This window comes from Haemaphysalis longicornis, unplaced genomic scaffold (genome assembly GCF_048455015.1).
Source record: "Haemaphysalis longicornis isolate Haplotype H1 unplaced genomic scaffold, Haemaphysalis longicornis Haplotype H1 scaffold_9, whole genome shotgun sequence".
Taxonomy (NCBI): Eukaryota; Metazoa; Arthropoda; class Arachnida; order Ixodida; family Ixodidae; genus Haemaphysalis; species Haemaphysalis longicornis.
In genome coordinates this window covers 83,638,787-83,782,965 of record NW_027526460.1, presented here as the reverse complement: position 1 = coordinate 83,782,965, position 144,179 = coordinate 83,638,787, and the positions used below count along the sequence as shown (strand labels likewise).

Below are 144,179 nucleotides of genomic sequence, written 5' to 3'. Positions count from 1 at the left end.
CGAAAAGACAGTACAAGCGCTGACTAACAACTGGGGGTTCTTTATTGCGTTCTGCAATTTAATATGCAGAACGAAATAAAGCACCCCCAGTTGTTAGTCAGCGCTTGTACTGTCTTTTCGTCCGTTAGTCCCCATCTCTGCGCTGTTTTTTTCCGCCTGAGATGTCAAACCAACTAGCCCAATCCCAAGCTTTAGTCAGAATCAGATGTTTGGTGGCTATTTCTTTGTTGTCTCTCCTGATGACGATTCGCCTTACTGCTGTCACGCCTTGGTCTTTTAGGCCTTCGAGCAGATCAGTCTCTGCCTCGGTTAGGAGATCTGACTCAGATATCACACCCTGGGAGCTGTTGAGGCTGCGGTGGGGTGTGACTCTGATATCAAGGTCTGCCATGCGGGTTTGGCTCATGAGAGTTGTGGCTTGCTGCTGCGTGTTCACCTCAACTAAGACTTCACCGGTTCTTAGTTTTTTAGCATTGTACCTCTTGCCAAGGACGGCTTCAAGAAACTTCGATACAAAGAATACGGATTGTGGAGCAAAAGGCTTGGATTTGTCAACAGATTCAACTATCAAAAAACGTGGGTAGTTGTCGGGTTTCGGGGAGTTGATGGCAGGAAGGGGTGGAAAAAATTGTTCGGTGCGGACCGTGATCAGGTTTGGAGGGGGTTTTTCGATTGACCATATGGCATAGGAAAAAGCAGGGGACGGGGGTACTTCCTTCGCTCGGGTTACGCTGATACCGAGAGAGGTCCCGGAGCTCCCTGCCTGGTAAATAGACAGGGAGCCAATCCGCCGGAGCTTGACCTGGGCTCTGACGGCCACCGTTTGAGGTTTCTACCCTTCACCTTAAAAACACATCACCACGGTAGGTCACAGCTTATGTTGGGGGGCTCGGGGTCCGCGGTATCGCCAGTACCATCACCATGAATACTCAAGGTGCCCCGTGCGGGGCCTTGAAAGAACGACAACTGCAGCTAGCCCACGAACATAAGCGTGCTCGGCGAGCTAATCCTGAATTTCGGAAATTTGAAAGCCAGGTGAAACGACTACGGCATGCAACTGAATGGATTCGGCGAGCCTGCATTCGGAATTTGGTTGGACAGGGACTCCACAACAAATTTTCGATGGTGTCACGGGGTTGAACACGCTTCGCTTGCAGCCTGTCTCGCTAGCGAAAGGAGTTCGTTGTTTCCGATCACGTACCAACACACCTAGATTTCTGCGTTAATCGAAGGCGCAAAGATAAAGCAAGTGTGGTAGCAGGAAAGGGTGCAGGAAACGGCCGTAGTTGCGTAAAATTTAGTCATGTTTCACATCAGGAAGTGCATTTCCTGTTGACTATATTGTTTTGAAAACAGCATTTATATCCAATGAACACAGTTTCCTGGGAGATTGAAAAGACATTTCAGGGATTGATGTGGCTCCGCTACGCATTGCAGATGAAATGCGAAGTAAAGTTGAGCAGACTCGCTTAAGCAGTGACGCGAGTGTGGGGAAATGGGGCAAGTTCTGTATTCACTTCGTAAGGAACCAACGAATTACGCAGTTTCATTGAAAGGCAGTTATCGCGGATTAATGTGACTGTGTTGTGCTTGATAATTTCATGAAATCCTAGAAAAAACGCCGAAACCACAAGTGGACTGTCTACCTGAAAAAAAATATACCTCCACAGTAATTAGAGACATGCGCTAGGGAAGCTTTTCCTAAAATAGGTGTGAAATATTTGAGAAACCTTCTGTAGGAACATTACCCAAAAATAAAATCAAAATATTTTGGCATCCTAGCGACATTTCCTCCGTTAATTTAGTAGTAAACCTGCTACGTGTATCCAGTTATTATTTTGGGTAAACAGACTCGCCGCGTTGGCTCAGTGGCTAAGGCATTGTGCTGCTGAGCACGCGGTCGCGGGTTCGGTTCCCGGCAGCGGCGGCCACTTTTATGATGGAGGCAAAAAGCAAAACCGCCCGTGTGTACGAATTTTTGGCACACGTAACGATCCCCAGGAGGTCAAAATTAATCCGTAGCCCTTCACTACGGCGTGCCTCATCGCCTGCGCTGCATCGGCACGTTAAACCCTGCAATCAATAAATCATTTTTTGTCAATAGAGCTCTGACTCAATATACAAACATGAGAAGTTCGAACGATGGCACTGAACTTGTCATTCGCTACATTAAAATTGTTCTTTTACTTGTCGAACACAATAATCGATTTTAAAGATGAGATATCCCTGCTTGCGAAGAGGCCATGTGGCTGTTGAAATTTTTAGTGTACTGTTGTTGTTGAAAGCCAGAGAATAGAAAAAAGCTGTCTTATATTTCTATTGTCTCAACAAATGCTTAAATCTTCCAGCAATAATGTTGAAAGATGCCCGGCGTTTTACGTATTTAAGACTTTGTAATGAGAGTTTATTTGTGGTCATTTGTGGTCACAGTGAGTGCGAAACACAATAAATATTTTTATTACAAAGGCAAACTTGGACTCTTAAATTTGCATGAGAAAAATAGAATACTGGTAGCGCAGTTTTCCGTACTTTGTGCATTGATTGTTGTCATTTCCCAAAGCTACCTGTCTTGACATGGAAGTAAGAACTTGCATGGTTCGCAAGAAAACGACAGGATACTACACATTGTGTAACAAGGTGATAGTATGTATAAAATACAGGTTGCGAAATGTCCACGGCGTGACGTAATTTGAACCTACCACACCAGAAGGTTGCTAATAAGCGATGAAGGGGAGTCAAGACTAAATGTAGTATTTGACGAGGAAACTCAAAGTGCACGATATGAAGTCGAGCAACTGCCGCTTAGTGCAGACAAGCTTCAATAAGGCCCTGCCACGAATAGCACCGGCCACTTAGACGGCAGTATTTGATGCAGATGCACAGATCGTCGTAGCGATGTGGCACATTGGTCAGAAAAATACGAGGGGGATGTAAACAAGAGCCTACGAATGAATACACCATAAACCTCCTTTTTTCTTTTTTGTTCGACACCATCAGCCAGGGCACTTTCAGTTGTTTGCTGAAAAGGAAGAAAATAAACCAAAAGAGAGAGAGACAAATGAATAGGGTGTAGAAACCTTCACTAAATCCAGAACATACAGAAGAAAGATTCTGTTAGGTGAAGAGGTGTACACCACCCAGTTTCATAAATCTTTTCTCTCGGTGCAGTGTACAAGATTGGTCACCGCCACGTTAACGCTGCCCTCAGCTCAACCGAAGGTTATTGCAACATGAACATTAAGAGCATTCTGGAGATAATATTTGGTTTCAGTTGACGGTAGGACCGGCCGAGGCTGCCTGCCGGGTTCTACCGGGGACGGGTTCTACCAGCAGTCGGCTACCATTGAAAGTTTTGCTCAGTTGTGTTCAATCATGCTAACAGGCCGTGATTAAGATGTTAAGGCGGATTAACATAGCTGAAATGGAATATTTTGAAAAAATACAAAGTTTGTAGCAGTACACAAAAAAAGGAAATGAAATTAGATTTCGTAGAAGAGTTGCCGAAAGTCATATTGAGGCGGGGACAGTGGTAACCGTGAAAGCGAAAGGACACTAGCAGAAACACGCAAATGTTATCCAATGAAGAATTGCCGCAAGTTCGCAAGTCACTACCCTCTGATTGTAGGAGAAAAGAAGCGAGCTCTGGGAACAAAACTTGCAAAATACAAAAATGAGCCAGATGCAATAACTACAACTTAGTTACTGAAATTGTTCCTCTGCACCATCCAAGGGACCGTTTTGCGCTTACATTAATGAAAGTAAACGGTAATTCAGATGAGTGCTGTACCTGGAGCGTCCCATTCCCTGGATTTTGTCTTGTACAACGGCTGGATGCGTCAACAGAAGCAAAATACGCGCAATAATTCAGTCGGAGATCCACTGTCATCATTACAGTACTGTTTAAACGAGAATTTCTATGGAAACTTTCGTAGCACTTGCACCGCTTAAAGAGGGTCTGCGAGACCGCAGCAATATATTGCTTGTCAGTCTGGCTTCAATACGCTCCCTTATTTATTTTGTTGTCTGGGGGACGTAGCAAATACGACAAATGGTTGAGCAGTTGCTTTGCATTTGTAAAATGTTCGCAATTCAGAACACCTCCAGTTTAACCATTTGCTCTTTCCTTTTTATGCAAAAAATTGCGTCAGGCCTTCTGCGCGTATGTACTACACGTGCCACTCCAACGCAGGCGCATTTCAGCAAATTACTGCCGTATACCCGGGGATGCAGTGAGTTCTAGAAAACGCGGCCTGCCCATGAAACCTATTAGGGTCCGAATCATCTAGCATTCACCTATGGCGGAGCGGGAGGACGCAGTCACACGCTGAATAGGCCTCAGTGCGGTTTCTGCCAACGAATACCCGAACAAGAGGCCCCCAGCTTTCCCCAGGTGTGTCAGACCTTGCAGTGTTCACGATGGCATAAAACATATCCGGCCTGTGTGTCCTGCTTTCTCTGCTCTAACAGTTCCCCTGAAGACGGTTTTGCGACGGCGTGCTGGTGCACGCTTGCTTAACCTGAGCAATGTAATCGGTCCATGGAACTGGGATGACGGTGCTTCACGGACCCTAGGGGGATTGGTGTCATTTTCCGTATTAGTAGCTTGTACCAAATCCCGTTGAAGTCATAATCAAACATATTAACGTTTGTGTTATGCGTGCATTCCCGCGTCTACTAGTGATTTTGTTCGTGTGGCTGCTTTTACTTGTGTGTGTTCTGGTGGGATTACGTATCTTCACTCATAACCACTTTTCATCATTGCCGTACAACTTAGCAAGACAAGCTCGCTTTCGGGCTGACTCTTCTTCATCATTAGAGTGTTTTTTTTTCTCTCTCGCTATGACAGGGTCTCAGTAGCGCCACGACGATTTATTCGGAGTAATGTCATGTGCGCGCAAGCACCAGCTCGGTATGGGTCGTCTGAACGGCGGAGTGGCAAGAACATTTTACTGCGAGAAGGCATATATATCTCGTTCCAAACCGAAAACACTTGCTCTTGAGGCAAACGTCTTCTTATGATAAAGAGGTTCATCGCTTAAAACCGGGGAGAAGAAGCAACCATTTGCGTCCACAGTTTGTGCTCATTGTGAGGAGTCTGCCCATGTCATTAAATCCTTCAACCCTGGCGTTCATTTATTGCTAATGCGTAACATTGCTTCTGAAATGCCCCCAGAGCCAGGACCATGTACCGTCCTGCATTCCCCCCAAAATGCAGATTTGGGGGAAATAACACCTTTAATCGTTGTGATAGCGCAAATGGAGGTCATCGGCCGGAAACTAATTCGAAAACCCAAAATTCATAAAAATGTAAAAAGATTCCCCGAAAGAACGTGACAGAATAAAAAATACGCATTTTTTACATCTGCCCCCGAAACTGAACTTTAAACAAAGAGTCCGCTAAAGAACGCTCACACTACGAGTATAAAAATAAAGAAAATCAGCGATCTGTGCAACTTCTAGCGCTTGTAGAAAAAAAATACAGACTGAGTGAAAGTAACGCATTTACTTGTTACAATAGCATAAATGGAATCAATTTGTTAAATAGAATTTTGAAAAACAAAAAAAAAAAAGGAAAAATATCATTGTCACAAAAATGAGCTGAGAAAACCAAGTGTAATTTCTGTACATCTCCCCACAACACTGGACGTTAAACAAAAAAAACGTCTACAAAAGAACGTTAAAAATACGAATAAACATTAGTGAGATTGAACAGATTGACCATTCTATTTCCACAAAATTCCAGATCTCCAGAAGTAAAAGCTTCAATAGTACCAATAGCATAAAAGGAGGCAATGAGTAGAGCAGGATTTTAATAAATCGAGATAGAAGGAAATTAGAAAATTAGAATTTTTACAAACATAATGCAATAAAATAACAAATATACATATTAAGCCTAGCCAAGCCCCTCACAAAAAAACGCAGATGAATAAGAAAAGATCCTCAATATAACTTTAAACATACTAAATAAATGTAGCGTAAACAGACCAACTTGAATTACGCTTTGCATCTTCGGCAGAATATTAAAATTAACGAAGTAATTGGTCTTCGTCGCTATAATAGTATAATATAAATTATTTGGGAAAAAGAAATAAAAAAAAACTTTAAAAATAACCCCGAATCTTTTCCTATTCAGCCCATATATGGCTTTTAAAAACTCACGCTCAAGTCAAGCTGCATATAATGTAAGCAGTTGTCTGAAGATTCGCAGACTTTGACTCAATGCTTTAGTGCTCGCGCAACTGTGCGATTCTGCAGATGTCACTTGAAGCAGGAGGGCAGGAGAACAAAACAACGAGCCAATCACGAATGGTCCCGCGTGACGGTAATAGTAGTAGGGCAGACGAATGGGTGGGCATGCCACGTATTCTTGGGTCGTATGACGCACGGCCAGTTGGCGTGCTTCGTACGATCATCACGATCGTAAAGGAGCCGTGGCGTTGTAAATTCGAAGAGATAACCCAAACCCATTTGTGGTGGCCGAGTCGTCAGCAAAACATTTGGAGTGTCCCTGGAATAAAAGATAAAAATCACAATCAATACCGGGATTCAGACCTTTTTTGTTACTCTAAGGCTCCATGTTTTCACTGAAACAGCACCCGTTCAATGCCTATATTGATTTCCCATAAACTCTTGCACTCTGTGTGAACGCATAGTACCAAAAGGGGACTCATAACGCCTAAGTGGCAGCAATTTGGAAATAAATGGGTTCAGAGCGGACCTACTTTCCTTCATCTCCTTGTATGCAGCAAAAAAGCTTACTTTTACCCACAAAATCAATATCTGCCTCACCCAAGCCGAATTTCTGAAATTAAAATGCGGCACAATAAAAAAAAACAGGGTGTGCTGTGTCGTGTCTCCAAACGGTATTAGATATACTCTCAGAGTTTTGAAGCCGGAAGAACCGTTCTAACATAAAAACGAATGGCACAAAAACAACCAAATAGCATTCGAATCTGTGGCTCATGGCGATAACGCTTGAGCTTAAGAGCATGATACGCGAGATGCATTCAGTGCATATTTGCATTTTTGACCAAAAAGCTATCAGTCTCAAAAAGGATTGTTGCCGAATGCAAGCGCTGCTGCTTTTAGAATCCGCACCCTTTGTCTAGCGTGCCCGTGTGTTTAGTTGAGCTAATTGGTAATCGATGGGGGCGTGTTTTGAACAATTGAGGCGTGGTCTCAGAACAATGTAGTAAATATAAAAAAGCATTCAATTATCTTACAATGAATACCTGGGAAGGACTCATCGCCATCTCATAGAGGACAGTGTAAGAAATTGGAAGGAGACTCTAGATATTATACTAGATCTAGTTTTAGAGACATGCTGTATGTGTGAGAGTTCAGCTATTGCGAAACCATCAAAATCCAGATTCGCGTAGATTTCCTAGTGGGTCCTATCTTCTGCAAGCTGCAAATTATAATGGGTTTAAAAACAGGAAAAAGCCTTTGCGTCCTACTACTTTTACACTACCTGAAATATGCAACCAGAAGCTCAACACAAAGCTTGCCATCAGTGATTGAAAAACTGTCTGAAGGTGTAGCGGAAGTTATGGTTGTGTGTGCGAATCGAAAGTGGACCGATAGAGAGGTGCTTCTTGTTCGCCTGCTCCACCTGCCTAGGACAACGTGGCACTTGGATGCAAGCGACTTTGTGCATCGAGTCACTGAAAATACCATCTTGGGACGGCAAAGTATTGTAGTGATGTTATACTCTGTGAATGCCTTCGAGACATTGAAAGTGCTAAGTCATATCAGTGATGCAAATGAGAGGTACCGCCCACCTGTAATACTTGTGAATCAAGGAGACAGATACGGCTTTGCCTGCCAAAACGTGTCAATGTTCCCAAAGCTAGGAGTTGTTTTCATAAAAGGTGACTCCGTCGTCGCATTAATATGGTGTGAATACACAGGGGGGAAGACGGCCATGCAATTCAATTCAGATAGCGTGAGTTATACTATGTTGTCTTCGGCGCGAGACATGCTCAATCCTCAATTGCATTTAGGGGTGGCGTGTTGGGATCAGCCAAGTAGCAACTCCTGCCAGTCGGCTGGTATATCACTTTTTCTCTACGTGTTATCCTCAAGGAATGTATCTGTTATGCTATATGATTTTAAGAACTTCCATGATATGTTTCACCACTTGAACCATGGAACCATAGATTTTGTTGCAGCTCCTACAACTGTTTCAAATGTCGCTTTAGCAGTACTTGACTTTCCAGACACTGAAATTGCTTACGAAAATATCTATGGTAGAAAAGGCGACCTTCAGAGTCTTTCTCTCGTCGCCGCAATTGCGAGTTCTGGGAAAATTGTGACAGGGATACTTATTTCTCTTCTATTTGTCACTTGCGCCCTTGTTTTAACGAGACGGAAGAGGTTCCGCTGTAAGCATCTTGCCGACGAAATCAGCTGCCTTGTAGCGGTGTTCTTATCAACTTCGGTGAACCTTCCAAAACAACGTCGATTACTGTTTGTTCGAAGGGTGCTTTACGGAGCGTGGCTGTTAGGAACCCTTCCCCTGTCGGTCTACTTCCGTGGAGAACTGAGCTCTAGGCTGACAGTAAGGCGTCCTGGACATTCTGTAAACACCGTTCAAGAACTGGAACTTGAGTTAGACGCTCAGAGAATCGCACCCTGCGTAATCAGATACACGGGCCTTTGCGATGTCCTTGAGAAGCAATTATACGAAGAAGGCTCTTTAATGAAAAAACTGCGAACTGCCTACCATCGGCACAAAACCGAAGGACTTACCCAGATGTCTATTGAAGGCTGTATTGCGTGCGCAAAAAGAAGAGACCGCGTCTGCTTGGCTATAAAGATGCACCACACGCACGCGTTTTCACCCTCCTCACATGTTCTGGAATTCAAAGAGCACATGAATTTGCAGCTTTGGGGACTCGCTGCGCGGAAGTTTTGGCCCCAATTAAGGACCCTCAGAAGAATATGGCATGTCCTTCGCGAAAGTGGATTGTATGGCAGCTATGTTGCACGTACCGGTTATGTACAGAAAAACGCGCCAGAAGAGAATGAACTTGATATACTTAGCTCTTGTGTTCAGTACGCGGTATTGCTTTCCTCGGCTATTTTAGTTCTAATCGGAGAAATAGTGTTTTTCCGCCGAACCACCTGCAATCCCTAAAGCAGATTTCTTTCAAAGAGCGTGGTTAATTAACGACATCTAAAACTGTAATAGTGAATCGCCTGTGGGGTAGAATTTTATTGCTAAGTGATAATTGCGCCGCAAAGGCTTCGCGACAGGAGTCATGACCACTTCTTCAAAAAAAGATGTTAGGAACGTTTGCAATGAGGGTTTAACTTGACGTTGTCTGTTGCTGTTGCGGTTTGTGTGATCAGTGAGATTTTCATGCGACAAAATGAATGGCTTTTTTCATATGTTAAACAGTGTTAAGTTCCTTAAAGCTATGACTGATGTAGGAGGAGTGACGTGGTGACCTGAAGGAATTTAAGGTTCGGCTATCTTTCGGCTCCATAAAAATCGGCAGGACGGAAGCCGCGTTCATGTGCTTAGGAGCTCGACGGCTATAGCCTCAAAGCCACAGACAGTGTATTTTTAAATACCATATACTCTCATTTGTTTACGAAGTACCACGTAGCAGTTAGTTTTTTGAAGTTCGCTTAGCTGTCCCGAAGAATTTTGTTTTATTTTGCACGCGTAACTCCATTCGTATCGACTCCTGTCCTTTACGAGTAGCAAGCTACCAAATCAACGCTGGTAGGGGCTTTATGCACTTGAAAGGAATGCAAAATGTGTTTAGGTAACAGCCGCGTGTGTGCTCAAACTTTTTGTTGCGGAATTAAAGTTTGAAATGAAGCGTGTTCGCCAGGGCGAGAAATTGGGAATGTTTTGTTTCTGGTTCAGTTAGTGCATGGAAGATGAAAGTCCTCCTATACTAAAACCTGGATTTGGTGCCCTTGAGTAGATGTCAGAACAAATTGACCATCGAACACCAGGACGTCAAAATAAAGGGGACCATTTCGGGTGTACAAGCGGGCCATCTAAGTCCGCAGTGTGAAATGTTATTTGTTCGGGGGGAACACGCTTTAAAAGAAAGGGATTTCCACCACTGCCCAACGAAGCAAGACTAGATGACCGGGAAAGTAGGTCTAATGTAGCTAGGGAGAGGACGGTAGAAAAGAGTAATAACTTGCCATTTCACTTCTTGCTGCAGACATGTCAGGTGACATGATATTGACGAGACATAGAAGACGTAGAGGAATCTGCTAGTCAGGAAAATAATGACGAGTTTTTACATGCAGTGTAAAAGGCGTTCTGGGGAGCGCGCAGATCAGTTCGCCCACACGTTTTGGTCTCTTGGGGAGCGTCTCTCTAACCGCCATTAATTAGTGTCCACCAAACGTCGGGAAACGTGCACTCTATAGGTTTTGTGACAGCGTCGATTGTTCGTGAGTACCTTGGGGTGCGATTCAATAGTTGACTTCTGGTTCTCTTTGTCTACGACGTATGGGCAGAGAAAACAGCGCAGGAATTTCCGCCAGAGGTTGTGATTTCGAACTGAGAAAGATATCGTCACCGTATTTGAAACAAAAACGAGGGTGAGTTGCGTGATAGCAACTTTAGCGGTCTTCATGCCTTCCTACCGCACGAATCTTAGCAAGTCGGCAACAGTGCTTGGAAGGGCACACGAAGGCTCCTGATAGGAATTAAGGGGTGTGCTCTCGTAAGCAAGCAATGTGAAACAAAAACAAAATGCTGCCGGAGGAAGAAAAAACAAAACGTATCGCATTCATGAGTGGTTGCATTTCCGTGTTGCAGGCAAGCGTGCCAAAAAGAATTGTGTCTTATTTGCGTGATTAGGCTGTATGCAGTTCGATATGATGTCTAATAATGGGCAACAAATGCGTTAATTGAGTTCGTTCGTCTGAGTGTGATAACAGAATGTCATTTTCTTAATTGTATATGGTGGGTGAAGTACGTGTCCTAAAAGGGTACTGGGGGGAAAGTCTTCGCAGGGTGACTAAAAAGCTTGGGGCACCGTGTCGCAGGAGAGGTTTGATCAAAAGTCAGCAAACTTTGCAGCGGAGCCCATGGAAAGTCGAGCCGTATCAGCATATTGCCGCACTAGACACTTGTATTTGCGTCATTACCGTGCGGGCCTATTCTACGACGTGAAAGCTGTGGGTGGCTGAGGCCTGCGAGGGCTCTGTCATAAACGACGTGTAAGCGTTTTAAATAGATCTGTCATCATTGTTAACTCTTTTTTGTGTCCTGCGGCCACGGAACAATATTGCCTAAATAGTCGGCCGCAGCCACGTTCCAGTTGCAACCCGTAGCATTTGACGGCAGCGGCCTTTAAAAGCCAATACCAAGAACTTATATATTCACAAGTAGAGGCGTGGTGGTGGCTACCATGCACACTAAACTATTTTACACCCCTTTTGGACAAAAAGTTTGTAGCATAAGTGGAAAAAGGGTGTTGAGAGGATAATACACCCTTTTTCGAGAATCGCATCACCCTTTTCGTAACTCTACACCCTTTTTTGGGGAAAAAAGGGTGTTATCGAACTTCTATACCCTTGGTTTTTCGTACCGTGTTGAAATGGTGTAGAAAATGAGTTCATCTTTTGATTGATTAACGCCATTCATGCAAGTATAATTCCACTGAGAAGTACGTGATATCCCTTATACCCTCCGCTCAACCTCGTAAGAAGTGACAAAAAGAGATTGTTCGTCTGCAATGACCGCTCGTTTCCACATACGGTGCGCCTCATTGTCCAAGTTATGCTTTGACACCTCAAACATCAATTTGATCATTTTAAAATAAAAAAAGAATATATTTTTGTGGCGAAAAGGGTCTTGACTGACTGCAACATGCTTGGCTTTCTGTAGTTTGTTGAAAGGGTGTGAAATAGGTGTTCAGTCGCAAAAAAAAAACAGCGGAGCTGGGGGTTGACCTTGCTTCATCCAGTGCTGCTACGTTTTGCTACGGTTTGCTAGGCTGTGCTAAGTTTTCTTAGGTTTTTGGATGTTTTTGCTACCCGAGGCTTAGGGCTGAGGGGTGAGGCCAAGATCAGCCGGATATTACAAGGCTGTTCGAGTATATCCCTCACACTGGTAGAGAATCCAAGGGAGCAACAAGCTATGTCGACCCCTGCTCTGCTGTTTCTCCAGCTTTGCACCACGAGTGGAAGGTGCGGCAATTTTTTTTTTGCGTTTGAGAATCCCCCAAAAATAGTACCCTTGAAAAGGTATAAACAATGTGCGCATACGCATGCGCCCCTTGTGCGCACACTCGAACAGCATCGCTAGCCGGCTTCACTGTCATAATAACTTTCTACGGGGGTGCACCTATTACGGGGGCGCAGTTCTTCTTATAGTTATTTTCTGCTAATGCCACCAAAACTACCTCAAGCCTAAACGTCGTCACTGATAATAAGTTATTCCAATTCCAAAATTATACCAAATTATACCGAAACTACCTCAAACCTAAACGTCACAGATAATAAATTATGCCAATTCATATTGCTCTAAACATGGTGAGGTACAAACATCCCCCCGCTTCTACGAAATGTTCAGTACATCCGTGTAAATGGGTATAAAATACTGCAAAATTTGGAGGCTCTTACACCCTTTTTCTCAGCTTGCGGTCTTTTCTTACACCTTTTTTCTTACTCCCTTTTAAGAGCGAAGCTGTTTAGCAAATCGTAATTTTTTCGCGTCCGCAGTTAAAAATAGCAAGAAAATGCGTGAACGCGCGCACCTGCGGGCTTCGCGGGGACCGCCCGGCAATTATTAAAACAAAAAAAAAATTCCCGCATTTCCCCGAGGGGAAGAATGTGAAAGTGCGAATGCACGAGTTGAATTTGCGCGGTTCGGTAATGTTCGTGAAAGAGAGATCACACACACACACACAACTACAAAGAAAGAAAGATGCATTTATTCACAGACACCTATTTGTGTTGTCGTTGTACTTGATTGCTAGAGCGGATCTCAGCTTTGAAATTTCGTGTCAGTACTCCTTTAAGCGGGTGCATTAGCCCTTCTCACGCCCGATTCCTGGCCAATCCCCCACGTGGGTATGTGGCATGTCAGCGGCCAGGCAGCGCGCGCCCATCTCCCCCCGTTGCCTAAGGAAGACGAGGAGCGCGCGCACCCGCAGCTGTTGCTATGCGGACTACGGCGGCGGACGATTCAGGCTCGCTTAAGAAGTGCATTCGCACTTATAAATGACTACCTCTCGTGCGTGTGTGCCTTGCAACGACCGCCCAGCGTTTGCTGCGCATGATTGTCAAGCCAAGCAATCAACTCAGGAAGATTGGGCAAGATTGCGGTGACGAGCCGGCAGTTAAAAAAACCAAAGAAATGTTGTTGTTGCTAACTTTATTAGAAAACAAAGACAAACGCTGGGGGGAGGAAGGGTATGGTGAGGGCGGAGCACAGTCCTTATGACGTCGTCTTCAAGGGATCTCTTCAGAATTCGTGGAGACCACTGCTAAATTGCCCGTACTAGGCCGCTGTTTGAGACATAAATGATGATTTTGTGGAGTGTGTTGTGTGAGAGGGATGTTGGGTCGATGTAAGTTGAGGTATCGTGGTGAGGGTGAGTGAATGTACGAAAGCGAGAAAACTTGGGGCAGTGCCAGATGAGGTGGTGGAGATCGGCTGCGATGGAGTGGTGGCAGTAGGGACATCGGGGGCCATGCTGTGGATAATATTATTGTCGAATGGTCTCTGGTGCCGTAGAGGTGCGGGTCAGGAACTTTTTCAAGAACATTTCTTGTGCTCGGGTCAGGGTGGGGAAGGAGGTGAGGTGGCCTGAAGGGGTGAGTGCTGTTGCGATTGAGCCCACCGCTGGGATTCGTTTCACTACTCCTTGGATGTGCGCCGAAGCCTCTACTACGTGTGCCTTTCAAGCAACCCCTCCCCGTGTGGGTGACTGATGTTTTCACGTCTCGACAAACCCGGGTCAGACGCCTCGCTTTCGGCGCGATCCAAACTTCGACGGTTGCAAGAGAGGCACTTCGCAACGCGCCCCAAGGACACGAAAGCCCCGCGTCCACTGCAGAGACCTCCTCTCACCCCTCTCTCGGACTCAGCGTGCGCCGCTACTATCGACTGCTCACGAACTCTGGAAAGAGCGTTGTGTGTGTCTGTGACGTTCGTGGCGTGTGCACAATCAAGAAGGAACGCTTCTTTTGACCGTTGGTGCTTTGGGGTATAAATACGACCCTCCCAAGCGCTATATTTTCATTCCTGTTTGAGCAGTGAATCAATGCTGTCACTCTGCTCGAGTTCTGTGCTGTAACCTCGCCCGTCGGGGCATTGTTCAATGAATTCGGCTCACCTCTCGCTATGAAGTAAACAGCTACGTTAGCCTACGCCTTCTGGACTTCTTCCCGGCTGCAACAGCGGCTAGCCGCTCACGCTGCGACACGTATGTCGGAGGCGACAGAGCTCCGCTCGGGTCGGCATTCCTGTACGCAGCAACAGGTTGTTAGCGGTGGGTTGACAACGTCGCAACAACTGGTTGGCAGCGGTCGGATGGCAACATCGTAACACCTGGAGCCAGCGGTGCGAGATCCAACGCCACGGACGTCGAGGCGGCTTCGGAGTTCACAGATTTCAAGGCGGCCAAGGGTGAGTGAGGGAATTTTTTTCACTGAGTTTTACCACGCTTCTGAGCATAGCTGGTAGCGCGTGTTTTTGTCGCGTGGGTTATTCGCGCAAAACATTTTTGGATCAGTGGGAAAGCAGCACTTCTAGACCGGCCATGAATTTGAAGGAGTTGAAAAAACCGCAGTTGTTGGAGCTTGCAAAAGAGTTGCGCTTGAATGTTACGGACGCGCTGAGAAAGCCAGAGCTGATACAAGTTAAACTCGCTGTTGGGGCTAGTCAGCCCCAAGGCGGGCAATGACTATGTCATATAAGCTGTCGGAATGCATTGAGCTGATCAATGCCAGGGAGACCGCTAAACGTCACGCTGCAGAGGCAGAGGCTGAGCGCCAGCCTGAGGAATGCGAGGAGAAATAGCGAGAACAGGAGTTCGAGAGGCAGAAACAGAAAGGCGAGGAAAGAAAGCGAGAAGAGGAACGTGGGTATCGAAGGCGAGAACAAGAGCGACAGCATGAGCTGGAAATGAAGCGTCTAGAGATCGAGGCATCTCGATCTAGGCGTGAGAGGGACAGCAGCGCGCCAATCGTACAGTCTGCTGCGACTAAGTGACCTACGTTACGAATGAGTGACCTAATGCTACCCTACAAGGTGGGAGAAGACATCGGTCTTTTTTTGGTCAACTTTGAGCGTACGTGCGAGAGGGCCCAGTTTAGCCGAGACTAATGGCCCCAAAAGCTACTTACGCTTTTGCCACGTGAGGCATCCGACGCGATGGCCCGCTTGCCAAAGGAGGAGGTGGAGGACTACGAGAAAGTCAAGTAGAGCCTCCTGCGTAGGTACAGGCTATCAGCAGAGGCGTTTTGCAAGAAGTTCCGTGAATCCGAGAAAGCTAAGGGCGAGTCGTACTGGAAGTCTGCGTACAAGCTGAGGGCTAACATGGGGGAGTGTCTCATAGAGGCAAAGGCTTTCGGAGAGCATGACAAGGTAGTTGAGTGCTTCGGTCTTGAGCAGTTTTACCGCCGAGTACCGGTGAACCTGAGACTCTGGATGCAAGATAGGGCAGGGGTAAATAATGTGGATCATGCAGCTCAGCCAGCCGACGAGTTCGTCGCACGTCGAGGTGCGCAGGGGCCGAAAGACGGCCAAACAGAGTTCAGGCCGAGGCCTGATAAGTCAGGGCCTAAAGGCAGAGCTCCTCAGGAAGACGGTGGAGCAAGCAAAGCAAGCAAAGCAAAGCATGGACATGGAAACTGGCCGCGAAAACGAGAAGAGAGCAGAAGACGCTGAGGAGCAGCGCAGAAAGAAAGTTTTTGAAGCACGCAGACTGGCTGCGTGTTACAACTGCGGCGATACGAGACATTTCGCTGCGAGTTGCAAGAAGGAAAAACTCGTCGTTCACGTACTAGACCAGAGTTAGGACAGCAGACAGTTTCTAGAGCCCTGCGTAAGTGAGCTATTGGTCAAGGGTAAACCGTGCCGAGCTATTCGCGAATCCGTGGCGATGGTAGACATGATCCACCCTTCGTACGTTAAACCGGATCAGCTGACGGGACCGTGTGTTTGGGTGGAGCAGGCCATAGCAGCACGAAACGTGGGCCTGCTGATTGCCAAGGTCAGCATCGGAGGTCCGTTTGGTGAAATTGTCACGCAGGTGGCAGTATCCCCACAACTTCTTCCGGAATACAGGTACCTATTCTCGAATAGGTCGGATCAGCTGTTACGTGACAAAGTGTACAATCTCGAGAAACGCCCGAGCGAAGAATCGGCTGAGCTCACTGCGTAGCGCTCAAGTCACGATAGTGTCGCCACCTCTAAGAGGAATGACCAAGGTCAGCATCGGAGGTCCGTTTGGTGAACTTGTCACGCAGGTGGCAGTATCCCCACAACTTCTTCCGGAAATCAGGTACCTATTCTCGAATAGGTCGGATCAGCTGTTACGCGACAAAGTGTAGAATTTCGAGAAACGCCCGAGCGAAGAATCAGCTCAGCTCGCTGCGAAGCGCTCAAGTAACGATAGTGTCGCAACCTCTAAGAGGAATGGCGAAACTTAGGCAGATACCGAGAATGGGGCATTTCTGGAGGCTCACGACAGAGGGCAGCGTAAGTACACTGTGTGCAGAGTGTGTGTAAGGCCCGTACTGTGAGCGGAGATGTGTCAGTGGCATTTTCGGGGTGCTCAGGTTCACTGTACGCTTTGAAAGCGGCTACCGACCCGAACGCCCGCAGTTCGCTGGCTGACGGCGTTCCGCGGGAAAGCCTAAACCGCGGCGATAGCGAAATGGGGCAACACGAGTCAGTTAAAATGGCGGTTGTTTCTCGGGACGCGAGTTTCGAACCGAGCAACTCTGTGGCAGAGCCGGCAGTCGAGACACTGAGTGGTTTTCACGGTGCAGCTACGCTTAACGACGCCGCCGCAACGGAGCGAGTCGCTAGCGTTCCACCTGCAGCTCAGATGCTCAATGACAGGCAACGGCCAGCCGAGCACGTAACCATTCCGGTGTTGCCTGGGGGTGAGCCGTCTTCTGAGACCGGGCCGCCCGTGCTGAGATTGTCCTTGGCAACCGGAAAGGAGAACGAAAGCACCCGGCGCTATTCGCTTGCCCACAGTGTCGCAAACAAATGCGACAAGAGCTCTCATGCGCGCCTGCCGAGTGACGGCGTCGCACGAACGCTTTGCGCCGGGACTCAGCGGACCTCGGAGCGGCCGAGAACGAAAGCGCACGCTTTGCTTGAGCGGTGGAAAGTAGAGCAGTTTTCTCGACGCACTTGAGACACATCTCGGAAGGAGGCCGATGTCCTCTCGACCGGTCGCACTCGCTTTCAGAGAGCGGGGGCATCTAAGCTGCGATTGAACAGGGGAAAGCTTAGGGCAATGACGAGAGCTCAAACCGCAGTTCTCAGCGCGATAACTGGCCTGTAGACGCAGACTTTCTCAATACCATTGGTTTTCCTGAAGCAGGTTTCGCCCTTTACGATTAAGTTTGTTTTTATGTAGGATATTTCCAATCGCGCGAAATGTCACCTTGCAAGTTTTTGTGCTTGTTAAAATAATGCTGGACTAAAGGCTAACTAGTGCAGTTAGTTATTAGCGTATTTTATCGCAACAAAAAGCCTGGTAGAGCTTCACTGTGGATTTGTCTTCGCGCTTGCCGGCGATGCGGTTGTGTCTTCCTGTGTTGTTCTGTTGCTTGCCAGACCACGCCTAAGACGTTCTGGGCAAGCCACTATTCGTCCAGTGACCTGCACCGGTGAAGATCCAGCATGGTGTCGTACAGCCCAAGCCTGGAGTGGAGCATCTGGCGAGCATTTCTCTCCGAAAGGATCCCTCTGAACAACGGTTCAAAATCCTTATCCATCGTGATCTCGGACCCAGGCGTAGAAGCTGTTACGATTGAGCCCACCGCTGGGCTTCGTTTCAATACTTCGTGGCTGTGCGGCGAAGCCTATCACTACGTGCGCCTTTCAAATGAGCCCCCCCCCCCCCCCGTGTCGGTGACTCATGTTTTCATGTATCGACAAGCCCGGGTCAGACGCCTCGCTTTCGGCGCGTTTCAAACTTTGACGGTTGCCGCCGAGGCACGTCTCAACGCACCCCAAGGACACGAAAGCCCCGCGTCCGCTGCAGGGACCGCCTCTTACCCCTCTCTCTGACTCAGCATGCGCCACTACTGCCGACTGCTCACAAAGTATGGAAAGAGTGTTGTTTGTGTCTGTGATGTTCGTGGCGTGTGCACAATCTAGAGGGAACGCTTGTTTTGACCGTTAGCGCTTTGGGGTATAAATACGACCCTCCGAAGCGCTATATTTTCATTCCTGTTTTAGTAGTGAATCAATGCTGTCACTTTGCTCGAGTCCTGTATTGTAACCTCGCCCGTCGGGGCATTGTTCTATGGCTTCGGCTCACCTCTCGCTATGAAGTAAGCAGTTACGTTAGCCTACGGCTTGTGGACTTCTTCCCGGCTGCAACAGCGGCTAGCCGCTCACGCTGCGACACGTATGTCGGAGGCGACAGAGCTCGGCTCGGGTCGGCCTTCCCGTACGCAGCAACGGGTTGTCAGCGGTGGGATGACAACGTCGCAACAGTGCCTTTAGGCGTTGTTTCTTCAGTTGCCTGAATCTACGGAGCCTGATTGCGGGAGCGAGATTAAGGTCATCGTCAGGGCAGTTGTGCCAGGGGTGGTCCCAGAAGGGCGGCGTCACTGGTCTATCGGAAGCTATTTTGAGAAGGGCCTCCTGTGCAGGCACGTGAGCTGCTTGATTCCTAGTAGCGGCTGGTTTATGACCGGGGGTCCAGTTCATTCGGACTTGGCAGCCTGGTGTTTGGATAGCAGTGGTTTGATGATTAATGTGGTGGACAGAAGTGTGGGTGGACCTTGGATGACAGTTTTGTAGAGCTTCATATGAGTCCATTGGGATGCGAATCTTGGGCGAATGGGGAGATGGTATTCGTACGTGAAGTAGTATTGAATTACGTTGAATAAATATGGAATATGGTGATATTTAGCTCTCATGATGGATAAATTGTCCGGGCTGCTCCTTGTTGTGCTGATGTGTGGGTCTATGTGGCTAGCGTCTGTGTAGACGTAAATTTCACCCGGTCGTTTAGTTGAAGCAAGCTGTCGGCAGCGTTGCTGTCGAAACTTGGGCTTCCTGCGTGCGACGGGTTGCGAGGTCACGCATTGAGGGAAGTGGGGCCTCTTCCAAGGGGGTGTTGGGGCTCTAAAATTAGGTAGAGGTATATGACTTCCAAGATGGCAAGCTGGGCGAGTTGGTATTGGTTCATGGTGATAGAAAATAGCCAGCCAAGGAAGACGAGGACGAGGAAGGTAACAGACACATCGCGGCACTCACAACTGAATTTTTATTGGAAAAGGAAAAACATATATACACCAAAAACCGCGCATGTCAAAACAGTTCACTTCAAGAATGAGTCACTGCGCAAGCCTGCAACTCGTCAAGTCACACGTTTTGCAAGATAACAGATTTCGTTTTTGTGCAAGGACACAGAAGGTTGGCTAACACAAGTTTCGCAATTTTTTGATATGAAAAAAGCCTCAGACACTTGCCTAGTATGTTGATTAGGGTGTTTGAACAACACGGTTGTGTCAGATAAAACCGTTGAACACTTGTGTACACGTGTACACGTGCGGCAATGAGAAGCCAAGTTAGCAAGCGGAGTTCTGGATGGACAGAAAATGCTCGCGCAGTCGCTTATTGACGCAACGACCAGTTTGATCTATGTAGCAAAAACCACAAGACAACGGGATATGATAGACAACGCCAACAGCACACGCAACATACTTGTGTTTGTGGTTTACAGTGCACTTGTTGACAATGGACTTAATATTGCTATCTCTTTTTTTGGGAACCAATTGACAAATTTTTGATAAGTTATTTGGACCTTTGAAACAACGTTAACACCATAGCGGGAACCTACGTTTTTAAGCCCGTGGGGAATCCTGTGGGTGTACGGAATTACTGCATGACTTCGTATATGACTTCGTTGATGCAATGCGGTGAGGAGCACGCCTTGTTAGGTGAGTTGTCTTTGAAAATTGTATTGATGTGTTTGTTCCTGAATGATTCGGTGGATAGGTGGGACGGTCACTGCGTGTTGGAGGCTTGCAGTTTTTGTAAGACGTGGGAGGCCGGTGATGGTGCGTAGGGTGGAATTGTGTAGAACTTTAGTGAGCATCGTTGGGTGCAGTTGAGATCATAATGTGTTGCTCTATACGAAATAATGCCCACCGCTACTGCTCTGCCGAGGCCGGTGATAGCCTTTTTTTCTCTCCCCCGTGTTTTATTTTTGCTTAATGCGATTAAGCCATATTGTGGGGTTGCTCCGGGTTCCAATGTAGAGTCCGAAGAGTTTAATTGGTTCCAGTCTGGCTGAGACAGAAATGCAGGCGACACTGACTTGAGGTGGCACGTAATCGGGGGGGGGGGGGCAGAAGTTCACGGCCCAAGATGGCGAGGCATTTTGTTTTTTGAGGTGCCAGGGACAGGCCATGGTCGGGGTGCACTTTCCTTGTCCCGCCACTACGCACCGGAGGTTGTGTAGAGAGTTCATGTGTGTGTGCCTGGCGACGACTGCCCAGCGTCCCCGGAACACGTTTGTCGAGCCAAGCATACCCTCTTTAGAATATTGTCTAAGATTGTTTAAACAAAATTAAATAACTACAGCGTTCGTCGTAATCCTGGCTATACTTGCTCACAACAAGAAAGACTCCAGCGTTGGCCGTAATCGCGGCAACACTTGCCCGAACGAAAGACACCTCCAGCATACGCCGCTCCAAGGTGATGTCCAATTATTATCAGTTCTCAGAAAATGAAAGAATCTGATACTCTTACCAACAATGATAGAGTAAAGGTCTCTGCGGCAGCGAAGAAGATGCAAGTCGGTTGCAAACGGGCCCTGAAACCTTCGTGAAGGTCGTGAAGGTTGCGTACAGCTTCACAACCTTCAAATCTTACACGTTAGTGTGACATTCCTTCCTTTTTTTCTTTACCCACTTGTTCTTAGTTTGTACCATCCTAATTTCTAGCTTTACACCCTTGTGAGAATAAGGGTGGTGAAATAATGAATACCCATCATAAAGGGTGTTGTAAGGGCGGGGAATATTTGATATTTATAAAATTATGTGACTCCCGGAACATATCTTCCTCACCATGCAATAATTTTTGCAAATCTGCATGCTGAAACGTCTATGCTCACAGTAAAATATATAATTACAAATTTTGAACTAAAACATTTGGTTTTTACGGGCGAGGCAGGCGACTCTACCGGAGGGCTTTTCTTTGCTGGGTATAAAAACAAAGGAGGAGAGCAGGCTAGTACGGTCTCATGGACCCGCTGCTGGGCGGGACACGGGAATGCTGCGCGCCGGTTTCGTAGTCGATTGGTTGTATTCGAGCGCCGCGGTCGACGCAGATGCTCTGAAACTTAGTGTTTGCGGCCGGTGCGGGACCACAAAGTTTCACTTCTTTAGCGTGCGCTGCACGGAAAAAGTGCTGCGTACGAGTGACGATGAACAAAATGCTGCATACGAGGTCGCGGAACAAGTTCTTGTGATCACAAGGACTTGGATCACAAGAAGGGTCTTGTGATCGGCCGGGGACCACTGTTCCCTCCTGCTTTTTCGTCTTTCGTTCAAAATTCGGAGGTGGCTGCGTGGCTGAGTGGCTCGTCTATATTTCACATCTGCGCTGTGCCTACTTGAACTAACGCGCAATGTTTTTGCAAAAACGTGCATCTTATGTCTCCGTCAAGTATCAGCAGCAAGATGTGGGGCCACAGATGTGGTATAAGCAAGAAGAGTGGTCCGGATCCCAAGCATCTCGAAGTGAGGACTCCTCTAGAGACAAGAAGCCATGTTGCCTGGGATTACTGGTATTTGATGCGAGTGAACACGACGAATCGTGCAGACAGGATGTTTTGGAATATATGCGACCTGCTTCAACAATCGAATGAAATTGCAGTGACCGCTGCGTTACGTTGGCAAGTATCGTGCGTGAATAGTCTTCGAGATAGTGCTTCACCACAGAGACGTGCGCTTTTTTTGGCGATAGTATGCACGTTGGCATAAATGCTGTTACAAATATACGTTAACTCCCGTTTTGCGAAGAAACGCAAGGAGGGAGCGGTGGTGACGTGCCCATATCCACCGAAGAACGTCAGGTGGTCTGCCAGGGTGGAGGCCTGTGGCTAGAATGTGCCCTGTTCTGGCCGTTTCCAATGAAGGGCACGCCCACAGCAAATGTTCAGTGTCCGCATCTTCGGCAAGAGCCGTGCAAAAAGGATCGTCCTGTGCGAACGGGGAATGGTAGCGTGGTGGCTCCTCCCGGGTAACAGCGGGAGTGAGCGCTACACCAAGTCGAAGTCTAAGCAGCAAGACCTGCTCCCAGTGAGCGAGTCTGCTAGGGAGGTTCGTTCCACACGGTGGAATTAGAGCTCGTGTTGTGCCACGAAGATCTTTCATTTGGAGAAACTGTCCTGGGGTATCTAGTGTCAGTAAGGGCAATGGTCATGGAACAAATAGTGTGGCAGGCACCATCCGCCGCAATTTAAGCAGGGAGCGTATTTTGCCGGACCCACGAGAGCCGCAAAGAGCGGGGATACATATCCAGTATATCATGAATGTACCTCGAGATAGGTGAGTTGTTATTTACTGTGCGATTTGGTCTGGGACTGCCAACAATCCCCATCCCTCACACCCAATCCACGTTCCAGGTACAAGCAGTGGGTGGACCGGCTGTCCAGTCGGGACCCCTCGACCAGCGCATGCTGATAGAGAGGGCACGAGCAGCTAGCAAGGACCAGGCATCCCGGACTTGGGGACGCCCCCCACCGGCGCTCTCACCATCCTGCACAATAAGCTCGAAATTAAAGATCTTTATTCTCTCTCTCTCGCTTTACTCGACGTAAATCACGTATGGCTGCCATAGAGTCTGTATAAATTTCTAAACTAGTAACTCCAGGGGCTTGATGAAGACCAGGAGTTAGTGCTTGCAAGCCGACCCGGATGGCTGTAAGCTCGGCCAGCATTGGCGTCAGTGTGCGGCGTGTTTCATAGAAACACGTTAAGCAGGCCTCTGGGTGGGAAGGACATCGTAGTGCTGTAGTCACCACGTCGTCCTTGACCCCAGCGTCCACAAATGCCTGCACTCCGTGGGGTTGCGACTCAGCCCCTAGTTCTTCTGCGACCACGAAAAGCGTGTCAGAATGTCCGTTTCGTCAATTGTGCAGCAGCGTTACTGGCCTGTTGTCGCTCACCTGGTGGTATAGCCAATGTGGCCTGATAACGGCGCAGGCTAGAGATGTGGGTACGCCAGAGGATACTCTTCCAGGCTTAGCTGTACGAATGCATTGTCAACGGATCAAGGTTCACCAAGGAAAGGAATCCAGCTGGGGATTGACTTTCCATTTTATTTTCTCACGTTCTCTCGTGTTTTGCTTTTTAAATCAAGCACGTTCAAGAAATATTCGTTTACTTTTGTTTTCATGGCCCTAAGCAATATAAGGAACCAATTTTCGAGCGGTTCTTGTCGGCTCTCCTTCAATATCTTTTTTCTACTCGGGAGAACAAATTTGCTTTCATGAACCGTTTGAGTGTTATTGACGGAACACAATGATGGAACAATGCATTCAGCTGGTCGAAATCAGCTGAAAAGTGCCCAAATGAGTCTAGCTAAGTTTTGTAGCGCTGCTTAGGTTTCCGTGAAGGAAGTAGTTTTGTATTTCCTTTTAACAGCTATGCGGGTTCTTAATTACACGGCTATTGACGAAAAAAAGGCTAGCGCGAGCATTGGCCACACTATCCGCTAGGGATGGTGTGGTCTCCGGCGTGTGCCTGTGTTCCGTCCCCGGGCACGCCGAATCCACGCGTTTCCGCGTCAAGCGGGTCCCAGTGTCAAGGGTCAGGGTCAGGCGCCCTCCAACGTTTCCGCGTCCGGCGTATTTCAGTGTTAGGTAGTCCCCTAACCAGGCAAACGCTGGAAGCGGAGTTGCAGCGCTGCTGGGTTTTCTGATAGAGACGGGGAATTGGCGAAGGTTGCGTTGACTGCCCGTCAATGCAAAAAAGCAAGAAAATGCTGGGCGCTGTATATGCATGACTCGCGACGACCACCCAGCATCCGCGGCTCACGCTTGTCACGCCAGCATGCCCAGTTAAAAAAGATTGGCCAAAACTAGCACACACGGAAAAAAAATCCAGCGTTCGCGGTAATACTTTCTCGGAACGAGTCAGACACATCATAGCGTACGCCTTTCCAAGGTGATGTCTAATGATTATCACATCGAAAAAATCAAAGCTCACAGTTATAGCAACAATGATGGAGTAAACATCTTTGCGGCAGCGAAAAAGAAGCAAATTGGCTGAATTCATGCCCTAAACCTTTTTGATGGTCGTAAAGGTTGCGTACAGCTTCGCTAACTTCTGGTCTTACGGGTAAGTATGAGCGTCCTCCATTTTTCCTTCTTTTTAGTGCACAAGCTTGTACTCAAGTCAACAAAAGATGAAAATGCCAAAAAGAACTCAGATGATTTAAGCGAGAACCAGCACTGTGCCCACTGTAAAGTTGTGGACCGATTTTTCAGACCGTCCAAGCAAGCACAATAAACTGCTGCTCGGGGATTTAATAGTTATTTCCGGTTGACATGATCAAATTGCTAGGGTAAGAAACATGAGTCTTTAAAGAGCTGCATCGAGTGGCAGTACAATTTAAGTTGAACCCTCTTAGGAAGCCTCTAAGTTTCTACCCCGTATGTGAGTACTGGTAAGATGCACTTTCTTCTTCAGAAACACTGGTAGGCTGGTATTCAATAATATAATGCCTGCCGAGTGCCCTACACCCCATTGTTATCCTTCCAATTACCTCAGCCTCATGGGTGGGATCCTGGGTCATAAGTTCGCCTAAATAAATATATCCGCTTACCACTCCAACTGCCTCGCCACCTATCTCAAATCGCTGTGCTGTCCCGAGGTTATTGTTTATTACTTCAGTTTTCTGCATATTAATTTTCAGGCCCACGGTTCTACTCTGTTTGTCCAGTGCGGTATGCATGCTTTGCAATTCGTCCCCGTAGTTACTTAGCAAGGCCAGGTAATCAGCAAATCTGAGGGTACTGAAGTATTCTCCAATAAGCCTTACTCCCACCTGTTACCAAATTAATGTTATCAATATTTCTTGTAAACATGCTGTCAATAAAATTGGAGAGATTGTGTCTCCTTGTCTGCGCTCTTCCCTATAGGTATCTCACTGCTCTTCTTATGGAGAATGATGGTAGCTGTCGACCCATTGTAAATATCCTCTAGTGTTTATACATAATGTACGTCAACACCCTGTTTTCGTAATGCCTGAATGACTGCTGAGGTTTCGCATGAGTCAAATGCTTTCTTATAATCTATGAAGGCTAAATATAGGGGTTCAGTATACTCTGCGCACTTCTCAATCACCTGACTGGCCGTGTTAATATGGTCCGTTGTTGAATAGCCTTTACGAAACCCTGCTTGTTCTTTAAGTTGAATGAAATCTATTGTGGCAGAAATTCTGTTAGCGAGAACCTTAGTAAGTACCTTATAGACGATTGACAGGACGCTTATGGGCCTGTAATTTTTTAAGTCCTTCATGTCACCTGTCTGATGGATTAGGATGATGTTCGCGTTCTTCCAAGATTCTGGTACACTCGCGGTGGTCATAAGCCATTGCGTGTACAAGTTTGCCAGTTTTACTAGTACAATTTGGAAGCCATGCTTCAAGAGGTCCCCAGTTACATTTTTTTTATTTGATCTTCACCCGGGGCTTTGCCTTTTTTTGAATTTTTTCAAGGCCTTTCTTACTTCTTCTATCGTTACTGGTGGGATGTCTATCTCCTCTGAACTACTTTCTTGCTCGGCATTATCCAGGATGTCTTGGCTACTGTGCAGATCCCTGTGGAACTTCTCGGCAACTATGAATATTTTATCCCTATTTGTGATGACATTGCATTGCTTGTTTTCAAGTGCATTTATCTGATTTTTCCCCACCCCTGAACGCCTGTTCACTGATTTCAGGCTGCCTCCGTTCTTTACAGCATATTCGACCATCTCCTACCACACTTCCGTATGCCATCTATCTTACGCTTATTGATTAACTTCGAAAGCTCCACTAGTTCTGTTCTGTCAGCTGCGGTGGAGATTGTCATGCCGTGGCGTTTCCTAATTAGATCTTTTCTCTCCTGGGAAAGTTTACCAGTATCCTGTTTTGCCAAAGTGACCCCGACTTCTACTGCACACTCCGTGATAGTGCGTGTAAGATTGTCACTGGCTCCCTGTGTCGTAAACTCTGCTTCCTCGGTAAGAGCTGAATATCGGTCTGCAGTGCGTTCCTGAATTCTTCAACTTTACGTCTTACCTCATTGCATTGCATTACGTCTTACCTCTTTACATTTACCTCATTGATCGCCTTCTTACGAACTAGCTTGTTGCGGTCCCTCCTTAAATCTAGCCTAATTTGTTATCTTACCCTACAGTGGTCACTACATCTTACTCTTACGAGCACTTCCACATCCTTTACGACGCCACGGTTATCGCACATTATAAAATCTATTTCATTTTTATATTCCCCATTCGGGCTCCTCTACCACCACTCCCGGCTCTCCCGTTTGGAGAAGAGGGAGTTCATGATGCTTAGATTTTTCGGCTCTGCGAACTCGACTAGTACGTGCCCCCTGCAATTTCTACAGCCCAGACCATTGTTACCAACTGCCTTGTCTCCAGCTTGATTCTCACCTACTTTAGCATTCAGGTCTCCCATAACTACGGTGTATTGCGTTTTTGCTTGAGCCATTGCCGATTTCACACCTTCATAGAGGCGTTCGACTAGCAGGTCGTCGTGGCTTAATGTGGGACCGTAGCCCTGTACCACCAACAGTTTGTACCTCTTATTAAGTGTAATTGCCAGACTGGCTGCCCTTTCGTTAATGCTATAGTATTCATCTATGTTGCCCGCTATGCTTTTATTGACTAGAAATCTCACTCCAAGTTCTTTCTTCCTCTAGACTACGGTAACATGTGGACGTTTCCATTTTTTAGCACCGTAGGGGCTTCACCTGTCTTTCTAACCTCACTAAGCCCTACGACATCTCATTTAATGCCCTTAATTATTCTAACAACACCTCTAGACTCGCTTCGCTAGGTACGGCTCTCGCGTATAACGTTGCCAGGTTCAGATTCCAATGGCGGCCTCTCCGGGTCCAGGTATTTTTAGCACCCTCTGGTGCGTCACAGGTCCGACCGCCGCCATGGTCAGTTGCTTCGCAGCCACTGGAGGCTGGGTGCTGTGGGTTAGTTGATGTATTCTAGGGAGGTTGTGGCCGTTGCTACACCAGGGTGGCCAATCCTGGTCTGGTGAGGGAGTGCGTTGCCGGCAATGTTCGCCACAGTCAGGCCGCACCTCAAGCCCCATTCTGCAATTCCATCAATACGCGGATTTTTTTATCCGGTGGGAACTGTCCGTCACCACGATTCGAACCATGGCCCTTCTGCACGCGAGACGGATGCTCTGCCTCTACGCCACTCCTGCACCCTCCATAAGGAGTGCAGTAAATTACCTATACGGAAGGGTGTCAAACAAGCAGACACAATCTCTCCAATGCTATTCACAGCATGTTTACAAGAAGTATTCAGAACGTTGGATTGGGATCAGGTGGGAGTAATGGTTAACATATAATATCTCAGTAAACTCAGATTTGCTGATGACGTTGCCTTGCTAAGTAATTCGGGGGACGAACTGCAAAGCATGCTTTCCGCACTGTACGAAATGAGTAGAACTGTGGGCCTGAAAATTAATATGCAGAAAACCAAAGTAATGATCAATAACCTCGAGACAGCATAGCGGTTTGAGATAGGTGGCGAGGCAGTGGAAGTGGTAAGCGAATATATCTACTTAGGTCAAGTTGTGACCCCAGATCCCAATCATGAGGCAAAGATATATAGAAGGATAAGAATTGGGTGGTGCGCATACGGCCGACATTCTCTAATAATGAATGGCAGCTTGCCATTGTCCCTGAAGAAGAAAGTGTATGACAGCTGCATCTTACCGGTACTCACCTACGGGGCAGAAACTGGAAGGCTCACTAAGAGGGTTCAAGTTAAATTCAGAATGACTGAGCGGGCAATGGCGCGGAAGTTGATAGTTGTAACACTAGGGGACAAGAAGAGAGCGGAGTAGGTCAGAGAACAAACGCGTGTTAAGGACATAAGCAGAAATTAAGAACAAATGGAGGTGGGCAGGGCATCTAATGCGAACGCAAGATAAACGGTGGTCATTAAGGGTAACAGAGTGAATCCCTAGACAAGGCAAGCACTGCCGGTGGCGGCAGAACGTTAGATGGGCAGATGAGATCAAGAAGTTTGCTGGGATAAATTGGTCGCAGTTAGCACAGGACTCGGGCAATTGGATAATAAAGGGGCACTGAAGTGATATGTAAACATTGCGGGATTACCAGCGCAAATTGTAGTCCGGAGTTCCCAGGCCATGTTTCGACCACTCTGGGCGCGTTTACGCGATTTTATTTAGTAGAAAAATAATTCGAAAATGCTGTCCTCCTCTCTTTACGCTCGCCCATTTTCTGTGGCGTTTTCGTGTGACGTCGGGAGGAGCCGAGCTCGCAATTGGCTGCGCTACTGCACGGCTCGCCGGCCTTCAGACAGAGTCAGTCAGCCCAGCGTTTCGTCCGCCGGCCACCGACGGGTCGTCGCAATTCGTTCGCTCAGTTGAAACGAAGCCAGGACACGTTTGTGAATGGAAGAATGTGCCTTTCTTTACTTGGTTAGTTTGTACACTGTATCTAGCTCCAAGTCAAGGTCGCTTCACACAAGCGCTGCACAAGCGCACATGCGACGCTTCGCTGACTGGTACGCCAGTAGGAAAATATAAGGCTTCTTGAAGGCGGAAGAAGAGTCGGCGAAGTCAATATAGGTACTAGGGAAATAAAATCAACTGATATTTTTACAGCACAGCGTAATACTAGGGTGCGGGAAGCACTTTTTCGGGCTGGGCGAACAAGCACAGCGGTCAGTAACACGACTACGCATCTGCGAACGCTTTTCCGTCTAAGAAATGCAATTGCTAGACGTGATATATTGTGGAAACTTGGGGGATGCTTACTGCACGAGCGGAAAACAACAAATAGTCACCTAAGCTGCTTGAAACGACGAAACTAAATAAAAGTGTATACTGGTTACACAATATATACCTTATATTACGAGGGTTAGCAGAGCCCGCCCCGTGAGTGGCAGGAGACGCCCCGCGTTTATGATAACGTATTGTGGTCATCAACGCCCACAAAGTATTTGTGAGTTCCATTCGACAAATACCGCGAGAACACCATGTACTGGAGGGATAAAGAACAAGAAATGCGCGCACAGACAACTGCAGGGTCAGGCCCTCACGCATCCATTTTTGCGAGAGCGACCATATGCAACATGTTTCTTTTTGCTAAATTATGGTACGTCATGCAGGCACTGTTCTGTACGAGAGCAAACATTCAGAGATTTCATCGGATGTGTGCAGTATTTGTATGGCAATCGTCTTTTGAACGCACAAAGCGCAGCAGCTTGTTTAGAAAGTTACGGTTTTGTTTCTACGGGTTTTGTTTCTACGCGACCAGTGTGACCCATTTATACGAACATTCATTCAGGTTAGATTGTCCTCGCCAATGCCTTATTTTATTGTGTCAACAAGAGGTGTCCAACGATACGCTGTTAGAGGGTACTTACGCGAAGTTGTGTCGTCTTTCCGGTTTTCGAACGCACGATTTACACTAGACTACATGTCTCAGGTAACGCGCAAATGTCTGTATTGTGATGTTATTGAACTTTTATGCCCGCAACCTATGTACAGGGGGCTTTACCGCGGAGCTCATACTAACAACGTCCTTAAAAGAGTTAAGGGGGGGTAAAAACCTTTTTTTTAAGTTACACACACAGACCCTGCCAGTTTTGACATGGATGCATGAAAAGGGAATGTATTTGCGATGGGGCTGCGAATGTAGGCTTTGCAAAAAGCCAGAAAATGTACAGCATGTCTTTGTGTATTGCTGGGAGGCGGTTTTTTTTGGGATGTCCTCCAACGAACCTTCCACAAAGATCTGCCACTAACACTAGATGGAATACGTTACCTTGACATAAAAGGCGATGTCATACCATACGATGTTGTTTTCCTGCTCGGCCTTCACGCCATATGGAGGAGCAGAATGGCAGTACGTAACAATGACGTGGACGCTATGCCTGTGGTAAAATGTTTCATTGAAAATGTGTGTAAGCTTAGAGAAGTGCACGCAGCACAGGGGTGTGATGATGATGTAGCGAGAATCATGAACGATTTATGTGTGATGAAAGTGCACAAATGTTAACTGCCTGCTTAAAGTATGGCAGGGTGTTATTACATCAACCTGTTGGTTGAGCATGTAACTTTTGTGTTATGCCAAGTCAGGCAATAAAGAAAAAAAAGCCCCGTGGCCGAGTCGGCTGGAGCACTAGGTATGTCATCGGAAGTGTTTTGCAAGTCGCGAGTTCGAATCCCCGCGGGTATGTGCTTTCTATTTCTATAAGCTAACTTTTTCGTTTTCCGCCGATGTTATCTATACTGAGTTCACCTTTTTTTGGGCCGCTACGTTCATTGCTCCACGAACTAGTTCACAGAACGCGCGCAGGCTGGCACTGGCGCGCTAGCGAGTTGTCGTTGGCGTGCTGTTGCCATAAGCACCGACTGATTGCGGGCAGTGGGCACAGGCCAGAATCAACAGACCCTTGGCCTGGTGCGAACACGCTTTTTACGATACAGGCATGAGTAAGGCAAGCTACAAATATGGGGGAAAAGCGCATGGCATTTCAGCGTCTGCGGGGACGCGGTGGGCGTTCATGTACTGCGTAGGTCTCTGCTAGTGAATGCTACGATTCCAAGCCGTCCTGGGAGGCTTATCTTACGCGTTTTACAGCCGACAACATGGCAGAAGCGCGGTACGATGATTACTGAGATATTGAGAATGCCCATCCAACAACGCCATCGGTTGTGTTTTACAGAACCGAAACCGAAACCGAAGCTTGTTTGATTGCTAACCTTGGGCATCGTCCAATCACGGTGCTCCCTCCTCCCAACGTCACAGCGTTAGTTGGTGCGGCCACCGCAAACCGCGCATAGTAGTTTTTCTTCTTTCGCGCTGTGTAAAATAATTACCGATTTGTCAACCGGATAAACGATGAAAAATGTGCTAATTTGAGCCAGTCTACGCAGTGCAAGCAAAAACGGGAGCTTGACAAATTCACTTCAGTGTCCCTTTAATGGGAGAGGCGTTTGCCCTGCAGTGGGCGTAGATATGCTGGCGATGATGATCTCTGCTATGTGCATTGATACTAATTTGTGCTCCGCGCCATCGTTAAAACCATCATCTCCAATTTTTTCTGCCAAAGGGTAGCCCTAGGTGCGTCGCTTCTTAACTTCATATATCCATCACGCCCTGTATTCTTATCCGGTTGTCCGCCAAAAACAATATGTCGTCTGCATACATTATTTCCGCAACCCGTTGTTCCACCAGCTGCCAGGTTTTCATGTATGTTAAGTCGAACCCCAGCGTACTGAATTTTTGCTTCCGTTGTAACCCCGCCATGTAGATCATGAACAGCAGCTCCCTGAGAAAGCTAATGAATTCTGCCCAACTTCCTCGTCCTCCAGGACACTCCAAAGCCGCTCCCTGTCTACATTATCATACGCCGCTCTAATGTCCAGAAAGGCTAACCACAAAGGTCGGTTTTGCATCTTCGCAACCTCTATGCATAGGCTAACCACAAATAAGTAGTCGTCTAGTCTCCTGTCGTTTCAAAACCCATTTTTATGTTCCCCTAATATCCTATTTTCTTCTACCCACTGCTTTAGTTCGAACTTCACTGCCTGCATTGCTAACCTGTACAGCACTTACGTGACGGTACTGGCCTATACAAGATCGGGCTTGTCCTGACTCCTTTGCCCTTGTACACTAAGTTCATCCTCCTCATTTGTCACGCGGCTGGTATTGCCTTTTATTTCTATCCTTGTTCTAATGGCTTGTAATAGCTTTACCTTGCTCTATCTTCCTAACTGGTTAATCAACTCCATCGTTATCGATTCCGTATCCGCCGCGGTATTTTTGGGAACCTTTTACTCTGCTCTTTTCCATTTCAACTTGTGTCCATCTGTCTCCAGACATTCCGGCCTACTCGTCGCGACATCTCTGTTCCGCTGCGGGGAGTCTTCATCCACCTTACCGAACTCCTCCGTGATGGTTTTGTGTAGGTATGCCAATGCTTCCTCTCCCTTGAGCATCTGCCCCTGCTCGTTTTCTATAGTACCGCCTTCTGTGGGACTCGTATGTTTCCCTAATGCCTGCACATGGATCCAAAACCTTCTAACCGCGTCTCTACCACTCCCTCGTATTTCACTACCCATTGCTCGCGGTGCCCCTTAATTTTTGTCTTCACTAATTGTTGAACTTCCTGTTCCATTTGCTTATATTGCTACCATTTTAGGTCCACCTCCTCTTGATGTCTCCCCATCTTCTTAACCAGCCTGTGCTGTCTAAATCCCTGTTTACGTGTCTCTGTCGCCTCCTTCATTTCTTTGTTTCACCTGCTTTTGGGTGTTTTCTTTCCTATCCATCGATTGGCCCTCTCTGGCCCTTTGCTGCATAGTTTTGGTGAGCCTGTCATATTCCCACTCTTCTACAGGATTTCTTTCTATGTCAGCCTCTATGCTTTTGGCTATAGCCACAATTTGTTTGCTGTCTAACTTTGTGCGCTGCCCCGGTCGACCTGTTTTTTGGCCCCCCCCCCTGGTTTCCCAGAAACTCAGGTTTATAAGCTTGTGGTCATTGCCGAGACGGTGGCCCCCTCCCTCATCTATGCTCATTCCATCCGACCATTCATAAAGCCCCTCTGAAATAAGGCAGTAGTCAATACTCTACTGTCTCCTACCTCACTCCTACGTGATTTGACCCTCCCATTTTTGTTCCCTGTTTACTAAGATCAGCTTTTGGTACTCACACATGTCTAGCATATGATTTCCGTTGAAGTCTGCGTACCCGTCAAGATCTTCAATGTGGCCGTTCATGTCCCCTACCAATAGGTCCTCCTCGGAACATTTCAAATCATCGATGTCCTTTTTTAGACAAGCCACCAGCCTTTCGTTTTGTTCTTTGCTATCCTTACCCGTCCACGCCTAAAGCCATCTCCCTACCCTCAACTATCCCTTTCACCCACACATGTTCTTCACAGTCTTCTTTCACTCTCTTCCAATTAGCCCCCTGCCGTATTAGCATACCTACTCCTCCGTTTTTTCTCAATCAAGCCTTTCTGTTATAACCTTCCCATACATACTCTCGGATTACCGGAGGTTCTTCCAAGTCCCGTAGGTGCGTCTCGGTAACAGCGTATACCTGGATATCATCTTCTTCTAGCTGCTTACTAATATCCACCCACTTCTCTATTTTCCTGCCACCCTGCATGTTTATGTATGCGATCTTCAGGTTCCCCTTCTTTTCCTTGCACGCACCCATCGTCCCTTTCCTTTGCCTGCACCGATCTGCACTGACCCCGCTAACTCCCTTCTCCCCGTCCATTTGTCTACGCCATCTTCGAAAAGGCCTTTGCCCCCCTGAAAAGCCACAGTTCGCGCTGCGTGTCGTCTTCCGATGGATGCTCCCACCTGCCCGCTGAATTGAACTCCGTCACGCTGAAACGCCCTCTTTTGGCACACCCATCGGACATCCCTTTTGGTGTCTATGGCATCAAAGCTCAGCTCCTTGCCCAACTCCCGTATGTCTCGGTTTACCGCTACAACTTCTCTTTCCACATGCACCCTTCTACCAATCATCTCGGGTACTGTGCTCACGACGACCTGAACATGTAGGCACAGCGCCCGATGTTCCTACACCCTCTTGCGCACTCCCACGCCCCTTCCCTGCCGACATTTTTTGGTTCTTTCTGTGATGATCACTACGTTCTATCTCTGCATGTTTTCCCACATTTTATCCTTTGCCTTTTCTAACACTACCCTCACCGTCTGCCCCGAGAACACGCCAACTTGCACTCCTTCGTCCTCTCTCACTCGTACTCTAATCTCCATCTATGAGTAGCGCATGTTGGAGTCCCCCGCCCCGATCACCATGCGCCTTTCTTCCCCTCCTGCTGTTTTCCCTTCTCGGGGTCAAGCACTGTCGACGTACCTGCCTCGTTCCCTAAGTCATTCTTTTTTCGGGATGTGACCCTTAGTCGCCAGTTTGACCTCCATTTGTGCCAACCTCGCTTCGATTGTCTTCCTCTGCTTTTGTTCATCTTTTAGCTCCTCCCGTAGCTCGCCTACCTGAACCCTGAGATGCTCTTTTTCTTGAACGAGCCGGTCGAGGCGCCACGCTAGCACACACACTGCACCGAATGTCCTGCCCTTCCGCGTCCTCGACCGACTCGAACCTCGTCTCCTCAAGCGGGTATTCGTGCTCTCAACCCGTGCACACCACACCCGGCTTCTTCTTCGGAGGCATGGTACTGCCCGTTTAAGGCGTGCTGAACTGTGACTTACTTCACTGCCGCGTTATCGCGCGCTTCCCTTTAATATAAACGTAAAACGCAACGTGCGATTCTTTACTACAGCATCAATTCTTTCACGAATTAGAAACCAGAATCACCAACTATCACGCTTTCAAAGCGTCACGTGCTACAACCGCGCGAGAAATCTGGTTCGGTCACTTCCCTACGATAACTACCGCTCCTTTCCACTAATCTTATTGGCTGAAACGACATCTCTCTCTAAAACATGGTCACTCTAAAAAAGGAATATTATATTTCAAAAACTTATCCGTTTCTATCATCGAGGCCACCGCTGCCCTGTGGAGACTTCAGAAACGCTGTGACTGCAGTGTGCGGATGGCAATGCCAGAGCTGGTAAACATTCAGCACAGCTGCTGGTATCTATACTTACGTTTCTATAGGCCTTTATTCTATGCCTCATCGTTTAGCAGTCGCAGACCATACCCGAACTGCTCAGGACGCAATCTTCTCCGCGGTTTCCCATGTATTCTAAGGCACCCCTGATCTCAAGGTAGTCTCCGAACTGCCCCCGGACGACTCTGGTAAATCGAGCATGCCCACTGCTACTGCAATACGAAATGAATGCACACCGCGGGCCTTTTATATTTTCATCCAACCACCCCAGATTTCTTCACTTAAGCCAATTATGGCACTCTTGTGAGCGCCATTTTCAAAAATAAAAACACAAATAACTAGCCGTGTAAAGAACGCTCGCACGACACGAACAAATTGTGTAGGACATCGAATTAAGTGAACGCAATTTGTATAGTTACAGCAGCCGCGGGAAATGGTTATTATGAGACACACAACGCTGAAGGTAAGAATATTGCTACACCTTACGTTGTGACTACGATGGTCCCCTGAATATGTCTACCACGCATAAATTCGCACTGACAGTTATGGCAACGGACCATTCGAAATATGCAAACGTTTAACTGATTTTACCTCTACTAGAAGTGGTAATGAGATGGCTCTCAAAATTGGCATTGGACGAATCCCAATGGCAAAAACATGCATGAGCCAGACAGAGCTTACCTCATATGGCTTGCTCGCGTACACTGGTGTCTGATGAGAAAGTAGTGGACGAGCCAAACGAAATGCTGCAGTCATACGGTCCGGCAGTCAAACGTTCCTTCCTGCGGACATACATTCTGTTATGGCCAAACGTTGTCGCAATCAATCAGTGTTCAAAAAAACACGCCTTTCGTCGGGCTGCAACGACTCACAGCTACCGCAGCCCAGCGGCTACCAAAGAATGGGAGGATCGGTGTGATTCGGCCATTTCGGCTACTTCGTAGAGATAATAATGCATCGTGGAGAAAGCAAACTCAAGAAGACGCCTACGAATCCGATAGACATACCAAGAGATCAGCTGTGCTTTTCCCATAACACCCTATGCCGACATGGATTACTGGGCACAGTTTTCTCTCTACAATACGTATTAAGAAACTCTGTGCCGGACACAAACTTCTTCCCGGTAGCCACAGTGGAAATAATACGAATTTCATACTGAAGCTGCTATTTCAGACAAACTCCCTCAAAAATCGCTGTCAATTTGCCTAGCAGATTCATTGGGAATTTCGAAAAATGCAGTAATAGAACTTCGTGCGGGCGCTGTAATAGTGATCAGACGTGGTGGCACACAAGAACGCAAACCGCCAGCTTTTCTTGCACCGCGAAAATTCGAGATCAAAGTGATCTGTCGCGAGTTGTCAGGTGGAGCGAAACCGTTAAAACAACCGTGCCCGCTGATAACAGTGCTTCCGTCGCTTTCGCGCCTGGATGTGAAAGAATAAGCGCAGTTACGGGTAATTTTTAACTCTTGGAAAGGTAGACAAAAGCACTCCCTAAATGGAGCAGGCGAACGACGAAACACTTCAGACGTGCAGGGGAAAATAAAAACGGAAACAAAAAGAAAACCAGCCTCGTTCATTGTAAAAGAGGGCCTCTTGTACAGAGCATTAAAAACAAGAAATGGCGATCTTTTGAGGAGTTTGTAGTCCCGCAAAAGTGTTGTGCTCCACGTATATAGTTTGTTCGCAGTGATGGATAGGATGGTGTGAGGCCGCTTGTTAGGCAGGCGGGCGTGTGGATCGCGGAGAATGATCAACGACAAGTGATGCCATGGGTTCAGCACATGTTAAAAAACATATTCTTTGGCGGACACACAAACGCTAGAGAAATGCACTAGGAACGATAACGGTAACACAATGCAGCACACTCGCAACGCGGAGGCGAAAAGAAACTAACACAAGTCCGAAGTAAAGTTCGAGCGGAGGGAAAAAAAGGAGGCGATACGCTGACGTCTAGTCTGTTCGACGCTGGCGGAATGACGTCGGTAGTACGTGTTGAGCGCTCCCCGTGTACGGTGCCGGTGGTCCGGAGACGTGGCGGTACACTTTCTCGGTGCCGCCTTTTAAGACTCAGAGGCCCCAGGTCGGAACGCCGATGCCCGCGCTCGTGTCTGGCCACTCGTGTCTCGCCCCGAACCTCGGCCCGGATCACGCCTCGGGATCTAGCCAGCGGGAACAGGCACCCCTCGTTGCAGCAGAGGAGTCCCGGAACAGCTCCCGCGACGGTTCTCGGAGCACGGCGCGCGAACGCTCCAGGCCTGCCCTCGAACCGCCTCCGGAGAGGAATCCTTGCGCTTTGCCGTCCGCGGTCACTGCAGGCACACACCCCTCTCGTGCTCTCCGCTCGTCGTCTTCTTCTGTTTCACCACCTTCTCCTGGCGCACTCTGCGGCTCGGGGACGTCAATCGTCACATTCACCCCCCTTCCCGAGAGGTTTGTTCAGGAGAAACAAAACTCGGCACAGAATGTCAGCATGGCAGGACGAGACGTATCACACGGAACAACGTTCTGTCGTGTCAGACGTGCTAGCACCACTAGCCCCAGCACAAGAGTACTGTCCGAAACAGTCTTCGAAATAAAAGCCTAAAACAGTCACTATTTCAACGTTCGGTACACCAGCAAAAAAGTAGTATGATCACGACGCGGAGATACGGCTCAAGTAATCTGCACCTACGTTCTCGCTAAAGTGCTGTACCCTCTCGCTAAAGGTAGAGAGGTAAAGTGTCATAGCCGCTTCAAAGATAAACTAAGACCTGTATTAGGAATAGTTTTCTAATGCTGTCCTCCTGCTGAAGTAGAACATTTGGGAACTTTCGGCATACACTCGCTCATAGTCCCAAAGTCCGAGGAGCAATCCCGCCTTCAGCTTTATCAATGGGCGCGTGTGTCACCTTGAACCCTGTGGAGGGGTCTCTCTTCTTGGCTGTGGGTTACAGGTGGACGATCGCGTCGATGGCAACACGCCGAAATGCCTCGATCCCTGGCACGATCTCTCGTGGCTACTCGGTATTTAGGCGCAGGGCTCTGACAAATGTGACACGACTTTACGAAGCCTGCAGCGTCAGCTTTCATCCCCGGCCAGTAGAAGTCCTTGCAGACGCGCTCCATGGTTCGCTTGATACCCCTGTGACTACCGAGGGTTCCTTGATGGCCCTTGTCCGTCCAAGACGATGCCTCGTAGATCCTGGGGACGACGATTTGCTTTCTTTCTTTTCCGGAGGGCAACTGATGCCGTCGGTAAAGAATACCAGCAGCCTTCCCGAAGTCGATCACCCCTGCGTTGAATGTCACCTTTCTGCCGACCTCGCCGAAAAACTTTCGGAGAGAAGGGTCTTGCTGCTGTAGCGCACATAAGTCAGCAGAGGTGATAGTGCAGGGGCTGTCAGCAATGGCAGGTACCTGCGGCATTGTTCTTGCGGATTTGCGCATGTGGGTATTCAAGCCTGCTACATTTGGCGAAGACAATGGCAGGTTCCGACCACGCAGTTCTGCTGGGACCCGGGTGCTGCCTTCTCCAAGAACCATGCTTGCTAATACCGGGTTCTTTTCCGGAGACACCTTGCGTCTGTTTCCGCAGTGATACTCTGGCGGAGCATGGCGTCGTTGAGACTTGGTCGGCGCTTCCATCGCAAAGGAATTGGGTCCAGGCAATGAACCTGCTGCTTGGCCCTGGTTCTCGGGCAGGTTTGCGCCAGCTTCAGCCTGGTGTCCGAGATTACGGCCCCTCAAGCAGAAGGCATTCTTCTTGATGGCATGGCTGCAACCCGGAGACGTTGACTTCGTCCAACAGTCAGCTGGCCAATGGCCCTGCTTATTACATAGCAAGCAGTAAGGCCTCGCCCTACGGTCCTGCTGGTCAGGGGGCCTGTCAACTTCAGGTGGCCTGCCCCTCTCGTCTTCTCGACTTCATGCCAAGTTGTTGAGACCTTGAGCTTCGAGGTACTGGTCAGCTGCTTCGAGTAGCTGGTCCAGGTTTTTGTAGCCCCTCTCTTTGAGAAAAATGGTTAGCTTCTCGTGACACCTGTCGCGAAATTGCTCGGCCCCCATTTTGTCTCGGAGCGCGGCCTACGTCTGCTCCGTTTTGGCAAGCTCCTGCCAACTGTCAAAGTAGCCGAGTAGGCGGCCCGCATATTGACGGCCTGTCTCCGAGTCCTGTGGCTGGGATTCCCTAAACTTGCACCTGTAGCCCTCCTCGGTGTATCTGAACATCTGTAGTAGGGTCTGCTTTAGTCTAGGGTAATTCATAGCATCCTCAGAAGACATGCGACCAACGGCTTAAGAACTTCACCAGTCAAGCGCAAGTGTAGGGACAGCGCCCACTTGTCTGAGGGCCACCCTTGACTGGTTGCCACCCTCTCAAAACGCTGGATGTAGGCGTCAAGCTCATCTGGATCCTCGTTGAAGGCAGGAATGAACTTGTGAGGGCTGTGGATGCCTTGTGCTGCATTAGTCGCAGTGATACTTCCCACGGCGTCCGAACTCGCGTTGGAACCCTGCGACCGCTCCTGAAGAGTTAGCCTCAGTTCGAGCATGGCACGTTCAGCCTCAATGCGCGCTCTGGTCTCGGATTCTGTCTTCTGGGCTAGTATTGCCGCTTATTTACCCGCCTCGCGTGCGGTTGCGCGGCGGTTCATTTCTTTTATGCGTTCCTCGTCAATCCATTCTTTTAGAGCTGGTCCGGACAGTCCTAGCTCCTTCCCAATGGACATCAACTTTTCTAGTTCCATCCTCGCTTGCCACACCCACTTGCCTGTTAGTGTCAAGATGGAATTCGAGCACGCGGTTCTGTCGCGGACGCCAGAAATTTTGAGGTCGCGTGTTAGGCAGGCGGGTGTGTGGCTCACAGAGGATGATCAACGACAAGTGATGCCATAGTTTCAGCACATGTTAAAAAACATATTCTTTGGCGGACACACAAACGCTAGAGAAATGCACTAGGAACGATAACGGTAACACAATGCAGCACACACGCAACGCGGAGGCGAAAAGAAACTAACACAAGTCCGAAGTAAAGTTCGAGCGGAGGGAAAAAGGAGGCGATACACTCACGTCTAGTCTGTTCGACGCTGGGCGGAATGACGTCGGTAGTACGTGTTGAGCGCTCCCTGTGTACGGTGCCGGTGGTCCGGAGACGTTGCGGTACACTTTCTTGGTGCCGCCTTTTAAGACTCAGAGGCCCCAGGTCGGAACGCCGATGCCCGCGCTCGTGTCTGGCCACTCTAGGTCTCGCCCCGAACCTCGGCCCGGATCACGCCTCGGGATCTCGCCAGCGGGAGCAGGCACCCCTCGTTGCAGCAGAGGAGTCCCGGAACAGCTCCGGGGCGATTCTTGGAGCACGGCGCGCGAATGCTCCTAGCCGGCCCTCGAACCGCCACCCGAGATAAAACCTTGCGCTGTCCGGTCCCCGTTCACTTCCGGCACAGACCCCTCTCGTGCTCTCCACTCGTCGTCTTCTTCTCTTTCACCGCCGTCTCCTGGCGCACTCTGCGGCCCGGGGACTTCAATCATCACGTTCACCTTCCTTCCCGAGAGGTTTGTTTAGGAGAAACAAAACTCGGCACAGAATGTTACCACGGCAGCTAGCACCACTAGCCCGTCTGCCGGGTCAGACGTGCTAGCACCACTAGCACCAGCACAAGAGTACTGTCCGAAACAGTCTTCGAAATAAAGCCTAAAACAGTCTCTGTTTCAACGTTCGGTACACCAGCAAAAAAAGTAGTATGATCACGACGCGGAGATACGGCTCAAGTAATCTGCACCTACGTTCTCGCTAAAGTGCTGTAGCCTCTCGCTAAAGGGAGAGAGCTAAAGTGTCATAGCCGCTCCAAAGATAAACTAAGACCTGTATTAGGAATAGTTTTCTAATGCTGTCTTCCTGCTGAAGTAGAATACTTGGGAACTTTTCGCCTACAGTCGCTCATAGTCACAAAGTCCGAGGAACGATCCCGCCTTCAGCTTTATCAATGGGCGCGTGTGTCACCTTGAACCCTTTGGAAGGGTCTCTCTTCTTGGCTGTGGGTTAGAGGTGGACGATCGCGTCGATGGCAACATGCCGAAATGCCTGGATCCCTGGCATGACCTCTCGTGGCTACTTGGTATTCAGGTGCAGCGCTCTGACAAATGTGACACGACTTTACAAAGCCTGCAGCGTCAGCTTTCATCCCAGGCCAGTAGAAGTCCTTGCAGACGGGCTCCATGGTTTGCTTGATACCCCTGTGACTACCGAGGGTTCCTTGATGGCCCTTGTCCAAGACGATGCCTCGTAGATCCTGGGGGACGAAGATTTGCTTTCTTTCTTTTCCGAAGGGCAACTGATGCCGTCGGTAAAGAATACCAGCAGTCTTCCCGAACTCGATCACCCCTGCGTTGAATGTCACCTTTCTGCCCACCTCGCCGAAAAACTTTCGGAGAGAAGGGTCTTGCTGCTGTAGCGCACATAAGTCAGCAGAGGTGATAGTGCAGGGGCTGTCAGCAATGGCAGGTACCTGCGGCATTGTTCTTGCGGATTTGCGCAAGTGGGTGTTCAACCCTGCTACATTTGGCGAAGACAATGGCAGGTTCCGACCACGCAGTTCTGCTAGGTCCCGGGTGCTGCCTTCTCCAAGAACCATGCTTGCTAATACCGGGTTTTTTTCCTGAGACACCTTGCGTCTGTTTCCGCGGTGATGCTCTGGCGGAGCGTGGCATCGTTGAGACTTGGTCGGCGCTTCCATCACAAAGGAATTGGGTCCAGGCAATGAACCTGCTGCTTGGCCCTGGTTCTCGGGCAGGTTTGCGCCAGCTTCAGCCTGGTGTCCGAGATTACGGCCCCTCAAGCAGAAGGCATTCTTCTTGATGGCATGGCTGGAACCCGGAGACGTCGACTTCGTCCAACAGTCACCTGGCCCATGGCGTTGCTTATTACATAGCAAGCAGTAAGGCCTCGCCTTACGGTCCTGCTGGTCAGGGGGCCTGTCAACTTCAGGTGGCCTGCCCCTCTCGTCTTCTCGACTTCTTGCCAAGTTGTTGAGACCTTGAGCTTCGAGATACTGGTCAGCTGCCTCGACTAGCTGGTCCATGTTTTTGTAGCCCCTCTCTTTGAGGAAAATGGCTAGCTTCTCGTGACACCTGTCGAGAAATTGCTCGGCCCCCATTTTGTCTCGGAGCGCAGCGTACGTCTGCTCCGTTTTGGCCAGCTCCTGCCAACTGTCAAAGTAGCCGAGTAGGCGGCCCGCAAATTGACGGCCTGTCTCCGAGTCCTGTGGCTTGGATTCCCTAAACTTGCACCTGTAGCCCTCCTCAGTGTATCTGAACCTCTGTAGTAGAGTCTGCTTTAGTTTAGGATAATTCATGGCATCCTCAGAAGACATGCGACCAACGGCACTAAGAACTTCACCAGTCAAGCACAAGTGTAGGGACAGCGCCCACTTGTCTGAGGGCCACCCTTGACTGGTTGCCACCCTCTCAAAACGCTGGATGTAGGCGTCAAGCTCATCTTGATCCTCGTTGAAGGCCGGAATGAACTTGTGAGGGCTGTGGACACCTTGTGCTGCATTAGTCGCAGTGACACTTCCCACGGCGTCCGAACTCGCGTTGGAACCCTGTGACCGCTCCTGAAGAGTTAGCCTCAGTTCTAGCATGACACGTTCAGCCTCAATGCGCGCTATGGTCTCGGATTCTGTCTTCTGGGCCAGTATTGCCGCTTATTTACCCGCCTCGCGTGCAGTTGCGCGGCGGTCCCTTTCTTTTATGCGTTCCTTGTCAATCCATTCTTTTAGAGCTGGTCCGGACAGTCCTAGCTCCTTCCCAATGGAGATCAACTTTTCTAGTTCCATGCTCGCTTGCCACACCCACTTGCCTGCTTAGTCTCAAGATGGAATTCGAGCACGCGGTCCTGTCGCGGACGCCAGAAATTGTGAGGCCGCGTGTTAAGCAGGCGGGCGTGTGGCTCGCGGAGGATGATCAACGACAAGTGATGCCATGGGTTCCGCACATGTTAAAAAACATATTGTTTGGCGGACACACAAACGCTAGAGAAATGCACTAGAAACGATAACGGTAACATAATGCAGCACACTCGCAACGCGGAGGCGAAAAGAAACTAACACAAGTCCGAAGTAAAGTTCGATCGGAGGGACAAAAAAGGAGGCGATACGCTCACGTCTAGTCTGTTCGACGCTGGGCGGAATGACGTCGGTAGTACGTGTTGAGCGCTCCCCGTGTGCGGTGCCGGTGGTCCGGAGACGTGGCGGAACACTTTCTTGGTGCCGCCTTTTAGGACTCAGAGGCCCCAGGTCGGAACGCCGATGCCCGCGCTCGTGTCTGGCCACTGGTGTGTCGCCCCAAACCTCGGCCCGGATCACGACTCGGGATCTCGCCAGCGGGAACAGGCACCCCTCGTTGCAGCAGAGGAGTCCCGGAACAGCTCCCGGGACGATTCTCGGATCACGGCGCGCGAACGCTCCTGGCCTGCCCTCGAACCGCCTCCCGAGAGGAATCCTTGCGCTGTCCTGTCCGCGGTCACTGCCGGCACACACCCCTCTCGTGCTCTCCGCTCGTCGTCTTCTCATTCACCGCCGTCTCCTGGCGCACTCTGCGTCCCGGGGACGTCAATCATCACAGATGGGCACTTAACAATAAATGAGCAGAAGAGCAGAATGTTAACGGACTTATACTGACCCATGTTTTTTAAGGATTGTAAGAGCTGGGTGCACTCCTGCAGCGTTTGCCAAAGGATGTGACCACCGAACCACATGTCTAAGGCAAAGTTGGTCCAAATACCTTTCATTGGCAAAAATTTTGGCAGGTTCGTAGTCCGTATCGTAAGACCTCTAGCTAAAACTTTTGCCGGTAACAAAATCTTCCGACACTCATTTGCCCTGCCACAAAATTCCCGAAAACTGTGGTGTTGCCGAAATGAATTTCCAAAGAAGCTGTAAACGTGCCACTCTGTGTCTTTAGCAGAATTGAGCTTTGTAGCTAATTACAATGCAATCAAGGTACCAGTTTCATAAGCGCTCTTGCAATGACGTTTTCGATAAAATGTGGCCTATCGATTCACCACGGCTCCATCTGCCATCGGCCAAGCAATTCTTTCAAGAAACGTCACTTAGTCATGAAGAGCATTCTGCGCGCACCCTGCTTTAAAAAGGGCACCGTCGGGAACACGGAGATCGCAGCAATGCTCTTTGCTCTGCATCCCTTCACTCATGCAGCGAATTCAGGCCACCGGAACACAATTTTAGTTGAGCGCTTCGGTTTCCGCTTACCTTGGCAAATGAAAAGTGGGAGGACAAGCTCGTAGACAAAGTAGTGGAGTACAGTGCTGACATTGTTAAAACGCCAATGCAGTAATCGAATTAATTGGCGCCGGTCAACATGGCGCAAGTGCAGCAACAGACCTGCGCGCACACCACCATTTAAGGAAGGTGGCAAAGTGCTGATTGTAAAGTCTTCGAAGGAAAATAGACTAGAAGTACCATGGGGCAGTTCGGTAACGGTTAAAAAATGCTCTCCTACACAAAATACTATGTAAGGACGCCAGATAAACTCGATGACGTGAAACGACTGCAGTTTATGAAAGCCGTTTATCAAATGCACAGAGATGTTTAACATGGTCTTAACCAAACCTGAGGAAGTAAATGTTGCAGTTTTTTTATAGGGTGACCACAACTTTTCCCCGTCAACACAAGAAATTCTTGAATGAGCCACTAAACAAGCTTCTTTTGCAGCCAACAAAGAAATGAGTTTAAAATACTTGTAAGCTACTTGAACAATTTTTAAAGTCCACAATCCGGTAAGAGAAACCTTGTGAAACACAACATTGACTTTACATTCGACCACCCTTCCCAACCGGATGCACTGACTTTCACGCCTAATGAAAAGCTGTTGCAGGTTCCTTTCAAAACACGCTGACACTTATTCTAGCAGTGCCAAGCGTGTAGCGAATACGTGTCGCCGACGTTTATCGTGGTAAGCCCTGGCGACGAACCATGACCCTGCACTAATTATACAAATCTGTAGGAGATAATAGAAAAGGTGTTCCCTACCCTAACGTTGATGCCTTTACGGAGGAAGGTTCTGCGACACAGTACGTTTCTACGTTCAATGTAGCACGCGGCACTTGTGGCAAGTGCCACTAGCCGAAAACGTCAGTGCGCTCGCTATTTGTGTGACTCCGACAAGCATGTGCTCAATTTTGTCTTCTCAATGTAATGTATAGGTTTTGCAAGTTACTTAGCGAAGTATTCACCCGCATCGAATCCCTTGGTGTGCCCCACCTCGGTGATATTTCTGTCTTCTGGAACACTTTGCAACGTCATTTGAACCACCGCAGAGGGCATTCCTTCGAATACGTGAAAAAGCCTTCACTCTACTCTTAACGGCAAATACTTTCTCCCAAGTACTGAGGTCCACTACATGGGGCTTTTTTTGGCTAACAGAAAGGAGCCCTTCCAAACTGAAAGTTGAGCCAACGACCAGCTTTTCTTTGCCAAAAACGGAGGCTAACTTGCGTTCGTTTTGGGCCTATAAAATGCTACAGAAGCTACATTCCAATCTTCGCTAATATCGGTAGTTCTCGTACAGATATTCTGAGCAAGACCAAGACAGCTATTGTACGTTGAAATAAGGCCAGAAAGCATGCATTTGTTGAGGAAAAGCCAATTCTTGTCAGTGAACCAGACCTCGTTGCACCAAATTACTCTAGCTCTTTCCTAGTTCAGTGTGACGGTAGTGACTGCGGAACAGATAAGTCAAATAAACGTATAAGCCCAGCAGCACCCTGAGGTCCACGGGAGTAGAGAGGTAACGTTACTTGAGCGGGCCCACAGCACTACAAAAAACTCCCGCCATCTCCACGAAGTGAATGATGATAAGTGGGGTGAAGCTCCAATGCTTATCGGTAAAATCGTGAAACATTCGCCCACATATCATATAACGACTCGACACGTTGTTATAGGGGTGACCGTATATTCACTTATATACACGATGTTTATTATTTACACATCGATGCAATTATATACACTTATATACACAGAAGATGTAATGATTTACATATGAATGAAATTATATACAAGTATTACATTACTGATTACAAAGCTGTGGGGCGCATTTTCCTTGGACGATGACAATTTTGTGGTCGGTGAAGTACGTGGCGAGAAAATCTTGGATGAGAGGTTGTAGTTGAAAGTGGGAGAAGGCAATGTCGATACAGGTCCTTCTGATTGTGGTGGGACACTTGTGGTCGTACGAGCGGCACCAGAGACTGTAACGGGACATCATGTGCGAGACTAGCCAGCAGTCGTCAACCACCATGATGTCCACGTCAACCGCCATGATTGCCTTCTCGATGTAAGTGCTGACGTCTCCCTTGGATAGGTTAGGCGCCAGGTAAACGGCCATGACGAAAATCCCATTGGAAGGCTTCACGGCAGCATGCTCCCTGTTGTGGCTTTGGTTGGTCAGAGAATGTTGGGGGTGTCTTCGGCCGTTTCGGGTAGTTTTACGTAGATCCTGACACCTCCCGCAGGACGCTCTGCATGATCGTTGGACGCGATCGCGTCTTAGCTTTTGATATGAATGTTTCCAGCGTTCCATGTCTCCGTGAAACAGAGCACGTCCGCTCCCGGCGATAAGAAAGGAAGTGCAGCAACAGCGCTCGCGCTATATAGGCGCGGCCCTGTGGCGGTCACCTGTCTAACTAGCACGTGCGCCCGAGCATGCAGCGAAGCAGCGGAGACGGAGGAGTACAGGCGTGTGCCGCGCCGCCTTGAGCGGCGGCACGCGATCTAGCGGTTGACCTATGAACTATTGCACAGGTGCGCCTCTAGCGGTCGCCTCGAGAACTAGTGGGCACGGCGCGACGAGGAACTTGCCCCGAGCAAGCGGAGCTTCGTCCCTAAAATGAATGCGCGGCGTTAGTGTACGCAAACAAAAAGCTTTCGTGTTACCTGAAAGGCTTTTAATTTGTGTTTGAAAGGGATCAATCCCCTTTAGTGTGGTGGAACCAAATGTCAAACAATATTGGCTGCTTGGTGAGGGGGAGTCTAGCACTTCAGCAATTTCATTTTATCGTTGTGCACAGCAAAGGGAAGAACCATACAAGCGCTGGCTACAATAGCCACACTACCCACTGTTTTTTCTTTGTGCGTATGCAGATCGGTGTAAATTTTTTCTTTCTCTGGTTAGGTCTTCTTTTGATCAGCTTCCACCGAATTCAACTGTTAGGCTTTCCTAACCTTCCTGCTCAGAATGCTCCTTACCCACTTGCTGCGTTCCTGCCACTCGTTCACAAAGCCACTTCAGAAGCTGTCGTGCCGGCTGACAAGAAGAGCCCTGTGCCAGGCGTTCACTTACCTGGCCAGGTGGCTACCCACCTACGCCAAGGTCTGCGTGCCTGCCTTCCGGCGCCTGATCGGCAGCCAAGCGCCGCTCGGTGACCGAAGCCGGTTCTGTACGCCGCCTTCTCCAGGGCGTCTCAGGAAGAGCGGCAACAGGACGCGCGCCAACAATCCGCAAGTCGTGGCTGGTACCTCATGTAATTGCTTCGTGGCACCGAACCACTGTGGCCGCAGTGTTGAGGAAGCTAACAGCACTACGTTATTCATTATCCAGTACTATTAGGGTGGGTTGTACTTCATAAACACGCACAGCAAAGCTTTGATTTCCAACCGACCAGTCAGGGTAGCACAACGCTGAAGCTCTCAATTATAGGGCATACTTCCCAAAGTATTCTGAGTCTCTTAAACACCCGAAAGAAAAAAAAAAACTTTTTTGTACCGTTTCATAATTTGGATCAATTTAGTAATTCAGCTGTGAATGCATAGATAAAGAAATGACTAATTGTTGATGCGAGGAACTTTATCTCCACCGACGTATCATCAGCTTTCGCGAAAATTTTAGGATCGAGGAGCTGTACTTCGCTTTACCATTACCACGCAAGCAAACATTACCGCTATTAAAAATGCTGGTTGTCTTCATGTGCGCGAGGATACACTCATTGTGAAGAACTAATGATGGCTACCCATGATGAGTAATCGAGTCACACTACAAGATTTTTACGCAAAAAAGTTGCCAGTAGGTGACAGAACTGCTTCCAACGCATTGTAATGCGTAAGCAGCTTCGTACCAATCACAAGCAATATATCGCTGTGTTTCGGTCTTGTCAATAAACTCGAAATGGAGTGCAAGAGGTCTCCATAGTAACACTTCAGTTCAATTAAATACTCGTAGCCATATTTAGCGTTTGCAGTACACAGTAAAAATTTTATCCAGATAATTGGCAGCCGACGTCAAATTGCGCGAAGCACATAAAGCTGATTGGTCAACCGCATGCATGAGGGAAAAAGTGAGAGGCAATAAAAAAGCCCGGGCATTTTCAACTACCGTGAAACCTGAGGAGAAGCAAAGCATGCAGTGCATAAGTGCATTCTTGCCTCCTGGGCGTTTCTGTCAACTGAGATGAAACTGTTGGGAGGTAGAGGTATACAGTTTTGTTGTAAACGTCTGTTGTCTTTGAACCACGAAGCTCTCTAGCGTGAGGCGGAAACAAGCGTCACGGTGTTTTTTAGGAGGTGTTACGAATAGGTCCAGCGGTAGGCGTAAACGAATTTCCCGGTGTGTTAGTACCGCGACTACATCAGACTATGATTACCACGACGACGACAGGAGTCGCCACCAGCCCCAGCCACTAAGGGGATTCGTTCCTAAAAAAATTTCTGTTACGCCACGACGAAGAATGCGGCGTCCAGGCAAAGTCGACAAATGAGCTCCTAACATTTCATAAGCAGCGGTGTTTGGCGGGGGGCAACAGCGGTCATATACTTCTCCGCAAAGCAGCAAAATACTTTGACTGTAAGCGGTCTTATACGCATACGACGCAAGTATCTTGCTGCTCTCTCCATAAAGAAATACAGTGATTGCAATCTCTTGTATTTCTGCAACCATGGCTTTAAACTCACATTCGGTTTTAAACAAAACCCCACGGACGGAGTTAAGAGTTTTCACTCGAATTAGATGGCTTCCTAAGGCACATAGTTTTTGAATATTCGTCGTAATCAAAAGAGCACGGATATTTATTTTGGACTGTGTAAAACGTGTACCGTTTAGTACCTTTATTTTGTGCGCGTTTTATGCACACTAACTACAACTGAAAAGTGTCGAGTGATTTAATAGATAAAATTTGCTCTTCCCTGTATAAACAAGCCACATGAACACTTATTTAAAGCGATCACAAACTACGTTGAAGATATAGGAACCATATGCTGCTTTATGTCCGTTATAAAAATGGTAATGAACTCGAAACAAATGAGGGCGAATAAACCGGCATTGCCAGAGGGCCACGATGAAGAAGATCAACAAATAATACAAATTTCTCATGAAGGCGAAAATAAACATGTTTTTTTCTCTGCTTATCCTGAAAAGTAAGGAAAGATTTCACTGACGCAAATCGGGGAGTCGCCGCAAAGGTCACGAAAAGCTGGAATGTCATCTACGTATGAGAGCGAACTTTTTGTGCGAACTGCACTTCATGCCACCACTTACCTTGCTCGTAAAAGATCAGGAATAATAAGGAACGCCATTCGCGACTTCGCCAACTTTATCATCTAGAAATCTCTGACGACTGCCCTGCAGCCCAAACCATGTAACACCCTGCTATTGCAAATAAATATGCACAAACGGCAAAGTTAGCACGTGTGTTTGTTATTTTAGGCCTAAATTCAGGCAACCGGTCCGGCTGAATTAAAAAGGGAAATAAAGAACACCAAAAAAAATTTGGAATGAACAAAAGAAACAATAACTACGTATTTTATGTACCGCACTCAAAAAAGATACACAAAGAAAAAAGGCCAGACGAACCCAGCACACGAACAAAGTGAGAAAAGGGACCAACTGTGTAAAGTCTTGCCTGTGCACAGAAAGGCATAATTGGCAGTATTGGCCCATTTATTTCCTATAGCAGCATAAAGAGGGCAATTTACTGGACGAAGTTTTAAAAAAATCAGAGCCAGCTTCCGCAACGGAGCAAGGATAATGTCACAGCAAGCTGTATCCTTCTCACTCAGCTTTACTTGACGAGTGTCATATAAGTAACCCAAAACAATTATGTATGTAAATGGCGCTCGTCAACAGAACACAAAAACCGCAATGAATTATTTCGGCGTTTCGGCTGGACCCCAGTCGAAACGTCCTATTAACCAAGAAAAACATAACAATATTTAATACGACGTTTCGGCTGGGAACCAGCCTTTTTCAAGTGAAGTACATAGGTCGAATACAGGGTATTCGCCCCGAGCGCGAACACAGTCGGCCCCTGGCGGCGGCGGGACGAACCGCTCCTAGTGTGGATGGCGCTCTCGCGTCGTCTGCTTTTTCACGTTGCGTGCGGCGCAAGACGCGTGCTGCACACGACAAAACAGCCAATATGTGTGCTCGTTTGGCAGTAAGCAATGACGTAGTTACCTCTGCTTGCGCATTTCCTCTAGAAACGCAATAATCAGCGGCCGTTGCGGGTTAATGCGCTGGTTTAATTTCCACGAAACATCTTAGCGGTGGTCACCGCTTGAGTGTGAAACGTGTTATAAACATTGCTTCCACACATTGCACTTTTCTTATTGTTGAGTGCAGTGGTCTGCCGTTTCGGGAACGTCTAAGGGTGCTTTTTGAAGGTGGCGTGGTGATTATTTAAAGGATAAAAGTTTAGTACGCGAAACGGGTACTAGATGCGACAAGACCTGTGCATACGCGTGCAAATTCCACACCCTTGTAAAATTGCGCTGTGTCCTTATAGAAAAAAGAAACGAACAAAAACATTTACACTGCACACGACCCGTGCGATATCGCCCATACATTACCGGACACGTATTTTACACCCGCAAGCGCCTGTGTGATCGTGTCCTTCCCGTACCTTTTTTAAAATAAATACCATTTTTGGACAGTCGTTTTTCATACTACGGAGGAGGAATAAACATTTATTCAACTGTATGGAGTTGCTAACTTTACGTATTATTTAAAATACGTTTTTATGGATGCGCAAGAGTATTTAGGGGGGATTTTTCGGTAAAATTAAGCAGTTGTGAGTTTGCGTCTGTCATGTGGCATTTCGTGTGTCATTTTCATATATAGCGGCGGCCGCTTTTCTGATGGAGGCGAAAAGCAAAAACGCCCGTGTGTACGAGATTCCGGCGCACGTTAAAGATCCCCAGGTGGTCAAAATTAATCCGGAGCCCTCCACTACGGCGCGCTTCATCGCCTGCGTTGCGTCGGCGCGTTAAACCCTACAATCAATCAATCAATCAATCAATCAATCAATCAATCAATCAATCAATCAATCAATCAATCAATCAATCAATCAAACAATCAATCAATCAATCAATCAATCAATCAATCAATCAATCAATCATTTTCATATATATCATTTTCAAATCAGACATGAATCACCTTGTCCAGAAACGTGTCTCACGTTTGCCTAATGCCTAATATGGTCACGTCTTAATCTCTTAAGGTGGACCTAAGTTTAAAGATAGTGGAGAAAACGCGTAATATAATGCACGTTGTTGCCCACATGTGTGAGGAGTGTGTGCCATGACTCCTGTTTTTTTTTAAACTTTTTCCCACAATGCTTGCTTTCAATATAATTTTGAAAAAGGCGAGCCAATCTTCCTGGATAATCTCGGACCAAAGAGGGGTTAATCACTTTTGAAAATACGTGTTAAAGTACTGCTTTTTCACCGCTACAGAACACGACGCCTAGTGTAGTTTCGATTGTGAGTAAAACTGATAACCATAGTTTGGCTTTTTTTTCGCGTTACATGCGTTCTCTTCTCGCTGCTCTTGCAACGTCGGCAGGACCCCCCCCCCCTTTCCCGAAAAAAAAATCGAAATGCACAGAATTTCATTTTTTAACCAATCCTCAAGAATTAAATGCCAAGACAAAAGCGATATTCAGTTTACAAAACAAAGTAGTTACCGGGAACCTATTGAGCTGATTCGCAACGAGAAATAAAAAGGAAATGTTTTACTACATCTGCAACAGCGCAACTTCATTTATTGCCATCTCTAGGGTTCGCAAGCGACCTTATACGCAAGAATGCAAACACATCTCGCTGTTGCAGGCACCTGTACGTTAGATTTTAAAAGGAACGCAAATGGTCAACAGAGCACCGTAACAGAAAATTTGTGCTCACTGTGAGGTCCCAGAAGGTTGGTTTGCACACTGTAAACCTGCTTGTCACTTTGCGAAAACCTAGCTAAACATGAGATGTTGATTGTACTGCGTGCGTGGACAATTCAATTCGCAAGTTCGGTTGCGACGAAAGCCGTAAATAAGTGATCCGGAACCGTTATTCATCAAACCTTCCTTCAGAGCGCTAAAATTTCATTTAAAAGACCCGTTAGAGCGGTTACATTTATATCTCTGCGCTGATCAAAATTCAGTAATTTTATGTCGCCTTTCGAACACACAAAAATAAGCACTTAGAAAGAATTTCGTGGCAGTTAAGTAGTGTTACCATTTCACGGCATCTCACAAATGCAAGAATGCGTCATGCTACCAGTGAAAGCGATTGAGATTGCCGTTGTAAACTGAATTTCATAGATCGAGGCTTCCTGATTTGTTCCTATTTATGCTTTTATGGAAGGCTCAAAGCCATAGTCTGGAAAGATCGAGCTTGCTACGAGCCACAGCGTACAAGTTCATTGTCACAATTACGGCCATTCTGAGATTCCCGATGAGTCGTCGCTTTTTTTGACGTAGTAATGAAAACTGACTGCCGCTTCGATGCTCTATATTGAACGTTGAGGAACCGAACTACAGCGTACCACTCTTTTTTGCACCTTTCGAGCGCACATACGGCGAGAAAAAGGCACGAAGCGCGCCCACAGTGTGCATTCTTACGGGCCGCTCAGCGGAACATCCACACTAGCAGCGCGACGCTGTCGCCACCTACATGTCGAGCTCGCGGCGAATATGTAGGCTCGCAAGAAGCGCTGTGAGCACGTGGACACATTATTTCAAAAGTGTACAAGAAGGAAGTACAGCAAGAAACAAGTGGAAAGAAACGTACTGCACGACTGGGCGCGCAGGTAATCCATCTCAATATACAACGCGGCGAAAAGCAAAAGCGAGGCACTTAGGAAGCGTGTTTCCTTCAGCCACCGCCCACCCACGCAGAGCAATATTAAGAAAAGTAAACAAATAAGAAAAGGGTACAGGGCATCTTACTCCAAAGGAGCGGAAACAACCTGCCGCATAAGGCGGAAGCTTAGAATCGACAATTAGTCATCCAGACACTGGGGAACGCGAAATGGCAGAAGGCGGCGTTGAATTTCAAGAATGCAGGCGGGAGAATTAGCGAGGGGGCCGCGTCCTCAAAGGAAAGTGCCGCCGCTTCGGGAGGAGACCAGATAATAGCCACAAATGGTTTATCCGCGGCCCGCGTCCCGGGCACAAGGCGGACAATGACGACTCCTCGAAGGGCGCCGACGCCGACAGAGCGGTGCGTGAGCCACCCAATAAGAGCGCAGGCTGTGCGAGGATTTTGAGAAATGGCACACAAGGCAGGAAATAAACAAAGAAACAGCACACAGAAAAAAGCAGTTGAAGGAGCCCCCTGCTCATGACATGAAATGGATAGATACAACAAATTGTCAGCTTACATCTGATATTTTTGCAAGTAGCAAGGGTTGGCACATTATGAAAAAAATAAAAGAAAGATGTGACGCACGTACGAGAACAAATCTCCAATGATCTAGGGAAAGAAAAAAAAACAATTCGTAGCTAGTCATCAATGGCAGTATAAATTCGCACATAGCATTCTTTAAACCAACTGACAAACGAAAGAATACAAAGAATACACGTGTACAAATCGTACAACATGGGGAACCATAGCAGTGAACAAAAATAGCTTACAAAGTGACATTTCGGGCAAAAGAGCAATGAAGCATACGGAGAAAATAAGTTATTCACAACACTAGACCGAATAGTGCTTGGAAAGTGTAATGATGGGATACAGCAAGATTTCGTGCAGGAGAAGCGGCCTTGAGTGGCTGCCCTCGGCCCGGGTGCTTGCCGCGGATGGGATCCACCCCAACTTTGGCAGCGTCGCCATCATGGCAAGCCACCTGCACCGGGCCTTGTTGAGAAACTTTGCACGCAGTCACTCGACATGGCTACAACACGCTGCCAGTGCCCCATCCCAACAAGTGCAAGGATAGGCCCCACCTCCACCTCCGCCTCCACCAACAGCCGCTGCTCTATCCTCCGAGGCCCCCTCAACCAGGCCTCGATATTCCGATGTCGTCCGGGGAACACGCCGACATTGACTGCCTGAAGAGCCCCCAGGTGAACCCGGTGTCTATCCATTTTCTAGAGAATTTTTAATGCTAAGGAAAGTTGTGGAAAAAAAATCGATATGAACATCACGTTAGCAGCTTAATTGTATACAGGAAATCAGGCATTGGCCCAAAAGGCTTGATAATTAACCTGAAATCAGCTACCTCTGAACTCTCGCCTACTCACGAGGCAAACTGGCGGAGCATACTACATAAGGCATCGGTGGATCTTTTGAGCATTGTAATCGAACATGACCAGTGTTGCCTCGATGCCTTAAAAAAGGAAGAAATCTCTCTACTTAAAAAATTCATTTGACTACACAAAAAAATACCGAACTAGAAATGTTTAAGCTGAACAAAACAAGCCATTTTTCCGCTCTCAAGGCAAAAAAAAATGCTCCGCGACGGTGTTGATTTATCCCTATCCGAACCTAGCACATCATCTTCCCATAATGATGTACCCGAGCCCGACACTCCTGATAATGTAGTCAACCTTTCCACCGTTACTCTTTCAAAGATGAATTGAGCGCATTGTCTAAGGGGCTATCCTTTTGTCCCCCCACTGGAAAATTAAATGAGCTGCAACTGTACAAGGATCTCGAAAATTTCTCACGCTCACTCTGGTTAAAAGAGTACTATCATGATGTCCCCAGAGATGATAACACAGGACCGAGCTTTCCATCAGTTAGCCATTGGACGCCACCACCACAACGTGACTAGTATATGGATACGTACATCAAGGCGGTTCAAAAAGATGTCATAGCGGAATATAGAGCGCATCTCCTACAGACCAAATCTCACAGGAAAGGAACCGAGGGCACTAGAAATCCTTAGCACCCGCTCTGACATCATTATAAAGCCCGCTGACAAGGGAGGAGCTATTGTTGTCATGATCCAAACGGATTATAACACTGAAGCGCAAAGGCAATTAGGTGACACGTCTTTCTACCAGCCCCTTGCGGCCGATCCGACATTAGAATACAAAGAACGAGTCCGCAGTACCATAATTGAACTCAGGGATGAAAAACTGATAGACAAAAAAACTGCGCGAGCACTTATACCATTGCACTGCACGCCAGGACGTTTTTACCTCCTTCCCAAAATTCACAAATTCAACGATCCGGGCAGGCCCATCGTCTCTGGCATAGGAACCGTGATCGAGAACATTTCTAACTATGTCGACAACATTATAAGGGCAATTCCGCCCACATTCAATTCGTACATAAAGGATACTACTCATTTTCTAAGTGAAATAAAAGACCTCACGATACCGGATGACTCCTTCCTTGTAACATTAGATGTAGCCTCTTTGTATACAAACATACCTCACGCCGGTGGAATAGAATCCGTGATAAGAGCCTACGAAAATTCACAAGAGGACAAACCTATTGACAGCAACACTTAGGCCAAACTGTTACTTTAATACTTGAAATAAACAATTTTGAATTCAATAACCAGCACTACGTCCACATAAGTGGCACATCTATGGGGACAAAATGGGCCCAAATTATGCAAACATATTCATGGGAACCCTTGAGACACAGTTCTTGGAGAACTTCCCTTTAAAACCACTGTTTTACAAGCGGTACATCGACGACATTTTCTTGGTTTGGTCTCATGGCGAGGAAGCCCTGAAACAATTCATATCCGATTTCAACAATGCTCACAGTGATATCTCATTCTCACATGAGTATTCAACTTCTACAATAAATTTCCTTGACGTGCACATAACAACTAACGGACACAGACTGGATACTTCTGTGTGCAGAAAACCCACCGACCGACACCAATACTTGAATTTTCACAGCAGCCATGTGAGACACTGCAAAACGGCCATTCCATACAGCCAAGCCCTACGCTTCCGCAGAATTTGCTCTAACCAAAATGACTTCGCTTCTAATTGTGATCAGCTCCGCATTGACCTCGCACGACAAAAATACCCACTACCACTCATTGAAGATTCAATCAGGAAGGCATCAGAACAGGAGCGTTCTGGCCTTATTAGTGGCAATAAAACCTCCACTTCGAGGTCACAAACCAATCTGATTCTGACATATTCGGCATCTGGCCCAAACGTCAATGAAATTTTAAGAAGACACCACAACATCTTGCTTCAGAGTGAAAGAATGAAGCACGTCATTCCAGACCCACCACGCGTGGTGTATCGCCGGGCAAGAAACATCAGAGACATTGTAACATCATCTCGATCAAGAGAAACTAGTTTTACAGGTTCCACACCATGCGGAAAACCCCGGTGCAAATTGTTTCTAATGATGACACCAACAACAAGCGCTCAGAGCAGGGAATCTGACTTTTCCATGCAGATCAGGAGCAATTTTAATTGTGACACTGCAAATATATTTTACCTCCTAGAATGTGGTGATTGTGGTGCGCAATATATTAGACAGACTGATAATTCTTTTAGAACTCGCATCAATAATCACAGCTCTAATGCAAAAACAAAACCTTATCTCCCCCTTTCAAAACATATCAACTCTTTGAAACACCCGTTCGATCAATTTAAGGCCACAGTGCTCCAATCAGGATTTAAAACCCATTTCGACAGGGAAGCCTGCGAATCTTATCTGATCCACAATTATAACACTCTCACAAGAGGTATCAATGAGTCTCAGGGAAGGCTGTCGTGCCTTCAAACCTAGACCTTGTAGCGGCACGTATCGCACGTTACCACTTCTCAACCGTTAGATGGTTCATCGTTGTCAGCAGGTTACTTTTCCGTATGCTTTAATCCTTCTCCTGCACGAAATCTTGCTGTATCCCATCATTATACTTTCCAAGCACTATTCGGTCTAGTGTTGTGAATAACTTATTTTCTTCGTATGCTTCATTGCTCTTTTGCCCGAAATGTCACTTTGTAAGCTATTTTTGTTCACTGCTATGGTTCCCCATGTTCTAAGATTTGTACACGTGTATTCTTTGTATTCTTTCGTTTGTCAGTTGGTTTAAAGAATGCTGTGTGCGAATTTATACTGCCATTGATGACTAGCTACGAAGTGTTTTTTTTTTCTTTCCCTACATCATTGGAGATTTGTTCTCGTACGTGCGTCACATCTTTCTTTTACTTTTTTCATAATGTGCAAACCCTTGTTACTTGCAAAAATATCAAATGTAAGCTGACAATTTGTTGTATCTATCCATTTCATGTCTTGAGCAGGGGGCTCCTTCAACTGCTTTCTTCTGTGTGCTGTTTCTTTGTTTATTTCCTGCCTTGTGTGTCATTTCTCAAAATCCTCGCACAGCCTGCGCTCTTCTTGGGTTGCTCACGCACCGCTGTGTCGGCGTCGCGCCCTTCGAGGAGTCGTCATTGTCCGCCTTGTGCCCGGGACGCGGGCCGCGGATAAACCATTTGTGGCTATTATCTGGTCTCCTCCTGAAGCGGCGGCACTTTCCTTTGAGGACGCGGCCCCCTCGCTAATCCTCCCGCCTGCATTCTTGAAATTCAACGCCGCCTTCTGCCATTTTGCGTTCCCCAGTGTCTGGATGACTAATTGTCGATTCTACGCTTCCGCCTTATGCGGCAGGTTGTTTCCGCTCCTTTGGAGTAAGATGCCCAGTACCCCTTCCTTATTTGTTCACTTTTCTTAATATTGCTGTGCGTGGGTGGGCGGTGGCTGAAGGAAACACGCTTCCTAAGTCCCTCGCTTTTGCTTTTCGCCGCGTTGTATATTGAGATGGATTACCTGCGCGCCCAGTCGTGCAGTACATTTCTTTCCACTTGTTTCTTGCTGTACTTCCTTCTTGTACACTTTTGAAATAATGTGTCCACGTGCTCACAGCGCTCCTTGCGAGCCTACATATACCCTGTATTCGACCTATGTACTTCACTTGAAAAAGGCTGGTTCCCAGCCGAAACGTCGTATTAAATATTGTTATGTTTTTCGTGGTGACTCTAATTTAATATACTATTCAGCTGCCAAGCCCTGCACTGTTATATATATATGTATACATATGTAGACATATATACTTTAAACGAGAAGACTAACGGATAAAGAACGGAAGTTTTGTAACGTTGCGTCTTTCGGCAAGCCGAAACGGTAATACACTTTCGTTCTTTACCCGTTAGTATATCTGCGCTACTGCATATAGATTTATATATATAACACTGAAAAAGATAGCGGCCTCAGACCTCCACAAACATTTCGACAAGAGGACGTGTCTTTTTCAAGACATAAGGGTTCATCTGTGGCACACTGTTTATATAGATAGAGATTGAATAGAGAGAGAGGAGGCTGTCCGCAGCGATGCTGGCGGAGGGAATTGTAGTACTCGGTAAACGGTCAGTTTAAAGGAGCGATATAGTGAAAGAGAAACGGAGGTGTGAATATTGGGACCTGACCCCACCGGCGAGGAAGTGGTAAGACTACGAAACGGCTGAGGGTAGAGGAAGCAGGGGGAACGGTTGAAAGGGTCCACGCAAACAAAAACCAAGTTTGTTTTATTCCAAAGATTTCGTGTTTTATGGTGCCCCCAGTGCTTTTGCGGCAGCAAATGGTGCCGCCTTCACTGAGAAATAATCAATGTAGGTTAAAATTTTGATTCTCCCGCTGAATCGTGTGCGTCCGTTGCGTCTGCAATGAAGTCATAAGTGCGCGTATTAAAATATATTCCAACGCGTCCTTCGGCTCTGCAGCCTTGCTTGCTGTCTGTCCTCCAAGATGTCGCTACCATACTTAGGCATGTACGGTGTCCGCCCTTGCTTTTTTTTTACCATATGTGCACCTGGCTAGCTTTTGTTACTGTAGAAAGTAATCGTTTTGTGATACATGGGGTCCGCGACAAACAGATTCACGTAAGACAACATCGCTTACGCCAATCGGCCAGTGTCGTGTAAGACCAATCCATAGCGGTGGACTGCTGTGCAGCTAAAACAAGCATAGTGCCCTCAGTACCAACAGCCGTTTGCATCGGTACTCCTATGCTTATCTGTATTTTCGCAACTTTCATTTTTTACCGCGCCATTTTTACCGCTGGTAAGTGAACATCTGTTACGTTTAAGTACAAACAGCTCATTACGCAAGCTTAAAAGCTCTCCCTAATTTGCGCTTGCTTAGGCCGGCCTCAGCCAATCGCAGAGCTATGACATTGTGGCGGCGTCACAGCGGCTCGGGTCGTCTGTTGCCGCATACGGGCGCTGCAAGAGCGACGGGGATGGGGCCGAGTGACAAGCAATGAGTGCGGGCCACGCGGCTCTGGTGCGCGAGCAGCCACTAACACCACCAGCGTGGAATTAAACGTGGCCCCATTTTTTGGGTGCACGGCATACCGTTCGGACGTGTCTCGGCTCATCTCTCTGTCGAGTTCGCGACAACATCATAAGTTCTGTAGCCGAAATTGGGGTAGTGGGTCCCATGGCCATTCCTTTTCTCCTTATTATATGGCTCATTTGAGTGAAGTGTGAGTCAAAGGCGGTGTCAGTATGATTATAACGAGACAATCTAGCGAATAGAGCATTGTGTTTGGCCTGCATGGCCCCTTTAGCTGTGCTGTACTGGTGCCGGGTGACCTGAAAAGAGGCTTCCGGGAAGTCGGAGGTCAAGCGAGTCGTCTGAACTGCATGTAAGAGAGAAAACTCGTAAACAACAACAGCTGGTATAATCCGAAGAATTCCGTCTGGGGAGGCTAGTGTATGTAGAAGAATAAAAGGAGCTTCCGCAGGTCCGGTCCTTGGGTTACTTGGCACAAAGTTTGAGGCTTTGTATGTATGTAAAGTAGATAAGGCGAATTGCCGAAAGCCGAAGGAGGCGAGTGTGCGTTCTTTGTCGCAATAGGTTAACAGGAGGACAGGAAGAAAACTAGTATCTAAGTGGCAGCTTTGGGGATGGGCAGGCGGGGTTGCTGCAATGCGAGATGCCACCTTCTTGTAAGAGCCTTATTATTCCATTCGATTGAGATACCGTAAGGTTTCCAAGCTGTCTGTAGAGGCACTGATTCCAGCAGGTTGCAGGGAATTCAAGTGAATGAAGAACTTGAGCTTACCGAACTTGTGGCTTGACTTGTTAAAGTGTTTCGCGACAGCTATAGAAATCCTGTTAAGAGTGTCAGCCCGATGCCCATTCAGCAGTAAGTTCATAGGCTGTCTCGTTTCTCCGATGTATACGGCGTGTGACAGAATGATATTTCTAGCAGATAAGCAATTATAGAAGGATTATAAGGTAAAATTTATATATTCTTTTGAACATATTTCTGGATATACTATTAGCAATGCAGTCGGTCTGAAGGTGGTTGCGAGTCTTGCATAGTTGCGTATGACTGGTTGCTGGGAAGCACCAATTTTAGCATGCCCTTTAATATCTTTCAGGATTTTATTACTTCGGTAAATGACTCGTGGGACTTCCGGGAACGTCTTTTTAAGTCGGTCGTTACTGGATAAAACGGGGTGGTATTTTCGCAGAATGTTTCTTATGTTAGGGAGCGCGTTTGATAATTTCATTGTTAGGTCTGGTGGCCGGGAGCTTTTGTTTTGACGCTGTTGCTTGAGCACTTCGTCTCTTTCTAGCGTGCATGCTCCTTCGTAAGCCATATTCAGTGAGCTGACTGGGTGATTCGTGCTTGCTAGGCTAGACTTTAGTTAATTAATACGTTTGTTTGTCCCCGTTATCACTGGATACTCTTCTTGGTCTGGTAGCCTGTCCTACAAATATACCTTGTTTGCAGTGTTGTGGGTGATAGCTAGTGTAATCTAGGTACAGCTGTCTATCCATTGGTTTCATATGTGTGTTTTGGTTTGCCATTCTCTAGAACGACAGTAATTGCAAGTTGACTGGTTTATCTTAGTACTGAGAATTTAATGGTCGGATGCGAAGAATTAACGTCCAAAAAGAAACTTCCTAGGGCTGTGCGTCTGTGGACGAAAACTACGAAGATGTCATCAATGTATCCAAGGTAAACCGTGTGTTAGTGAGGGAATGAGTTTTAGAGGGAAGATTCAAATTGTCCTGTATTAATGTGGGCGTAGGTCGGCGCGAAAGGAGTACCCATGCTGGTTCCAAAATCTTGAAAGTAGTAAAATGAGTGAAACTCGAATTAGTTGACAATTAGAACTAATTTTATCAAAGTATTATAGACTTCTAACGAATGTTGGTGCCGGCTTTCTTCTGCGACCTTTGATGCAACTTCTATTCCTTGGGTGATGTGAATGCTCGTATAAAAGGCCGAGACGCCGAGAGTGACCAGAAGGGTGTCATTGGCTAATTTCCCGCCGTTGTTTGTTGCTTCTATTATATGGAGGGAGGGGGTGTTCTGAACAAATAAAAGATGAGAAGACGGCATTTCTACCAAATGGTGATTCACAAATACATAGAATGCTTCATTAGGGGTGTTGTTTTTAGTAATCATAGGTCTGCCGGGGATGCCGGCTGAAAACAATAATTTTGCGGAGACTTTATGAATTTAAGAAGAATCTACAAATGTCCTGCTTGCTTGCTAGTCAGTCTCATGAAGTTTAGTTCACGTGTAAATATTTCCATGGCCAGCAGATCAGTAAGATTGTCGAGGATCGTTTAACTGTATTCAAGGCTGGGACTGTGATTTAAAAGCTGATAGTGGCATTGGCTGTTAAGATGTCTATATTGTCGACGTTTGTATTTTTTCATTGGTAAGATGTCGACACTACTTCCTTTTCTGCAGGTTCAATGATTGTGTCCGTTCTTGCTGGTAGCCTATTTAGAGTAACTTCTTCTGAGGGGGTCAGTTTTTTCATTCATTGGATTTTTTTGTTGAGGCCAATATATCTTTTGATACTAATTTTATATACAAATTGTGTTTGGCAGATTAAATTGCATCTGACGTCCAAGTGCTCGGTGCAAGGATTGCGTGTACGTTGATGACGGTATTGTCTCGCTTTTCAGAAAAAAAGCCTCCTTTATTTGGATTTTGCCAGAAAATTTGGTGAGATACTTGTGTAACTCGTACTCATTTACGCCGTGGTTGGTAGGGCAGGAAGTAAGGATTCCTTCTGGGGTAATTTTAATTGGTTTGAGGAAAATCTACCGTTTGCAGCTTGGCTTTTCCTAAGGGTAAATGCAGCAAAAAACAACATAAATTGTACATTTAGGAACCCTGCACAGAATAAATTAAACCAACAAAATGGGCCCGTGGAAACACAATTGGAAAATATAATGGCGCCTTTGATTCCCCGAAACTACTCCTGTACTTTGGTGCGTATTTTATTGTGGAGGTCGGCAGGGCAATTTAAACAACCTGGGGTTCTTTATGTGCGCCGAAATCTCTACAGAGGGGTGTCTTCGTTTTTAATTATTTATTTCATTTTTTTCAAAATACTGCTGGCATGAAGTCCAAGCAGGAGTGGTACAGGAAATGAAGAGCAAGAAAAGCAAACTGGCCCAACATCAAACACATACAACCGTGAATTACAAAGGGATTACAGGAAGTACATTTTTTGGAAAAAATTAGGGGGGGCTGGAGGAGCATCGCACTGAAAGAAACCATGCAACAACACAATAGAACAGTACAGGAGGTAACTAAAAATCATTATCACTTCGCTAAGTAAACATGCGCGTCAATAGAATATGTCGACAGAAGGGCGGCAAAGGGTAACATGTTGCACTCAAAAATCATGCATGAAAAAAACGAAAATTTGCATCACAAAACTGGGGTTTAGGGTGCGGTGGCTGAACCCAACGGCATAACATTAAACTCGTAACGACCATCGCGAGTGGCAAATGCTGTTATTTTCTTCGCTGACTCGTGCATAGGGATCTGCCAATGCCCGGAACGCAAGTCGAGGATCTAAAGGAATTTGGCTCCTTGGAGACAGTCCAGGGATCCGGCTACAGTGGGCATGGGATAGACATCCTTTCGGGTCATTTTGTAGACAGCGCGGTTGTCGACGCAAAAGCAGACCGTGCCATCCTTTTTCCCAACCAGATTGACTGGGAAAGACCACGGGCTAGACGAAGGCCGAATTACGTTTTACTTACGTTTTACGTTTTTACGTATCACTTACAAATTACGTTTCACCTCAGTATGTCAGCCACGCTTTCCTCAATGACCTTCCGTTCTGACAAAGACACTCGGTATTGGTGGCGACGAACACTTGTAGACCCATCGGTTTTGATTCGGTGGCTCGCTGCATTTATGTGGGAAAGAACAGTCAAGCAGGAGTCGGAAGAGGTGCGGTGTTTGTGTAAAAATGGTAAAACCAATTGCGTCTGCGATGGCGTAAGCTCTTGGCTTATGATGAGTGAAGAGAAAACTGCGGAGAAGTGGGCCCCGAAATGAGGCAGACACGGCGGGGGTTGACGGAAGAAACGACAGTCATTTCGGCATCAGAAACAACAGCGATGTTGCAGCCTTTTGGCAGTAGAACCGGTTTGGGAGTTTTAGTGTGCACTGGTATAAGAGCGCTCCCTTGGCTAAATGGACGAGACATGCGGTGACAGAAATACCTTGGGAAAGGAGACTACGAAAGGAGAGTAATCAACTAAATGATTAGGTACTCTAATTCTGATGGCAGGTGTGCGGCAACAGATAACAGCCGATGTCGAGGACAGCAAGTCCCAACCCAGAAAAAGATCGCAAGGACACGTGGATAATGCTGCACACTGCATGTAATGGTGAGGTATATGAATTGAAACATGTACTGTACAGTAGGCTGAAGGCAATGTCAGTTTCATTCGCAGAACACAATAGGGCGCCTCGATACGCTATTCTCACGTTACGTAACTTCGGACACAGGTCCGCGTGAATAATCGTTATACGTTCCTAAGTGTCCAGCAACGCTTCAATGGAGATGCTTTCAATCGGCAAAGACAACATATTCGGCAGGAGCTCTGGAAGAGTTGGTATTATCCCGTCCAATGCAGTTTCCCCCCCAAAAAAACTGCACGGCGTAGTTTTGCGGAAGGCTGGTGGAGTCATGCGCGACGGAGCGAAGCGGGGCGACAGCTCGGCGAAATAGCGAGGGGGAGTGACTTCGTTGTTGAGAAGCATTGGGCGGTGGTTCACAGAAGTCGGGAGGAGGTGAAGAGCGACGTGGTTTGGATCGGAAACCCCGCTGCCGATAGCCATCTTCACGTTCGTACGTATCGTATCCGCATCATCCTTACTGTAGGCGCCTCTGACAGAACTGAGAAATACGGCTGCTACGCCTAATGGGCGTCCCGCAGCCCCTGTCCTTCAAGGACCGTACAATATACATATGTATGCATATTGGGAAAGAGGGGGCTTTGAAGAAGGTCACCAGATAGAAATAATACGTTGGAGAATATAGCGGCCTCAGACCTCTGCAACGTTTCGACAAGGCGACTTGTCTATTTAAAGTAATCAGGGTTCATCTCTAGCACACTGTTTTATAGATACACATTGAGTTCTACGGGGAGCTTTGGGGTAGATTGAAGGACTTCTTTTCTGTTTTCTTTCTTTTTTTTACTTTTTTTCTTTTTGCGTGTGTGTGTAAAGCAGGTGGTAAGACGAAAAGCCGAATGGCCAGGGAGGCGGGTGCGCGTGGTACGTCGAAATCGGCAAGGAGCAAGACAGGAGAAAAAAAGAAAAAAAGCACAGAAATTGTATTCAAGTAACAGCTTTCGGGATGGGCAGGCAGGGTTGTTGCGCCCATGTTTTGCAAGAGCAGTTAAGCTCAACGACGCCCTCTTTGACCTAGAACTCACCCAAAAAAACTTGGAGATCATCTACTACACAGAAATCTATCATGACCCCCAGGGACATTTGTCCAAAGACGGTTTGCACCCTAGCTTCCGAGGTGTTTGGATAATGGCAGATAACCATCATGTACAGGCTGAGCAAGTCGTTTGAGGTGATGCTCTCCACTACCGGCCCCACCGGCCCAGTGGCCAGCACCGAGCAGCCGACCGAACCTGACATTCCCTACAGTAGCGAACCACCCTGTCCCCCAATGAACAGCATATGCGACGCGAGCACACAAAGGGTAGACGCAGCCACAACACAAGCTGAACAGCACGTAGGAGAACAACATCCCGACCCACCAAGGACGTCACGCTCAATGTTCACACAGACATCAACACGCACTAAAGCGTAAACAAGCACCCAAACATACATCGACATGGACATCACCCATAACAGCCCCCTAAACAACAGACCCCGAACAAAAAAGAACCATCCCGTAGGTCCACTTGAAACAAACGAAAATGACCTGAACCGAGAGGACCGGACGCCTTGCCCCTGAACTCCCGCGCTTTCCGTAGTGTTCGAAAACACGCAGGCAAAAGAATACTCTAGAGATTTCACCTCAACACCTATTCCTCTTACCTCCATACCAGGAAAATTCCCAAAGGCCTCCGCCCTAAAGCTATTTGTTCCCTTGGAGTTCTCCCCCCTCAACTAGAAGCTAAATGGCAGGAAAGTTTGAAGCGTGCATCGCTTTCCCTTCTAGAAATTCTCAGAGACCACTATGACAAACAACTAATTGTTTTAAATGAGCAGATTGTAATCATTACACTTACTGAGCAAGAGAAAATTGATCTTGATGCCTTTAAAAACCGCAAGGAACATGAACTATGCAAGAAAGAAAGAGCTAGATTTGAACGTGACCAGCTCTTTTTGCCGGATACAAATTGCACCATTGAACCTCCTGTTCTCGCTAAGCCTGAAGACGTAGCACTAAATCACCTTAAGTCCCCCGCAGACACATTAGTATCTCCTACGTTGGAATTTTTCCTCCCGCTAATAATCAAAATGTATAATCTAGCCCCCACAGTACGAGTAACAGAAACATGACACCTGTTCACGAACAGAATGTTGTATCCGCCTCCCCCGTCACGTGTAACAGCAATGTTATAGATATTTCAGAAACTTTATTGACGACAACTGAAAAAATTATTCTAGAACGAGGCCTCACTTTCTTCCCCACCAAAAACGACGTGAATGAATACGAGTTACACAAGGTTCTCACCGAATTTTCCCGCAGAATGAGACGGAATGAATCCTTTTCCAATATGCAAGACGATAGTAAAATCAATGACCACGCACTGCGTGCACCAAGCACTTGGACGCCAGATGCCGAGGAATCTCCAGAGCTTGATTTGTATATAAAATCAATATCAAAAGAAACATTATTGAACAAAGAAATCAAATAAACGCCAAACATTTACTACCTCAGAAGAAGTCACTCTAAATAACCTAGCAGCCAGAACGGACAGAATCATTAAACCTGCAGACAAAGGAGGTAGCGTTGTCATCTTACCAGTGGAAAAATACAAAGATGAGGCTTATATGCAGCTTGCCAACCATGGCCACTACCAGCCTTTAGACCATGACTTTAGCAACGAATACAGTCAAACGATCCTTCGCACTCTCACAGATCTGCTGGCCAGAGAAATAATCACCATAACAGAACTAAACTTCATGAGACCGACGAACAAGCAAGCAGGACTATTCTACCTCCTCCCCAAAATTTATAAAGTCCCCACAGAAGCGTTGTTCTCAGCTGACATTCGGGGCAGACCCATAGTTTCTTACAACACCCCTACGGAAGCATTGTCTGTGTTTCTCAATCACCATTTGGCAGACATTCCGACTTCTCTTCCTTCATTTGTTCAGGACATCCCACACTTACTCCGAATAATAGAAGCACTAAATGATGGTGTTAAAATACCCAATGACACCCTTCTGGTCGCGGTCGACGTCTCCGCCCTCTATACGAACCCTCCAACCACCGAAAGAATAGAAGCTACATCACAGGCCTTAGCAGAAAATCGGCACCAACGTGCGTTGGAAGTCTACTAGCTTTAATAAATTTAGTTTTAACTCTCAACTATTTTGAGTTCGACTCGTCTTACTACTTGGAAGTTTTTCGAACCAGCATGAGCACTCCTTTCGCACCCACCTACGCCAACATTTGTATGGGACAACTTGAAGCTTCCCTATTAGTTTTTCCCTCTCAAACCAAAGGCTTAACTTCGATACATAAATGACATCTTCATAATTTGGGAGCACGGCCGCACAGCCCTAGAAAGTTTAATTTCGCATCTTAATTCTTCACATCCGATCATTATGTTCTCATGTCAGCACTCGGATAAAACAAGTGAACTTCGTAGACACCACTGTTGTTCTTCACCATGGTAAACTGAAAACCACGTTGTATAGGAAACCAACGGAAAGGCAACAGTACCTAGACTACAATAGTCACCACCCACGATACTGCAAACGAAGTACCTTTGTAGGACAGGCTACCAGACTAAGAAGAGTATGCCGTAATAACACAGACTATATAAAACACCTAATGACATAAAGTCCACCCTGGCAAGCAGGAATCACCCCGTAAGCTCGCTAGATATGGCTTACGAATGGGCTTCCAAGCTAGAAAGGGACGAAGTGCTCAAGCAACAACATTGAAACGGAAGCGCCCCACCACCAGTTTTAATAACCAAATTCTCAAACGCGCTCCATAACATAAACGAGATTCTGCGGAAATACTACCCCATTCTACCCAGTAATGACCGACTTAAAAATTCGTTCGCGGAAGCCCCAAGAGTTACCTACAGAAGAAATAACATCCTAAAAGTCATTTTAGTGCAAGCCAAAATTGGAACTTCCCAGAAACTACTCATCAGTCCTTGCCTCCGTCCTGGATGCAAGACCTTCAAACACCTGCAGACGGATTGCATTGTCAATAGCACTGCCAGCCAATACGTTCACAAGATTATTTAAAGCTTCACGTGTCATTTTTCTAACATTGTGCATATGCTATAATGCTCAGCGTGTGAAAAGCAGTACATTGGAGAAACGAGTAAACCTATGAACTTCCACATGAATGGACGTCGGGCCGACAATCATAACAGTGCCTCCATAGCAGTCGCGCAACACTTCAACCAGCCGAACCACAATTTCGATGATCTCAAGCTCTATATTCTGCAGTCAAACTTTGTCTCCAAGGGACCGGAAATAGAGAGAATTGTACTTAATCCACAAATTCAACTGCCTGGAGCCGGCTGGAGTAAATGCTTCAAAAGGCAGCCTAGAAACTTTACGGTATCTGAATCGATCAGAGAAGTCATGCTCGTACTAAACGCGGGAATCTCCGTTGGCAACAACCCTGCCTGCCTATCACCAAAGCTGTTACTTCAATTCAATGTCTATGCTTCTTTTTTTTTCTCCTGTCTTGCTCCTAGCCGATTTCGACATACCACGTGCACTCGCCTCCCTGGACCTTCGGCATTTGGTCCTACTACATGCTTTACACACACACGCAAAAAGGAAAAAAGTAAAAAAGAAAGAAAACAGGAAAGAAGTCCTTCAATCAACCGCAAAGCTCCCCGTGGATTGTACGTGCGCATACCCCTTCTCTCCTTCTGCGAACACTTCACTCCGCAGCCAGAATTCTTCGGACTATACGGGCTGTTGTTGTTTAAACGTTTTCCCTCTAACACACAGTTCAGTAACCTTGCAATTGCACCACCAAGACGCCCCTCTCGGCCCCAAACTTCCCGGAAGCCTCCTTTCAGGTCGCCCGGCACTACCGCAGCCCAGCTTGAACCATTCCAACCTTGTTTCCCCCGACCCTCTCGTAGTCATCCCTCTTTCTCTCTTGGGGGGTTCTGTCGCAATAACCACGCCTCCGTTTCTCTCTCACTATTTCGCTCCTTTCTTCCGACCGTTGACCCACTCTGCTGTCCTCCTTCCGGCCCCGCTCGGAAAAACCTCCCCACTCTCTCTTCAACTCAATGTGTATCTATAAAACAGTGTGCCAGAGATGAACCCTGATGCCTTATAAAAGACAAGCCCCCTTGTCGAAACGTTGGGAGAGGTCTGAGGCCGCTACCTTCTCCAAAGTATTATTTCTATCTTTGTATATATATATCTATTTATAACGATAAACGTATTTATGGTATCAGTAAATAGTCGCTGACAACACAAGAACATTATTGAGGATGTTTTCTTGCGGATCGCACCAAGGGACTTGCCTTCTTCAGAGTAAGATTTATGTAACATTACTGCCATATAGACTTACATTACATTTTTTATATACATTCACCATCAACTGCGGGAAAGAGAAAAAGATGTTTCGAGAAATAGGGGTGCCTGTGTGAAATCAGCCTTTGCTAGTAGGGAAACAAGAGAGCGGGGTGGAGAAAAATGGGCCTAAAACGCACTCAAAAATGGGGGTGTTGTGACTGCAGGAAAATGCTGCAACTAAACACGAGGTAGCATACCGATGCATACGGGCGGCATGTGCAGGCAGAACGGTTGTATGCGTCCAGCTGTGAGCACGCAGGAACCAAAAACTCAAGCCATTTACACGAAACGGTAATCAGCGGCACACATGTGTAGGCGGTTATATACAGGAAATAAATGAAGTTTGCAGTAGGTATGTGCTCCTCCGTAAGCTATGTAAAAGAATTCTAAAACAAATACAGTGCATAGAACACACAGGTAGGAGAGGCAGATTTCAGCGGGCATGTGATTGGGGGGAGGGGTGTGCAATAGAGAGCAACGAACAGAAAACACCTCTCAGCACACATTTGTATATTCAGAAGAGAAGCAAAACGTCGGAACAGAAGAGAGCACACAAACCCAAGATCGTGCTGAAACAGACGGCACAAAAATGATTATCAATATAAACTAGAGATAGAAACGCGGCGTTCTAACTAGGAGGAAATTTGCTTTATATAACCTGATTATGATGATAAAGACACTATACGTGGTGACCACACCCGAAGGATCGACTTGGTACTGAAATATTGGGTGAAATTATTTTCGTTTGAATGGAGTTGGTCCTAATCGGTAATATTGTGTGGGGTTATAAATAATGTGATAAACAATAACGATGTCATCATAAGCTCGACCAATGTAATGGAGACGCAAGCACGTTAGCTTTCCGCAGCTTTCATTGCTACGAAACGAAGCTGACTCAAACCTATCCGTTGAGATTTCACTCGCGAATATCGCAGCTCTGGTGGGACGTAAAATCGAATTAGAAAATTGTGGCTCTAAAATGTTCAATTCCACCACCGGAGATGTTCACGTCTTGAGCAAGGAAACGAAGGACAGGTTTTGCAAGAGAGCTGTGACTGTTGAATCTCTTGGGAAAGCCCTTCTCAGTTTGTACAATATATTGTTGTTATTGCTATATTGCCGATATGTTCTCGATATATTCGCATATATAAGGACATCACTCTAGATTTATTTGCTCTTGGAATGTTCTAAATGTCTGTGCAGTGCAAACATCTGCCTTTTCAGTCATTATTTTGTTTCTCCAGCTGACCAAATGACGCTAATCTCTCTGCTGGAATGATTGCCGAAGGTAAAATGCCATTGTATTCATGCTAAATAATTCTTCTGCAGGTGGTTGCAGATACAACAATCAAAAAGGCAGCAGAGAAAAACGTGCGTGTGGTAGATAGCCTAGCTGTTATATCTGTAGCGGCTTAAAATGATAGAGTGTTGAGCACCCTTGGTTGGAAATAGATCAACTTATGTGCTAGCCATAAGACATTTTAAGAAAAAGCATCGCGTCATACGTTAGAGTGAATGCAGAAGACAAAGAAAAACAAACCGACTTGGTTTAGGCACCTATATTGCCCGTAGTACTTGACCGGAGTGGTTACGGTCTTCTTTACACTGCTTTTATGACTAATAGTGATTTCAATGAGGAACATCCCTCGGGTATTCATTGTAGCACTTTCTGTAGGAGCAGCTGGCTACAGGGACATAGGAAGGCAGCGCAAAGTCACCTTTAAAAACCCTTTGGAGGAAAAATTTATAACCAGTTTTTCATTACATATCTGAAAACGTCATCTTTAATACTTGTATCATTTCTATGGCTTCCTCATTCAAAACCGGTTTACTTAATATTATCGCAGCACTCATCCTTTAAATAGTACTTGCGTGGTGGTCGTGGCGTAGGTCTTTATAAACCGTAAAAACAGATTTCGAAATTCGGGTTGTGCCCTGAGTCCAAGGCTGCTTTTGTGAAAGCCCCCTCGGCCTAGTCGAGGCGATTACTGCTTGTCTTCATTAGAAAAGAAAATATCGTCAAGTGGCGTATTTATCCAAATGGTTCCGTGCATCGTTGTTTAAATAAAAGAGAGAAAAGCGTTGACCGCTTTAGCCGAGACCAGTTAGCTACGAGATTCTTGCGAAATCACGAAGGGGATTCGGGTAAACAAGTCTTAATTTGATATCCACCTCAAATGTAGCCACATGTTTGCTACACCAGAACACATCTGCAAATGAAAAGTTTCTGAGAAAACTGCATAGCTCTTCTTTTTGTAGCCATGTAGCTGCATTCCAGGTGGATATCCTATTCCTTTTCGTTTGCCCTGAGCTTTGTTTCACAGCACATAAACGAACTGGCGAAATGACTTGTGAATTTGTTTAATTCACAACGTATTGAATAAAAAAAACGTATTGAATTAGAAGGGCTCCTACACTCAAAAAAGGCATTAAAGTGTTGCTACAGAAGATTAAAATGTAATAATTACAAGTTGTTCATTACCTGTAACACACTACGTCGGAATGTGGTAACAGCTGATAGTTCTTTGCAAACGGCAGTAACATTGACAGGTTCAATGTCATTCTGATTTTTGTGGGAGAGGAATATTTTGGCAGCCTCAATTTTTCCATAGTTACCAGTTGTTTGGGGATTGGATGGTGGAAACATTTTAGTATAAAATACAGCTTTCCCAAAGTAATTATAATTTTATATTGGGTTGCTGACACTCTCAACAGGAGCCGACCAATTAGGAAAAAAGATTCAGAACTACGCTGTCTTTGACTATGATCCCCGAAGCCCCAAATGCATCAAATATACCAAAATATATCTCAATAACAGGACATACGAATCGAATCAGATTTTCAGGGACGGAGAAAAATATAAGTACTTGCGTACCAGTACTTACAATAAAAACCTAAAGCCAGGGACACTACAGCCATTTGCTAACAACGCTGTACCTATAATACAGAAAAATCATTTCCTTTTCCTAGGACTCAAACAACACTATGATTCTGCGATGGCAATTCCATTACATTGATTGCACCTACAAAAATTAAGTATGACTGAGAAGCTCTCCTCGGTCTGGTATCTACCAATAAAAGAACACTGAATGTAATTTGGCAATCTTTAGTTTCTATTTGGAATGCGTATTGGCCCAAATAAACACCCTTTTTATTGTTTTTCCGGTCGATAAGGCGATATTTACTTTATAAAGCATGAAAGAACAAAAGCTACCTTGCGCGATCTGCGGCGGCCGCAACAGCTAACCAGTGACGTCCGTACCAGGAACTACTCTGACTGGACAATGTCCAAAACTCAAATTCGAACCCGTTTTTGTTTCGGCTCTATGATACAACCTGCTTGGCCTCCGACCTTATGGTTGCGTGGGCATTCTCGATAATATCTGAGTAATCGGCATACCAGTTTTCTGCCACGTTAGCGGCTGTCAAATGTGAAAGATCAGCCTCTAACTACGGCTTGGCATCGCAACGATAACAAGCCGAGGCGTGCGTTCTGCGTAAATGCCCTCCGCATCACCGGAGACGTTCAAATGCGATGCTCTTTTCGCCCACCTTTGTAGATTCCCTTACTCGTGCCTGCAAGAGGCCTGTTGGCACAAAGCAAGGGTCGGCTGATTCGGAACTGTGCCGTCACGCCATTGGGGCTTACCGCAACATCGCGCCAACAAGAACTCGCCAGAGCGTCAAGGTCAGTCTGCACGTGTTCTGTAAAATCGATTGTTGAGTAATGAACGTTACCGCGCCAAAATGGTGAATTCAGTCGAGAAATTATTGCTCCAAAATGAACAAAACTACATCCCCTATTTGTGATTCGAAACGACTAATTGCTAAACAACAAACATAATGCTCGCGACAATTCGGCCATCAGCCAGCGATGTGAAAAATGAAAATATAAGTATATATTGCAGAGCCGTTTCAGGGTTTGATTAAGGTTGCGCAATTCCAAGCAGTGTAGGTAACTATTTAATGAACAAAGCTCGTGCAGTGCGTGCCCCTAAATTCCCACAAATATGTCGTATCCAGCGACAGCATTCGTCAGGCAGGAAAGCGTTCGCAAATGTGCAGTTGTGCTTCTGGCCGCTGTGATAGTTCACCCAGATCAAAATTGTGCTTCCCGCATCTTGGTGTTATTCTGTAAATAAAACCGTTGGTTGGTTTTATTTTTCTAGTATCTATACTAACGTCGCTGGCACTTCTCCCGCCTTTAATTGACCTTACAAGTATCTACTAGCGTACCAGTCATCAAAGCGTGCGGTTGTGTTGAGTTGCTTCAGCGCAGATGTTAATACAATCAACAAACTAGAGGCACATTTTTTCACGCACAAACGTGTCGTGGCCTAGTTTAAACTGAGCGATCGAATTGTGACGACCGGCTGGCGGCCATCCGACCTAACATTGGCTCACTGATTCTGCCGAAAGGTCGGCAAGCCGTCCAGTAGCGCAGGCAAGGCAAGCCATCTCTCTTGATCATAGCACCAAACGTCACAGACAATTTGCAAGGAGGATTCAGACTGGAGGATAGCACTTTAGAATTTATTTTATACTGAATGAAGTCCCGTAAACGCTACGGTTGTGATCGAAACAAGGCCTAGGGACACCAGGTTGCAATTGGCGCTAGTAATCCCAAAATGTTTACAAATCCCTTCAAAGACCCTTAAGGTTAAAAAGGCAGCCTAACCTCCTAACCTAACCTAACGTCCAACAACATAACGTCCAAGCGATTATTCGGGCCACGCGTGAACAGTCGTATAATTCTTAACATTGAATAGCTCGTGTAACGGCACAGAGAAGGCACTTAAATAGCTGTTACCGACCGTTAATACTTTAAGGTCAAAATGTCAATGTCTACTTTTTTTAAAGAAAGTATATTGCCCCCTTCTCTAGTATCCCTCTGTTGATTGACGCGTCGGTACTGCACTTCCACGCTAAAGGAGTCTCAGGCCATGAGAAATGTTTTCTGGTTTTGGGGAAACTGTTGCCAGCCGCTGAGGGGCCTGTGACGGTTACCTGTTTTCGCCTAAAAAAACCTAATGGAACAGCACATGTATTTCTCTGCACCGAAGAAACATTCAAAGCGTTGGTATTTGTAGTGTCCTGACGACATTTAACATGACCCCTTGCAAGTGATGACCGGGATCCTGGTGGGCTTTAATTCGGCAATATGGTTGCAGTAACTTTCAAATGATGTGGTATTGACTACGGAAATGCACGTTTTAGCTCTACATGACATGAGAGCCGCAAAAGGTTGATAAACACTCTGAAGAGCGCTCATCACAAAAAGCAATGCTAACGTGCGGAGCATTTTGATGGCATGTCTGTATTCTCCCGCACAAGCTTTTGTCATCATGAAGATCGTGGCTCTATGTTTCTTCTATTGTTTGCATGGTCACATCATTCTCGAAGGAAAGAAAATGTCTTTTTACACGCAAATACCTCGTCATCAAATTGCTAGCCAATGCTTACGAAACCCCGGCCACCGGGTAACCTTTCTGTTGGTGCAAAATAGAATGTCACATCTCTGAAATCCGAGGAGTGCGCAGTACCATGTTTCTTTGCAAAAGGCGTAGGTAAGTCAATAGGCTGAAAAGTGAACTCGTCCTGGAATGCCAACTCCGCAGAGGTTGAGAGATAAAAAACGCAACAATTTGGATAGTGGTTGCAATGGAAGACTCGTCAAATTTTCAAGGCTACCCAGGTCTGCAAATGGGGCTAACAATAGGTAGCAAATGCTTTGCGGGCTTCGACTTTGGTAGGTTGTTAGAGACGCGTTGCGGCCGGTATACGCACTTCAGACGTGCCAATTAGAGAAGTATGAAGTAGGCGAATAGCCAACTGTAGTCCCGCTAATGTCGTTTTTTGCTTTGCAATATCAGCACGGGTAGGTGTGTTGTATTAGTAAGGAGAGAAAGAGAAAAATGACACGTAAACAAGGTGTAGGTGGACCTACGGAACGAGTTGTGGGCTTTTGACTAAGAAACATGTGCAAGCGACATGCAGTTTCGCCTGCCACAGTGATGCTACAATGAAAATAGCAGAATTAGGAATTCGGTGAGAAGCAGAGCACGTTCTTTCAACGCATGTCATATTTGCTTTGAGTTGCAAACGCGGTATTGTGCGGAGTCAGAGTAACTGAGAGAAGACGTAGAAGTTAAAGCAGGGTTATATGAAGAAGGGGCCACATTTGGTAAAGGAACATTCATGGTGTCGTAATCACTGCATAATAATGAGTGCCTTGATTTCCTTCTATTTTTTATATGGTGCCCTCTAAGCGATTTTTAACAAAGGTTTACAGATCCCAGATACGAAAAGCAAACATCTTATCTCTCTAAAGTATGAACCTCGGTGTAGGCTGGTGATTGTCTAATCAAGATAACAGATATAACAAAAGCTTGGCCAAGACGTAGAAAAACTAAGCATCTTTTATGGACGTTCTTCGAAATAATGTCGACAAGTAGCTTTGAAAACACGCTACTGGGCCGCCCAGACGAACGGGATGCAGTGAACGCGCGTTGCAAAATATTGAAACATGGTTCAGCGCCACACGGTTTCTCTATATAGGCAGTTTAAACGGAAAACGTACAATATATGTGTTATGTACTGCCCTCATAGCAAGGAAAACAAAATGAACAAAATAAGATTGCATCTGTTTTTATTGAAGAAGTATCCACCTCTCGTATCATTGCAGCAACTTAGCTGGTGGCTTACTAGGTTTATTACGCCAAATCTAAAGAACAGCTGGCGAAAAAAACATATTGGTTCAACGTACACCTATGCCACTGAGCTGGCCACAGAATACGAACAGTTGGAATTGTCAACCGTGTAATTGTGGTTCTTGCAGTGTTTAGTGTACGCTGCTTGACACTTGGAGAGGGTTCTTTTTGCGAAATCATTCCAAGCACGCAATTCGCAACCCACTTTGCCATCTGAAAAGGATGGGGTTAAATAAACACTATAATATTTTTGCACATTCTAACACTCCAACGGAACTCTAGGAAAGCGGTAGGAATTCAACACTACGCACTACGAAAAGAGAACCTATATATATATATTATATATATATATATATATATATATATATATATATATATATATATATATATATATATATATATATATATATATATATATATATATATATATATATATATATATATATATATATATATATATATATGTCTATATATCTATATATAATTAACAAAAACACACACCAAATTAAAATTTCAAAAATAAAAGTATTTCCACGTTTCAGGAAGACGATTTTATGTATTCAGACAACAGGGTAAGATGATATATATATATATCAATTGTAGCAAGGGAGAGGGCAGTGGAAAGAAAGCTAGCATGTTCATACACTCGGTTCATTATTGGAGGGCAGCCAAAAATGAGAAAGCAAGACGGAAGAACAAAAAAAAAACACAAACATTCAGAATAGCTTGTTTCGAGCATGAAAGGGATGGGAAAAAACACAATCAAGTCATAAGGTAATTGCTTGTTTCAACGTCCCGTGATCACAGGGGTAAGGAGAGTGGTCAAAAGAAGACATCCCCATGCACGCATATGGCGCACATCTGGCTATACACGTTCGTTTTAAGTAAAGCCGAATCGCGTGGTTGAAACATGAGAGAGTAGTAAACTTGGCTTGTGGCGATGGGAGGAAAGGAAAGGGCACACAAAAGTAGTCAGACAGGGAGTTCCTAGAGGAAATTAGCGCATGTTTCCATACAAAAGGCACCCGAAAAAAGAGAAAAAATAGGGCAAAAGTTCATGACTAGAAAGAGAAAGAAGACAGGTGCATCCGCATGATGCGCACCTGAAGGTACACATCTGGTCGGTACATGGCGAACTCAGGGTACTCCGGAGCCGTCAGAAAAAGCAATCACGCGCGCTGGCGTAATTGCTTTTTATGCGTGATTGACCAACCCCAAGCACAGGAAACAAAAGTACCTTAAAATACCCCAGAAAGTAGAGGGGAAAATAGCCCCGCCGGTAGCGTAGTAGTCATCGCACCAGACCGGTAGTCTGGAGGTCGTGGGTTCAGATCTCACCTAGCGGGAATTTTTTCGCCACTTTTTTTATTAAAATCTTTTCTGATTGAAATTTGAAGTTTATTTGGCACTGCGTACATGGTGCCGAGGCTAAAGGTGAAGTAAATGTCGTCTGACTTGACCTCTGCTCCCAGTGACACTGGCAGCACGGACAGCATTTCAAGCTTGGAAACCTCTCACATAAAAAAGAAGAAACAGAAAGAAAAAGGAAACCAAATAAAAAACGGGACAATCACATAGCAACGCAGAGTTATACAATGACCAACATTTGACACGAGAATTAGCAGGAATACACTAATACATACGTTGTAGCCAGCAAACAAAGGCGGTGCATAGTTTATAATACGAATAAACACTACATAAACAGATGCAAAGAGAGCATGAAGGTAGCAAATCAGGTCAATGTAAGTCATCATAAATTCCTAAAGTAAAGTTTAATTTGCTTTTTCATTGCATATAAACAACTACAACCATCAATAAGGCCTCTTATGTTGAGATGATAGTTTAAATGATTTGTTATCTGCCATTCTAACAGCTGGGTACCGCAATTCGTCCTGATCCTGTTTTTCTGGAAAACAGTATAACGAAAGCTGTAGTGTGGATGAATGTGTGTGTACTTTAAGAGAAAGAATTCGCGGTCACTTATATAGATAAGATATATGGTCGCAGCTAACGTAAGTTTGTACGTATATTGGATACTAATAATTAAATTTTTTGCGAAATAAGGTACGGTATCAACAGCCATAGGCAAGTTATTGATAAAACGAATACCCCTTTTCTGAATCGAAACGAGATAGTTAAGGTTGGACTTAGAAGTAACGCCCCAAACCAACAGACAATATTGCAAACGAGAGTGAACAAGGGAGAAATACAGTTGATGCTTTACAGGTGTTGGTAGCAAAGAACGCAGTTTATTTAACACTGCAATATATTATGGGGTCTTGTGTTTAACAAAATAAAAATGGTGATCCCAAAAAAAATTTTCGTGAAAGAAAACACCTAAAAATTTGTGTACTTGAAATCTTTCGATTGGAAGGGATTGAAATGTTAGAGGGCAAGGAATTCTCATAGGCCTAATCTTAGACGTGGAAATGATATATTTTGTTTTCTTAACGTTAAGCTGTAATTCATTCGCATCCAAGCGACAGTTAAAGCTGTTTTAACCAGGAGGTTGCAGTAGCGATGACGGTTGCCAAATCAGTGGAAGAAAAAAAACATTCGTCTCGTCAGCATAAAGAACAATATCCTAGGTGAACGGAATCGAATCAATATCATTAATGTAAAAAAGAAATAGAATTGGCCCCAATATAGACCCCGTGGTACACCATACGATATTTTTTGCCTGTCGGATTGAACATCATGAACTGAGACGAATTGACCACGGAGTGATAAGTAGCTGCGAAAAAGGTGAAGTGAAGTTCCCCTTATACCATAATGTGACAGTTTAAGAAAAAGAATATCATGTTTAATTCAATCAAAAGCCTTATTAAAGTCTAAGAAAATTCTTACAGAATAAAGACGGGTTTCTATGTTGCGAATAAGGCTATCCTTGATGTTATATAAAGCAAATTGAGTAGATTTCTCTTTTTGAAATCTATACTGATTTCCGGGAATTTATTTCAGCTTTTGGAGGTAACTTGATAGTCTAGAATTTATAACTTTCTCCATGACCTTGGAGAAAATGAGTAGCATTGAAATTGGCCGGTGATTATTAATTTCATCAATCCCACCACCTTTCTGTCTTTCCAAATTCTTTATCTGTTTCAAAGACCTAACACATCCTCCCCTTTGCTTTCAGATGTTTTCTTGAGAGCCAACTCTTATTTCTGTCTTCTTTCAACACGCCCCTCATTGCCTATTCTGATTCGCTACATGCATAGCGAGGGCCTCTCTTCTGGCAAGTCTTGGTACCATAGGGAGCTTTAGAGGGTTCAAAGCTGGTCGACCACTCTCGACATGTCGTAGACATTCGATTCATGTCCCGGGTGGCTAAAAAGAACGTCCCCTTCACCCCGAATAGTCCGAGTGGGGCTGGCTACCCACCCAAGCGCAAGAAACAAAAGTAACGTAACATAAATACCCCAGTTCACCCCGAAGTGGAGGGGAAAATAGTGGAGGCAAAAAATAGCCGCGCCGGTAGCGTAGCGGTCATCGCACCAGACCATTTTCTGGAAGTCGTGCGTTCTGATTCCACCTCACGGGCAGTTTTTCTCCACTTTCTTTCTGCCTTTCCAAATTCTTTTTCTGTTCCAATGACCTACCACATCCTCCCCTTTGCTTTTCGAGGTTTTCTTGAACTGCCAACGCTTATTTCTGTCGTATTTCAACAAGCCCTTCATTTCATATTTTGATTCTCTCTCTCTCTCTCTCTCTCTCTCTCTCTCTCTCTCTCTATATATATATATATATATATATATATATATATATATATATATATATATATATATATATATATATATATATATATATATATATATATATATATATATAGCAGAACAGAAAGATACGGGACGAGGGACTCGGTAAAGATACATATTAAGGTTGCAGTCGTTATTGCCAGTGCTATTCGGCTTTTTTCGAAATATTTAATAGGGCCGAATGACGTGTGCTTGTCACGTTTCTTTGATACATTGATAAATAGGCGAAAATATGAGTCGATAAAAAATCCGCCGTTTTTCCGCTCCCGGAAAAACGGCGGCCGGAAAAACGCTCCCGGAAAAACGGCAGCCCGCCAGGTGGGATACAGTCAGGCTACGCCTGTCTTCCCTTTCTTCTCAAACCGCGGTTGTCCAGTTTCCCCCATTGTCTGAACTTGCAGCCCGCGCGGCATACGTTGACCCGTCATGGTGCAACCTTGAACGCTGCATTGTTAACACGACCCCTTTTTCTCTCTCTCGCTCCCCCCCTTTTTTCTTTTTTTTTGTTTGTTTGTTGATGTTTTAACACAGGCGTAGCCTGACTGTATGCACACTCTCCATTTCCGAAACATTTTCCGCTCCTTCTCACAGTTTTATGCAAACCTATATAAGAAACGTGTTCAAAATGTTTGCGACAGCAAAATCATGTAACTTTACTCTGATGAAGGCAAGTCCCGTTGCCGCTACGTAAGTAAACATTGTTTGTTATTGTTCTTGCTGTGTATCCGACTCTTTACTTATACTATTTCTGCGCGCTTTGCGAGTTTATCTTTCTCTAGATTTGTTTCTACCATGAGCGCTGACAGGACCACAGCAAAGAGCATCATCTGGAAATTTCCGCAGACCGAAACCACAACAGTTGTGATCGGAAACTCCCAGACCAAGTATCTGTATCATCACTTCGATCCCCTCTGCCCTAGAACCCCCGATTTTGTTTCTCAGCCTGGCGCATGCATTGCTGACGCACGCTCACTGATCGACTTTATCCCTGCCTCTGCCACTACAGTTTTTCTGCATGTTGGTACTAATGATCTCAGCTCTACTTCCGCTGAACATGCTTTCTCTGACAACCGCTCACTGACTGACCTCATTCTGGAATCTCGACCGAACATTTCCACTATTAACGCCAGTCTCATTCTTCCCCGCTCCGCTAACCGCCGCCGCGACTACCGCATCTCTCGCTTCGCTCGCTGCTGCAACGAAAAGGCACGCCGTTTCAACTCACTTCTCCGCGAATTTTGCCGCCACTCACGCTTTGTCCGCTTCGTCGATCATGGCTTTGAGCACATTTCAGCCTGCCGAGTACTCGCTGCGGACGGCTTACACCCGAGCTTCGAGGGTGTGGCCTTGCTGGCCGGCCACATTCGTGCACTCTGCTTCATGCAACAGCGCTGCAATCCTCTGGGCTGGCGCGACTTCGCATGCACCGCCGACCCAGTTGCAGCCCCGGCTATATTGCCAAATGACAGCGACTTTCCACCACTGCCTCCAATTCTATCCAGTGTAAGGACCCCGGAGCAGTGTCGTGCCAGCAGCCCACCGCCACTGCCCCCCAGATCCACCACAACCACGGCGCCCCGGGCGAGCGCCAGCGCCCCAACCCCGAAGTCCACGGACGAGCGTCGCGCCAGCGACATGCCAACCCCTACTGGCAAACCTGCAGCGGCCACAATGCCCCGAGGGAACGCTCGCGGCGACACTAAGAAGCTCCCTGACCTGCGCCGCACCAACAGCATGCCACGCCCAACCTCCGCATCTTCAGCGACCGCCGAGCCCACGAAAACCAACAGCAGCGCGTCCGCCGGACCATCCGGGGTCCAAAATCCAGCCCTCCGTGCCCCATGCCCTTACAACCTTCGAAAGAATCGGCATAGCAGCAACTGACTACAACACAAAAAAACAGGTAACGCGGCCTCCTTCCCCGTTTCAAGACAGTTTTTAAAGCTAAGAAAAATCACCGAAAAGCGCATACGTTCCGAATTGCACGTTTCCGCTCTTGCACAGCACTTGACTGCCGCGGTCGCTCCCAGGGGTCTTAGGATTAGAATAAAACCTGCTACTACCGAACTCTCGCCGTCCAACATGAATAAGTGGAAACAGGTACTCGATAAAGCATCCTTACAATTAACTGAAATAATCCTCAATCACTACGAAACTACGGCCCATTCTCTCCGAAAGAAATAGGAACTACTTAGTCAGGAACTAAGCAAAAGAGAGTTGAACCTTTTAAGCAACTACGAATCTAAGACGGCCTCCGCTATATCCCGAACAAAAGACCGAAAGTTTAACCGAGATAAGATTTCTAACTCTGGCCACATGCGTAACAGCCTAACAAGCTCCGGCACTAGTAACTGCCCCAACTCTGACAATACGGCCGATAATGTCACTACGACTGTAATAAATGCTTCGACTACTGCACCCCAAACAGTTCAGTTAAACTCCTGTACTAATATTTTTCCCTCGCCTGCCGTCACAAAAGAAAACCTTACCGGGAATGTAATGAACCTTTCAAGTATAACCATCTCCCCAGCTCAGATGAACGTCTTGTCAAAGGGCCTAAACTTTTGCCCGGCTACTGGTGGTTTTGATGAATTTCAACTTTTTAAGGACTTAGATAACTTCGCCAGAAACATGAGGCTACGAGAATACTTCTACGATCACCCCGCGACGGAATAAGCCCGCAGAACCCTACCTAGCTATAAGCACTGGACCCCTCCCACACAGCGTGATAGTAGCCTCGACATGTAGATCAAAGCTGTCCAACGCGATGTGCGAAAAGCATACCAAACACAAATTTCTTTCCACCACAACATGACTACCAACGAAAAGAAAGCCCTAGAGGAACTCGCAAGCTTTCCCGACATAATTATTAAACCTGCCGACAAGGGAGGCGCAATCGTAATCCTTGACAAAACCGACTATGTTAACGAGGCCAATAAGCACCTATCAGTATCGACGTTCTATAAAGCACTACCCAATGATCCCACTCAAGATTATAACCAAATTGTCAAAGATAAACTTGCTGAGCTTGTTAAAAATAAAACAATAAATGAAACCACGGCTCGTTCACTGATCCCCTTAAGCCCAGTAGCCGGTAAATTCTATCTTCCGCCAAAGATTCACAAGGTGAACAACCCAGGGCGCCCCATTGTTCGTGGCATTGGCACTGTTACCGAAAACCTATCGCGCTATGTGGATAATCTCATTTGCGACATTCCGCCCAGCTTTCCCTCCTTCATTAAGGATACCAATGACTTTCTCTCCGACATCTCAAAAATTGAAATTCCTGATAACTGCCTTCTAGTCACCCTTCATGTTGCGTCACTGTATACTAACATCCCCCATGAAGATGGCATCGCCGCTGTACCCCTTGCGTATGAGCAGTCATCGTGCGACAAACCTATCGATTCTTCTGCTCTCCAAACATTCCTTAGGCTTATTCTTGAACTTAACAATTTTGAGTTCGACGGAGTTCATTACGTGCAAGTCAGCGGAACGTCAATGGGAACTCGAATCGGACCTAACTACGCTAATATCTTTATGGCTCACCTCGAATCAAACTTTTTTGACACCCAAAATTTAAAGCCAATGTACTATAAAAAGTATATTGATGACATATTAATGATCTGGCAACACGGTGAGGCGGAGCTCCTCACCTTCATTGAGGCATTTAACCAAGCCCATCCTAGTATTTTCCTTGCTCATTCCTATTCGGAACACAGTGTAAACTTTCTGGACGTCACCGTTACTACCTTCCAAGGTCGGCTTCAAACTAAACTGTATAGAAAACCGACAGACACGCGGCAGTATTTGCACTTCCGAAGTAGCCATGTCAGACGCTGCAAGACAGCAATACCTTACAGCCAAGCCCACCGATTTAGGAGAATTTGCTCAAACCAAGCCGACTTTGACTCAAACTGTCGAGAACTCAAGACCGCCCTCCTGAATAAAAAATACCCGGAAAAAGTTATCGACGACGCTATTGTGCGAGCCAACCAATTAGACCGTAACGAAATCTGTAAGAAAAAGCCCTGAACGGGAACCCGCCAACTAACTTAGTTTTAACCCACTCATCCTCCGCTCCAAGAGTGTCAACCGTGCTAAAAAAACATCACAATATCCTAATGCAAAGTGAACGCTTAAAAAGCATATTCCCCGAACCACCACGCGTTGTCTACCGGCGTAATAAGAATTTAGGTGACTTTCTTACTAACTCTCGTATCAACCGACCGACAACTACTGGCTGCATGCCCTGCAATAAACCCCGATGTAAAGTATGCCCACACATGACCACTACACAGCGCGCCACCAGCACGGCTTCAGACTACTACGTAAATATAAAAGGTAACTTTAACTGTGACTCCGCTAATGTCGTATATCTTCTAGAGTGCACTGTTTGTAGGAAACAATATATCGGCCAAACTGAAACGCCCTTCCGAATACGGTTCAATAATCACCGCTCTCATGCAAAGAGCTGCCCTTATTTGCCCCTGTCAAGACATGTGAACAGTCCCGGGCATGCATTTGAACATCTTAAAGCAACGATTTTAGAATCCGCCTTCAAAACGCACCACGACCGCGAGGTTCGGGAATCTTATCTCATTTACAAGTTTGGGTCAGCCACACTTGGAATTAATGAAAGTTACGGAAAACTAACGTGCTTATCCCTCGATTAAAATTAGCGGCTTCATAATTTTTATAACTATGTTCATTATTCCTACCCTCGAGTTTGCCATCAGAATTCGCAGAAACTCTCCTAATACAGCAGCTTTATTAGCCTAATGCGGCTCAACAATGCTATTTGTGCTGGGGAAGGAGGCCTCGTTCCCACCACCACTTAAGAATGTTTAACTCTTTCTGATCTATTCATGTTTAACCTTTTGTGACCCTACCTATTTCCTGTTCAATTGCTAGCTTCTGTGAAATGCTCTTTTGTGCCCCCTATATATTCTCTTCATCCGCGGGGGGCACACCCATCTTCGCTTCCCCCGAACCAGTCTCTCCAGCCACTGAATACCTTACTGTGTACTCTTCCCTTTCTTCTCAAACCGCGGTTGTCCAGTTTCCCCCATTGTCTGAACTTGCAGCCCGCGCGGCATACGTTGACCCATCATGGTGCAACCTTGAACGCTGCATTGTTAACACGACCCCTTTTTCTCTCTCTCGCTCCCCCCCTTTTTTCTTTTTTTTTTGTTTGTTTGTTGATGTTGTAACACAGGCGTAGCCTGACTGTATGCACACTCTCCATTTCCGAAACATTTTCCGCTCCTTCTCACAGTTTTATGCAAACCTATATAAGAAACGTGTTCATGGCGGGTTCAAGTCTCATGGCGGGTTTCTTTTGGGTATCAGTCATAATGTGTTCTGTTTGAAAATATGTCTTCAGTAATTTTTTCGGGATATTTTTGACCAATCAGGGAGGTCTTTACTCCTCAATATGTTTCTCGAAATCTTCTCGTCCAGAGCATATTCGGCGGTACCGATGTGCTTGTGAGTAAGGTATGCATGTTTTAAAATGGCGGGGATGGCTGCTGTAGAAGTGAAGATATCGTTGTTGGTCAGTGGGCTTCCTATACAATGTTGTTGAGACTATCCCTTGGTATAATATGAGCGTGACATCCAAAAAATGTATGGTTCCAGTTGATATCTGATAGGTCAGTTTGATTGACGGATGCAGAGAGTTGATTTCTGAGATAAATTTCCTGAAGATTGCTTCATCATCACTCCAAATGAAGAAGATGTCATCGAGGAATTGCTTATAAAGGGTAGGTGTTGGACAGCATTTTGCAATAAACACTGTTTCTAATGACGCCATAAAGATATTGGCGTATGTAGGGGCCATTTTGGTACCCATGGCCGTGCCGTTAATTTTGAGGTAGTGGCTATTGTCGAATTCCAAGTGATTGTACTCAAGCACGAGGGGCAGGAGGGATTTCAATTTTCCAGGGGTTACGTCGAAGCAGAAATTAGAGTCACCGTAGCATGAGACTGCGGCAAGGATGCCATCAGGGTGAGGAATGTTAGTGTACAGGGACGTAACATCCATGGTGACGAGAAAACTGCCGGTTGAGACCTCGAGGTCTGAAACCTCGCAAAGAAAGTGGCCTGTATCCTTTACCTATGAGGGGAAAGTCTGGGAAATGTCTTTATTCAGGTGGTCAATGAAACTGGATATTTTTTCTGTTGCTGTTCCATTGCTGGATACAATGGGGCGATCAGGGCTTTTTTCTTTGTGTATTTTAGGTAGGAGATAGAAACGTCCTGGCTTAGAATTTTGGGGTAGCATCACCTGATACATCGGATCGGTTATTTTCCAATCACGCAGGAAGAACTTCAGTGTATCCACAATTTCAGATTCACATCGCAATGTCGGGTCGTCAGTGAACTCGCGGTAGAGTGTCTCGTCAGCTAGCTGTCGCTGTCCCTCGTTTAGATAGTCAGGCTTTCTCATAATTACCACAGCCTCGCCTTTGTCTGCAGGTTTTATTACACTTGCAGTATCCTCACTCAGGCACTTCAGCGCTTAACGGTCGTACCTAGCGGGGTTACCGCTGATGGGCAACCGTTTTTCGAACTCTCTGATTATATCTTTTTGCATGGCCGAAATGTATAGATCTAAGTGCTTATCCGTTGCTCATTTGGTATCCACATTTTGTCTGAAGGGGCAGGAAGTAATTTTTTGCTTTCAGTGGGACGCCCATGAAAGTATTCCCGAAGGCGCAGGTCTCTCACAAAGTTGTCCAGGTCTTGATATAGTTCGAATTCATTAACGTTTGCCGATGAAGGACAGAATTTTAGGCCCTTTGACAGCAATTTGATTTCCGATGGAGGTAATTTCTGAATAATAAGGGTTGGCAGTCAAGAAAATCTCGGAAAGCAAAGGGGAGGATGTGGTACGTCATTGAAGCAGATAAAGGATTTGGAAATATAGACAGAAAGTGGTGAAGAAAAAAGGTCCCTTCACCCCGAGAAGTCGGAGTGGCGCTGGCTACCATCCCCAAGCACAGAAAAAAAATACATTGACATAAATATCCCAGAAAGTGAAGGGGAAAATAGCCCCGACGGTAGCGTAGTGGTCATCGCACCAGACCGGTATTCTGGAGGTCGTGGGTACGAATCCCACCCAGCGGGCATTTTTTCTCCAGTTTCTTTTTATCTTTCAAATCCTTTATATGTTTCAATGACCCACCACATCCTCCCCATTGCTTTCCGAGGTTTTCTTGACTGCAAACCCTTATTTCTGTTTTATTTTCAACGAGCCCGTCATTTCCTATTCTGATCCGCTACACACACACATATGTATATGTATATGTGTGTATATATATAACTATATATATATATATATATATATATATATATTATTCTTTATATATTTTTAAATATATTAGACACACAAAGAAGTACGCTCTTCGGAGACTTTATTTCCACCGTTTCGACCGAAGTCTCCGAAGAGCGTTATTCTACTTTGTGCGTATTCCTGCAGCAACTAAGGACTCTACTTCACGACTATATATATATATATATATATATATATATATATATATATATACATATATATAAATATATATTCACTTCATATATATCACCACTTTCTTTTCGACTTAAAAAAATCTTCATGTCTTTCTATGCCTTACCACAACCTCCCCTTTGCTTTCCGAGGTTTTCTTGACTGCCAAACCTTATTTTCTGTCTTATATATATATATATATATATATATATATGACAGAAAATAAGGGTTGGCAGTCAAGAAAACCTCGGAAAGCAAAGGGGAGGTTGTGGTAGGCCATTGAAACAGATAAAGAATTTGGAAAGAAAGAAAGAAAGCCGAGAAAAAATGCCCGCCAGGTGGGATCCGAACCCACCACGACCTCCAGAATACCGGTCTGGTGCGATAGCCACTACGCTACAGGGCGGGCGGTTTTCTCCCCCGCTTTCTGGGGTATTTATGTCAATGTAATTTTTTCCTGTGCTTGGGGGTGGTAGCCAGCCCCACTCTGACTTTTCGGGGTGAAGGGGACCTTCTTTTTTAACCCCCGGGCCGTGACTCTAGTGTCTACGATATGTCGAGAGTGGTCAACCAGCGTTGAACCCTCTTAAGCTCCCTATGGCACCAAGACTGCCAGAACAGAGGCCCTCGCTATGCATGTAGCGAATCAGAATAGGAAATGAGGGACTCGTAGAAATAACACAGAAAATAAGGATTGGCAGTCAAGAAGACCTCGGAAAGCAAAGGGGAGGTTGTGGTAGGCCATTGAAACAGATCAAGAATTTGGAAAGAAAGAAAGAAAGCGAAGAAAAAATGCCCGCCAGGTGGGATCCGAACCCACGACCTCCAGAATACCGGTCTGGTGCGATAACCACTACGCTACCGGCGGGGCGATTTTCTCCCCCGCTTTCTGGGGTATTTATGTCAATGTAATTTTTGTTCCTGTGCTTGGGGGTGGTAGCCAGCGCCACTCTGACTTCTCGGGGTGAAGGGGACCTTCTTTTTTAATCCCCGCGCCGTGACTCGAGTGTCTACGACATGTCGAGAGTGGTCAACCAGCGTTGAACCCTCTTAAGCTCCCTATGGCACCAAGACTGCCAGAACAGAGGCCCTCGCTATGCATGTAGCGAATCAGAATAGGAAATGAGGGACTCGTAGAAATAACACAGAAAATAAGGATTGGCAGTCAAGAAGACCTCGGAAAGCAAAGGGGAGGTTGTGGTAGGCCATTGAAACAGATCAAGAATTTGGAAAGAAAGAAAGAAAGCGAAGAAAAAATGCCCGCCAGGTGGGATCCGAACCCACGACCTCCAGGTCTTCTTGACTGCCAATCCTTATTTTCTGTGTTATATATATATATATATATATATATATATATATATATATATATATATATGTGTGTGTGTGTGTGTGTGTGTGTGTGTGTGTGTGTGTGTGTGCATGTGGGTGTGTGTAAGTTACATTTCTCCATGTAGTAAGTTATTTATAACAAACCCATTGTAAAACTGTATTGCAGGAACCTTGGAGTTACCATAACAAAAATGCAATTTGTATGCCCTAGAAATGTCCAAAATCATTACGATATCATTTAAAAACAGCATTGAACATATGGAGGAATGACGTTTATTTAAATATTGAACACTTTTTAATTTTGCAAAATATTTTCTGGTTCGAGGGAGGAATCTGTTACACGCTAATTTGGCTTAAAAACATGTTTTAACTGAGGAGCCTCCAAATTAGGCCTGTTTCCGGACTTGAGTTCTTATCTGGTGGCTTGTAAGCATAAAATAATTCATAATTATGCGGACGCTGTTTGACATAAAACACATTAGCTAGTGTTTATTTTTTAGGGCAACGCTCAATAAGTTTACTTCTGATTCCGGTGGCGAATGGCACTATGCGGTATTATTGTATGTTTTTATAGCCCTCACCATGCATATTTTGCTCACAACCCAACCCCTTCCGGTAAGGCCAAGAGAGATCAGGGAGGTCTTCCCGTGCCGGTATTCCTGGTTGGTGGTCGCTGAATAGCTTTTAACAATTAGTTTTATTCTGCTCGAGTGGACAAAATTCCGCTGGTCATTTGACAAACTCATTTATTCAACAATTCGGTATTTCCGTTTATACTTCGCTGCTGGTGGTCCAGATTGCATTGGGCTTATTCACTCGCCCTATTTTCTTGAGGGCGAAACGTATGGCCTTGAAAGGTCGCACTGATTTCAGAGAACAAATTGATGGGCAAAATTGTAATATGGGCGATATCAAGTTCTTGTTGCGAACAGCCGCAACCAACCAGTGCAAAGCAGCACAGGCCGTACTATTACACATACAGTGTTTTCTCCTGCATCCCAAATTTCGCCGCCTTTCCTGACTGATACTCTTTTCCCAAAGTATCTGCCTTCAATAAAATATTCATGTTTGTATTCAAATAAATCCCAATTTTATATCGACAACCGATAAAAACAAAGAAAAAGCAATAACTCAATTTTAGGTCATATCTTACTCGGTGGCCAGGCTTCTTGCATAAAAATGGAACATTTCTCATCCTTGTCCAGATACAGCATTGTGAACAGTGTGCGACCTGCACCTGCGAGAAGATATCAAAAAAAAATGTTTTAAATAACAGGCAAAATGGAAAGTTACCGCATCGAAACGATGCCATTGAAGAGCATGGTTTGAATCCGAAACACAGACGGAATATGTAAAGACGATATCGCCGCAACACATTGTGTTGCCATGTCTATCGGCATTGTTCGCCGTATTTGGTATTTATGAGCCCATACCTTTTTTACTAAGTACACTGGTTAGGCATCGCACCTCCTGATTTCAGAGTTGCAGTAAAATGGTGAAGGAAAATGTTAAACAAAGCTAAAGCCCCCGCTCGTTTTAATAAATCAATAATGACAGTACATTGCTTCCCGTTTGTCAGGGATCGGGGAATTAGAACAAGGGAACGCATGGTGCGGCAGTCTAGCTGGAGCCGCACATTCTAAGAACCTACTTTTACCTCTTCGTAAGGAAATACGCACCATATCCCGGATGTGTTGACGCACGTATGAAGGTTCACACAGCTGAGACTGTGTTGTGGTCATTTGTTTTGAGACCACAAGACCCGTTCACATCAGAAAGCTTTAAATATAAGAAAATAGAGGCATCGCCACCACCGATGCCTCTATCACAAGTTATGCAATCGGCTCATTACGTTGCTAGCGCTGTTATTGGCAGCTGTAATTTTAATTCGCTGTGGGACAGATGGATGTCGTTTGCTTGAAAAATGGAGTGGGAATTAAAGTAACGGCTCGCGCACAGAAGCACGAATGAGCACGAATACAAAAGAAAGCCGCTGCCTCAGAACAAGCAGCTACAGGCGTTGCCTGCTTTGGGGTTATCGCACCTCGTCAAGTCGGTGCGATAACCCCAAAGAGGAGCCACTGCCTCACTTGGGAAGCCTGCGTTCAACAACTCAAAAACGTTTGATAAAATCAATTTTTCTGGGTTTTGATATCTCGTGGAACACTTATCGTTCTACCATATACTGCAATTACTATATCTGACATACAAAATTGTGATTTTGGAACGTACTGTTGCATCACTAAAATAATTTAAAACCGCGTAGCAATACGCTATCCGTCAACTTGGGCCATTGAAGAAAGAGCAGTGCGTAGTTTTTTACCGAAGCGCGTCAGATTTACGAATGATTGGACTTCGACATGGTAAAAAGCACACTAGATGGGGACAGAAGAACAGAGAGTGACACAGGACGAGCGCTAGACATCAACTGAGGCTTTACTGGCAGGAAAGGCAAGAAACATATAAACCCGCAGAAAGGCTAAAAAAAGATATGGAAGGCGCAGCTTTCACAGAGAATATTATTGAAGCTCTAGATAGGCTTTTTCTTTTGCGTGCAAAGCGAGAGACGGCGTGCTCACGCATTTTTTATTTTCATACGCAGCTGGAAATGAAGATATGCTTAGCGTCAGCTAATAGCGAAGGTAACAAAAGTCTGTTAAAAGATATAAGGATATTGGCCAGAGTCACAGAAAGGAAACAAATTGGCGCCAATCCACTCGGTGAATGTGGTTGGAAAGCAAAGCTGTAAACAGCACCCACAACGATTAGACATGCGACATCACATCAATGCACTCACGTCGCTCTACAAATCGTGAAACACGAGAGAAGTGATATGTACTTAACCACACCCTTTGTTACTTGAAAGAGATATTCTTCCTCAGGTTAACTTTTTGCATGAGGCATGAACGGTGGTTGGTTGATTTGTATTGGTGTAGCCCATGAGTGGAAGCTTTATTTATAAAATAAAAGCTCAAACCCGGTGTCAGACGATCACAATTCTCCATCTCTGCTGTCGTGGACGGAAGCGGTAAAAGCGGTGGCAGAGGAGCCGGGGAGGAAGAGAATACTTCTATTCAGATTTCTGAGCAGCCCAGAGTGCGGCCCATGGGAGTGGTTCCTTCTTCACTGTAGCCTTCTTCACTGTAGCCTACCCACTTGAAGCTGGGTAGGCAGAGAGGGGCTGGACAGCAGCATCTCCCATTGCTCTTGTTAGATAGTTCACAGAAAGAGAGGAGGGTGCTCAGGGCTAAAGTAGCAAACCCCGATTATGTGGTAGAGTGTTCCTGCTTATGAGCAAAATTTACATGCAGCGTCGTAGCGATTCGGGTGCATTAAGTGAACACGCGTCCGGTGTGGGAAGGAGCTGGATTGTATGAGCCGTACGGTAGTTTGTTGTTCTATGGAAAGGTCAGGGTAAGACGAACGTAGGGTCTGCTTCAGAAGGCGATAGTTCTGCATCATGTTCCTGAACGAGACAAGCGGGTGACTGTCCTCGTGCAGTTCCTTTACACAGGGGGTGAAAGTGCAGGCTTGGTGGGTGTATTCATGGCCCTCCATGGAAGCCTGAGCGGGTGTCCAGGTGACCTGAATGGAACCATTTGGCGAGTGGTTTTTCAGCGCACGCAGTGAAGGTCGGGAGACTAAACCCGACATCTAGTTCCGGTGGGCTTGTCAGGAATTGGTGACTACTTTACGAACCCCTGGTTGAGAGCCAAGGCGATGGCTGCCCCTTCTGCTGCCATCATGTCTTTGGTCTTGAGTGAGGCACAAGCAAGGAGGTTGGTTCTGGAAGTAGCCACGATGATGGCGTACTGCTTTCCTCGATGTTTGGAGGCGTCTGTGTAGATAACTGCATGATCCCCACCGAGGGCGATGTTGAGCGCTTGAGCCCGTGCTAGTCGGCGACCCTCGTCGTCTGAGGGGTTCATATTTCTAAGCAAAGGGAGCATATTTATTTCTTGTCGCCAAAAGCCCAGTAGTACATAGCGGAGTGATATTCTGTGCTGCCCAGCCAATGTGGTGAAAGATTTGGCGACCCGCCGCAGTTCTGCTCATTCGGAGCTTCTGGATAGAAACATGACCCTCTCAGCTTTTCCACCGTGTTGTATAGCCCCGCGCTAAGCAGCCTCTCTGGGCGCACTCATGGGAAGACCAATGGCTTGCTCCACCGCCTTTATAATCATTATATAAAGCATCTTTATGTCCTCCTTACCGAGAAAAAGACAGGGGGTTGACGTAAGTGATTCTGGAGAAGACGAAAGCTTGAACTAATCGAAAAATATCGATTCCATGAGGCCTCGCTTCTTGGTGGCAACTCACCTGATCATGTGTATGATTTATTGATGCGGTGTTTGAGGTACAGCAAGGATGCGATAATCTTGGTGTTGGCCTGAAGATGTAGGCCCAGGATTTCGATGCGGGGTCATGGAGCGATGGCCTGGCCATCAAGGAGTATTTGGATGTGTTTCGTGAGGTATCGTCTGCCGTGAGGGCGGAAGACAGGGAACTGAGATTTTTTACGCGAACACTGGAAGTCACAGGCCCATCGGCGTACTAGAAGTGATATGCCATGTGTTGGTGTGAGCTTTGTTTAATCGCTATCGCGTGGCATTTAGCGAGAGTGCAGGGGTTAAACCCGTAGATGTTCTCGGTCAGTGGACCACTTTTCTTCCCTCTCTCCGCGTGGGTTCGTAGCTAAATCGGTAAGACTACGGGCTCTTGCTTTGTTACTCTGTTAGTTCCAGGTTCGATTCGTGGTGGTGCAGCAAATTCTTTTATTTGTTTGCGGAAGGTTTCTAGCGACACCAACGGTCGCGAAAGAACCCTTGGGGGGTAGAGGTAAAAAGCTTTGCTTTAAAACAAATTGGCAACAGCAACAGTCGCATGATCTCCAGACCACACCCAGAATACGAGAAGCCGTCAAGCGCACAGCAAAAACGAGCAGGTTCTCTCCAGATTTCAGGGTGCCACCGAAGAACCCCCAAACACAGAATTTATAAACGCAGATCTTGTTTTATAAGCCTGAGGCAATCCGTTTGAAACTACTCGGAAGTTTGCTTGCAAAGCAAAAATACCAGAGAAATTTTTGTTTGTGTTCCAGCGGGTTTTTGTTCTTTTTCTCTAACATTTGCACGCTGAGGCAAATCTTTTCTAAATTAAAACCAGTGCTAAGCGATCGAAAAGTCCTTCGAGAGAATACAGAAACAAAGGAAGCGAATGTAAAACAAGTCTAGTAATTTTGGGAAATCTGTGTCAAGAAAAGAATGCCTGGCGAAACCTTAGTAGTTCAGATTACAAACGTGTCGAGGTCTTTACTTAAATGGGCAAATTCGTGGCTGAGTAGTGTCAAAACCTTCTTCTCAGGGCTAGGCGGAGGACCGTTGGTCCTGGCGGCGTCCTGGACCAGCTTAACCCCTTGTTTTTGGAACGGCGCTTTCTTTCTCAGCAAAAACGTTTATCATTGCTCAGTGGTATAGATGGGTATGCACATTGTTAATGCACATTGTTAATTCGGAGTATATTTCAAGGCAGGCCCACACCATGCGGGTAAAGGAACAGAAAATAGGTGATAATGTACATGCTCCTGAGTATATACCTGGAACGTTTCGCTCGAACAGGGCGGAGGGTTGTAAAAAGTTGGATTGAAGTCTCCGCGATGTAGCTGACTGGTATCAAGTTTAAGACAGGTGTGCAGCAGGATAAAGAAGAAGGCCCAGTTGGATATATATGATATCTTGTAGTTAACCAACATTTCACCCCACTGAATACTGGCTCAACATCTCAACCGAGGTCATTTGGTTTGCAAAATCTAGAACCACCTCAAGATGCCGTTCATTTTCCGCGAGGGATGCTTGCAACGGGGTAAAATTATTGGGAACGTAACTGCATGGTCTTTATTCAAGCGTTGCGCATTTTACAGATCAAACTCAGTAGTTAGCCGCCGGTGTGCCGATAAATATCGGAAGAGTTGAATCCCCATTTTCTTTATTTTTCGAGTGGCTGACTTTGTGGTGCCACCGCCGCCCCGGCAGCAGCTCCGGCCGCTGCTCGCGTGTTGCGAGGCACATCAAGCCCCATAGTAAGTGTGCGCTGAGCGTAAGACGTGAGAAAACATCCTTCCTGGTGCCCCATTTCCTTAAGATACAGCTATCAACCAAAGAGGGAGAAAAAACTTCAGAGGTCAGCTTTGCTAGCCGCCGCCACCCGAGAGGGAGGCTCGGGATGAAGGTTAGTCAGACGGCAACCAGGAACCCGTGATACTTGGTGGCGTATTCTACAAGCTGGACGACAGCAACTTGTGCTTCCGAAGTAGAGCTAAGCAGCCCTGCCTCCCACTGCTCGAAATTACTCATGTGCAATGCCCGGTTCCTGAGCTCAGGTTTCCGATTACAAGCCCCCCCTATTTGTTAGGGTGCAGCGGCTTATAGTCGGTACATGTTTCAGGTGTCCTTGCGTTCGATGGCATAGGGTGGGGTTGGGCGAAGTGTGCGTGTGTTTCCTGCTATGCCTATCAATTATTCTCTAGTGAGCAACCCGTGAGCTGCTGAAAGATTGAGGCGACTCAGCTTGTAGTGTTGGGGTATTATCTGATACAGTCGAACACGGATATATCGAACTCCAAAGGGATAGCGAAAAAATTCGATATATCGATAATTCGATATATAAAATACGCCTATCTGAAGATTATCTGACAAATCCGCACATCACTGAGAGTTTTCTGCAGTCATATAAAACGGTAGATTGCCGTTTTAACCCTCAAATCACGGAAACTCTGAACCGCGGCATGATGACCCCCGCACTTTATTTATCATTGAAATGTCTTTGAGCTTCGCTTGTTTTTGCTTCGTTGTCGTAAAGGTTCCCAAATTGTCTTTATGATTAAAAAACACGCACAAATGAGAAAATCAACGCTGTACACTGTGCCACAACTGATGCGAATAACGCTGACGGAACCTTGGCTGCAGTAGGCGGTTGGGAACGTTGTAAGGCACTGAGTTATCTTCAGTATCCGAACCAAACACCCGCCCCCCTCCCCCCCCCGTCTGGAGGCGTGCAACGAAGTCGCTTTGCACCCGACACGCTCCAGAATAGCCGGGGCGGGTTGTGCTGCATTCGCCTTTACGTCAACGTGGATGCGTGCATCGCCCTCAAAACTACTGCGGGAAATTCCGAACGCCTTTTCAACCAAACTCTTTTCAGCAGCCTGCGCCCGACGAATTCCCGCCTTCGTTGCTCCGAAATGAATGCCTTGGACAAAACAAACATACCACGCCGTATCGTTCCTCCTGCACGAGCCACCAAACAGCTCAATTACAGAAAAAGAGTGCCTTCGGACAATTTCTTTTGCTCCTTCATGTCCTTTCGCCCCAACCACTATCCGCGTTCTAGCCATCATGGAGCTGCCCCTCATGCTAGCGTGAAAACGGCTGTTGAAGGCCATCGAAGCGACATAATGCCGCGGACGCCGCCTCTGTCTCACCAAGCGAGGCAGCTCCTGCGATGAGTCAACATTATCGTCAACTCCACCCCATCAGAGGAAGCAAACTTTCAGGGGCACCTTCGGCGCGGAATTCGATATATCGAATATGCCCGTGATCAGGAGTTCGATACACGCGCAAAACAGCCCTATACTTTTGCATGAGATTTTCAAGGGGATATTTGCACTGTTCGATATAGACAATAATTCGATATATCCGTGTTCGATATATCCGTGTTCAACTGTATGTCGAAAGCCTATGTCCCCTTTGTGACAAATCACACTTTTTCAGACACGATGTAGGCTTGGTTTCAAATTCCTCGGGACGCATCGTGAGCCGTCAGGCTCCCGGTAAGTAGGAGTGCGTTGGGGACCAAATGACAAGGCATTATCTTGCTGTTATCGCTAAGCGTGAAAGAGTATATGCGCCGCCACCGTTTCAACTCCTGCCCGTGTAGGTGTGATGGTTAGCGGAATGGTCATTTAGTGACCCACAAATGAACGGCACGTGTTGAATAAACACGAGGATATGGTAATAATAATTGTCAACCACCACTGCCGGTACTGCGCTTCGGCCAGTGAAGTGCGCCGTGTCTACGTAGTAGACCTCTGGGTGTGAGTGGTATGACTTTTGCAGCGCCCTGGATTTTGCCTGTCTGCGCTTCTCCAGATGTGTTGGATACATTTTGCGGGGTATCAGCGCCCCACGGATGTGTTCGCGAAGGTACCGATATCGAGTGGTGTTGGGCTCATTTTCATGGGGTCAGGAATGCGTCAGGAATGATTTGGCAGCATGGCACATGCAATCAAATTCCGTAGGCAGATTCAGCCCCATAATGACCTGCGTGCCAAGAGAGGAGGCTTCATGATTGCCAGTTATCCGAGGTTGCAGCATTTCCTCCTAAGCAGATAAGCCAGATGTGAATACTACCGTGGTGTAAAGGAATAATTGTTCTTTCATATGCCGCTGCAGGTGGCTGAGAACTACATACTACCGTGATGCGTTGCAATACAAACAACGGAGCACGTGGCTTACAGCACATGCCGCGAATCCTATCGACGAGCCGCGTATGCGCAGTATCAACAAGTTACGAGAGTTCGTGTTCAACCTTTGGTATAGCCAGACCATCGTTCGGAGTGTGCGCATATTGCTCAAGTCGTCTTGGACGCCCGCTCATGCTGTTGGTTTTTACCTTAGTCTTTACGGTCAGTAAGAAAGGCGCACGCAGCTATATTCCTTTATTTTTAAGCGCAGATCATTTTAGGGGCCCGCCTTCTCGTCGTAGCTTGTTCGCTGTCATGCTCTCTAGCCACCGTTGCTATTAGGTGACGTGCCAGCGTAACGGTCCCAAACAGAACCCCGCGGCGCAGCGGCGTAAGCGACCGAAACAGAGGCGTTGAAAAACAAGCGGTTTATAAATGATACGTGTTGGAAAATGCTTAACTCTTGCCACTTCTCACAGATCCCGCCATTATATGCGGAAAGCAAAGTGAGCTACATCTGAGGCAAAATTTGTGTACTTACCTGACAGTCCCAGTCTAAATTCATTAGAACACTCGTTTGGGCGCTCTTCACGGTAGTATAAGAAAAAAGTGACCGCGGAATACCCGCGTTTAAAATTGTGAGGGATGAAAGCAAGCGCTAAATAAACAGAACTCTCGCTCGTGATGTTCCAGGAAGACGGCGCACTAGATCTGCAAAGGCGGTGAATTTGAATTACATTGGACAAAACCTCTGTTCAATTCATCAAGGCAAGAGTGCGACAAAGAGGGGAAGAGCGTAAGGGGTGGAATCAATGATCGGATAACGGCACCAAAGCCCCTCTGCCGGATTAATCACTGCTCTGCAGTTCCATCCGCTTTCACGTTCAGTAAAAGTTCTTTATTGGTTTTAATTTTGTGCACGGCGCCCAACATATAATGAAAATATCATGGTCATTTCATATAAAGGTCGGTCACGACCCGTCGTTGCTTGTTTCTGCTGCGTATAAGGGACCCGTCACCAGGATTCTTGAAATGTACAGAAACGCAGGAAACCCAAGATTTTTCAATTTGATCTGGGTGTGCTTCTTCGGAATGAGGGTGACAAACTATGTTTCCGTGCAGAAGGGAGCTTCTGTCTAACCAAATTGTGGTCAGTTAGCCGCTGAACGCGGCCATGGGTGACTCGTCGAGGTTTAAGAACAGCCTTTTTGCCATGCCATGAAGCCTTTGCGCGGACCTGATGTTGAGCCTGGTCATCGCCACAAACACCTTGGATTTACTGTCAGGGTTCTCAAGCACCGAGTTTGGGTACCCGGTGTTAGGTCGTGGAGGTTCTTCTGTACCTTGAGGTATGTACAAGTTTTTCCATTTATCAAGCCGTGTAGATGAGTAGTCTCATAGGGTCTACATCGAGGTAAGGATATTGTTTTCTTGAACAACGCTCTTTAATACGGTATAAAAAGCTACGCATTCTGTGCAACATTTGTGGTGGCTGAATTGGTATCTCCATGCGATCGCATGCTATTTTAATGTTGACTGCCTAAATAGTGGGAATTTTTGTCTATGTTCTTGTACAGCGGGTGCAGTCATCGCGGGGAAATCGTGATTGTGTTTTTGCCTGTGAAGTCGCTTCTTACTGCTTTCTTTTGTCTCCTACACATGATGGAGCTACGAGTGTTCTTGTTCGAGGTTTTTTTCTTAGGGAATGGTTCTAGCGGTGAAGTCATGTGATCGTGTGTGGTTTTAACCCACTCCTTCACGTCTTCGATGTTAGGGCAGTCCTACGTTTTCAGATTTTTGGAAGAAGTCTCAATAAACCACCGTGTGCCCGTCTGCCTGCACCCGCTGAGTTGGTCGGCCCTGCCAGGATGAGTGTTTCCGCGATATGTTGATCGCTACGTACGTTAGACGGGGGGTTTTTTCACTGTGTGTTATGTACGCTGTACCCTGTACTCACATCCCACTATACTCACATACCACTATATTCCCATCGGGGATCTCGCAAAGTAGGCACCTCGCAAATTAGGCACCACGCCTAATAAATACTTTGCACGTGCGTCTTCCTAAACACAATCTTCCAGCGTCCCTGTTTGACAGGACGCAACACTGACCAAAGATGTTGCGTGACAAAGCAAATATAAGACGATTATTGAACGATGCTGCAGCGATGTGTTTCAATGAATGATCTATGTACACGGGACCATGAAAGAGCTCACGCCCCCACATCCTCCTCGTCGTCGTCGGTGGTGGTTGATGTTGCGTCGAGGTACTTTCCACCTATCTGTTCCTTTACTTATCCTCCGGTCGAAGACGATCGTCCCGGTCGATGCCACGGGAAGGAGCGGATGATGATGCGGATGAGCAATAAGATGGGAATATATAGTGAAGTCCTTCCCGCCACGGATGATGGTGCTGGCCGTAATGATCACCGGACCCGGGACAGTAGTCCACGTGAACGCCACGAGGAAGCGCCCAAAGCCCTCCAGAAAGCGATGGAGATATGGGCAAGGGGAATGTCATCGGTTTTACGTCAAGTCGTGGCTGGTAAGTCACCTGGTGTGTGCAAGTCATGGGCAGGGGACACGAGGCTGGGGAATGTTCGCCTTCATGACTCACTGGTGCTGGGGAAGACCGATGCAATGTAAGAGCCTTGGAGCGATGTTCACGAGCCAAGACGGGACGAAGCTGGTGGGCCATGATTGGGATGGATACCCCGCAATCTTCACCAAAGATGATACGTGGCGACAGAGCAACGATGAGACAAATATTTTACGGTGGTGCAGCACTGTATTTAGATGGATGATCTATGTACAAGCGGCCATGAAAACTAGCGCCCCCACATCCTCGTCGTCGCCGTCAATGGTGATTGACTGCGCCATGAGGCACAATCAATCACCACGATGCGCCTACCTGTTATCTGTATTTGAAGCGAAGAGCGTGTTTTATCTTCTTTCTTTTGTATGCCCAGCCGTTCTTCGTGTTTCTTAGAAAGAGCGATTCGCCCTCTCGGCACTTGACTCGAATGGCCTTCTTTTATTTGCAATGTTCTGAAATAATTTAAAGGTTCTAGAAAATATTACACCAAGAGATAATCCCTGGCAGGACAGACGTCGAACCACAAATAATAGGTCCGCGTCAAGCCGAAGCGAACGGCGCCAAAACTATAGGTTCAGCTCACTGAAACGTTTCGAATCCGGTAGATCTCTTGTAGAAAGTGTAGTGGGAGGGGGGTCGGGAAATTATCAAATTTTCGCTGTTGCGGTAGCCTCTGAGCGGCTAGTGTGGCGGTGTTCCCAAGTAGCGCTTGCGCCTGCTTCTGGTTTGCTTTTTGATATTGTGGGATTTCGCCAAGTTTATTTTCATGCGTGGTGTCATTTCGCAAAATGGCTTTTCGATTTCGTCACACGGAGTCGAAGTGATGAGCCAGGGTGATTCCGCTTCTAGGCCATCAGGCGGATCGAACGGCTCAGACTCCTGGATGGGCGTGTCCTTGCCCGCTGCTGCAACGTTTGTTGATAGTCGAATTACGAGAAGTTCCGGTAATGATCTGCCCTTCATGCAGTCGGGAACAAAGGTGTACTCAAACACAAACGGAAGAGGCTCCATCTTTTCTTTCCCGTATTTCACCTTATTTTTTGTCTACTGTTTGGCCGGAACCAGCCGAGACGTCCTTGCATGTGGCTGGCGTAGCCTCGCGTTCTTCACAATGCCTCTCGTTGGGACGTTCGACGCTATCTTGGTTCTGGGTCCCACATGCATGTGAAGTCGCTTCTTACTGCTTTCTTTTGTCTCCTACACATGATGGAGCTACGAGTGTTCTTGTTCGAGGTTTTTTTCTTAGGGAATGGTTCTAGCGGTGAAGTCATGTGATCGTGTGTGGTTTTAACCCACTCCTTCACGTTTAGCCCAATCTTCAGCCTTTTGGTGTGAAGACTGTGTTGAAACGATGGCTTGGTCCTGCGCATACCCTTGCGACAGCCATCTGATACTTCAAGGCAGAGCGCAGACGGTTTATGACTTGACATATCTTTCCTTGGCACGTCAAGGCTTCGAAATAGGCACATTAAACTTAATCACTATCAAGAAGATGGATTATTTTCTGATCTACCTCAGGAAGTTCGGTGTACTTGCTCTCCAGCTGGTCAATGGCCTCTTGCAGTTCGTGCGGAGACGCTGAGGTGACATCCAGATGATTCTTCGCTGCCTTCAGCAGTGTCGGCACTGCGACACGAAGAATACATTGCTGTCGGCGCAGTCTATCTATCGCACGCATTCCATCGCTCGTCGCTAGTTGGTCAGGACCAGCAATGCTGACCTCCCGCTGAGGGCGGGGCTGAGTAGCGTAAAGAACCCTCAGTATTGCGTTGTTATGCGAACCTCGAGCCAGAGGGGACGTCAGTGGTCTCCTTCGTCGCGTGCGGTCATCTTGCCGGGTCTCAAGACACGAAACGTTTCCGGAAGAATGACGTAACGCAGACCTGGGCCATGGCGGCCCTTCGCGGGGATCATCACTTTACTCGAACGGGAAATCTACGATGATGATCATGACTGGTGCATAGCCAGCGGGAGATCTGACGTCCTCCCGCGCGCGCAACGTTCATTTCTGCCGCTGTAGAAGTGCGCTACAGCACACCGTTCTTGCTGGCCAGTCGACAGCGTCGCCAGCTGGCACCACGACCACGTAACAGCCAAATTCCAACATGGCCCTCTAGTACGTGTGCTTTCAGATAATACGCGTGGAGAGTCCCACAGTTCATCAGAAAGCTTGAGTGTCAAGTGGTGATAACTACGCTTTGACGCCTCGCTTTAACGCGCCTTGAACATCTCAGCCCTGCGGAACAGCTTGAACGTGCTGATCCACTTTGTAGCTTCGCAATGCTGCAACGTGTTCCCTGCGGCGCACCGTGTAGCTGGCAGAGGATATAACATTTCTCCCGTCCCACAAGATAGTTCCGAGTGGATGAACACTAGGTCCACAACTGTAAAGTTTCTTTTCGTTCCAGTAGGTCAATCCTTGTGAAACTGAAGGCAAACCCTGCCTCCTCTTGGTCTTCCAGCGGTGCTTCCGCCGTCTTTCCGCTTTCAGGACAGCGAAGCGCCGCAAATGTGACGCGCACGACATTACTGGTTTCGTTCAATACGCTTCCAGAGTTTATTCGTTTCCGTAATTACCTACTCGAGGGCTGTTGACACCTTAGGTTAACCTGTTTAATTTACCGGCGATAACGTTTGCTTCCTTCACAAGGCACACGGTTCGAAACTATACACTATTTACATTAAAAGAGGAAAATACCCAAACACTCTTAGCGGATATTGCGTGCCTGGTGAGGGTATCCCAGTGTATGCCCTCGTCTGCTAACCTGTGACTATCATCTGACCCACAACAGCACACTTTAGTTTTATTACAAAATCTCCGCCTTCCAAAGAGACGTCACAACAGAGTGTGAAGATGGTCTAACAATTATTATAGAATGAGGAGAGCCTAACCGCAGTGCACCCAGTACGCGCATTCAATTCTTGTTTTTTGTTCATTTCTATTCGTTTCTTCGAGCCAAGCATAACTCTGGCCACAGCTGGTTGCAACTAACTCCAATCGAGCGAATCGTAAACCACGGCGGGCTGGCATAGTCAAAGTGGTGGCATTCCTGCCGAAGCATAAATTGGACCCCCGCTAAAGACCTAGTTTTACTTTGGACGCGGGCAACAGGCTGGTGCATAAAGCATTGGAAGCGCGCCTGAAGAGCGACAATGGCAGCAACGCGGCATTGTTGAGACCGCTATAAGGCCAGCGTCAGAGCATGTAGATCTCGACCGGCTTAAACGATAGCGACCTCCGCATCCCAGCCGTCATAATGGGAGCAAGCGTGCCAAAAAATGCGTGTAGACGGCACCCTTCGTCAGATGGGGCTACGTTTATGTGTTTGTGTTTATGTATTTTTGTGTATGTATGTGCTGATGTATGTGTTGATGTATTTTTGTGTATGTATGTACTTATGTATGTGTTCGTGTGTATGTGTTTATGTATTTTTGTGTATGTATGTGCTTATGTATGTGTTCGTGTGTAAGGTTTATATATTGTTATGTATGTATGGGCTTATGTATGAGTTCGTGTATGTGTTTATCTATTCTTGTGTATGTATGTGCTTATATATGTGTTCGTGTGTATGTGTTTATATATTTTTGTGTATGTATGTGCTTATGTATGTATTCGTGTGTATGTGTTTATGAATTTTTGTGTATGTATGTGCTTATTATTTTTGGGTATGTATGTGCCTATTTATGTGTTCGTGTGTATGTGTATGTATTTTTTGTATGTATGTGCTTATGTATGTGTTCGTGTGTATGTGTTTATGTATTTTTGTGTATGTATGTGCTTATGTATGTGTTCGTGTGTATGTGTTTATGTATTTTTGTGTATGTGTGTGCTTATGGATGTGTTCGTGTTTATGTGTTTTTGTATTTTTGTGTATGTATGTGCTTATGTATGTGTTCGTGTGTATGTGTTTATGTATATTTGTGTATGTATGTGTTTATTTATGTGTTCGTGTGTATGTGTTTATGTATTTTTGTGTATGTATGTGCTTATTTATGTGTTCGTGTGTATGTGTCTATATTTTTTGTGTATGTATGTGCTTATGTATGTGTTTATATATTCTTCTGTATGTATGGGCTTAAGTATGTGTTAGTGTGTATGTGTTTATATATTTTTGTGTATGTATGTGCTTATGTATGTGTTTATGTATGTGTTCTTTTGTATGTGTTTATATATTTTTGTGTATGTATGTGTTTATGTATGTGTTCGTGTGTATGTGTTTATATATTTTTGTGTATATAAGTGCTTATGTATGTGTTCGTGTGTATGTGTTTATATATTCTTGTGTATGTATGGGATTATGTATTTTTGTGTATGTATGTGCTTATGTATTTTTGTATCTGGATGTGTTTATGTATGTATGTGCATGATGATGGTTAACTTTTTACCAATATGGGCTGCAAGGCGAGCTGGGCCAAAGCCCCCCTAGCAAATTGAAAACTCCCCGCGTATGGTCGCGCTAATGTGTTACAGTAACACGTAGCACGCAACAGTCACGCACCCAAATAGGGGCTTTCAAAAGATCACTGCTTCCCCGGGTAAAGATAGAACCTAGGACGTCCGCGTTCCAAAGCCGATGTCAATCCCTCTGGGCCTCACAGGCAAACGCTCCTTCTATAAAAAGTATTCGGGATAATCGCTGCGCTGTGCCGTTGCCACGCAGGCTTCTGTTGCCAGGCTGGAGGTAAGTACACAATAACATAAAATGAGGCACAAATGAAATAACGCCTTATTAAGCCAAACATAATAAAAATTTATTCCAGTTCATATAGGCTTTTCCAGCTGCTGCAGAGCCGTCTTTCGGCTACTTTTGTTGCCAACGCCAGGCTAATAGTTAATTTAGTCAAGAGAGCACGGCACACTATTTTAAAAACCACTGCTCCACACTTTCTAGTTTTATGGTAAGAGGAAGCGCCGTAAATTGTTCACTAAAGTTCACTACGGTGATTGCGGCAGAAACAGGGCAGCATTAATAGTTCCAGAATTGGCCAGAACTTTCGCGCCAGAACTGGCCTAACGGGCTTGTCAAGCTGTTTCTACACAGCATTTAAAGTCAGCCGTTGTAAAGATACGCGAGGTTGCCCTCATTATAAACAAACATGATGACTGCCTCGGATATACGCCAATTGGTGTGTACGACAGCGCGACCAAGCTTCTTTGAGCTCTGAATTTTTCTCATTACAAGGTATTTTGTTTTGTGACGACTCTACAGAGATAATTTCTGCGTACTTACGTTTTTTCTAAAAGGGATAAACAGTATTTGCATTTCTGTGATGGACATGGCGTACTGCTCTTTCTGTGGCTGCCAGTAGTTAGTGTGGTTTCTACTTGTTGTTAAATAAAGGTATACAATATATATACACAACTGAAAACTCTGGTACCATTGTACGAATATAAACCCTTGTACAAAATACTGCTCTGAGTTTGTGGAAAGCACGTATAATATTTGTTCACCCGAGACATTTTGCCGCGACATTTTTCTAGGTGACCTCCGAAAGTAGCAGAAATGTCGTCCATGTATTATAAATATTTTCTGGTTTGTTAACAACCTCCTTAAAATGCAAGGCATGCGAATACAAGGACGAAATGCCTTGTTCGTTTTTAAAAGGTAATTTTTTGTGATGTGTAATAATTCTATTTCCTAAAACCATAGTTATAACTTTTGTAGGAAATCCTTATGGTCACCGCGACATGATTTCGCAACCTGAATGCCATAAGACGTGTTAGTGTAATAAATTGGTCAATTGTTTTTGTAAGATCAATATCTGTGTGCATAAGAATATTACCTTCTGCGTCAACCGCAATATACCATGGTATGTATCCGTAAGAAAGTTTTGTGTTTATTTTTTTCGCATATCTGCAAAAGGACCAAATTATCGTAATCTTTAATCGTGCACAGTGATAAAGACGCCGTAATTAAGAGGTTGCGAGAAGCTTCAGGAGCCTCAAACACATACATTAAATGAAGGCAAAAGTTCACATTTTTCGGAAAACGAAAAAAATGCAGTTGTATAAATGAAATATTGGCTGTAGAATGTACGGTACCTAAAAATAGCTCTGGAATATTTCAATAAATTCAGGTTTTTTCGATGTTATCATTTTAATTCGTACCTAGGCTTGTGATATGGTCCGAGGTGCTTCAAAAACGCCTCACATTGTGAGTTCATCCGTTTGAATAAAAGAAAATACTTGTCTGGTTGATAGTAGAAATAGCTCGAGATGACGCTTTCACAGCACAGAAATATCAGCTACAAATATTTACTTACGCAGTTAGTTCCCCCTAACTCTAACTTACAAGCCGCAAGCCTTCGTTAAATTATTGATCTGTTTGACACGTGCAAAATATCTACATGTAATTTGGCAGTGTCTTGAAAAACGTGCGCTGGTAGGCTGGCCGGTCGCCACGATGCCGCCGCGAGCACGCAAACACGATCGCTAGGTATTCCCTTAATATTTTTTAACTGCCGGACGGTCGTCCCACTCTTGGTCAATCTTCTTCGAAATGGGCACTCTTGGCTTGACAAACACGCGGCGGGGACGGCGGGCGGTCTTAGCGAGACGCGGACACAGGAGCGCTAGATTTTTATTGGTTTTGGTAACTGCCGGGCAGCCGCCACTAGGTGCGTGCTCACGTGAGCGCTCTTGGCGAAGTTTTGGTATTTTTAACTGCGTACATAAAAAATCACGATTTGCTGAACAGCTGCGCTGTTCAAAATGCCCGCTGGGAGCGAAGTTGAACCAACGTGCTTCTGTTCAGAAGTTCACCACTTGAGCCGCTGCAAAAGAGAAGCGGATAGAAAAGGCCTATTTCCCATCGAGGAAGCGCCCAACGCTGTCAGACGCGACATACGGAGAAAGCGACCAGAGGTCATTGTCGGAGGGGTTTAAAGATGCTCGCGACTGCTTCTAATCAGACTGCTAAACCAAGCATGCTGTGTTACGAGCAATACGTGTACACCTTGCCGAAGCTGTACGTAAACAAAAACAATTAAAGTTTGCTAAACTGATGTTGCAACGGCGCGAATTATGAGCAAAAGCCATCGTTTCCGTATAAAAACAAGTGCCGCTGTTAAAGGCGCCTTGTAGACAAAGTAACCATACGTTCATTTACGGTCGAGGCTGCCGTATTGCTTCTCGCAATGCAAAATTAGCAAGTACTGTGCAAATTCCTGGCCAAAACATCGTATAACTTCGCATAACGGTGAACTAAAAAAACGCCGAATTAAAAACGTGGGGCTATTACTTTGAAGAGGTTCTCTTTTAACGGCCCTGTAATCCATTGTCAGTGAGGATGGCCCACAAATGGCGAGTGACCACTGTACGTTAGCGGCGCTTATGAAGGCGAGTGAACACTCGCCGAGCGGTGCTCACGCTCACGAAGGCTCTCTCTTGGTGAGTCGCGACCTTGATTGCGAGTGGACACCCAGTGAACAGCGTTCACGCTTATGAGTGGCCACCCTTGGCCACCACGCTCGTGAGTGGCACCTCTTGGTGAGCGGCACTCCCTCTGGGATTGGCCCCTCTCTGTGAGCAGCGCTCATACTGCCAAGTGCATACTCTCGCCCGGGCAAAAAGTCCAACAAGACTTTCCTGTTGGGCTGACAGCACGCCTGTGGGGCCAATAAGAAATTCTGTCGGCACTCTATCGTCCCAATAGCCTAGTCTTCCAACAGGCAGCTTAACCTTGATGGCGTTTGTGGGGCCAATAAGAAGCTCTGTCGGAACTCTATCGTCCCAACAGCGTAGTCTTCCGACAGGGAATTTAACCGTGATGGCGTTTACCGGCTCGCCAACACGATCAGTGAACGCCAACAGACGCCTTGTTGGTAATAAGCGGCGCGAGCGCGCCATCAGACAGAACCGACAGATGCCCTGAAGGTGTTTTTAGGACCTAAACAGCAGCGTCTATGTCTATAGACGCTAGACGTCAACGTTTGTGTTCTGATTTTTCCCTTCAATAAGTAACAGTCAGACGGACGATAACATAACGATGTGAAAATATGCTTCGGCTCATACCACGGCAAGCACAATCGTTTGTTGCTGCAGCCTCGGTTGCTCTTCGTCCACAACAAACTGAATCGGCTGTACAGCTTTCTTCGAGGGCGTGCGTGCAGGGGTTCTATCTTCTTTTTTTGCGCAGGCCGCCGGGGGCGGTCGTGTAAAATCATTTTCGCTCGTCACTGCCGTTCTGCCCACCTGTTTGCTGTACCTATTACGTCGCCGCCACCGCATGCTTCGGTCGCTTTCTAATAATCCCCACTTGTTACAAACTCAGAGGTTTTCGCACTGTTAGCAGTCGTTTTATACGACGGGTTTGATGCGCCTGACATGCCAGGAGTGACATCGCTTGCAGTATTAGCGCGACGTTGCTTGTCTGCAAGACGGTGCCGGACAAACAAGCGTTATCAACGCCATAATTGTAACGGCACATTTCATTTCATGCGTGGCTACCGTGGCTTGCGCAGAAAAGGTCGGGTCGACTGCGATAGCTTTTATTGAGTCAAATAAGGGAGCTTTGGCTCAATCAAGCAATGCGGCCTCGTCTGCAAAACCGGTGCGTGAGAAACAAGCGTTAGGATAGCCAGAATTTCAAAAATGCAGCATAAACTAGACACAAACGACAAGATTCGTTGACAACTTACGTAAGTATACAGTTGTTTTATGCGCTCCCCAACCGCCCGCCAAGATAGCTGAATGGTAGCGCCTCCGCTTGCTGATTTGGAGGTCCGTGGTTCGATTCCTCTTCGAACCTTGTTGTTTTTTCGGCGAGGGTTTTATTAGCTCCTTTTTTTAAGACCAGGGTAAGCGCCTGTTCCTTGCTTTCCATCACGCCGACATTTACCACCCTCTTCCTAAACCCCAAGTAGCTTGTTGTCTCGCCCCTTCTCCCTTGAGAAGCCCGCCGTGAAAACAAAACCAAAACAAACGTCAAAACTTATTTACAATTTTTATTTTTTTTATTTACAATATACTGCGTTCTTGAAAAAGACCAAGCAGGAGAGGCACAAAAATTAAGTGGAAAATACATGTAAGCGTGATAGATGAAGGATAAAAACAAGCGTACACAAAATACAAGAAGATAAGTACATTATACAGAGATGTATAGATGAGCTTAAACACAGGTTAACACGACCTTCAGTTAACACGACAATATCAGTATATATGTCAGTTACTTTATGTGTATTCACTTTTGCGTTTAAAAACCTCAAATTCAAGTTATACACACCTTTCAGACTTTCAAGTCAGATAGTTACCAATATAACAGCACTAACACGATTTCTGTCAAACATAGAGGTGCTGCTATTGAAGTCTGGCAACTATCTCTCACTTTTTGTGTGTTTGTTCATGGCGTGTTGTGCCGAGTGGTTGCTAGCGCAATTGGTTCAGGTTTATCTATTTCAAGCTTAAATCATAGGTATAAAAGCTTTATGGGTGATGTCTACCCTTCCAACCTACGCGTGTGTTGAACATGGGGACCCGGGAAGAACGATGATCGGCTAAGGCGTTGCGCTGCTGAGCACGAGGTCGCGGGTTCGATTCCCGGCCGCGGCGGCCGCTTTTCTGATGGAGGCGAAAAGCAAAAACGCCCGTGTGTACGAGATTTCGGCGCACGATAAAGATCCCTAGGTGGTCAAAATTAATCCGGAGCCCTCCACTACGGCGCGCCTCATCGCCTGCGTTGCATCGGCGCGTTAAACCCCACAATCAATCAAGAACGATGATCGCCGCATAAAATACTGCGCGTCAAAAGTGGATGACATTGCGCACAAACAAAGCGTGGTGGTGTCCGCGAGATGAAGACGACAGTGAAAGAGAATTGTACGTTGGAAACATCGTTTTTGCTAGGGTAAGTACGCATTTTTTGTTATTCTGTATTTGGTTGGAACGAGTTCTGGTGTTTATGGGTCAGTGGCTCACTAGACCTCAATCTCATTTGCTCTGAGAGCCTACGTGATAATTTATCATACTTGTTTGGCGCCCAGTTCACCGTTTCCGCAGAAGTCAGCATCAATTTACGCTGAAGCTAGACCTTGGCTACGATGCTCGCGCTGTAGTACACGGCTGCTAAAAAAAAGAAAGCGTACACTTGATTTCTTGGCTGGCGTCTCGTAGGTGTTGTGAAGTCTCCCCCCCCCCCTACCCGAATTCCGTGCACTGCGCTTCGGAGCTATTGCGCGCGCGAGACGGGCTGCTGCCGTTGCGACCTCGCGGTCTTCGGGCCGCGATCTGCGTGCCGTTCTTGTGACGCTCGGCAACAGCGTCGTGGAATTGCCGTACTCGCTCGCCAACGCGCCCCGACAGCGTACGCGTCGACCGGGTGCTGGCGGAGTTGTGGTGGAAGAAAAGCAGGCAAGAGATGAGGACGCAGGAGGTGTAGTTAAACAGATGAGAATTTACAAAGTGCAAGAGAGAAAATAGTATGCAAGGGCAGGAAACGGTGAGAGAGTTCGGGCCGCGCGCCAGCGAGCGAGTGCGGCGATTTCACGACGCCTGAAGTTGCCGAGCTTCACGAGTCCGGCACGAATATGACGACGACCGTCTGAGAGTTCATAGAGGTATAGAATTCACATTTGTGGAAATTGAAGGTGAAATGCGTGCATGTGGCCTCGCAGCGAAATAGCATAGTCTCGGGGTAGTGGGGGAGATTTCACAATGCCTACGAGGCGCCTGCCGATTTCGTCAGAGTAGCTCGCGGGAAGTCTGGGGCTCGATATCAGAGGCATATGTATTTTTTAAATTAGTGCAGAAAATTGAGCGAATTCGCAAGTTTCCATTTTCGAAAAACCGCAAGCCATAAGAGACTAACAAGAAAGCTGTAGGCACTCACTCAACTCGATTTATATTGGAGAATTTAACGTGCAGAAACAAGTCAGACATTGAAGTGTAGGAGCCCAAACTATCACACACCAGTTCCGATCGAAAGCAAGGGATACAGATGGGCTGCTAGCATGTGTTTCGTGCAAATCAGCTTAGCAGTGAGCTTTGCATATATCATGCATACCCCACTCACAGTACCTGCGGGTCTAATAAATACATTTTGACATAAATTTCACTTTGGGCGTTACGGGAATGTTCTTATTAGTGTCTTGGAGGTTACTGTCTCTAAAAGATTAAAAATCTACTTTATGTAAGCATTCGTGCTTTGTGTGTGCTCTTCTTGTATTTCAACAAGTGTCAGCACACTCACAGATTATGCACCTGCAGGTGCTGCTGTTGGCTGTCCTGTGTCGGCTGCCTTTCAGTCCAGTTTCAAAGGCTTTGCCAGGGCCTCCCCTGGCCAACCGACACTACACCTGCTGTACCCAAGTACTGCCTGGCCTTTCGTTGGTGCTCCGTACGCTTTACCGCCAGGAATAGTCATTCCTTCATCCATCATCTGGCCGCTTGGACCACCCGTTCAGAAGCCAGCGCATTTGCTCGACACATCGGTCCAGGCAATGCTGCCATATCGGTGCACCCACCGATTATGTACTTTCAGGTTAGTTATTGCATGTTGTGGAACCTGCCATGATGTATACCTGTTAGCAGTGCTGTGGCCTCTGGTTATTTGAAACATTTTTATGAAGCAGTGCTGTGCGTTTGGAGCGTGTTATTGCTTAGCAGAGATATTGAAGAGAATCTGTGGCGGATGCCTAAAGGGCAAGAAGAGAAATTGAACTGACTTTGAAGCAAGTATTCGTATGTAATCAAGCCAAGCAAACGTTTAGCGTCTTTCGATGTGGTTTTGAACTTGCGATACAAACTGGTGTGGAACTACTTTCCATTTGAAGTAAGCTAACAATTTTATCTACTTCAGATCATACTGGTATTAATCCTACTATACCGAACAGTACATCCGGCAGTCTGTAGAATTCCGACAGCGCTTTTTTCGCAGTCTCTCATGACAGGCACTATTCTCATGATTGGAAGATAGTCGAGGTAGCACCAATCTTTCAATCAGGAGACGGTACTTCACAATTAAATTTCCCTCACAAGCACCATATGCAAGGTCGAGGAGCATTTCATCCACTCTCAGGTGGCTAATTATTTATAAAATCACAATATCATATTCGAATATCACCACGATTTTCAGAAGGGTTGCTTGAGAAACATAACTTTGAGGATTGGTTCACCATCTACATTGATCCATTGACGCAGGCTTACAAACTGCGGTAGTTTTTCTTGATTTTTCTAAACCATTCAATCGCATTGCACACCACAGACTAATTCTCAAACTTCACCCTAATGTCCTCACTTGACCGAAAGATTTTCATTATTCTCAAATGCAGTTTACTTCTCCTAATAACTATATATTTCTTTTTCTCGTGCCACTTTGTTGTCCCCCCACGCAGGTTGCTTGGTCCTGTCTATATTCCATGTTTCATATCCTCCCATGTAGGTCTATTTGCAGATGATGTTGTAATTTATCACACAATTTCTTTTAACTACTACCGTCAATGCTTTTAATCTGATCCTAACACAATTAACCTCTGGTGCTGCAAATGGCTAATGTCGCTTATCTCTAATACAAAGTGCATGACTTTGACTGTGGCAAGTCTTGAATTGTAAATACTTACTTCATTAACAACAGCCTGATTACCTCTTGAGACAAAGGTGTTTTGGTAGGCCGGTAGGGGAAAGGGATTGCATGGTGGATTTCAAAAGGTAGATCGATTGGGAAAATAAGACGTGTGACTAATATTTTCATTTGCACTCAAAAGCTCGCTTTATTTCATATGTTTAACCGACTGCAGTGGCTAGGGTGGTGTGCTGTGGAGGCGAATGTCAGTTAGATACCGTTTGGTGTGGCCGCTTTTCAGATGGAGGCAACACGTAAAGGCGTCCGTGTTTTGAGATTTCGGTGTGCACAAAAATACCCAGCTGGTCAAAATTAATGCGAAGCCTTCCCCTACAGTGCTACCCATATCCCAAGTGTAGCTTTGGTGTGTTAAACCACCGTTTTTTTTTCATGTTTTTGGAATACTACCTGCAGCTGTAGGAGGTGCAACATAAAGGTGAAATTATACATAATGTTTCCAAAAGCTAAATATAAAGGCTATATTGAAGTGCGTTTATGGGTCTATTTCATAGCAGTAGTGAAAGGTTATACACTCTGGCGCAGGTTAAGAACGGCAATGGCTCATGTAGTGTAGTCCAGTGTTTGACAAAATGCCGTGTAGGCAGGTAAAAGCATTATTGCAATGATGAAACGTAGGTCACTGACCAAGTCAAGAAAGCCATTTAACGGTTTGGTGCTTGTTCACGGTGAGCATGTGTCGTGGAAAACGAAGCTATATATTGGGTATTACGCAGCGCAATGAGTTTGCATAGATATGGTGCAGATTGCCATCCATTATGTTGATAATGTTGGGCGTCGTCTGAACGATGAGGGACCCGAGCAGTAATCGAGAAGATAGATTGCACTCAGTTGTCAGTAATTTCGCGTTGTTCCAGTCGACCACGTGTCTCGTTCTCTCACGGTGCTCTGCCAGTGAACTTGTTTTTGCATGGCCCTTGTTCACTTCGTTCCAGTGCTGCGTTAATCTTCTGTGCAGATTGCCCGTTTCGCCAATGTACACTGATTTGCATTCAGCGCACGGAATCTAATAAACAACACCTGGAAGCTTGGAGCGTGAGAGGGGGTCTTTCATGCTGACAATGTCAGAACGCAGATTGCTAGTCGGCACATGCACGATGTATGCACTGCGTTTCTTGAAAATGCGTGAGAGAGTTTCACTGATGTGTGGGACGTAGGTAATTGCTGCAGGTTGGTGGTGCTAGTGTAGCTTATGTTCCAAATAAGAAAACTCAAGCGCCCCTCCTATAACGACGGCTATGGTGTAAAAGGAAGCTTTCTTCTTGCCAAATATAATGGCAAGGGGTCAATGTCGAAGCTGCTGCGATGAAAAGTGCGAAGTGCGTGGGAATCAAAGTCAAAGCACAATGAGTCAAAGTTCAAATTATTGCGAGTAAAAGCACAAACTCAGACGACAACGAACGAGTCCGCCACTACAATACTTCGTGTTCAACCATCCTCGTGAGAAGGAGGGGTGCATGATTTTCTACTGATGGTATTTTAGTGAGGCTGATTTATGCATTATATAGCCTGTAGCTCACAATTCCCGAGGAGTCGTTGCGGAAACAGCCTAAAAAAATTTCGCCCCTGAAGCAACGTACGCTTGCCCAGTGCATGCAGTGAACTGCATACAATACTGTTACTTTTCCGGGATCCATGGAATTGATGAACAAACCCGTTAATTGGACTTGATTAACAAACAGACCTGCTGCAGCATTGAAATCATTACATTGTTTCGCGTTAGTTAACTGTAAGCAATACGTTGGCGTATTTCTCTTTGAAATACGTCTTTTAATCGTTTGTACTGCAGTGAATAGATAATTCTGCAGCTTATTTGGGCTAATTGCTCCGACGCTTTATCCGACTTCTCGGTTCATTGTTTTAACAAGCCATTACAAATTCGGCGCGTGTTAGCGTTCCTGCCATGTGTCGTAATGTTAGACGAGTGTTTTGAAGCTCACGATGCATAAACTACAATGTTGTACATTCGCAATGTCGCCTGTCACCATTCAGTTACACGGTCGATGTTTGCGGACTTTTGTATGGGCACTGCTTGCCTGCATCACGTGCACAATTTGATTTAATCATGCTTTTATCTCTGGATAGGGTTATCTTTCCGCTGCCCCATGCAGTGCTTTTGGAAAACGCATGTCTCTTTTAATTGATTATTCACAGTAGCAGCGATCCTGTTTAGGGGCCAAGGTAAAGGCTTCGGGGCTTCTTCCGCAGCTTCGTCACGACGTTTTAATGTCTGTGGTCATACATACGGAATACGAATTGGCGTAAAGCAATTGAATACATATGAATCATGAATCATTGGCATGGTCACAAACCTTTGGTAATTTAACTCATTTTAGCGATTATACTGTGAACTTTTCAAAGCGACTCGCTCACCTTGTGTGGGATACATGAGGGGTTCCTCGGGGCGACTTAGCCAGTCCTGGCGTAAGCCACCACGCTAGCTCCCGGAGTGTCAACCACGCGGGCTCACATGCCTACGGCAGCCCAGCGAGGTTCGCCGATACGAGAACACAGTAGACAGTAGTGCCGAAGCACAGCCGTTTATTTGGGGAATCCCAAAGCATGCGAGCACAAGGCTCGACGGCGTTCACGAATCACGCCGTCCGGGTCGTGACCGCGAACGGGAGGTGGGCACTCACGGCGCGCGACAAACAAAGCTCCCACCTGAGATGCATGGTATCCGCAATCGCCGCGATGTTCCGCCGATCTCGCCCCGACCAGGTCTCCGCCGAGACTCTCCCGTCTCCCGCGCCGCCCGCGCGCCTATCCCCGCACACATCGGTGGCGCCATCTCTCGGGGGACGCCGACGAACCAGCGGAGCGCCGGACCGGTTTCAGCGCACAAGCGTCTCTCCCGAAGCGCGCGCTGGCTCGGGATCGCAGGTCGCGGTTCTCCACGATTCCCACACTCCTCCCCCCTAAAACTGGACGCCACTTGAGCTCGAGTGACGTCACGTTGCACCACACTCGTCACTACGCGTCAAGTCAACAAAACAGCCACCGAACGCCACTCCCATGCCAGTCCACACCAAGGTTCGCCACACCATGCCGTCGTCGCGATGCTCGCCTCACAAACCCGCAAACACATTGCAATGGTTCCGAGTCTCTCGCGGTTGGGCAGCACAGCAGGTTGGCAGGCCCGGGGGTAGCATGCAGCCGCAGCCGACGAACGCCGGGGTCGCGCCATGATGCGACCCCCACTCCCAGCTCGAAGCGGCAACAGGAACGGCCGCGCCCACTGCGGCTGCCCGAAGGCTCGCGCCGCTCGCGTAGGCGCCAGATCCCGCCGCCTCCTGGGTTCCGTGGCCGCTTCGGCCGCAGGTCCTCCCGAACGGTTGGCTGCCGCCCGGTAGGCCGGAGCAGCAACTGGCGGTAGCTCCGCGGGCCGCGCTAGGTCCCGCAGGTGGTTCAGCAGGCCATCCTCGCTGTCCGTGGCAGTGGTGACTGGCGTGGCTCCCGGTTGTATCCGTTTGCAGGTCTCGCTCTCACCGTCCAGTTTAAACGATTCCCAAACTTGACGTGGGGAGCAGCGGGACTCCGCAATCTCCTGTGACTGGCCGGAAACCTTATCGACGATCTCGCCAAATAGGGTAACAAAGATGCCCGAGAGGACTCCCCCTTGCACGTTCGCTTGCTCGCGGAATCACGAGTCCGGCAACTGTGCTCCAGCAGCCACCCCCGCCTGGAGGCAGCTCGCCCGACTATTACGGGGGGTCAGCATCGAAACACCCGTCCGAGTAATTTCGGCTTGGTGCGTTGGTCGGCAAAGCAGCGTCAGCATCAAGCAGGCGGGGCTCCTGCAACTCACTCGCAGCAATACAAGCTGCCGTAGAGCCAGCGCCAACCGCAATACCAGCGGCTTACGGGCGCAAATCACCGGTATAGGTCGCCTGAGAGTCCGTCTCGATCTCTCGCGATCAACGAGCCCGCTGCCGAGTCGCGCGAAGCTCTTACTGCCTAAACGCAATCTCGAGCGGAGACTTCACGGCATCGAGACGCGCGCACTCCGGAAGCGCGGAGACAACGGTCCCATTGCTCCCGCTTCCCCCCGCAGCGAGAGGAGACTGATTCTTCAGCGATCCCCCTCGCTCTTTGTCAGGCGTCAAATCGGCAAACACTCCGCCTCGGACTCGAAGCGCAGTAGCGGCGGGCTCATCGTGCGGCTTGCGAACTCCCAAACACCGCACCCTCGCTCGGTAGTGTCCGCCGCGCCTGCGGGAAACTTCAACCGGCGCCGCCGGCGCGACTGCGCGGGGACGGCGCTACGAGGAAGGCGACCCGCCGCCATGTTGGAACAAGGCCTACGCACCTCCCGTCTCGCAAGCGGGCCGCGACTGCGGTGCTCGGAGGTATCCTACCGACTCACCGCCTGGTGCGGGTAGGAAGGTTTACACATTTGCCGTCACGGCTGTATCGGGCATCATAACTGTCTGCCTGCAACCGACTGGCGCGAGGCGTTTCGTCCGAAGTTTTCCGGACAAAAGGTAGCGGGCTACGACTGCAGCAACGCATTTCTCGGGGAGCTAGCAACCTCGAATTCGTCTGAATACGAGACCCACGTTCGGGCGCCATGTGGGATACATGAGGGGTTCCTCGGGGCGACTTAGCCAGTCCTGGCGTAAGCCCCCACGCTAGCTCCCGGCGTGTCAACCACGCGGGCTCACATGCCTACGGCAGCCCAGCGAGGTTCGCCGATACGAGAACACAGTAGACAGTAGTGCCGAAGCACAGCCGTTTATTTGGGGAATCCCAAAGCATGCGAGCACAAGGCTCGACGGCGCTCACGAATCACGCCGTCCGGGTCGTGACCGCGAACGGGAGGTGGGCACTCACGGCGCGCGACAAACAAAGCTCCCACCTGAGATGCATGGTATCCGCAATCGCCGCGATGTTCCGCCGATCTCGCCCCGACCAGGTCTCCGCCGAGACTCTCCCGTCTCCCGCGCGCCTATCCCCGCACACATCGGTGGCGCCATCTCTCGGGGGACGCCGACGAACCAGCGGAGCGCCGGACCGGTTTCAGCGCACACGCGTCTCTCCCGAAGCGCGCGCTGGCTGGGGATCGCAGGTCGCGGTTCTCCACGATTCCCACACTTGTTAGCGTAACGGTTCATCCAGGCGATCTAGACCAATTTCTGGGGCACTCAGCGACGTTTCCAGAGTCCTGTTTCCGCGTCTGTTGCCTACCTGTGGTCTTTCGGCTTAGGTTGTCTCGATATTCTCTGTGGAGACCTGAAAGGCACCTGGGCCAGCCGTTTGCGTGAAGTATTTGCGGCTTCGTTGATCCATGCAATCGTTTTACTGCCCCTGTTTCACCATTCCGAACTAATAAAGGCGTTTACATAATTCAAGCTCCGCAATCATATTCGTTCCAGCAGCTTAAATGAACAGAAAGCTAAAGTCACTTCGAGACCACCACAGCGCACGATGCTGATGACGCTGATCAGTGAAGTTATCCGTATACACGCGTCTTTTTCACTCTTTCATGCGTTCGTGCGCCTCAAATATAAAACATGCTCCTAATCAAAGCCAACGCCATTCAAAGAGCTTTATAGAAACAAGGTCGCTCCCTTTGTTCATGAACAGGTGTAGTCTCGGCCGTCTGGATTTATTAAAGCGAGCGCCTTCTATGTCTCACCAAGCGTAAAAAGTGAACTCGAAAAAGTTACCTTCGTCGCCTTCGGCGTCAATACGAATGATACGACAGCCTCCAGTGACCTTGGCGGCAGGACCTATGCAGCGGAGGTGCACGATGGTACTCTGGCGCCTTCGCTTGGCTGCCGATATGTGTGGTATACAGCGCGAGTGGCCAACAAGGAGCTTCCGCAGTGGAGGAACCCGGTGGTGCGGCAAATAATGACAATTATTGACACGTGATTAAAGGTAATTCAACTTATATGTGTGGGACTCAGGACTCGAACCAATGGTCTGTTCATATGTGTGTTAAGACCCTAACTTTGAATTTAGTGACGATGTTGCGTGACATAGTGACGTGGACATGAAACAACGCCGACATCGCCCGCTTCCTCCTCTCATTGTTCTCCCGTCTCTTACAAGCCAAGCTCATCACGGCGTGATTCTGCAACACTCAGTTCTTTTGCTCGTGCTCGGGAATTGATGAGAATGCAAATATGTAAAAGCCGTCTCATTGTTTCATTACGCGTAAAAAGACGAGCCATTTTTTAAGCTTAAAATAAAATAGGTATTGTCATTTGTAAAACCCTTCTATTTAATAAAAGGAACTTGTATATTGTCAACATGACCCCTAATGGCGTCGTACGCGACCTCTCTTGTGAACTTAAAAAATAAATGAAAAAATGCAATAACCACGCATGAAAAACTATTTGGAGGTCGGCACTTTAACTTTCGCTTCAAAAACTTCCCTTTCCCAGCAGGCGTAATGCAGACGAGATTCTCAACATTGAAGATAAAGCGATACGTTGAGGCTAAAGCCACGTCTCCAGATCTGACCGCAATAAATTGCGCTAAATATTCATCAATGTTAGATCATCTGCTGTAAATGTGAACATAGCGAAATAGTATTACCCTGAGATCATATCCTCGTTGTGCCCTCTGTGTGCTGAATAAAGGCCAAGTGCACAATTTTCAACAACGTAGCAATAACGTATTATAGTAATACACAAAAACGAGTGCTAAATGCAAAATGCGGTGTTTCAAATATCAACGATCGTGACGCAAACGGCTCGTAAAAATTGGCGTTTCCGGAACACAAACTGAAAGAAAAGGCGCCAATTACCGGCTGCCGGACGTGACATAGGTGACTCGAACAGAAGCAGGTGCACATTATCGCCGGCGCCTCACAGCAGCCTCCAAATGAATAGACTGATATACCCACAGTGAAATATAAACGGCTAAATCCTAGGTTAATGTGCATACGTCTAAACATTGTTGAACAAGAACGAGACATTACGCAAATATAAGGCAGAAAATCAATACATGAGTGATATTTGCAGTGTGTCTTAAATAAAAAAACGGACAGATGCTTGGTAAAAGGATAGAGCAACTGCACAAAACCATACCCTGCTCTTGCCAGCGCAACCTGGTGGCATTAAAAAAAACACCAAACGGCAATAGCAACGAAAGGTTCCACTTGACAGGTTACACTTCAAACGATCATGAAGTAGGGTAACGTGGTTCTATAAACGTTGTAGTAGTATGCCTCAATTCACGCGCATCTCCGCCATACCACACCACTGCCCTCAATGCACCAGACTTGTAGGAGGCGAACGCCGTAAATTTGAATGTACTTCAGCAAACCTCTGGCGTGTTATACTGGGAGGAAGGAGGCAGGAGAGGAACAGCATGAAAGGTGAGCGGGAGATAAAATGGAGACATTAACTTGCCTGGGGCGCCAGTCGACTATCGACTATCGTGTTTCGGCGACATTTGCAACGAAAGGACCAGACACGCGGCCAATCTTTTCTATCTAAATAACTGCCAGAGCAGCAACTTTTAGCATTGCGAATAAAAAGCGTGTGCAGATTTACTAAGTTACTTGCTCGTACGATATCTAAAAGTAGCATTGGTTAGCCGGCGCCTCGACTATTATATCACTCTCTTTCAAAGGATGAGGTCAACCACCATTTTCACCATGCCATTACGTGCAAACAGCTTTTTATATATGGGTCCAGTATTTTCTATCTCTCTTCGCATCGAGTATCGAATTGTATAATTTGTCTAGAAGAGTATGTCAGGTTCCACAGGTATAAATGACGCATTAAAATAAAAAAAAGTTAACTGTCGACCAATGTTCTTCAGTTTCACCAGACACATGTGCAGTTGATAATAATCTAATTTTAAGTAAACTAAATGTAACACTCTACAAAAGTAAATACTTTATTTCTGGGTCGAAAAAATCTAGTTTAATGTTTGGGAGAGGAACAGGTTTGTTAGCTTGGCGAAGACGACGGCCGATCTTTGAGCGATTGTATTTTTGTTACCAGGAGCAAGACTGATTTTGGTTCCGTTAGCGGGTGAGGACGTTTCTGCCCGCGCGTAGAACAAATATAGTTAGGTCGTCAAACTGACTGCTGGAGAGGTCTAAGGGGCGGAGGTGGCGTTTGTCCAGCCAAAATGCGCAGATATTTGCCGCGGAAGTGCAAGTCATCAATAATTTATAAAATATCCTTTTTTGGTACAGACTTAATATCAACTATAAAGCATAGTGCAGGTTTAGTCCTATTCCTTCAAGTAAAATATGATTTTTAAGTAAAAATGCTTTGGTAGCTCAACAACCATCCTAAGCGTGCACAGTTTAAAGGCTCTTATTCTCGTTTACTGCATCGCAAAAACAAGGATAGTGCTGTCTATGCGGTTAGTTTTAAACATATGATGCCGACGGCGGTAAACTGTGGCGGTGTAGCTGAGGAACGCTTTACGAACGTAGCCCTGCGCCCCGCAGTTCACGGTGCCGGCTTCCAACGAAGCACGAGCTCCACGGCACAGGTCCTCTTCTCCGTTACAGGTCGCTCAGAAATTAGTTCGGCGACCCTCCGCCACGTGCAAACGTCGTATGCTCGGAGCTGCTTTGAACGAAGGTACATTGCGTGGTTCGTGCTTACGAAGCTTGAGATTCCATAATGGTGATTTCAACAGTATCACCTACTTATTTGGATCAAATTTGTCCAAAGAAAAATTTCAGTGCAGTTGACCTGGGTCGCACAAGAAGGCGGGAGCAGTAAAGAGAGGATTGGGGGAGGCATCTGACAACCCTCTGTCCTCATGTTTTCCACGCCATATCAGCCCCTTTTTCTGCCGCCTCCCTAGTCTCACCTATGTGTGAAGCTCTGTCCAGTCTTATTCCTCCCTCTCTATGATCCTCCACAGCGAGCCAGAAAATGTAGGTCCGAGTCGCTCCTCAAATCACCCATTGTGCCAATTTACACCTAGGGCCCGAATTCACGTATCCTGGCTAGGTCCTCACTAGCGCCGGATTAAAGCATATAGGTTAATGAAAATTATATGGGACACGTCACCACCCTTACCCCGACTTGCCTTGCACAGGTTGTGGTTCGGGTAAAGTAGCGGTTATTAACGAGCGCGCGACTAAATATAGAGAAATTTTAGACCGGTTTGGGGCTAATATTGCCTGGTACTACACATGGCTGCTGTTTGTGAGTTGAGTAGGACTAACTAGCTCTGCCAGGTTTTAAGCGAATATCGGTTCCGAAACGTGCTCCGTGAATGTCTCAAACAACCTGAATTTTCAAACAGCGATACGTTTCAACACCTGTGGATGGCCAAAAAACCATGACCAACATGACCCAAGTACGCCTCAAGGCGAAATCGTTTGCAAGAGATGGAGCACCACGAATTAATCAAGCGCTGCCTCAATGCCTCTTTTGTTTTTGTGTTTTAATGGGCACACGATAACCTAACCTACCAAACCGAATATCATGCGCAATGTCCCGTGGAATAATGCAAAGGAAGCGCCTTTTTTGCTGTTTTCATCCAAAAGAATGTGTCATCTGCGCAACTACGGAATGTTGTAACAGTCCCACCACCCACATGCAAATAAACATAAAGAAAACGGCCGCGATGTCATCTCTTAGTTAACGGGAGAACATCCATATTGGCTAAGGTAAGGACTTATCACAACTCACTGCAAAGAAGTACACCTTATGCTATGGTCCATAAACACACTTTTTATTGCTTTGGTTGGGTCTTCAGCAAAGCATACACAAATACTGGAATGTTGTTATGGGCCCCGAGAGGGGAATTAGGTGCGTTGAACAAAAATTACGAAGTATACTTCAAATGTTGGAATATTTTACTCGCCTTCAAGACAAATTTCTATGTCATGGGAACGCCCCAAACCTTTGCCTACACGCTGGACAAACGAGGTTACATGAACACAACGCTCGATTAAAGACAATAACGCTGCTAAACCTTTAGTCTGAAGTCGATATTACACCAGCTACGAAAAAGAAAACCAATAAACCTGACTACTGCCGTAATAAGTTAAAAGGCATAAAATTAGGATATATTTATTTATTTAGGGCCATAGCTAACATCCGCTGAGAACACATCAAAACAATACAAAATGTCCGGATCTTACCATTCACCAAATTAAATGTTCTCGTAAGTATCGAAATTCTCCAACCAGTGGCACGCTCAGAATATGGTGCATCACGAAAATATTATGTTCACAGCAACCGGCAGCACCCCCACCCCTATATGTGAACAATGGGTGAAGAAGGGATTACTTTCTTCCACTCTAAATTCTTTGTCGCCCTACGTATGCCTGATATAACTTGACGAACCTGAGCTACGAGGTAGGCGTTTCGCACAAAAATCGTTAACTCCAAATAACATCATTCAAATGAGAAAATAGTAAAATCCCCTGCTCTAAGACAATTAAAATGCGAAGCTTTCTCCAATGATTCGTGAGCCAAAGTCACATTTCAGTATCCAAATTGATTCAACCATGTCGGAATGGCTCAATCGGATACTCGCTGTCTTCAAAATGCGAGGGATCCTGGTTTGATACCGAAAACGGAAAAGGTGTTTTTCTTGAGTTGCCTGACGTGCCTTCGCTTATCATTATCGCGGTTTTGTGAAACCCACTGTGTAAAGATGGCTTTCCTTTAGTGCTTTTTAGTACGACAACGACGCCAGCACTGAACCATAGAAAGCTTTGCTTTAAAATATTGGCCAAGTTTTCACTTGCCGCGTAAGGCTCGACCCATAGCGGAGCATTAGGATTTATTTCTGCTTAAGCACTGAAGGACACACCACCACGCTTTGAATAAGGTTTGAAATTGTTTATATACACGTTCCGTCGTCGCTTTTGACTGTGGTAGTAGTATTCACGGTCATATCCATCTAGGTCGTTGTCTTCGTCATGCATGACTGGTGTCAGGGATCTTTTTTCCGCAGGCTTTCAAATTTGTAGAAAATTGGAACGCGTCAGCACGCGCTAGAACCTGCGCCAAACGGCTCGCTAAATGCCCGTCTGTTGTGCGAGCTGTCTTGTGCTCCCCCATTGAGGCGCGGACGCACGCGAACTGTTTCTTGGTATATTTGTACGAATTCTACGCGCAAGCCTGGACGATGCCGGGCGCCCTTCGTGAGGCACGTGCTCACTTTCACGGTAAATGGGAAGGAAACTATGACGCCCTATTCTGATGCCGTCGCACATCGAACGAATGACGGCCAGCAACAACACCTTTGCTGTTAAAGGTACACGCTTAAAAAGAAGTACACGTAACAATACTAAAGTGGCATTGCGGCTGATACGCGCAACAGCTCAATAAATATTGTATATGGCGACAGTCTTCCATCTCTAACGGTAGACTACAGGCACCGGCGTCTGCTATTTTGCTACACCTATTATGGCGTCTCCTATACCCAAAAGTGTATTCCACATCCGGTTTTGTAGAGTGTGCTTTAGGTTGCACAGTACACAAAATTACGACACACGAACAAAGATGACAGCACGACCGTAACTAATAATTTATTTATTACTAGTAAAATATATGCGTAGGGACCAAACACATCGAAAGTGTTACAAGATAAAAAAGTAGGGGGGGGGGGCGGCAATTCTGGGAGAACTTTTCAATATTACTCACAGGTGAAAGGACGCAAACCATCATCACCTGTTAACAAACACTATTCCTTTGTTTATGTTTTGAGTAGCAGGGGATTCTTTGCATTACGCTTTATCGTTCGTTTCATCGACTTCCTGAAGCTGCTTGTTATGAAAGTTTACCATGTTGGCGCTCTGCTCCCTGGATATGTGAAACGGTTCTGAAATTTCGCGGGTGGTATATCTGTGCTTTTTGCCACAACTGAAATATTTTCAATCACTGGGCTGCACTCACAATTATGCAGTGCAGCGACAGATTGTCTGAAGGGGCCATTAGCTGGCATCTGTAACAGTGTCCTTGGAGCTTCCTATTGAGACATCTCCCTGTCCCTCGTGATGCCCATTCAAACATTGTGTTTATAATAAATTGAGTTGATAGCTTCCTTTGTGCTGTCCACCTGGTTCGTGAGTTCTCTCTTTGTATACATGTAAGCTAAAGCGTAGCCCCACAATAATGCCAACCCAAATGGTATTTTCCGCGGTGCCGAAACGCAGGCGCACGACACATACGCAAGCCTAGGTTGTGTTAGTTGAAGAGAGAGAGAGAGAGAGCGCGCGTGAAAACAGGCTGTGAACGGGACTTCCCCTCATGTGTTTTTAGACGTGGCGCATCTCAAGCTCGGGGCTGTGTCCCTCCCTCCCTTGTCGTTGTCGTTGTTGTCCGCCGTCCGCACCCCCACTGTGCATGCCTGGCCAGGCACCCCTGAGGATGATTGTGGCAGGAGCCCACAGGGATTGCCCAACCAAAAAATCCATCATGCGATGGTTTCGCGTTCAACCACCATCGTCATCTTCCCGTAGGGCAACCGCTGAAGAAGAAGGAGAAGACGACAAGGCTGCGAAGAGGAGGGCGTGTACGTTTCTCTCCGCCGGTGCACCAACGTCAACAACTTTTACCTCACCAACGCTGACGGAGACTACCGATTCTACCACAGAGTCGACAACATCGACAAGAACATGATGGACACGTTTCGGCGCCTCGAAAACCACCGCCTACTCACCGTCACACAACAGTACTTGCGTGCCTTTGCCAACGGTGTGTAACCGGACGCGGAATACACTTTGGCGCTACTAAACCCCAGATGACTCCACATAACGGCAACACAATGGAACCACACGGAACCCCCATGATGCTTCGCATCCTCATCAAGGTTCCCCACGGGAAGATGGTGTAATTTTTTGCGAATTATGTTTACAGTTCCGGCCCCCCACTTCTCCCACGCACTCTCCGCGCAAAAGACGTCGCGGGAAGCGGGTGACAAAGGAAAAGAAAATAAAAATGCGCAAGCTTTCGTCCCCGGGCGATCAGCCGAGCCAGGAATGAGAAATTGTGAAATACTCTCCTTGTATTGTTCCAACACTTTAACCAGAATCTTGTGAGCGTGTCCTGTGCTGGCACTGGTCGATTGTCTCTCCCCACAAAGCGCACGCCGCACAGCAGCCATCAGAGAGCACATTTGAGCGCTTCAGCGAATAGACGTTTTGCGGAATTAGCATCCCAATTTCCTTCCCATTTTATTCCGAGGAATAAAACTTGCCTATATTCAATTCCTTTTATTTTTCCGGAATACGAAGACTTCACTCGTTCCCATTTCGGGAATGGCCAAGCAGTGTACGTACATCCCTCTATGTCAACGTAGCAAAGGCACCTTGCTAATTTTAAAACATTACCGTTGAACGCACGATAACGCCGATGTTATCAGCCGCATTAATAACAGCTAAAATACTCAAAACGTCAGCAAGGTTGGAGGATGGTGGCTTGGTAAGCCAATTCGGGCAGTACAACCACCCTACTAATTCACATAATGTCAGTACTACCGCTAGTTATTAGAGTATAGCGGAAGCCTCCCGGAACTGCGCATGCGCGGCTCTCGCCGAGTGGTCGTTTCCTTTTACCCCTGTCTGACGCCCGCTTGTAGAGAAAAATGCTCCTTTGTAGCGGACGCTTCCAAGCGACGTCGCCACGTGCTCACTGCTGAGTCATTCCCTCTTTCTTTTGAATGTTAGACTTGTCTCGCTCCTACGTTTCCGACAAAAAAATCCTGGACTTCGCAATTCGGGCCGCGGATCAGCGGGTGGACACTGAGCTGACCAGACTGAAAGATTGAGCGCTTCACTCGTGCTTTCTCAAGGTGCAATTTCTCACGTCGAAGGCACGAGGACCTGCGATACCTCCCTGGCAACCCACCGCCCTATTGTCTCACTAAATGTTCCGCGAGTGGTATTCAGCCCTTTCCATTCTTTCAGCCACCTAGTTGTCCGCGCCACAATGCGGCAGAAAACGTAACACTTTGTTTGGCCCGGCGTGAACGCGGATGTGCGACGTTGGGGTGAGACATATGAAAGGCATCAACAGCTGAAGGTGATTCGCCACACCGGGCTGCACTACAGGAGATTCAGACTCCTCACTTGCGTTTTGACCACGTTCACTTCGGCCTGGTGCGGCCGTATATGGCAATGCCAAGGTTTCAGGCACCTGCTCACATGCATCGACAGATACAGCCAATAGCGCGAGGCCATACCGATTCCGGACATATCAGCTGATACTGTCGCACAACTCTTTATTCAGACATGGGCGTCACACTTCGGTGGCCCCACCCGCAGAACAACTGACCGAGAACGGCAATTCAAGAGCAACCTCCTTTCCGCGCTTTCGACCCTCCTTGCCACGAGACTGCAGCATAAAACCGACTACCACCCCGCCAGCAACGGTACGGTTGAGCACTTGCACCGGCAACTAAAAGGTGCACTCACAGCAAAACTTTCGCTAGCGCAAGGTGGAAACACTCCCGCTCGTTCTTCTTTGCCTACACTCAACGGTGAAGGAAGACCTCGGCTGCAGCGCAGCCAAAATGGTGCACGGCTCAACAGTGAGTCTTTCTTTAGAACTCTCTTCCGACCTGACACTTTCCGCTTCAACCCCATCCGACCACATCAAGAAGCTGCGCGCATGTCTTGCACAATTCAAGCCAGCAGCACGGCGCGTCACCAGCCACCGAAGGGTTTTCTTTCTCCCGACATGCACTCAGCTAGACGGGGAATTGGGTGACACGACTCAGCGAAGCCGCCCTGCACCCCCATACGACGGCCAGTTCAAAGTTTTGGAACCTAATAACGAGACCATCCCACATTTTACCACTAGGGGATATTAAGCGTTCACCTAAATATCGAAAGATGAGCGTTTTTTTCGCCTCCGTCTGAAGATTCCTACGCGGCCGTGAATCGATCGCGCGCCCTTTGGCTCAGCAACTCATCGGCTGGGCCACTTAGACACACCGTCGGGTTCCGCTAGTATTCGGCTAATAGCACATAGTACTTACGGGAAATACTAAGTAGTTAGTTCACCAAAGGACACTTTTTATCAGTCATGCTGTGCCCTCACTGCGCTCATCAGCTTGGTACGCGTGTTCCTTGCGGCCACACCGCAATTTTTTTTCTGGCACGTTGTCACCGTAACTTTTCTGACAAAACAAGGAATACATTCTATGATGAGAACATTATGGCTAGCAGATGCAAGAAACTGTCTCTGATGAGAAGTTCAAGGGAGCACTGTGATTTATTTCTTTGTGTGCGCTGGAGGCTCGTTAGATCTTCGCTACACCGAAACAGCAAGAGATAACACCACACAGGCTCGCAAGGAACAATTATTTGCAAGCCCATATTTGGAGATCTGGCTGGAAGTCGAACTCTGTATATCGGGGCATCTTTGTGTTAACGTGCCCATTCATGTTACAATAACCAGTATCAAAGCGAGGGCTGAGGCTCTGTTACTTAGCGTTTCTGCTGTCACCTTCGTCAGCTAGCAACACCACAAAAAATATTGCTTTTTTCTTTCAATAGCACAAGTGAGGCCTTTGCGAGAATAGCCTATAGAAGAAATTGATACCATAAGTAACGAAAATTGTCATACGACATCGATAGCCACGCAGAACCGCTACCAATGGTGCTGGAAATGTCACGGCGCATTATGGGGACTATAAAAGGACATGCGGAGAGGACGGGATGCCACCCTCGCACCTGACAGCGCTCCCGCTCGGGAACAGTTCTTCATGGTGTAGGTGTTACAGGCTGCCTTCTGACTAAATCTATGTGCATCAACGAAAGATCCATCGACAAATTGGATGGCCACGCCAACCTCCTGGTGAATGTGCTGTAATTCTCAATCCACTGTACGTTTCGTGAAAAAGATTCGTGCTGAAATTGGCTGCTCGAACGAATTTAAAATTAGGGCAAGGCTTTTTCTTATTTGATATTTAAGTAGTTCACAGTGATGTTTTATGTATAGCAGAATTCTCGCCTGCTTCCTAAACATGGGATTCTACACGAAGAAAATGGACAGCCCCCATGTCGGCCCGCTGGGATGAAACTTTTATGCTTACCATCCCATCACTAATATATATTTTATCAACATATATGCTCCGTCAAGTTTAATCAGGCGGATTAACTAGTAAGTATGCTCTATCACACGAGCATGTTTGTGTGTGCGTGCTTGTGTGCGTGCGTTTTCTGTTTTGGGTGGTTGTGCGTGTGCATGTGTGCTCTCCGTCCAATGGCGCTGCATACAGCGACACTGGTCATCCACTTCCTCAGAATGGAATTCACTGATTTTTCGTGCGTTCGCGTAGGTTTTTGTGAACTGCCTCGCGGTGGATAGCAGCGATTCTTTCAACACGGTTGACCTGGACTCTGCGATTGAAAGCAGCGTTCTTAGTCGTTGTCACGTCAATTAGCCGAACAAACCAGATGCACAAAAACAAGATGAATGTTTTGGAAAGACAATATTGCGCACGACACCACACATCACACCACTCCTCATTGCGGTAACGTTAAAACGTTCTGGACGCAAGCATAATACATAGTTAGCTTCCGCTCAATTTCCAATTAATGTCCGTTCCTGGTTGTAGCTGTAATCCCTGGGGCCTGGTTGTCGAACATAACTTGAGAAGCTTGCAGGACACGCTGTCGGAGCCCAGGGTGCGCTGCCCAGGTGCCGTCGGAACTTTCCTCGGGTACGCAGCCCGAGCGTTCAAGCCAGGCAGCGCCGATGGTGCTCGTTTCCGAAGCCGCCCAGGGTTCGTTGCCGCGCTCAGGATCGTTGCCTGGAGCTGGTATCTGGAGGCCGGCTGGTCGCCTTTCTATGGTCGGTGCCTAGAGCTTTCGCGCACGCGTCGCCATCACTTGCCATCCTCGTTCCACGCCCCTCTCTTCCTCTTCTCTCTGGTTGTGTTCTTCTTCGGAAGGTTTCTCTCCTCGGGAGGGTTGCTCATGACATTATTACATCCAGCTTTTAGGCGTTTTTACCTAAAAAAGCGTCCCCTTCGCTGAATGTAAAATGTGCACTCAATTGATGCTGACGAAGCACAGTTTCTTCTCAGCACCAATAGAACACAGCCTATTCTCTCAAAGTCTTGCTTGTAGCCCCACAAAATCAGAGTACACCATTCTCTAACATACACACTTCACCTATACAGTTCACCACACCATTCAACGTTTACAAGTGCCCACAGTCCTTAGACCCTAAAGTATCCACCGCAAAACTGCATTGCACAATTCACATGACTTGCACATCAGCATATTCAAACTTTTAAATTATCCAACGAAGTATCCCATTTACTAATATCAAACTGGTCATACCATCTGCGCCTGCATCTCCCTTCCCATTCACTTGATCCCAGTAACTGTACGAATGAGCAGTGCTGCAATCACCGTAATTCTTGCTGAATATGCGACATGTCCGTGCACTGTATTGTCCACTCGTATGAGGCTTGCTGTACTTCGACAGCCGCTCGGAGACCACCTCTCCTACTTCCGCGTGCCTTGGGCTAACACGGCTTTTGGCGAAATCTCGCTGGCAAACGTGGCAGGACTTAACATATTTTCGTGCGCATGCCTGGCCAAAGAAATCTTCAGTGATTCTCGTGGTGGTTTCAGACATCCCTAGACGGCCGGCCATGATGGTTTTGTGCGCTAAAGGCAAGAACTCCTGCCGTATATCTTGCGGTGCGATAAGCTGCATGCCTACTCGTACTTAGCGGAATAGGTGTCTTCGGTAAAGAATTTCATTCTGAACTATAAACATGTAAACAGCATGATATCGTCTTCGTTCCACCCGTACTTGCAGATAACAGCCCTGCAGTGTCCGATCTTGCATCCGGTGCTTCGCCAACTCACGAGAGTTTAGGGTTAGGGGAGTATTTAGTGAAGCTTTTGGAATGGTCTGCTCCTCAATCACTTTGACGGTTGCTTCAACGGCTGCTGATATTTCCACTTGGGCATACTTTATATGCGGTAAATCACCATTTGTCTTGTGCAGCTTTTGTGATATAGTTCGGGAACTGCCTTTGTCGATGATTTCTGCCTTGCAAATCTATCGAGGGCCGGGAGTGTCTACATGTTGAACATCTGGAACACTCCCCAATATGAGGTTATGTAAAGGGTTATCTAGGCACGATGCACTAACCTTCGCAGAATAATAGGGCGTTGAGATCTCTATGATGGCTTCAGGTTACCACTTGAGGGTACTGTCTGCGAAAATAACTGCTGACTTCTTTCCTGTCAAATCTTCATCTCGGACCAAACTCCTTTAATCAGTACCATATTAGTACCACTATCACGCAATACCATGATCTTCTTTCCTCGGACTACTCCCTCACTGATCGGCATTCTGTCCATATTTTCCATCGCCGTGCATGCGCCTACTATTCCGAATTCTTCTCGTTTTGCTAGAACACCATTCCACCGTTGCGCTGGTTTTGCATGTGGAGACATGCTCGCAACTATGTCTTGTGGCTTAAAGCGACAGGTCTCAGTAGTGTGCCCTCTCTTAAGGCAGACTTGACAAACTAGCCTACTGTTGCCACCTAGAGTATTACTGCGGCAGTCTGCTGCTAAATATCCCACGCGATTGCATAGGAGACATTTCCTAGGTGCGTGCAGGCCATAGCGATGATTTTTCTATCCTGACGAGTTTGCATTTAGGTTGTGTTGTGTGTCCGTCTCGTCTCTGGTACCATCCAGTTTTGTTATGCCCTGCGCCTCTGGGAACGGGTTAGTCGTCTCGGCTAGGTCGTGAAGTGCGTGCAGTTGTTTGGCGTTTAGAAACACGACTAACTTGGTAATACAACAATTTAAAAATTGCTCGGTGACACCACGATTTCTGATAGCTGCTTAGGTTTTCCCAGTTCCGGAAAGCTCCATCCACCCGTCAAAAGAGTTGCTGAGCAGGGCAGCGAACTGTCGACCAGTTTCCCGGTCCTCGTGTTTAGAGCGCCTGTACTTTTGTCGAAACCCTTCAGCAGTCAAGCGAAATCTTTGTAGTAGTGCGATCTTCACCTTATCATAGTCATGAGAGTCAGAAGCTCGCATTCCACCTTAGCTGCTTAATGCCTCCCCTAATAGCACAAACGTAAGGCCGTAGCCCATTCGGACTTGTCCCAGCCCTGGCCGGTAGCTATTCTCTCAAAACGCTGCCAGAATGCGCCAAAGTCGTCTCGCTTCTAATCAAATGGTGTCATCAATTTTTCGGGGCAGATCCTTGGGGCTGGATGTGACACCGAACCTGATGTTTCTCCGGTCTGCAGTACGGCCCCCCGCGAAGCATATTCAGCCAACTGCAGTCTAAGTTCCAGTATGTTCTGTTCTCTCTCTGCTCTTTCCGGCTTTTGTTCGGCTCTCTTCTGCTCCTCCTGGGCTGCTCTTTCGTACATCGCCAACGCCCCCTCCTTCGTCAAACCTAGTGTATCTGTAAGGGCTAACAGTTTCTCTGGGTGCATGATCACCTGGCTGAATTGACAGCGACAATGAAAAATGAAGTTTCCTGGCCGGCTCGCCAAAATTGTCGCGTTAATTACCCAGGCAAACCGGATGCAGAAAAACAAGACGTTTAATATGGAAATAATATATTGGGCACGACGCCAAAACATCACACCACTCCTCACTGCAGTAACGATAAAACGTTCTGGACGAGCACAATGTACAGTAAGGTTCCGCTCACTTTCCAATTAATGTCCGTTCCTGGTTGTACCTGTAATCAGCAGGGCCGGTAGTGTAACATCACTTGAGAAGTTTGCAGGACACGCTGCCGGAGCAGATGGTGTTTTGCCCCAAGTGCTGTCGGAACTTGTCTCAGGTGCGCAGCTCTAGCGTTCAAGCCAGGCAGCCCCGATGGTGCTCGTTTCCGAAGCCGCCGAGGGTGCGTTGCCACGCTCAGGATCGCTGCCTGGAGCTCCTCCCTGGGGTCGTCTGGACGCCTTTCCAGGGTCGGTTCATTTCCTCCAGGGTCGGTTCATTTCGGTTAAGGTTGGTCCATTTTAATAATTTCATTCGGCAGTTTTTAAATAGGCAGTACGAATGGTGCACATTGTTGCTGTGACGGCTCCGAGAAAAACAGGCTGGCACGTTTACGAGTTGAACTAGGCCACTCTCTGTATATGATGTCACACAGAAATATTCCGCGACGAACGCGAAGTGTTGCTGTCTCTCATTTTTAGCCGAGGTTGGTGGGAAGTTTTCGGTTTCATATATTTTTTTTAAAGAATGATTTTACATCTTAAAGTCGTTGTAATAAAAGTATGTAGAGAACTGGTCGATAATTTTAAGCCTGCAGGTGTACCATACCGGCAAATTCAGAAAACATTAGTACAACTAGGGCAGTTCTTGTGCCATGATGTAGAAAGCTGTAAACAAATAAATAACAACTTTTCGGTGGCGGAAACTATTTTACTTTCCCGATGCTTCTTTCTTGATGCTGTCTCGGTTAGTTTACTAATTTCTACAATTACTATTTGTTCAACTCTTCAGTAAACATTTCTTTAACCTGTTTTATAAGAAAAAGTGCAGGAAAAAGTTGTACTTCTAGCTTTGCATGATTGAGCTTACTTGTGAAGTAATTTTTCGTACAGATTGTACCTGTTGGCATTTGAACGGTTGATTTCATATCTTGCTCTTTACTGTCATTTTTTTATTACAAGTTATTATTGCAATAATATTAATATTTTACAAGTTAGGTTGTACATTTATTTACATTTTTAAATGAAGCTGCTTAGTTTGAAAGCGAAGCTTTTTTCCCTCTCTGATGGTGACCGTAAGCGAAACCGCACTGTGTAAAATCTACTTTCTATGACGGCGATGATGATGATCGTGGGTGAAATGAAAGGTGGTTCACTCGACCAATCAAAGCTCGAACCGCCAACGATCAAAGTCCACGCCTCCAGAGCTTCGTGTTTAAACCAGCTTTGTCGTTAAACGAATGCGAATTGAAATTTTTCAAAAGCTAATGCTCCTAAAGCTGGTGATTTGCCCGGCGAACCGTAAGATCGTAAGCTCGAGATGGTCATTCGACAAAATTTTATGGCTTACTGCATGAATTGATCATTATAGTACACCGTGGTTAAGTTTACTCACAGGAATCTATAACTGGTTCTTCGAATGATGTCTCTTAAGAAGAAATACGGAAAGTATTATATTTAAAACACATTTGGCTCACTATTTTTCAATATGCAACTTGTGTACTTGTTAACACATTCAGGTGTTTATCCACACACCAGACAATAAGAGACGACGAATAAAACAACCACAGATTCTTTGGAGGAAGTTTAACAATGCGTGAGCTCCTATACCTTCTCGCTCTCGTAAACAAGGATTGCACGATGCTCCCATTTTTCTTGTTCTTTAGAAGTCTCAAACAACGCGTTTTTGAATGCCTGATGCGCACCGGCCAACCGTGCTTTATATGTTAACCGTGCAAATGCCTATATGATCACATTTTCTCGATTTAGTGGGGGTTTAGGCTGCCTCTTAATATTTTTCTTGTCCAGCAGTAATAGCACTTCGTAGCCGCAATTTTTATTTCATCCTCTGTTGCTGCTGACTCAGCCCAGCACTACATGTTTGATTTTGGAGTGCCTACAATAACTAGCATGCTTCGTCAAGGCGCTTTCGCATTGGCAAAGGCTATTTTGCTTACACTTGGCGCAACACACAGCAACGAGGTCGGGAACGATGCAAACGCAGAGCGGGCTAAGCATACTTCCCACTCCCTGGACTTACTCTGTAGCTCTCTGTCCTCTGGCTGTGTGTAGACGAGTCGATGGTGCCTAATTTTTAAATGGGGCGTTGAATAATGCTCGCGCGATTAAAAAGGCAATAAAGACATAAACGGACCAAGAAAGCGGGATCGTATCGATATTTCGATACCCGCCGCCTCCTTTTCTAGAGGCTTATTTCTACAGTTCATATTAGCACAAAAGTATCTTTATTGCCATTCAGAGGGAGATAAACCTTCAACATTTGTAATTCTTGTTAAAATATATTACTCAGTAAATGACTTACTGTTCGTTTCCACTGGTGTAGTGCTCAGTATATGTGTAGCTATCCTCGTCCATGGTTCCAACCAATGTGGCACTTATGCAGGTGTGATTTTTTCCTCTTGTGTAGTTTCGCTGGAGTGTCCATATAGGTGCTGATGTATTTAAAAACTAATAAAACAAGAAAAGGCACTTTAGTAGTATACTTCATCATGGGATGTTTAGCAAGGCAAGTGACATTTTTTTAGATATCATACACTCTTAGTAAACAATTACCAAACGTTGGTCTTCTGAGGAACTAACTAAATTTGCCACAATTCTTAATCCTTTTGAGGTTAAATTTAAGCGATGAATGGGTAATCCGCCACCGGATGTATCGTTTCGACAATCCCCAATATTGAACTGCTAGAAGGGGGTCGCACAAAAAATCCCGGGCCATCTCCACTAACGAGAAACATGGGGAGGGGCGAAGCCTGCAGTGTGTAAGTGTATTCGTGACAACACGGCTTTTTGCCCATGGAGGTGAAACCATTGGTAGTAGAGGTATCCACCTCTAATGTAAAAGTGTCATGTTTTTGAAGCACGAGGCATTCTCGGGCGAGGCATTGGAAAAAGAGTTTCCCGGTGTTTTATTGCCGTGACTTCGAGAGACAACGAGCGCAGGAGACGATGACACCCGAGCCCCTAAGGGTTTCGCCCTTAAAAAAAACAAACACCTCCAGCCGCAATAGAAGCACCAACTCCCGCCGGATAAACCAAGTATGCTACCGCTAGAAACAAGCCATAATTTCCTGCTAGGACAAACCAAGCTAAGCGTTGCTCAGTCTGAATCTGAATTCTTCAAGTTACCTTTGCTTGACCAGCGGCACTAGGAAAGGCGCCAAGGACTTTTGGCAGTTGCAGCCTAGTTACAACGCATGAATGCAAGGCAATTATGCATCAAGAGTACAAGCTAACTGCAAGACGGTTAGCTATGTCGCGTACACTTAGTTTTGTCGTTGTATTCAGCAACAAAGGCGTTTTCTCGTCTAGTAAACATGTACAGTAGAACCCGCCTCTTACGTTCCTCAGTGCTCCCTTTTTTCGGCTGTTACGTTGTTTTTGTTAAGGGCCGGGGTAGCTCCCAAAGAGTTCCATGTATTAAAGTCCTGACTTTTCCGTCGTGCCTTCCGGATCATTTTTAGCAGTCTCCCAACCAGCCCGGGCCACTTGCGCGGACCACCATTTCGATGTTTGAGAAGCTCTGGACAGGCTTGGCTACGGAATTTACTGCAAGAAAACGCAAACGTGTGCGAATCGTCACCACTAGATGGCCCCATGTTACTCCATGCCATCACCATCATTACTTCGCTTACAAGGCAAGTTTCACTCCGAAATGCCGGAAATGTGTGTATGCCATGAAAGCACCACCGCATGAACTGCACGCGCTCTCGCCGTCATAGATGGCTTCAAGCTTGGCGAACAGTCTTAAACTGACAACCGCGAACTTTGTCGCGCCTTGATGGCGTCGCGGAAACGGAAGGCGCTTTCCTTTCAGGAAAAGCTTGAACTACTAAACGCAGTAGACGAGGGGCCAGCGCGGAAGAGAGTCGACATCGCTGGGGACCTTGCATTGCCAGGCGTGATGTTTTCCAGCGATCGCAAAAAGCAGCAATCTTACTCTATCGAGTGTTGTGCAGGTGCGAAAGCCGAAGTTGCAGAACTACATGGTTGCAAGTCAAAGCTAAATTCTTTACGGTTATTTTTAAAATTTTTCTCACACCTGCATTTTCCTGGTTCTTACATTTTATTTTCCCGGTCCGGTGAAAAACGTATGAATGGGCTTCCACCTTATGCTTAGCGAGCAACATTTGCTAATTTGACAATGACCTGCCTCAGTGTGTGAGACACGGGAAATATTTGATTCGCCTTTATTAGCGCGCGCTTACTATATAAAAAACCTCGTATTTAGAAAACGTTACGAAGAATCGTTTTTCCGCTTCGCTTCGCCGCTCCTTGCCTTGGCGAGCTGCTGGGTATAGCCTAGGAAGTGTTTTAATAATAAAAAGATATGTTTGCTAACTTGCACTAACTAAGAAAAACCACGGATTGCAATAACAAGTGTTTTGAAGATCTAAAATGGTCTACAAACATATGCGTCAAATGGCAATGATGGCGCTATTAGAGACAAATAATGACGCACTCTTTCGCCCGCATGGTGGCCTGGCACTCACGGGCGTCTTCTCTCGCCACGCTAGCAGACCCTGTTCAAGAACAAGCGTGTCTTATACCCTACAACGCCGATCAGATCCATATTCAAGCCACATCGTATTTCATCGTTGGGAGCACACCCTCGGAAGATCACGAGTGACAACAGGAAAAAAAATCACTTCTCTTGTGCTGAGAGGCCATCAATACAAATTCTCCACGCATGGGTCTGCCACTGCAAACACTTACGGTACTGATTTTAAATGCAGAGCATTTCAGTAAGTCACGATGTCACCCGCGTTGACGTCCGTCGTAGTCCGCACCGTCGTTGTCCGCACCCCTCCCCCTACACTATATAAAAAAATTCTATCCGGCGCCTGTTTTCGATCCCTCGACCCTGCGGGCGGAACGCAATGTACATGGTGCTCTACCCACTGCGCCACAAAGCCGACACAGAATGGGAGGCTACGAACGCGCCTTATACGCTTGACTCATTCAAACTACGTCAAGAAGCTGCCGATACACGCATTCACTACCACCAACTCCCCAAACACTAAACGTTAACGCAATACACCCACCCCCTATGCGACGCATTTACTCGAGTCCCCTTTGCGGGGAGATGGGCCCAATTTTTTTAACACTCACGAAGATGGCACGCCAGAAAAAGTCTTCAACAGTGTTTGCCTGTACTACCCTGGCCTACGAATACTAGATGCCAATCGCCTGAATTTCTTTACTATTGCACAAATCATTTCTGATGGAACCAAGATTCTCTATTGGATCTGATACCGATCTGTAACCTATCAATGTAAGCCTTTCCGCAGGAAATCTGAAACATGTACGGCGTGCTGGGAGCCTGGACATCGCCGGGACGTTTGCTCTAACGCACAAACACCTCCACGATGGGCCACTTGGGGACTGGTGACTGCTTCAGAGGACCACCGGTGTGTACTAGAGTGCAGTGTCTGTGGAGGTCCACATCATATCGGAACTTTGGACTACCCCGAACGCTACCAACCACCCCGCCACCCGAAGTCATATGCGCAGGCAGCGACCCAGAGCACAACACTCACAAAAGAAGACTTCCCCCCCTTGTCGGGCAAGGACCAGCAAGAGCCCTCCAACTCACAACCTAAAAACGTATTCCTTCCAAGAGCATGCCACAGTGCGGCAAGCCCAGAAAAGAACACCGCGGCGGAAAGCAGGTAGGCTGCCCTAGCGCGCCATCCAGACGCTCGCCTCAATTCCCAAATCACCTCCTCACCGTGATGCTCGTAAAGGAGAACAAGCTATTCATGCTGAAATCACGGTTTCGTCAGCAGAACGTGTCTTTGAAACACGAAAATAATATCTCAGGACAGCAGATAAACGCGTGACCAGTAGAATTCCTCCACAAATAGCCCTCCTAATGAAACTGAAAATGGAACTCCCCTCGAACCACCACCAAAACAGAAAGCAGTCTCGGCCGATTCCGCTCCTACAGTTATTTCCCCCATCTCGGGAGAGCGACTTGCAGCCATCAAAAATGCATGCAGAAATGCACTGGCTAAGCAAAAAGAGCGATACAATATTCTTCATCAAATGAAGTTAACCAACCAAACCACCATGCAAGCTAAAATTGAAGTGCTCGGGGCTGAAATGCACAACTTCATACAAGGACTTGTAGCCAAAAATACTGCCGTAACCCTTGCGTAAAATATTCCCATCCCGCATTTAAATCCTGGCAATGCACAAGCCTTATAAGCCAATTCAAACCTGACACGGGAATTGCGGGGCTTTATCCGAAAACGACCTCACCTGGAGATGTTTCTTTCAACAGAATCAGAATAACCCTCGGGTATAGTCTTTCATGAACCTAGCCTCAAAGTAAAACTCACAGGGTACCAAACATTTCAATCCAGCAATAATTCGTATGCAGCTACGCTAGCACAACGACACATCCCCGGAACGTCGGCAATTTGATAGCATCGATATACCTCATGGTCTTGTCGTGTTATATCCCCCCAAACGCACTGCCTCCCGAATATATACATTAAATGTATATAGCAGCCCTCGGGCACACGCCCGAAGCTTTACTCAACTATTTATTCTTGCCTCGCGAGCTGCGCAACGGCACCTACTAGTTGTACTAGGTAATTTCAATGCCCAGGGAACGGCGTGGGCATATACCAGCCCATCCACACGAAAGGCCGCCTCTCATGGGAATTCCTTCAAGCTCAACGGCTGACTGTTGAGTCAGGTCCTTCCATCCACACGAGGATAGGTAATAGTGCACAACAGGCCGCTTCGTCAGACCTCTCTTTTACACGCCGGATAGATGTGGCACAATGGAGCTGCACGACCCACATTTTAGGCAGCGACCACTTTATCATTCAAATCGACTTTCGGCTTACTTCCACGTTAACGCCCCTCTTTCTACAGTAATATCTCACCGATTGGGACGACTTCAGACTTGCTTACCAGCAGAACACTCGCGCCCCCCCCCCCCCCCCGCTCCCTAAGGTCAATGCCGCTACACTTCAGAAGTGGGTTACTGGGTTACTGAACTGATAGACAATAAATGGCAACACGATCAGCTAATCAATCCTCATATTCCCGCTGAAACGGTGGACAACCGCCTTTCAGCACCTGTGGGACGTGTACAAAAGCTTACAGCAAAAATGGAGGCACCAGAAGCATAATGGACACGTTTGCCTTAAGCTAGCAAACGTTAGTAAAACAATCGAAGCATACACAGCCGGGTTGACCCGGGCGCAATAGGGGCTGTTTTGGTACAAGATTAAAGGCAACCTTGGCCACGTCGCACTTCAGCCATATTGCGCCATATGCGCTATCCTGTTCACTCCCCAACGCTCAACAACCATCGCTTCACAAACATAATCTAGACATTTCGTGGAACTAACCAATAACTTCTAGAACGCCTCCAAGCCCTTTACATAGCCCAGAGGAACACGATATCGCTTCCGCCTTATCAATGAACGGACAATCAGGAGCTAGATCAAGATACAACTGAACCCGAGGTCTGATCGGCACTCCTTACCTTCCATCCGGGTCGGCCCCAGGTATGGATGGCATAACAAACAAGAATGTTCCGCCACCTTTATGACAACTCCATCACAGTATTGACCCAATAGTATAATTACTACTGGAGCGATGAAATATTACCTCCTAAGTGGAAACACCAAAACTTTCCTTATGCGTATGCCTGAAAAACCGCTCAGCTTCGAACACCTTCGCCCAATTTCTCTTACGTCTTAAATGGGAAAACACGTGGCACACGTTGTTTACGCACGTCTGGTAAACTATCTTGACTGGACCGACGCATTTCCGCAGACTACTATGGTAGGATTCTGTGGTGGGTTATATACACAACACGACATCACACCTCCCTCCAAAGTGGACGCGGCAGCCATTCTTCTACTTAATCTCAAAAAAAGCTTTCGAGAGTATCGTATCCCACACAACCATATTCAAACATTTAAAATCAACCGCTCCCGGCCAACGCACGTGCAACTATGTGAAGTTTCTGAAGCACCCGCACGGCAGTGCTACAAATTGGTGATATTGTAACCCACACCATACCCCTTCCTTTATGGGTACTCCTCAAGGGGCTGTACTCTCCCCGCTGCTTTTCAACCTAGCCTTGCTCAATCTTCCTCAGCAGCCTGCTCGGATTTCTCATCTTCGGCATAGTATTTATGTTGACGACATAACCCTTTGAACATCGGGAGGCAGTGATGCACAAATTGAAGATGTTCTTGAAGTGGGGGCTGACATAGTCATTGCAGAAGCCACTAAGGCAGGCCTTGAATGCCCACCCGACACGTCCCAACTTCTTTTACTTCCAGCGAAACGAACTGCTCAGTCAACCACATAAATAAAAATACACGAGCCACACAAACGTACCTGAAGTACCGAACATAAATATTATAGGGCTCACTATGCAGAGTAACGGAGTCAACACTCGTTACATAGCCCAGCTCACCTTCCACGTCAACCAAGCGGTTGGCCTCATACGCCGAATTACTGTACGCAACAAGGGGTTGAAAGATGCCGAGCGAATACAGCTAATTCAAGCTTCTGTACTTAGCCGCATTACCTAATATTTGCCATCCGTTAATCCCTGTCCGTGTGAATTATCTAAAATCAGTGGACTGATTCGCAAAATTTGTAAAACTGCTTTCCAGATACCTCAAAGTATTTCTACTGCCCGACTGGAAGAGCTCCACGCCTATAATACCACAGAAGAGCTAATCGAAGCTCACCTGCTTAACCAGTTCTGTCGCCTGTCGAAAACACCTACTGGCCGACACAGTATGAACAAGCTAGGCATCAAAGCCGCAATAATAAGCGACGCGCGTGTCCTTATTTCTCAAGAACTTCATGGCTTGCTATGCGTACGCACACTCACACGCAATATGCAACCAGTGCACAATCAGAAGCGAGGAGAACAGCGTGCGCGGACATTGGGTAAAAAGTACCCCATCAGGCCATATACGGTATATGTAGACGCTGCTAGTTTCAAACATCACGAAGCATGTGCAGGGACGGCCATATATGACCGAATGGCACCCCTCTCCATCAATTCCCTCTCCATCCGCACGCGGAAGGGGAGGCAATTGCGCTGTCTCTATCCCATTGGCCGATCCCGGCAATTAAAATTGATGATTCGAAAACGGCCATCAAAGGACACAAAATACAGTCTTTCGTTACGTCTTTTATGCCTATATGAATCCGTCTGAAACGGACTCCTCACCCACTGAATACTTTATTTTGTATGTTTCTCTTCTTTTTGAAACCGCCATTGTCCACGCTTTTGTGGTGCCTGAACTTGCAGCTCAGCATGTGCGCTGCCATGTCGTCGAGCGATCTTGAGAGCTGCCTTGTTAACTCATCCCCTTTCTATTTTTTTTGTTGGTGTTGTGGTTTTACAGCGGGCATAACCTGACTGTTTGCATAATCTCCGTGTGCGAAACAACTTCCCCTCATTCCTTACTCTCTCTCTCTCTCTCTCTCTATATATATATATATATATATATATATATATACTTAATATAAATGCACCCACCCACGAGCAGTCGAAGAAGAGAACACTGGATTAGGGTAGTATTGTGGGCACAGTGGTACTCCATTATCACACAATAATTTCGCGGTGTGTATCTGCCCTCACTTCGTCCGTGTGCCCTCTTTTATGAGCATTTATTTGGTGTAATACTGTAAATAAATCGCTGTTCTATCTTTTGGTTCATGTCCGCTGCCTGCCGAAACTGAACATCTTTGGTGGGGTGTGTGGTTTTAATTGCCGCCACAGGGATTCCCACCGTCTCGGCTCCTGGAGCGGTCGCTCCAAGCCTCCTGGATCCCGCCGGCCCACCACAGCCCCAGAAAGCCACGGGCGTCACCATTCGCCATACCCATGTCCCCTTCCCATGCCCTGCCGAGACAAGACGATCTAACCAGCGCCATGCCGTCCGTAAGCTAACGACAGTTCCTTCCCCGTTCTCCGGCGCGTCCCCAAGGGTTTCCGACACCGTTACATACGGACGGGGGGCGTAGTTGTATATATATACTAGACCAGTCTTCATCGAGCTGACCACTGTCACTTGTGGCAGCAAGGACTACACTGTACATTTTTATGTCATATTTCGTTTTCACTACATCACCTACCTACTGCCACCTGATCCGGGATGGTCGCTTTCAACCTGGAGGCCACGTCACGAGAAGACGATGAAAAGAGAAGTTGAATGTAGCTCTGTAGTCCTAGCCACCAACGACGATAAAGCTGTGTGTGTGCGCGCAGGCTGCGCGGGCTCTGCCGTGGGCGTCATATAAATATATTGTAAATACTTCATTCGCCTATCTCACGTGTCGTGTCCTCTATCCTGCCGCAACTTAAGAATTTATATAAAGCAGATGGAGAAATACTGACGTACGAATATAGAAGAGGAAAGTAATGAACTTCGTTACGAGATATTTAAATAGTCGGTAGAGATAAAAGCGAAGAGTATTTTAATAATTTCCAACACTTTATGGGCTTTCCCTAGCCTTGATCGCAATTCTAAAAATTTAGGATTAGTACGCCAGTTTTCCAATGGAGAACTGTTCCATGAAAGCGCATAATAAGGAGCACTGAGACGGTGCGAAGAAAAGAATTACGAAACGTTTTACCTCGATAAGGTCATCATACTCTTCAGCATATATGGTGGAGGCAAGTGCAAGAAAATATACAAGCGGAAGGTACATCTTTCCGTTGCAACAGAAGCAAACATTCATCAGAGGGTACCTATTTACAAAACGTTTCTACCCGGGTATATATATAGCCAGGTTAGAGCCGTGATTGTAAATGCTGCGAAATGGCAAAAAGCGTCGGATTTTCGTGTTGTTTTTATGACCTTCTGACGTTGTTGTTAGCCATTCAGTCAACAAAAAATAAATTTGTGAATTCCTTTTCTCGAAATATATACCTCTTGACAGCTCAGCTGTGACGCGTATTGCCGACCTTCAGATTTCATTACTGAGATTCCAAATTCCCCTGCCGCTTATGCAGAGAAGATACGAGTTTAGAGTAAAAGTTGGGAAAAAATGGCAAAACGAAAAACTTCTATGCCGGGTTTTACAAGACCTTACCTTTCTGAGTAAACATACTATTCATCGCGCTAACTAGCAAATATCCACCTTCAAAAATTTGCGCTGCGAAGATTTTTCGGTGCATTACGGCATATGCCAAATATAGGACAGCAAAAACAGCTCGACCTTCCCAATCTATGAGGCGGTTGACCAGGAAAGTCAAAATATGGCGCCCACAATGATTATCTTAAAATGTACCGCAGGAGTATATTGAGGTGTTTCTAAACTGCGTTAGGCAATGTTGTCCCAGTTTAGGCGCACATTTCCGTCGTGATGAAAAGATACGGACACGTTTGACTTTGGATAATCCCAATGTTTATTTAAATGCAATCAGTTCTGCTTTTCCGAACCGCCAATATTGTGCGGTATGGAGAGCAGGTTTGGCGTTGACGCTTCCGCTAGGCGTCTCGTAACCGGTCTTCCGCAGCGTTGTCGTAACAGCGGTAGTAGGAGGACATCCCGCAGTGGTCGCGGCGTCGTTCTTCATACGTGATGATTTCTCTCCCTTGCTCTCATGCAGTTGGTGCGAACACACTCCCAACAGGCTGCGTTACTTCCCACAGACACTGAAAAAATCGAGCCTAACCTTTTCTCTTGCTTCTTCACGCTTGCGGTCTGCGCTCCATGCTGATGCAGCGAGAGTGCACGTACGTCACCCACAGGGGTTACGCCATGGTGAGAGACTCAGACACTCTCCCTCCTCTTGATTTTGACTGTCCTTCAACTTGGTAATATTTTCGTACATGCACACACGTTCCCTCCTCCGAAGGACGGACTATTAGGGTAGGTATATATACCTTTTCTGTGATGCTGGCCCTGGTTCGACATGATATCAAAAGTCCAACCAGAAATCCAGTCAAAGCGCACATTTGCAGTAGCACATTTGCAGTAGCACATTTGCAGTAGCTACATATTGGCGCTTTAAATGTGCAGTAAAATTTTTATAGTTTCTAGGATTCGTAAGCTATAACGGGTATTTTTACAAAATTATGAAGAAAAAAATGCATACTCGGGTGAAGTCTGTTTATATAGAAGAGAAGCGAGAACAAGAATTTGAAATGTCGTGAACTATTTCAACCTAGATAAAAGTTTCGGATAGTAATTATTGCGGGTTAATAAAAAGAGAGATGTAAGGCTGACGCTTAGTGGCGGTGCTGCCAATTGCCGACAGTCAAGTTGCCAATATATCACT

General features: G+C 46.6%; 1 long non-coding RNA gene across 1 annotated transcript; it reads right to left on the bottom strand.

Moving 5' to 3' along the window:
* Positions 1-75,972: 75,972 nt before the first annotated feature.
* On the bottom strand, positions 75,973-142,671 carry LOC144152319 (uncharacterized). Its single transcript, XR_013319144.1, has 5 exons — positions 142,529-142,671; positions 134,199-134,344; positions 105,471-105,541; positions 89,784-89,867; positions 75,973-76,252 (listed from the first exon to the last, which is right to left on the bottom strand). It is a non-coding gene; the product is annotated as an uncharacterized LOC144152319 (long non-coding RNA).
* Positions 142,672-144,179: the final 1,508 nt, after the last annotated feature.